At 34.9% G+C, this 144,179-nt stretch overlaps 1 protein-coding gene across 1 annotated transcript; it reads left to right on the top strand.

The window, feature by feature from the left end:
• The first annotated feature begins 79,096 nt into the window (after nucleotides 1–79,096).
• LOC145293134 (uncharacterized) lies at nucleotides 79,097–141,569 on the top strand. Its single transcript, XM_080139540.1, has 8 exons — nucleotides 79,097–79,482; nucleotides 96,570–96,734; nucleotides 101,688–101,858; nucleotides 106,446–106,601; nucleotides 122,280–122,420; nucleotides 127,647–127,789; nucleotides 135,042–135,126; nucleotides 140,693–141,569. The coding sequence occupies exons 1-8, from the start codon at nucleotides 79,422–79,424 to the stop codon at nucleotides 141,361–141,363; spliced, it is 1,593 nt and encodes a 530-aa protein (XP_079995666.1). The 5' UTR covers nucleotides 79,097–79,421; the 3' UTR covers nucleotides 141,364–141,569.
• The last annotated feature ends 2,610 nt before the right edge of the window (nucleotides 141,570–144,179 follow it).

The raw sequence follows: 144,179 nt of genomic DNA, 5'->3' as shown, positions 1-144,179 counted from the left end.
TTTACGTTTGGATTTAGGCACAGATAAAGAGTGGGGAAAATTATTGACAGTAGTTTCAGCCAGACGGGTGTTTCTCGTGAAAGATTGGCAAGGGGGAACGAGGGATTGGAGCTCAGACGAGCACCTGCCATGAAAATAACGATAAAGCAAAAACAGGCTCGCAACGTCTCTTCTGTGAGAGAGAGGTTGCAGGGAAGAGAAAAGGGCATCCCCCACTAAACCACAAAGTCTATTTTGTACTCTGTCAAGGCAGGATAGGCTGTTTTTCACAGCTCCTGCCCAGATGTGACAGCAGTACTCCATCCTTGGACGTACCTGGCTTTTATGCAGATAGAGAATTGCATCAGTAGTGAGATATCTTCTGGAGCGGTAGAAGGATCCCACCATTTTCCCAGCGTCCCTGGCAACAAATCTGATGTACGTGTTCCATTTCTGATCAGGAGTAAAGTTCAAACCCAAAAGCTTGTCAAAACATGGAGCCTCTCCAAGACGAGAGCCATCCATTTCAATTGATGCCAGATGGGAATCAGAGCATTGATGATGTAAAGATAGAAGCTTGGTTTTGGGTGCATTAAAAGTGACCAGCCACCTCTTCCCCTATTGTACCACGCGCTCAAGATCAGAGGAGAGAGAATTAGAGAGAACCTTGTCATTTACGGCCTTTGATGTGTTGCCATAGATGGTCGTGTCATCAGCATAGATGTCAACGAATGATTTAAGTATGTGTTTTGGGAGATCATTGATGTAGATCAGGAAGAGAGTTGGGCCCAGGATGAACCCCTAGGGGACTCCAGCATTAATACTGTGGGCCTCTGATTTCTGCCCACCAACCACTACTCAGAACCTATCAGAGAGAAATGATTTAATGATTGAGAAAACATTTCCAGTAATACCGTAGCTGGAAATCTTGTGAAGTAGGCCCTTATGCCATACCTTATCGAAGGCCTTTGATATATCAAGAGCAATTGCCCTGGAAAGGAAACCTTTATCAAGAGATTCACTAATCCTATGTTATATAACCGTTAGCACATCTGCTGTAGATCTTGCAGGGCAGAAACCATATTGCGTGTCACTAAGAAGGTTGTTTCTGTGGAGGTGGTTGACTCTTCTTTATTTAATATGAATTCCAACAACTAGAACGGAACATGAACACAGCTCAGGGGAAGTTGTGAGGAAAAAGTCCAGAAGGCTTGCATATTAACTGGGTGTATCGGGCACACAGGTGGGTTCGTGAACAATCTGAGTGAGGTCATAGGCAATGGCAAAATCATGACAAAACCTCCTCTCGTCATCGGTTTTATTTGAGTGGGTCAGCCATTCCACATTATGAACAGTAAAGTCACCGCAAATGTAAATGTTAGCTGAAGGATGAGCAGACAAGATGTGGTCAATTTTCTCAGATATGCTCTTAAAGATAGTAACCCCACTGTTGTGGGGGCGATAGAGGGCAAATATAAATGCAGTGGTGTAAGCTAGTGCAACCCGGAAGCACCTATAAGGTAAATTAGGGTCTTCTCTAGAGATATCTCTACCACATGGAAAGCCATCTTTGATGTAGGCACATATTCCATGCCCATGGCGATCTTGGGGGTCAGATTTAGATGTTAAGTTGGAGTACCCTTTGATTATGAATTCGTCTAGAGAAGTGGTTGGCCCTATGCCAGTTTCACTTAGAAAGAATATGTCCGGTTTCGTCTCCTGTAATTGTGTTTCAACCTCTGGAAGGTTGGAACGTAGACCCCTATGTATGCATATATATTAGTATACTTGGGCAGCATTTTCTCCTTTATACACATTTCATTGAAGAGCAGAGACAACTCTTGTTTGTTTCTCTTACAATCCATTTCGCTAGTACGAATGTGTTTTTGAAGGGAATGCCAGTATGAGATTTTCTGCCTCTAGTGGGGCAAGTTAAAAGTTCAAGTGGTAAATGTTAAGTCTATTTGATGAGAGATCTATTTGGCGAATATTTTTATGAGTTTTCCCCCTTTTTATATATACACACATATATACATATATTTGCACACACACAACTGACAACTAATTCTATTTACTAACACAAGAAAAAACTTCATAACAAAATTCAACCCGCGTTGAAAAAATTACAATAACAACACATATAAATAAGCAAAACACAAAATACACTTATGCGCACACATGCTGATGCAAGTATGCACCCCCACACACAAATCAAGACAAGCACGATGAGGCACACGCACACACACATAGGTGCACACACCTACATCCTATATAAAACCGATTCCTCAAACTAAGCAAATCACTAGAAATAAAATACACTATTCTGCCCACAATCAATCAAAGAAACTCTCTCTAACCTAAGGCAATTTTCATCAATGTATATATGTATGTGTGCATATATATATATATATATATATATATATATATATGTATGCATATATATTAGTATACTTGAGCAGCATTTTCTCCTTTATACACATTTCATTGAAGAGCAGAGACAACTCTTGTTTGTTTCTCTTACAATCCATTTTTTTCTTTTTGACAGACTAGTTTCCAAACATTCTGTTCAAGTGTAAAAAGAAATTTGCTGTGTTTGCGAACGTTTTCGACCTCCATAGGTCGTCCTCAGGCGAGGGATAAAAAATAATAAAAAATAAAAAATGAAATAGTGAGTTGAATGGAAAGACGATTAAAATCGTTTACAATACTTAAAATACTTAAAAGCATTTAAGTGTACCGTCCGTTTTATAATGAGCTTGGTTAATGTTCGGAAACTAGTCCGTCAAAAAGAAAAAAATGAATTGTAAGAGAAAAAAACAAGAGTTGTCTCTGCTTTTCAGTGAAACATGTGTGTATATATATATATATATATATATATATATATATATATATATATATATATATATATGTGTGTGTGTGTGTGTGTGTGTGTGTGTATGTGTGTGTGTGTGTGTGTGTGTATGTACGGGTATGTGTGTATATGTTTTGTACACGTTTGTGTGTGGGTGGGTGTATGTGTATATGTGTATGTGCGTGTGTACTCCTATTTTTATATATTTATCATTTATTTTCTATTTTTCTTATATATGTGCAAGTATGTATGTATGTATGTATGTATGTATGTATGTATGTGTGTGTGGATATAAGTGGTACGTAATGGGGTTAGGGGGTTTGCCATGGTACATTGGGGTTATGAGCTCAATATGCGTGTCATATGTGGAAATGTATATTTAACATCGAGAAACAATAGGGGAAGAAAGTGATATGAAGTTATCGAAGAAGCTCTTATACACATAAGGAATTAGATGTATGATTATAGAAGTGGGGTTAATTGAAATAGAGAACGGCAGTTAAGTCAATATATGCCAGAAAGAGCATAGAAGTACAAGACAGTATCAAACAAAGTATACATTAAAAGATAATAAAATAAAATAAATACACAATAATAAAACAAAGATGAGGATTACACAAATTTTAAAAATGAAACACTGAAACAGTGAAACAATGAAGAAGATGAAGAAAATGAAAAAATGTAAAAATGAAAGAATAAAACCAGAAAAATTAAAATTACAGGATGAAAAGTATAAGAGATAGAAAATATCAAGTGAGAGTAATAGTACGGTATCTAAGGATAAAACAAATGTATAGTGCATAAAGAAGCCTATAGTGAAAATAAAGATAATATGATAAAACTGTAGAAAAAATGAAAAAAAATGGAGAGATTAGGAGGAGTTTGAGAAAGGAGGACAACGGGGAGGTTGTATACAAGAAAATTGTATTCTGACTGAGAATTCAAGAGCTCTAACTCTTTGGTAGTGCTTAGAGCGGCTGTTCATTCACCAATGGTATAATGTCGGGATGGTTGTAGTGTCATGATGTGCATGGAAAGGGACTCTGAACACATCTCTGGTAGGTTTTCTTGGTGCCACAAGAGATGAAGAGTCGGCTAATCTACTTGTCTACGCATGATTGATATGATACCTATCCACTTTGTCCAACATCTCCTTCTTTAATAAAACTAGAACTATTAAATAAAATGAGAGCCCCACAAAAATACGATCAAATCAGATGCACTGTTAAACAAAACCAATTCGCCGCCTTCTTTTTAGACTAGCATTCACAAATAGCTATGGACCTAGAACTAACTTAGACTGTGTACAGGGTGGCCGAAAAGTTCCAGGACACTATACATGTATTTTTAATAAAACACAGTATTTTTTAATGAAACACACAGAAAACATATATATTCAACAAAAAACGAGAACTTTATTAGAAACAAAGCAGAAAACAACTAGAGTAATTTAGTGGTCTAGGGGATCAGTATGTTGGCCCTCGTTGTTCTTGCATAATTCCATTCGCCTCCAGGTTCTTTGTGCCATTTTTTTTTAGAGAATTCCTTGATACGCTAGCAAAAGCTGCAATAATCGCATGCTTTAGCTGATCAATGGTTTCGTATCTAATACCAGAAACTTGACCTTTAATTAAACCCCATAATGAGTTGTCTGGAGTGGTCAAGTCGGGGCTTCAGTGTCCTGGGACTTTTCGGCCACCCTGTAGAATCATTTCTACAAGTAAACTTTCCAGATATTTTAGCCCTAAGTGAAATTTAGTCACATTCCTACATCCATTCTAACCGTTTTAACATGTCTGGTTATCTCCCACTCTGTCGTAAGGAATCAAACATATGCACGGACTTTGTATTTATTTGAAACACGCTCCCCTAGACTAGAGAATACAAACTAGAATCAGACAACCAGGCTTTTAAATGCTTTAACCTAAACTTGCAACATAGTGTTAGTTACTTATATTCCTCTACAATTTTCCTTCAACCCAGGATTGTACTCAAATGAACCACATCCCCGTAGATACTAGTGTACAAGTACATGTATTTGATGACTTTAATGTCCGCCACAGTAATTGGCTTAGTTTCACTAGTTACACAGACACAACTGATAATATCACATATATCTTTTCTATATTCGATTCCCTAACACAGACTGTCACGTTCCTGACCCATCTTCCGGATCGTCGGAATCAGCAAGCTACATTTTTAGACCTATTTATGACCATAGTTCTTCTATCGACCCCAAGTTGAAGAATCATTGCTCAAAACGACAAGGTACTTCAAGAATATTGACTGGGAAGTCATCAGGGATCACACCAGAGATGCCTCATGGAATATTTCTCTTCCTATGGACCAGTGTGAAATGAGACAACTGAATGGTTCAAAGCAGCAATTGAAACACGTCTCCACTCTCCTTGATGATTCACTTCTACTTATGTAGCTGCCATTGCTTAAACGCAGCATGCATTTCACAGATCCAACATAAGTCAAATAGACTAAAGTTTATTGAAGCTAGAAGCAATTGTAAAGATGAAATAGTCGCAGCCAAGAGAAGGCATAGCGAAATCACCAGAAAATGCATTGAATTGCAGAAATTAGTAACTTGTGATTTCTGGAAATTTACAAAAGTGTAGTGAATAATGGATAATCAATAATTCCCCCGATATCTAACAACCATGAGAGTGTTTGCATGGAAACCAAGAAGGGTAATCTGCTTGCCCGATGACTCACCTCCAACTCCACTTTAGATCCAACAATTCACTCCCTCCCAAATTTCCCTTTGCAAACAGGAGCCACACTTTATGATCTGAAAATCACCCTTTCTCATGTTCGTGATATAAAAAACCTAGACGTGTGGCATTGATCTCATTCCTGCTATACTATTTAAAAAATCGATTCGTGCTTCCCTGATTGCTGGAAAATTGCTTCTGTAATACCAGTTTTCAAGAATTCTGGTGAAATAACTGACTCACTCAAGTATCGCCTCATTAGCCGCCTTCCTCTCTTCAGCAAAATCTTCTTAATCAATTTCGCATTAATCCTCATGGATACTAAACTTCTTTGCGACCGACAGTATATATTTAGGCAAGCTCGTTTTACAGCTGATATCCTAACTGTAATCTCTGAATGTATATACCATGAACTGGACAAGGCAGGGGAGGCTAAGGCAGAGGTCCTAGATATATCTAAGGCCTTTGAGAGGGTCTATCACGAAGATCTTCTTATGAAAATTAACTCATATGGTATTACTGGACAGATACTTTATATAATCAAATCATTTTTAGACTAGAAAAAAGTCCAGGTTGTCCTCGATGGTCGTACATCAAAACAACATGATATAAATGCGGATGTGCCATAGGAGTCAATCATTGGACCTTTAATATTCCTGATATTCATAAATGACCCCCTGATAAAATTGTCTCCGAGATGGGTATATTTGCTGATGACACTACGCCCTATCGCCAACACAAGAGAAAAACAAATGAGCATATATCTAAGGCAATGGCTGAAAACTTGGAGGAAGACCGCCAGTCTTTAATGGAACGAAGATGTAAATGGATGGTAACATCAATGTTGCCAAAATGAAGCTTCTTTTCTTTAACAATAACAAGAAACCTTTTCAACCACTGATTGCATGAAATATCGTACCTGAAAGCTTTTCGTTCGAACTCCTCAGCTTAACATTCACAGGTAACACGAATTGGAACAAATACATCGTGGATATTGCAAGATTTGCTGCAAAGAAAGTGAACTATTTCTCTATCATACTAGAAAATTATTCACACCTGACAGTATCCTATATTTCTACAGAGCCACAATTCGCCTATCTGCCATATCTGAACTCTAGCATCTACCACTAGTCTCTCGCTCTTAGACAGGGTCCAAAAAAGTATGCCCTTGTTTTACAAGTCTTTCGATGTAATAGCGAACTCAAAGCACTTATATTTGTATGTCGCATAGCATGTTTTCATACACATAGGAAGAAATACAGCAGTCCTGACCGCATAGGGTAGAATTAGCTGCAAAGTTTTTGGCAAAGAGTTTGGATTTGTCCAATGCTGACGTGATTACCTCAAGTTCATTGATGATGGTTGGGATAGAGCACACACTTCTATTCAGGACCCGATTTGTTATTTGCCAAAACTGGTGGGAACCAAGCCGCTGCTCAGCTACTTTGGACTGGACTTCTGTATTTAATACATAAGAAAATAATAGCAAGTATAAAAAGGAGAGATTAGCTAGAATAAATGAAAGAAGGAAAAGCAAATAAGTTTATAAAAGAGAAAAACAGGAAAGTGAAAAAGAGAATGACGAAAAACTACAAAGAATGACAAATAAAAGAAAGACAAAAAAAAAGAAAGAGGGGAAAGAAAGAAAAAGAGGGAAACAAATAAAAGAAAAGGAAAAAAATGGGGTGGATGAGAAGAATAAAAAGAAAAGGGGAGGGTTAGAACAAAGAGATTACAAGAAGGGGATAATCTACTCGCCTCACTATGAGGGTTAGATATGTCGAGTGAAGAACAATGTCTTAGTGAATTGTTTTCTTTCAAATTGTCAACATTTATGAGATCATTAACAACCTATGAACTCAACTGAATTCGTAAAAGAATGTGGAGACTATATTGATGACTTTTCAATCATAAACTAATAGGAAACCAACCTTAGTCTGAAATATATAAGATTACATAAACAAGCTCAGTTGATTGCAAGCGTTTCATAAACGGGTTGTTTGTTTAAGCAGTTATTTTGTAATGATAACTATTTTGGCAAAACCATAATTTACCAAGCCACAAAGCATCACATAGGAGAAACCTCCGTGAATTTAAAACTAGATATAATAACCGTATATGCACATTGAATAACAATAAGCGTTCATGTTCAAAACATCACCACTGAATCAAGATGAACGCTTATCAATAATCGAGTGGAAAATATGATATGCACGCACATGTAGATATTTAAACGACACGTGTAGGTTACATGTGATCAAGAAGCTAGAAAAATTAACAAAAAAGTAAAATAGAAATAGAAACACGATCCCAAACAACACCGTCGATTTAAACCCGAACACCTCCGGCGCAATGATTCCAGAGCAATTAACAGAGCAATCTTGGCAGTTATAATATTTATTCATGTAATGTGTTATAAGCATATGAAATGTGGCACAAGGACAAAAAGTGGGGTGGGGTAACTTTGGATCTAACTAACGTATATTTTAACTTAATAGTAGCAAACAGCACAACAAAATCTCTCTATAACCTACTTAAAAACAAAACTGACAATATATACATGATGTGGAGAGCTGGGGAAATAAAAATTTTATATACAGCAGATATGAAATATATATATATACAATGACAGAAAAAATTGTTAGTATAAGAACCTCCCACTAGAGATTGTGACAGATATGCAGTTTTGTCAGTCAAAAAAATAGATGTGGTTACCAGGAAAAAAAGCAGACAAAAACAAAACAAAAATGAAACTTTTATTCCAAAAACACATCATTAGAAATTAATTAAATGGCCCTACATCTATGACAAAACAGCAGTCTGTTACTTAATTGGTGTCGGGGATGAGGATTTTCAACTGGAAATGAGGGCACAAAAATAGGGACCTTATGATTTCATTCATACGTTAGCTAAGTAAAATAAATGGGGAAAAAATCAAGAAATAACTTACTCTAGACCTAAATGAGTCAAAAGGATTGGCCGCAGTTCGTTTTGGCTACCTCATATCCTCTATTGAAGCTACGTCCAAGTACAAAATTAGCTCCATTCAAACGACACACTCACAAAACTTTCACCCACCTTCCGTTGAAGTCTGTTGAGAGTTTCACCTTCTCTGCATTCTTAGGCGGTGTTTGGGAATATGCACAAGCTGAGAGCAGTGAAGGTCTCATCCTTGTAACTTTACTTCTGTCACATCGATCATATCATGCTTTACATAACCGGTAGGAAACGTAGAAACACAGTGTCCCTTCTTTTTTGTGGTTATTGTCCAATTGCAGATGACCGAAAAAGCCTTCAGGACAAAGATCTGTCTGTTCAACTAACCTACACAACGGGCGCACGATAGCGCAGTAAAGGAAGGCATGACTGATATATTCTCCCAGTCTCCACATTGAACACAACTCGGTGTCTTTGTTAAACCCACAGCGTAAAGCTTTTTGCCGACCTAGAGGGCATTTCCTATTATCAGCCATATGAGTGTGAGTGATGGTTTGTAATTGTTGAAACAGCTCATCCCAGGAGCCCAAGGCCAAATTAAGTGGATCTCCCCCTTTGTAAGACCGAGCTCCCCAATTCTATCGTCTTGAGCAGATCCCCACACCATAGCCCGATCTAAGACCTTATGAGACAACAGTCGAGTATCAGAGAAACCTTCTTGAAGCCGTAGCAAGAACTTCAAGAAACGTTGACATTTGCGATAAAAGGAGCACTTGCCTCGGGCAACCTGTGTGTCTTCCCCTCAACAGAGTGCACAATTTTTAAAGCCGGGAAAGCTATCTTAACGTCTTCCTTCTAGAAGCCACCGTTTCCCTCACAAAATATACACATTTGGTCTAGATAGGTAAGACAAAGCGTCTGTCGTCAGATATCGACGCTTGGTATCCTTAGACCGTTTTGAGACGGATGTAGGTAACTCCCATGCAACCAGGGACTGCTTTCTCTGCAATAGGAATTCAAAAAGAGCCTGCATTAAACCGGGCAACATGTTCTCCGGGAGTGGAAGTACTGATAGTCTGTAAAGAATGAGCGGATAAATGTGTGAATTGCATATCTCCGCCTTTTCTTTAAAAGTAAAATGTCTAAACGACCATAGAAGTTCTCTTTAACAGTTTTTAACACTTCTGGCCAATTTTTCTCTAACTGGAGATCTGGACCAAACCAGACGCCGAGTATCTTACATGGTCCATCTGTCCAATCAAAGGACCCCTGAAAAGGCACTCCTCTCCAGGCACCAATGCTCAAGCCAACTAATTTGTCACAGTTGATTATGACTCCTGTCACCTGTTCATATCATCTTAGTTCTATATCGACGAGTCTAATCTGGCACTGTTTATTACAAGTGCATTCATATCGTCAGTATTGACAGAGTACTTCAATTGGAGAAAGCGGACAACCTTGAGGAATGGATCTGTACAAATTGAAAGGCCTCGATTTCAAATCATTTATCTCCACCATCGCATTGAGGTTTGCATGCAAGAGACGAATCCAGGAGTGAAACTGAGGACCAAATACGGCCGATGAAAGGATAACCTCTAAGTATTGATGATCGACCCTATCAAACGCTTTAGACTAATCTAAATTTATCAGCACGGCTTCAGTGTCGACTTTATCTATGATTAGGCGTGCCATGTGCAAATTATCTTAGATCCTCCGGCCCTGTTCGCAACAAATTAGGTGATGCAAAACAATTTGCAAATGGTTAGCCAAGATCTTGGCTCAAATCTTTAACTTTGTATTTTACATCGTTAAGGGCCAGAAATTATCTATCCCATCCTCATCATTTTTGTCCTTATAAAGTAATTTAATGATACCGCTGGTAAGGTACTGGAGAATGGACCCATTCCTAAACCAGTTGTACTAGTATGGGAACAAAAATGAGCAAGTCTCAACGATACTTTGTAAGGCAGACCATCAATCCCGGGAGATCAATCCAGCCCAACCTGTTTCAGAGCCTCCTGGGTTTCTTTAATTTTCTTTTATACACCGCTTCAGTCGCCTCAAAACGGGAAAAGTTGGTTAAATAGGCGTCGAACTGAGCCATTGTCAGACCAGGCACCCTGATGAAAAGTTTCTGAAAATGAGAGCGAAAACCCTCCAAAATCCTGTCATTTGTTGTCACGGTATGCCGCCTGTCAATGTGACACTGGTGACGTGTTGATCGTCGACGCTCTTCTACATGCAGTGAAGCAGCCATATTTGTTGCCTCGGTCAGCACTCTTTTTAGCCCTAACTACAAATTCCTGGTCCTCTTGTTATCCAAGGAGTCCAGTTCAGCCGTAGTAAAGTTATCACTATACACCATCCGATCTAATTTAGCTTCTAGTGTCCTCCTCGTTGCCCTAGGATTAAGGTTGATTTGTCTACAATAATTGGCAACGAACGACCTAATCTTTTACTTAAAGGGAACCCCACCACTTATTCCCGATTATGGCCCTCGTTAGTTATCACTGTCAGGTTAGTAAAAGTTGTTCCCGGAAGTCTGCTAACTCAAATAACGAGGTGTTTAACTTCCAGTATCCAGCCATTCTAGGTTTAGGACTATCTAAGTTTACCTGCACCAAGTCTATGATCCGAGTAAATTATATTATGAAAACTTGGACAATCTGAAAATCGCCGACTCTCCTAATTAAAAACCGATCATTGTACTCTCCTGGTACTTCAAAGACTGATATTGTTGTCTTTCTGAGTCTCAAGTATTCCATTCTGAACACGAAGTCTTTCCTGATAATTTCTTTTTTTGACAGTTCCTTGCCTTCTTCACTTTTAAAAAGAGCGTTCAGAATTTTGTACTTTGCTAGATAGATAATCTTATTAATTTTTAAATCTTACTGTCGGTGACGAAGAAAAGAATAGTCATTTTGGAAAAATCCTGTAGTCTTGGCAGTTCAATTAGAATTTCAGTGTCTGTTACAAATTCTGTGCATTTCTGTGCTTTGTACAGAAATTCTTCTACGTTAATTTTAACGGACCGTGGGTTAATCCATTCTGAATTTTCTGAAATAGTTGCTTCCATTTTCTCCCCTACCACAAGCTGACAGCTTACGGCCGTCATGTGGAGGGATACAATTAATCCGACTCACCAAAAATGTTGGTCAAAAATATAAATTTAACAGGAAAAAGCAATAACAGTCTTTTAACAAGCAGTAATAAATTCAATAAATTTAACAACATAATGTAACAATCGAACTTTCGCGCAGTATAAAACAACAGCAACCCTTTCCAGTTACTCTCCGAATGACTTTTGTATCGGCTTTTTATGGCTCTTGGATGAACTCATTTTCGCCATAAGACTGCCTTAGACATCTGCATACAATTCTTGATCGCTTCCGGCCATGTTCGTCACATGAGCGGATATAGTGATTACATTTATTTGCAAGTTGTGATTAAATACAAAATGTTTGGTTATTACTAACATTGCATATGAAACAGCAAATTTTACAGAATACCCACTACGAAATAGAATAAGAATGTGAATTTCTTTTGAACTTTGCCACAGAAAAACATATGGGTAACAATTGACAAAGGCAAATAAGAACCACCAAAAGTTGAGGTCACTAAATATTTTATGCTATGCGCGACTTTTTAGTGGTTATTAGCAGTCAATAATGGGCATTCATATAGTGCCTCTGAAACGACATATTCAAATGTTAGCAATTAACCGAAAGATTTGAATGGCATCTCTAAAACGGAACCGTTGAATTGCACCTCTCAACCATAAAATTTGAATAGCACATTTTGAACCGGAATATTCGAATGTGCAATCGTAAAAATGCACACGTGAGTATCATGTTCTTCGATTATTAAGATCAAGCCTCCCCTTCTTTTCACATCTCATTAATTGTGCATCCGCGATTGTTAAAGCGAGTCGAACACATGTATGTTTAGTTTATTGCATAGATAATGGTTTGATGAAACGGTGATGTTTTTTTTTTTAGGGGGGGGGGCCGAACAATTTGCGTCTGTTTATGTAAAAAAAAAATATTAACTAGACTTTATCAAGTACAAAATCACGTGTGTGAAGCACCCATTGACAAGATTACGAATGGACTAAATTCTTTTTAGAAAAATCAATGGTTTAAAATCGAACGAAAAATCAAATTTGATTCTTTTTTTCTTTTTTTTTTTTTTTAGAATTTATCGCGGTTTTGATGAAATAATACTTACAAAATAAAAACCTAAGATTCGTGCCCATTTTCAGAGTCCTTTTGTTTTTTTGTTGTTGTCGTTGTTGTTAGAAGAGTAATGCGTGGGAACGGAGGCAGGAAGGACGAGAAGGAAGTTGGCGTAAAATGTCCAAATGAGATAAAAGCGTCCTGAGAAGAAAGATGGATGAGAAGACATATGGGAAGATATTTTCTAGGAAGTATCGTTAAAGATACAAATGGATAAATTAACACAGCTGTCAAAACCTACGTATACAATGTATGTAACGAGGTATGCCAAGCGGCTCATGAGCAAGAAATACTTACGTTTATTTCACTTTTATACATGAAATTTAAACGAATACTCGGCCAAAAGATGGAAAAAAATAATACACAGCCAAAAAAGTGGAGAAAAAAACAAGTTTTTTTAAACTAGATAAAATCTATTAAAATCCATTATTCTTAAACATTTTTTTTTTCAGAAAAATAAAAGCCTGAATTTTATCATATGAAAAGCAAAATAATAAAAACTTTTTCTACTATTTTTAATAGAATTTTAAATTTAAAATTTTCCCCCAAAACACCATTGACTGCGATTTTTGTCTTGATGGGTATCACATTTAAATTTTTTTTAAGGGTTTTGGAATCAATTAATTTTTTTATTTTTTGTTTAAATAAGATTTCAGATGATTTGCTAAAAATATGCAAAAATATTATAACATAAGTACCTGAATTTCAAATAATTCTATCTTTTATTTCAATATATAGATATCGCGTGGCGAAATTAAAAAAATCCAAAATTTAACGTTACTTTTAAAGAAACTACGGTAGGCTTTACAAAAACAAAAAAATTCATTTAGTACTAACGTTTGTTTTGACGATTAAGTGAAGAATAAGCGTTTAATTTATTTCATAAAAGTCATATATATATATATATATTTGTTTTTGTGAGCGATACTTTTTGAATGAATTCAATTATTCATACGAAATTGCATTTTTACCTAAATGCGAGTTGGGAATAATTTTCCCTTTGACCACTTTGGTACCCCCTTAAATGGGGAGCGGCATATATATTATTTTTAAAATATAATTTCCACTGACACGTGTTTCGTCGTCTACGACTCATCAGAGTGGCTGGATCTTATATATATATAGTCATCGACATTACAATCCTGTTTCGTTGTTTCACAACTCATCAGCACCCCTCCCAAGCCGAGGATTGAACCCAGAACCATCGCGTTGATAGTTCGCAATTCTACCGATCGACCCACGGGAGCCATGCCCACAAATAACCTCGCCAAATATATTTACCTACATAACCCAAGTTAAGCAACGATGAGGTTGGCCAGTACCAGATGAGTGACCATTTTGAGAATGCTAGAGGCCGTATGTGTTTGAGACAACACCTGCATCTAGTATCACGCTTGGTTGTCTTGACTCTGCCTTGTCATCAGAACTAAGGGTTTCTGGAGATACAAGTCTCCACACTTCTAACTAAGTCAAGCGCAAGTCACATCATCATCAGATCGTTGACAAACCAGTGATGTTCCTATTTACTTGCCTCCCCAGGAGTTAGACACAAGATCAGTTTTTAATGAGGGGAAAATCAGCCCCCATCCCCCCCCCAAAAAAAATGAGGCACTCTGGATAAGAACAAACATAAAAATTGCCCCAGTCTAGAAAGATTTCTCCTTTATTGAATGAGGAAAGGATAGGTTAAGTGTAGCATCAGAACAGATAGTACACTCTGATCTTAGCCCCAAAACCAGTGATGTTTGTGGTCTTCATCGACAAGGATGGATGACATAACTCCCCCTTCCTCATTTGCAGTCACTCCTACCCTTAAAATATTTTTTTAATGTAACCAAACAGGCAAATACCCTTTTTTAATTAATTGAATTAAATTTTAATTCCAAACGCTATTTATGGTGAAATGTCTTCTATATTATGTTATTTTTGTTAAATATGTTTCCTTCACACTAATTTCTATCAAGTTTGAAATTTTTCTTAGGAAATACCTGTAAATAAAAATAATCTAAAACTGCTTTTTCTGATATTTTTGTTTTGCATCAACTATTAATTCTTTTATTTTAAAAAATTGAATGTATGCTTAGTTCCATCATTACAATCATTTTCCCATTTGTAACCTGTTAACCATATACTTGTTTCATAAACCATATAAAATTATAACAGCACAGCGATAAACAGGAGTCAGCACAGTTTGGCCAACCAAAAGTGTAACATCGCGTAGCGGCAGACTTGGACTTAATTTTGGAAAAGGGGGAGGTAACAACTGTTTGTAAACACAGAACAACTATTTTAGGCTATATGGTCTTCCGTAGATGAAAAATAATACGTAACAACAAATTGATGAAAGAAATTATCGTATTTTAGCAAAATGCGCATTTATTTATCGATTCTTTTTTCTTTTTTTGTATCGATTCTTCAAAATATTTCCTATATAATAGTATATTGTCAACATTGGGTTCACTAAAAGAAAATTATTAACTTATTTTTCAAAGATTTCAAACTAGTGTTTTCCGTAAAAATAATGAAAATATGTCATTTTTTCTTTGCTAATCTTAAATTTTAAAATTATTCAACGAATTTTACACTTCAAAACACAAAAGATGAAAAATTAAAGACATTCGAAATTCGGATTTTCAACCCTAAAATTTGATACGGATTTTCAACCCTAAAATTTAATTTTAATCTAGAATCCTTACCCTACTTACAATACAATATATTTTTTCAGTTTCAGATGATTATTTTAAGCATATTTGTACCTACGAATAAAGAAGGGGGTTGTATTCTTGACTGTCGTACAGACGGTCGGGTTTCAATCCTGGCTTGAGGTAGTTGCCTGTCTAGCCGCACTGATAAGCTGTGAAACAGCGAAACAGTACTGTATGTGGATGACTATATATATATATATATATATATATATATATCGATTATGAAATTGCGTGAAGAATTATTACTACTGAATTAACGAGACCAAGTTTTCAGTAAGTACAAAAAAAACTTTGTCGTTCTAAAAATCATGTATTGCTAATATGCCTTATGTTTAAAAGGCATGAGCGTTGGAAAAAGGGAGAAAAAAAACTCCTGCAAAAGTAAATGATATATTTTATTTTATTGGCTAAAGCGAGTATTTGCACAAATTAAAAAAGACGTCGGATTTTAATCCGATTAAAATAAACTGCACGTCGAAGAAGAAAAAAAAAACGATTTCGCGAATCACGACAAATAAAGAGTTAACGAAACAAGGACATTCTTTTTCGCACAGAAATCGAAAAGAATAGCCAATATTAAATAAATAAACTATCTTTCACAGATAAGTAACTTTTTCTTTAAAAAAAAAAAAGAGGAAAAAATGTGTAGGATCAACAAGGAATTGAACCCAGTACCTAGACGTTACGAAAATTGAAAAACGACAAACGAAATCTACTGCTTTTTGTATGAATGCAAACGCCGAATTATTTTCTCAAAAAAATTGCCACACGAGAAAATAAATATATGTAATAAATATTCGTTAAATAACCAGGTACGATTTTTTTTTTCTATAAAGTTGGTACTATAGGAAAAGTAAATCAACGAATTGCGTTGTTTCTGAAAAAACTCATTTTGTCATTAAGTAATTTCATACCGTCCAAATAAAAATCAAAATGGTCGAGTTTGCAAAACAAATTTTGGAAATGGTGAAATTCTAACACAGTCAACAATTAGAACTTGAAAAAAGGTTCAGAGAAGAGCAATCGGCAATACAGAAACAAAACGAAGAGAAATAATTGGCAATATAGAAACAAAACAAGATAAACAGATAAATTTTAAAAAATATCTCGAAGAAAAACGAGGAAGAGGAAAGAAATGAACGAACAGATATTGGAAAAGCAGTTAGATTTAATGAAATTCTTCGAGGAAAAACAGGAAAGTGGTAGGAAAGAAATGAATAAACAAATATTGGAATTGAAAAAGTTACATTTAGAGCAACAAAACCAGTCAGATAAAAAAATGTATTTGATAACGCAAGTTTTAGCGAATAAGGACAGCGGAGCAGAAACCAGCACGGCTTTTTCCTAAAATGCGATCTTGTCAGCTATTGATACATTTTATTATGCTCCTGAGGAAGACCTAACGTTTGAGACATATTTCAGAAGATTTGAATACCTTTTTAAAATTGATTGCAGTGCATGGACGGATCAAAATAAGGTTCGTTTATTGCTACGGAAGTTAGGTACATCCGAACATAATAAATTTGTGGACTACATTTTACCAAGAAAAACCAACAAATTGTCGTTTGACAAGGCAGTCAAACTATTAATGGAGTTATACTGTCCAAAAAGAAGCCCTTTTCATAAAATATAGAAATGTATCAATCTTACACGTAAGAAGAGTCAGGACTATACGACATTTGCGTCTATAGTTAATAAGCACTGTGACGATTTCAAATTGTCGTCATTAACGGCGGACAATTTCAAATGCTTAATATTCACACAAGGTTCGATAGCCACAAAAGACGCCAATATAAGATGTCGTGCTCTAAATAAATTGGAATTAGAACCTGATTTGACGCTTCAGAAACTAACTGAAGATTGTCAGCAGTTCATTGCAATGAAGCAAGATTCACGAAACATAGAGAAAGCAGATATTGCGCACATTAAAAAAAAACGCTTTTGGCGGGCGGGTGTCCTTTATTTTTGATAAAGGACACCCGCTCGCCAGCAATTACCAACGAAGAGGCAAAAAGAACCTTTCACAAAATTATCAGGATAGAGCAAAAGTAGCAAAAAAGAGCTACGTAAAAACTGCAAAAATGGACGCTTCACAAACAGAGAACATGAGGAAGCATGTTACGGTGAGAATCAGAAACAAAGAAGTAAAACTGCAGCTCGATTCAGGGTCGGATTTATCAATTATAAATTTTCACACGTGGAAGCGAATAGGAAAGCTCACGATGACAAAGACAAATAAAGTCGCAAGATCGGTAACTGGTGAAAAAAATAAATTTTGAGAGTGAGGTAGTTATTAATGTGTCACTAAAAAGAACGACAAAAAAAAACAAAAGTGTTCGTTCTAAGGAACGCAACGAACTTATTCGTGACCGATTGGATTCAGGAATTTGAATTATGGGACTCGCCAATGAGTGACTTTTGTCACAAAATCGAAAACTTAACGGCCGAAGCCGACAAACTCAAAAAGGATCTAAAAAAATCTTTCCTAAGTGTTTGCACCGAAAATCTTGGATGCTGCACAAAAATAAAGGCAAGATTCGAATTGCTGAATGAAGCAAAACTAATATTCAAAAAGCCACGGAGCGTACCGTTCGCTTCGAGGGAAAAAACTAAAAAAAAATTGGAAAGACTAGTTAACACTGGGATTTTAACCCTATGTACTATAGTGAGTGGATAGCTCCCACTATATACGTGAAAAAAAATCTAAGAGATTATGGTATGCGCGGACTTTTCGACCGGATTGAATGTGGCGCTCAAGGACCATCACTACCCACTACCAAACCCAGACGAAATATTCGCTAAGTTAAATGGCGGAAAATATTTTTCCAAAATAGACTTAAGCAAGGCGTACCTACAAATACCAGTAGAGGAAGATAGCTTGAAACTTTTGTGTATCTCAACGCACAAAGGACTTTATAAATTCAATAGATTAGCATTTGGTATAAAAGTTGCACCTGCAATTTTCCAACAGGTAATTGATACTTTGCTAAGCGGTTTGGATTTCGCAATAGGCTATCTGGACGATATTCTTATGCGTAGTCAAAATGTTGAACAACATAGAGATCATGTATTTCAAGTGTTTGACAGAATAAACAAATACGGTTTCACATTGAAGGAAGCAAAATGCGAATCTTTTTCTTTCTTTCTTTTTTTTTTTTTTTTTTTTTTGAACGAATTAAATACCTGGGTCATATAATAGATAAGGACGGGAGAAAACCCGATCCGAATAGGTCCACAGCTATAAAAGACATGCCAGAACCTCATAATGTAACTACATTGCAGAGTTTTTTAGGACTCGCGAACAATTATCAAACGTTCATTAAGAACATGCATGAATTACGTGCGCCATTGAATGTACTATTAAAAAAAGACAAAAAATGAAATTGGACGCCTGATTGCCAGGTAGCGTTTAAGAAATTAAAAGATGTATTAACATCAAATTTATCCCTGACTCATTTCAATCCGAAACAAGAGATTATTGTCGCAACTGACGCAAGTTCTTATGGGATCGTGGCGTGCATTCTACACAAGATATCTGATGGGTCCACTAAGCCAATCGTCCATGCGTCAAGAACTTTACTTCCTGCCGAGTGGAATTACTTCCAAATCGCAAAGGAAGCACTGGGGATCATATTCGGTGTTACAAAATTCCACCGATTTTTAAACGGCCGTAAATTTAAATTGCAAACTGACCATAAACCGCTTATAACCATCTTTGGCTTTAAAAATGTCTGCCAACTTACACATCTAACAGACTGCAAAGATGGGAGACCATTCTACTGAATTACGATTTCAGTATGGAATTTCTTCACATCTGCGAAGTTAAGTCACGCAGACGGATTATCGCGATTAATCCCGAAATCAAGAGAACCGCTAGAAGACACAGTAATAGCGTCACTACAAAGTGAAAAGGGCTATACACAAATACTACGTAATACGATCAAGGAACTACCAGTCACTTTGGAAGATATAATAAGGAAGGCTGAAGAAGATAGTTTCATCAAAGAAATGAAACAAAAAATTAAGTCGAATGAATCGGCGGTGGAAGCTTATTCTATGTGCAATGAGGTACTGTTGTATCGAGAAAGAGTAGTAATCCCAGCTACACTACAAAAGAAAATTCTAAAGGATTTCCATACGGGGCACCCTGGGGCTACGCGAATGAAGAGCCTCGTAAGGTCCTACGTTTACTGGAAGAATATGGATACTGATATAGAAGGCACGGTAAAGTCGTGTAAGGGATGAGCATTGGCTGCAAAAGCACCCCCAATACAATTCATCCCGTTGCCTAAAGCAGACCACCCATGGCAAAGAATACACGTAGATTATCAGGCCCACTGGATGGAAACTATTATTTTATAGTGATAGACAGTTTTTCAAAATGGCCTGAGGTATTTCGATGTAAACGTCCAACAACGGATTTTACAATCAGTGCTCTTACAGAATTGTTCGCTAGATTTGGTGTGGTTGATTGTCTAGTGTCAGATAATGGCACACAATTCACATCAGCAGATTTTAAAAGCTTCTGCGAGGATTTCCAGGTTAATCACATAACGAAGCCAACCTATCATCCCCAATCGAACGGTCAGGCAGAGAGGTTTTTAGACACGTTGAAAAGAGCCCTGAAGAAGGCTAAAGGAATGCCCTCAGAAAAGGCATTACAACAGTTTTTACAAGTTTACCGAATTACGCCAAATGAAAGGACTCCATTGAAGACGTTGCCGGCGGAGTTAATGCTGGTCTATGAGAAACTTTTACCAAAACAGGTGAAACCGCCACATACTATAGTTCCTAAAAAGAGGTATTTACCTGGCGAAAAGTTATTTTTCCAGGTACACAAAAATAATAGCACGATGTGGGAACTAGGAAAGGTCCAAAAAAGGATCGGGCGGATGGTCTACATTATCGAAGGTCCAAGATTTACGCACAAGAAACATTTAAACCAAATTTAGAAGCGTATAACAAATGACGAAAGACAACAGCCTGCTCAACAAGAAGTAATGGACCAGGTATATGACACGTTCGACTTGGTAACACCACAAGCAGCCCCCAGGAAAAGGAAAATGACCGACCCGATAGAGATCAACCCCAGGAAAAAGAGCTATACAATCATCCCAGGGGAATGAAAAGCAGGGGATGGTACAAATCACCCTTATTTGAGAACTAAGTGGAATCAACTAGTCCTATGAATACCACTGGTTTCAGAGACAAACTGGAGACATTTATACCATGTTTAACCGCATGCTACGAACACCTTTCTTTCATACCATTTTAGTGGCTCCTGTATTCTTTATGATAAATACATATTATATTTTATACATGTTGTGGAGACGCCCATTAATTAGCATACGTGGGTGAACAAGATATAGATAAAGGTATCAAGTCAGCAAGACCGGAGAGCTGTGTTCGAACGCCGGATAGGCAAAACGCATGTGCCGGTTGCTCCATGAAAGCATGCCGGATAATCTTCCAACTGCAGTACAACTGCACCTTTGTAAATATGTATTTTATTTTCGTCTTAATATATTTGTTTTACCTTTACTTTCTGTGTTCGTGTTGTTATTGATACAGACACAACAGTGGCGACGGGATTTCGAAAAAAGATTTACGCGTGAGAAAATACACTATCAAACTCAACAGTGGTATTCGGGAAATACTTACTCGTCAAAGATTGAAAAAAAAAAATTCACTCAGGAATTCAATGTTTAAAACGCAGCAACTACGAAATTGTCGAACGCGATATTCAAGCGCTGGATACTTGCAAAACACCAAGATTTTTTTTTGTGAATACTTGAAAAGGAAATTCAAAACCCGGGACACGTGAAAAAAAAACAGCAAGCACTTTATTTCAAAGTGCCTACGAAAAAAAAACTTGAAAGTTACAGTAACCCTTTCTGCAAAGTGCACAAAAGAAAGTGTTTCGTTAGGATACCGTGAACGTATTAGGTAGACTGTTTTGAAAGAAAAAGTAATTTTTTTTTCTCAGTGTACTAAGAAGGGATTTTTTTCTTTCTTGTACGTAATTAATAACGTAACAAAAGGAATCGGTTGTTCGTAGTTATTAAAGAAAGGAAATTGTAAAAATGACTGATTTACTAATTTGGAAAGCAAAATGGAGGATCTTATCAAGTTATTCGCGGAAATGCAAATGCGTCAACAAGAAAGAGACGAAGTACAGAAAAAAAGAACAACAAGAAAGAGACGAAAGACAGAATGAACGGCTTCTTAAATGTATAGAGCAAATGCAACTTGGTCAAAAAGATTTGTTGGAAAGATTAACGACTAATTCTGCACAGGAAAGCAATACGACTTTTTCCAACGCAACAATTGTGAATAGCATAGATGCGTTCACGTACCTACCGGAAGAAGATAAAACTTTTTGAGGCATACTTCAAGAGGTATGAAGATATTTTCGAAACAGATTGCGAAAGCTGGTCAAACGCAAAGAAAGTAAGTTTATTACTTCGAAAACTTGGTAACAGTGAACATTGCAAATTTGTTGATTTCATATTGCCAAGGATAACGAATCAGTTAGACTTCGCGGAGACGGTAAAACTTCTTAAGGAGTTATTCGGACCGAACATGTCTCTTTTTCACAAGAGATGGTCGTGTATGAACCTTAAGAAAACGGAGGAGCAGGACTACCTGACATATGCGTCAGTAATGAATAAACACTGCGACAATTTTAAATTATCGGAACTTACGGTGGACGATTTCAAATGTTTAATTTTTGCACAGGGGCTAGTTTCTACAAAAAATTCAGAGATCCGAAGACGCGTTCTCTCAAAATTAGAGACAAAACAAGGTCTGACACTGCAAAAGTTAGCAGAAGATTGTCAAAGGGCAGTATCACTAAAAAAAGACTCCAGAGATATAGAAGAAGCAGGAGTGTCGTACATAAGGAAGATTAAAAAATCTGGCAGAAACGCAGGGTAAAGAAAGTGTGAGACTCGTCAAAATCCAAAAGATTACACGAGTTATAAATACGCAAACTCTAATTACAGAAAACGAAATTACGATTCAAGTCAAAGGAACTATAGAAAATCGGGACCAAGTAATAATTGCGGAACATGTGATGAAAAACATTGGGGAAAGGATTATCCTTACAAAAATATCAGATGCTTCAAGTGCGACAAAGTCGAACATAAGAGTATTTGTTGTAGAACAAAATATAGAGTACACCAAATGAGAACAAACGACAAAGAGAAAGACAATTTACGAAAATATGTGTTGGTTAATATTTTCGGCAAACAAATAAAATTTCAACTTGATTCTGGAGCAGATTTGTCGGTAATAAACGTTAGCACTTGAAAAAAACTGGATAAACCGACTCTGAAAAAGTCAAGTAAGGATGCAAGAACGGCGACAGGAGACGAAATCAAATTAGAAGGAGGAGTCGTCCTGCCCATTAATTTAAATGGCACAACGAAGAAATTGAAAATCTTCGTAATTAAAGAAAGCGAGAGTTTATTGGGAACAGATTTTATTGAAAAATTCAACCTTTGGGATAAACCGATGAACGATTTTTGTAAAAAAATAACCAGCTGCACCAGAACGTCAGAAAATATTAAAAATGAACTAAAGAACGAATTCCCAGAAATATTTACTACGGGACTGGGAAGATGTAATAAATTTAAAGCTTCGTTCGAGCTAAAAAAGGATGCAACACCAGTATTTTAGAAAAAACGGAACGTGCCGTTCGCCGGATTAGACAAAATAGATAGCGAATTAGACAGACTTGCAAGAACGAGCATTTTATTGAAAATCGAAACTAGCGTTTGGGCAGCGCCTACGGTGTACGTAAAGAAGAAATAAGAACAAATTCGAGTCTGCGGAGATTTTTCAACCGGGTTAAATAATATGCTACAAGATCACCATTACCCTTTACCAAGCCCGGAAGAGATTTTTGCTAAACTAAATGGTGGGAAAATTTTTTCAAAAGTAGATTTGTCCGACGCCTATTTGCAAATTCCGATAGAAGAAAAATGCTCAAAGATTTTATGCATTAACACACACAAAGGGTTATTCAAGTATAACCGATTACCGTTCGGGATAAAAGTCGCGCCGGCGATATTCCAGCAAGCAATGGACACAATGCTGAACGGTTTAGATTGTGATTGTGCATACCTGGATGACATAATCATAAGGAGCGCGTCCATAAGTGAACATATAGAGCATTTAAAACAAGTGTTCACAAGAATAAACGAGTACGGATTCAAGGTGAAAGAAAACAAATGGGAGTTTTGTCTAGACGAAATCAGGTATTTAGGACAAATAATAAGTAAAGATGGTCGACGCCCTGATTCAGAAAGAGCGATAGCAATTAGGAACATGCCAACACCACATAACGTGACGAATTTACAGAGCTTCTTAGGCCTCGCGAACTACTACCAAGTATTTATCAAAGGCATGCACGACCTAAGAGCTCCGCTGAACGAATTATTAAAGAAAGAAACACCATGGATATGGACAAAAGAATGTCACGACTCATTTGAAGAAATTAAAAAGATTTTGACGTTAGATTTATCCTTAACTTATTACGACCCAAAATTATAAATAATTGTTGGCAGTGACGCGAGCTCGTATGGTATAGGAGCATGTATACAGCATATCATGCCAGATGGAATGAAGAAACCTATAGCGCATTTTTCAAGGACCCTAATTCCGTCAGAGAAGGCTTACTCCCAAATAGAAAAGGAAGCATTAAGCATTATTTTCGCGGTGACGAAATTCCACCGTTATCTGTACGGGAGATATTTTATACTGGAAACAGATCACAAGCCCCTAGTGACTATTTTCAGCTCAAAAAAGGGCTTATCAGTATATAGGCAAATCGGTTACTCCGTTGGGGTACGATCTTGCTAAATTATGATTTTCAAATAAAACATCTACGTTCGGGAAAAATAGGTCATGCGGATGGATTCTCAAGGCTTATACTGAAAAGGGATGAAACCCTTGAAGAGTCAGTAATTGCAGCTATACATTCCAATTATGAGGAAAAAACATGGTGGTGAATATAATAAGAGAGTTACCAGTCACGCTTACCGATATAAAAAAGAAAAAAAATAAGGGAAAATGACGGGAAAACGCAAAGTATATTTTCCTTATGCAATGAGGTATTATTATATAGTGAAAGAGTGGTTGTACCGAAAACCTTACAGGAAAAAAATCTTACGTGATTTTCATACAGGACACCCGGGTATAAATAGGATGAAGGCACTCATGAGGAGTTATATTTTCTGGCGTAATATGGATGTGGATATTGCATTAGCAGTAAACAAATGTAAAGGTTGTGCGTTAGCCGCTAAGGCGCTACCGATAATTCATAAACCTTGGAAAAAAACTGACCATCCATGGCCACGCATTCATCTCGACTTTGCTGGACCGATCGAGGGACAATACTACCTAATCCTAGTGGATAGTTTTTCCAGATGGCCGGAAGTAAAGCGGGTCAAAAACCCAACGACAGAGACCACAATAAGTTTTCTGCATGAAATATTTGCACGTTTTGGGGCACCAGACATTATAGTAACAGATAACGGAACACAATTTACTTCAAGTGTTTTCAAGGATTTTTGTGAATCGTTTCAGGTAAACCATATAACTACACCACTTGGTCTACATGATAAAAGGTCCAAAAGGGATACACAAAAGACACCAAAATCAATTGAGAAAACGTCATAGGAAGGACAACGAACATGACAAACCTGAGGAACAGGAAGATCCAATTGATATAGTATACGATACATTTAATATTGAACAACCACAGACCATGCCCGAACCGAGGAGATCGGGAAGGAAAAGAAAGGCTATAGACCCAATGATAATGAACCCCAAAAGGAAAAGATATTGAAATCTACACGACTTCAAATCTTGGGAGAGGGGTGTTGTGGAGACGCCCACTAATTAGCATACGTAGGTGAACAAGATATAGATAAAGGTATCAAGTCAGCAAGACCGGAGAGCTGTGTTCGAACGCCGGATAGGCAAGACGCATGTGCCGGTTGCTCCATGAAAGACTTTAACACGCCCTCTGCCGGACAATCTTCCAACTGCAGTACAGCTGCACCTTTGTAAATATGTATTTTATTTTCGTCTTAATATATTTGTTTTACCTTTACTTGTGGTTTCTTTCATTTGTGACTCCTAGCACGGGTCTACAACACTATCCAATGACCATTCGTAATCCCGTTATGCTGTAAGAGAGATAACTCTCTTTACCCAGTTTTTCTATTTATCATTTATCGAAATTACATGTGTTCTTACTTTAATATTTTGACTTTAGTTTTTATTAATCGCCTTTACTTAATTGTAAACTTATAGTTCTTAGCTTATTCTTTTTATATCAATTTAGGTTCAATTTCCCCTTTTGTAGGTTTCCACTTTATATTTAGATCCATATCTCACGGTTACTTAATGTTCGATTTTTTAAATTTCCCCTTGTGTTATTGAAGTTACTCAGTTGTTATTTACTAACAATGACGATTATTAAATATAAATATATTCTTATTTCCCTTATTAAGGTTATATATATATATATATATATATATATATATATATATATATATATATATATATATATATATACTACTTTTTTTTGCAAGTCTATAAGTTCGAAATCTCGGCGACTTTTGATCAGAATTTAACAAATGAAGGCTTGTTGGAAAGCTAATGACCTGAATTGTGTAATGGGCTATGTGAGATTTGCCCTTAAGGTCGCACATTAGTGTTTCAAAAAGTGGGGGATCACTTTACTATATTAATTTAACGTGAAATGAGCATCCACTTTGTGGCCATATGGGGGGGTCTGTTATTTTTGTTTAGGGATGATGTTTATTCTGGCCTGGTACACCAACACAAAACTTGTTTTGGGGTGTGCTGAAAATATCGCATTTAAATTTTCCACAAATAAGTATTTTTCTAGGTATTAAGCAAAAAGATGCATGCGCTTATGCATACAATAATGGCAACCACTTATAACATGAAGAATTTCATTGCTTAATACCCGGAAAAATACTTATTTGCGGAAAATTTAAATGCGATATTCGTTTTCTGTACACTCAAAAGCCTGAAGAAAACAAGTTTTTGAGGAAGGTTTTGGGTTGGTCTAGCAGGTCACAATTACTAAACAAACACCACCCCTAAAAAAAAAAAAATAGACGCCCCCTTCCCAAAAAAACCTATAAAGTGGGTGTTCATTTTACGTTAAATTAATATAGAAAAGTAATCGCCCACTTTTTATTTCATATCATTTGAAACTATTGTAACAAGTTTTAGTCTCCCCTCCATCAAGCCCAGAGGTTTGGGGGAAATATATATATATATATATATATATATATATATATATATATATATATACACATATATATATATATGTGTGTGTGTGTGTGTGTGTGTGTGTGTATTGATATTCATTTTAAAAAACCCTTTTTTCTATTTATTTAAAAAGAAAATACAACTTTTTATACATGGGTCGTGGAATTGCATTCATTTGCAAAAGATCTAGCTAATTTGCATGTTCTTTTAAACATTCATTTTAATTAATTCCCTATTAGTTTTTTCATGTGATGATTTTCTTTAGTTTACTATTGCGTGTAATTATATTAATGTAGATATTCTACACGAGTTATACTTGCGTAATATTTGCAAAAAAAAGGTTATAGCAAACGCAAACCTCTTTCTATATATATTTATGTATGCGTACATATATTTGTTTAAAAAATGTTGCTTACCAAACTCCTCTGTCAGCTTTTGGTCTACAGACACGAAACTTAATATATACAAAACTTTATATTTGGTTTTTAGCTGGGGAAAATTGGTGCAAAAGTGTAAAAAAAAAAAAAAAAAAAAAAAAAAAAAAATGGAACTTGCCAGGTGATGGTCGAACAATGGCATTACTAATATGCATGCGTAACGTAATAGCTCTTGGTTCAGATTTTAATTTTTAGCCTTGCAGCAAACATGCCTACATAGCTCAGGCATTAACCTCAAAGGAAAGAGTAAATCGTAAGCGAAACGTTTTTGTTTTGATTCTTGGTAGCGGTGCACGAGTCATTTTTCTTTTAACTTTTTTAATCATTACTATATATTGAGTCCAATATGATATAATAATAAATACGAAATCTGCATTAATCAAAATTTCATATTTAAATGTATTTTACGACTGGGCAATGCCAGGCGGCCTGCTAGTATATTTATAAAGAGAGAAGGGAAAACAGAGAAAGGGCCTATTATGACGTCACAATGTATTCTATAATTTTTTTACTGTACCTTTTTTGATAACCATTGCGAATGAATTTCCATTATCACAGTAGTCGCTTATCATATGTTTCTTGCCAACAGTGAGTATTGATCTTTTCTGTGGTATAGGTGGCAATAAGTCTCTTCAAGTTTCCAGTACTCTCTGCACTCTTCAAGTGGAAGTCTGGTTAGTGCTCACCTTGCTCGGGTTTCTATCCTCCTTGACCTTTCACAACTATTTTATGTGGTATTATGTTTTTTTGGGGGGGGACAGTTGGATTCGTGTGATGATGTTCTCATTGTGTTTTCTTTTGCTATCCATTACAGCTCCCATGTGGCTGGTTATTATTTGTAGTTTATGTTCCTTGGTTTCTGCATTCGAGGATTATCCTCTAGATTTGTTTAGTTTTGTCTCTGTGATCTTCACTCTATGATCTACTAGAACAACAAAATCTACGATTTGGTAGTTTTCTTTTTTGTTTGTTTTTGTTGTTGACTACTATGACCTCCAGTTTCCTTGCTTGGGTGAATTTATCTGCTTGTACCTTAATGTCTCGGAGGATTTTGTGATTTTCGTTTTCCAGTACTGCATCTGGTTTATGTCTGTACCATTTATCTACATGTTCAAAATGCAGTAATTTCCATAGTTACCAGTGAATTGCTTTCCATGCGTAGCCTTGTCTGTTCTTCTAGTCGGGCTAATTTGCTGCATTTTGCTTATCATAGGATTTACTGATTTTTCTCCTTGTCCACAGAGTCTGCGTTTACTGTTTTCTTGGGTGTCTATTTTATCATTCAAATAGTTAGTTCTAATCGCGTGGTTTTGTGCAACTGTCATTAGTCATTCCATTTCTCTGTTTATGTGTCCTTTTTTTAGCCATGTTCAAATGTTTTCGTGACTCACTTTTCTCGTAATTCTCATGAATCGTTGATGTAGCTATTTCTCTTTATCTTTTTATTTTCTCGTTTTTTCGTTTCTTGTTTCACTGTTCTATCTTGATGCTGTTAATGGTATCTTTTGCTGCAGCGATCAACCTTTCTATGTTTTGGATTATATATTTTTCTAAATTGCTTTTTTGTATCATTCACACAGTCTTCTATACTTACTAGTCTTTTTCTCTCCCTTTGATATAGAGGCAGTCACTATTAACCTTCATGCATTAATCATGGTCATTACTTTCCTAGTCTTCTGGTCAAGATGCTTAAGTTTCTCTTTTGTTCAGTTTATGAATAGAATAAAATACCTTACTAGTCGTACTATCTAAGTTTTTATTCATTTTGCTTGATTTCTATTATATAATTTAGTTTTTAAGAGATTTCTTGTTCTTCTCAGTTGTTGCTTCCAATTTTCTCTTTTATTTTTCTTTATTTAATGGTATCTGCTTCCAAAATTCCCAAATATTTATAAGTATCATATTTGCCAAGTGCTGCCATCTCCTTTTGATTAAGCAGTTGAATGCTCTCCATTTTCTACAGTTGACTTTTTTCACACTTATCTTTCCCGAATTCCATTTGAATATCCTGACTGAAGATTCTGACTATGTTTATCTGCTTTTCCAATTCCTTGTGCTTTTTTACAAATAGCTTTAGTTCGTCCATATATATGAGGCAGTTTATTCTTTGCCCTGTGTCAGTAAACTTGTATCCAGCATCACATTTCTTAAGTATGTTGTTGAATGGCTATGATAAACAGTAGTGAGTAGTAGAGTCTCCTTGGAAGATACTTCTTTGTTTTCTTATCCCAGTCAAGTTTTGTCCTCCATGTATTTATGTTAATTATTTCGTCAGATATTTTGTATATCCTTAAGCATTTAAGTATCCATGCTTGAGAGACTCTCCTCTAATTTCTTGTAATTAATTCATGCCTCGACTATTTTCTTTTTCCTGCTTTTTATTTCCTTAGGAATATTTTGATCTACATACAACAAGACATGCATTTCTCGTTTCTCTTTTTAGCATCCTTTCTGATTCTTGAGGAGTAGTCTGTGATTATTAAGGAAATGGTAGATCTGTTCTCCCAGTTATGCATTTAAAATATTCCACATAGTAGTTAAAAATGTTATTGGTCTATACTTGTTTGGGATCATTTTCAGTGTCTTTCTGTATTAGTGTAGTTCGTCCTTTCATCACCCATTCTGATATGTCTATTTTAGTGAATACAGCTTCTCAAGGATTGCATATTATTATTATTCATTAGGAGTTTTCACACAGGCCATCATCTAAGAATTCTCTTTGAAAACATTATGTGGTATTCCTGGAGTTGGAGTGACAACATGTCTCCTCAGATTTCCAGTACTTGCCATCTTTTTCCCCTTTGAAAATTAATTTGCGTTTTCACAATAGCTGTTTACTATTGATTTCTTCTTGATAGCAGCTATTATTATTCACTGGGATCTGGGTGGCAGTAAGTCTCCTCAAGATCTCAGTCCTCTTCGTACTCATCCAGTCGAGGTCTGGTTTGTGCTTTCTCTCCTCGGTTTTTCCATCCATCTTGACTATTCTCACTTATTTTGTGTGGCATCACTTTATGGTGACACTAAATAAAAAGTAGGGTGAAGGCGAGAGTGCAGTGGAGGTTAACTTACACTTTACAGTTTCAGTTTTCATAATTTTATGTGGTGTTTCTTCTTTTTCTTCTTCTTCTTCTTCTTCTTCTTATTATTATTATTATTATTATTATTATTTGTACTTATTAGGAGTTCGACACAGGTTATCATAAGAGATTACTCACTGACAACAACTGAAGGTCTTGCCTGAAGTTTGGTTGACAACGAATCTTCCCAGATTTCCAGTACTCTTCACTTTTTTCAATGACCTTCGCAAATGACTTTGTATTATTGCAACAGCCGCTTACTATTGATATGAAAGACCATTGATCTTCATTGATTTGTGTAGCATTAATCTTATTAAAGGTCTCAGCACTTACCACACTCTTCCAATGGATATCTGGTTAGTGCTCTCTCTCTCTCTCTCTCTCTCTCTCTCTCTCTCTCTCTCTCTCTCTCTCTGGTCTTTCAATTCGCCTTGACACTTTACAGCCAGTTTGTATGGTATGGATGCCAGTTTATAAGATTTCTTGTAGTTTCAGTTCTTTTAGTTTCATGTTGTGTTTCTTCCATCTTTGTATCTTCTGTTGCAATTTCCATGTGGTTTGCTTGTGTTAATAATTTATGTGGGTTGGTTGCAGCATTCGAGGATTTTCATTAAGATTTCAGCTGTTTTCATCATTGATCTCCATATAATAATATCAGCCGTCCTCTTCATCCCAATTTCTTTTGATTTAATTAGTTCTAATCGCATTGTTCTGTACAACCGTCAGTCGATATTCCATTCCTCTTTTCAAGTGTCCTTTCTTAGCCGTATTTTCGTGATTCTCTACTCTTGTTATTGTGAATCGTCCATGTAGCTTTTTCTTTTCTTACCTTTTTTTTCTTGTCCTTTTTTTTGTCTGGTTTCGCTGTTTCCTGTATTGTTTATTTTTTATTAGTTTTTCTAAATCAGTGTGTTCTAAATTATATTTTTTTTTCAAGTATATTTTGTGTCTTCCACACAGTCTTCTTTGCTTACGAGTTCCCTTCCACCTCGTTCCTTTTCATGTAGAATTGATCAGTACCATTTTTCGGGTGGAGTGCATCGTGCGTGGTCATTAATTTTCTCGTCTACTGGTCAAAATACCTAAATTCTTGTTTGGTCCAACCTATAAATGGTCTAGATTATCTTGTTAGTGGTACTATTCAGGTGTTTATTACTTTAACAAGATTTTTTTTTACTATAGTTTTGTTTCTATGAGTTTCCACGTTCTTCTTGCGTATTCTTTTCCAGTCTGCTTTTTCATTTCTAGGTGATTTGGTATTTCCTTTCAGAACTCCCAAATATTTGTAGGTATCACGCCCTAATCTCCTCTGTTTCCAGTTTAGCCCTTTCATACCTAGCAGTGCGTACTTTTCCATTCCAAATTCTGTTTCGATATCCTGGCTGAATATTTTGTCCGTATTTATCAACTGTCCCCTTATAACAGGTTGTGCGTCCTTCTATTTCCTTTCTGGGATCCTTTATGTTCCTCAGGGAGTAATCCATGATTGTTAAAGGGGTGGTAGATTAGCAGTATCAGAATTTTTGTAGGAATTTTTGACACCCCTAACACGAAACTGCGAATACAATATAAAAATCTCGTAATTTCTCTGTTAAAAGTGGGTTATTTATTTTCTTTATGGATTATACTTCCAAAATAAACTATTACAGTTGTTTTAAAAGTAATAAAAATATTTTTATTTTTTTTTTAAAACAGTAATGAATTTTCCGAACTCAATATTTTTCAATTTTTAAACTCAATATTTTTAAATTTTTAAATTTTAAAAATCTATCAAAATTTTTCTATTGATTCTATTTTTACGATATTTTCAGGGTCAATGTGAAATTTTATGTTCTTTCCAATAAACCGAATATAATATTTTAGACAAACGTTTTTTTTAAATTCACGCCCCCCCATTTTCACGCCCCCCCATTTTCACGCCCCCCATTTTGAAATGTCTATTAAAATGTAAATAATTAATTTATGTTTAATAGGTTTATATATCACAAATTGAAGAGAAAAGGTCAATAAATAATATATTCAAATTTAAAACAAAAAAAAAAAATCAGTTTTTTAGAAATTTACCTGTAAAGTCCGAAGTTTAAAACCTTATTTTATAAGAACACATTTTTTCTTTTTGTCTTTTTTTTTTTTTTTTTTAATGAAACCTTGGTCCTTGCTCCTTTAATTGAAAAAAAAATTAGGGCTTGAATTACATTTTTCGAGGAGTTATAAGCTTAGAAAGATAGGGGGTCGAATAATTTACGCCTCTCATTTTGAAATGTCTATTAAAAAGTAAATAATTAATTTATGTTTAATAGGTTTATATATCACAAATTGAAGAGAAAAGGTCAATAAATAATATATTCAAATTTAAAACAAAAAAAAAAATCAGTTTTTTAGAAATTTACCTGTAAAGTCCGAAGTTTAAAACCTTTTTAAAAAAAAAAAAACACATTGTTTTGTTTTGTTTTTTTTTTTTAAATAAAACCTTGGTCCTTACTCCTTTAATTGAAAAAAAAAATTAGGGCTTGAATTACATTTTTCGAGGAGTTATAAGCTTGGAAAGATGGGGTGGAATTATTCACTATTTTCACGAAATTTCTGACACTGCTAGTGGTAGATCTGTTCTCTCGGTTGTGCCGTTAGAATTTTCTGCATGGTTGCTAAACAGATTATTGAATTTTTTTTTTATTTACATGAGATAGGAGTGAATGTAATGAGACTTCAGAAATTTATCGGATGTTTAGAGCCAGAGTTATCTCCTTGCAAATAATTTGTTTCAACGGCAGAGGACGCCACTAGCACAAGATTTCTACTTTTGTACCTACTCGGCTAATAAATTGAAAAACGAAATCCCATCTCTGATTGGTACGATGTACAGACTGTTTTGATACCGTCTGAACAAACTGATATTTGACAAGCTTTTTAAAACCTAAAACGTCTTTGCTTATTTGGTTATCATGCTGATAAAGTTAACCGACTCTCGATCTATGATGAAAAAGGCAAACGACTTTGTCCTATTATTCTTCGAGTGACTACCGTTAAGATTCTCGTAAATTTACATATTCCGTGCATTCGCACATGTTTCTATTGTCCTTTCTTTGACAACAACGTGTGTTTTCTTGTTATCATGGAACAATTTTCATTGTTGTTAAGATTTCATTTCTTAGTTGGGAGGAGGTATTTAATGCCGAAATACAATGGACTTATTAGAAATTATTTGTTAGAAACGATTCATTAAACGTGGTCGACTATTTACCGATAATTGAAATGGGGTTCATACCTTTCAGGTGAATTACAGTGCAGTAATTAATGCAATAGCAGTTGGGATTATTCGAGCTACAATTCTTATCTTCGTAGTTATTTTCATATAACCTGCAACATTTTACAGTTGCACCTTTCCAAACTTTGAATTTTTATGCCGAATACGGAACTGAAGTACGGAGTAGATTATTAACGTTCCGCCAGTCGTGTTCAAGTAAAAATATTTATTATTGTATTATTTTGAGTTATTATCGCTTGTAGTAAAGATTGAATCTAATTTAGAACTGAGTGTTAATCAATACAGATCCATGTAGATAATTCTAATATAAATTCGGGGAGTTTTGTGGTCTTTGTATCGCGAAGTGCTATGAACGGTAAAATGCAAATGGTTATGATTGCCTACACTTGTAATATAATGGAGTCCCACGTAGAAAGACTGACAGTTTTAGCTAATACATAAATAATATATAATATACATATATAAAGATAGATTTCAGTAACGAGGTCCATTGTTTGGTTGGAAGTTATTTGAGTTCAAAAAACCTGTTGCGAACACAGCTGCAAATTGTTTTGAAAAAAGGATCACAAGGGTCAACACCATAAATGGGTCAAACAGTGCAAAGTACTTGTTGACACATAACCTGATTATGGTCGGATTATGATGTCACAATACCAGGTGTGTTAGAACGAGATTTGATGAGATTTGTGACGAAATTCACGTTGGGAGTGAGATTTTAAAAGAGAATTAATCTGTTCGCAACGAAAGCAGATCGAACAGTCTGCTTCGCGCAAGCGACGATGACACATGGCAGTTGAATGACGGGGAATGCATGTTGTGGTTGAAATGTAGCTGGAACTCAAAAGACACCACCACTTTAAGAAGCAAGAAATTGGCAACGCGTCTTCGACGGTGATAAGCAAAAATAAAACTCAACTATACCCCCCCTAAAAAATACAAAAACCTTGCGTTGATTTATAGAACACTAGCAGTTTAGCCAGGCTTTGATCCGGCCTTTTAGTGTTTTGACTTGGTAGTTGTGTTTGGTTTACTCTGATGTGATTACTTGATTTACATACTGTTCATAACTTAACATGAACCTCTTGGTGTTAGTGTGCTTGATATGACAATTTGATTGGACGTTCAAGGTGGTTGATAAATTTAGATACTGTTATAATGAAAACAGGACGATAAGTTTCCGTCTAGTAATATTTATTATTCAATTAAGAATTCGACTACTTGTCTACTCGACAAGCGGAAATGCACAGGTTTTATAGTCTTGGATTATCAAGGGAGATAATCCATATTCACAACATTCTCCCCGACCAAATTTCTCATTCATAGGGGAGAAAGTCCCTCAAATGCCCAGGCTCCTTACGAGCTCGCAGTGACCGCCTAGGCAGTCCATGATTCAGGGTCGCAGCACTCAAATAATTAGGCTCTTCAGTGCGAGCATGTCTGTGAGCCCTACATGGCTCTGAAATGTTTCCTTCTCAGAGGAGCAGACCATTCCGCGTCAGAGTCAGTCCCTGGATGAACAAGTTTTTCCGGTGTTAGTCATTCATCTGTATGGAATCCAAGCGTTGGCCCATCCGAAGTGTCTGACGGAGCCCCAACGAAGACAGTTTCATTAGACGTGTCAGGAGCATTCGTGGCGGTACACAATAGGGATCGCATGGCGTATAATGCGTAGGAAGATTTTCCCAATCGAACATCCGTTATTTGATGCAGCCAATTGAACTGTCTTCCAAATAATGCCGTTATGTCTTTCGCATTGGCCGTTACTCTTAAAGTTGTAGGGAGTTGTCTGGCTTATGGCTATTGTAGAAATTGTCGAAGCTGCTTTAACACGAAAGAAGTCTCTCGGTCCGAATGTACATAGGCAGGGACTCCAAAAACAACGAATAATGAACAGAGGTATTGTATAATTGCAGTAGCCGATATGTCTGAACAAGGGTAGGCAAAAGGAAACCGTGAATATTCGTCGACAACAGTTAATATATATCGGTTCCTTGTTTTGCTTAGAAGCGGTCCTTTAAAATCAAGATTTAGTCTTTCAAACGGTTGTGTTGCTTTTATTAAAACGTCAGTTCTAGGTTTATGAAACCGAGGCTTTATTTCTGCATATGTTCGGCAGGAATTTGTAATTCATTTTACCTCCGAGAAAATCGAGTTCACATCATGAACCATTCGAGTAATGCCCGGGTGACAGAGATTGTTATGTAGCGTTCGGAGTTCGTCCTCGCTTGATGCCGTACAGCATACTCTTGACAGTGTATCAGCTGTTAAGTACTCCTTGCCGGGTCGGTAGCTGACATCGAAAGAGAAACGATAGTTCAATTTTCCACCTCGCTATTTTCTCATTTTTTTATTTTGCTTGTAGTCTTAGAGTTAAACATAAAATCAACTGATTTTTGGTCAGTGATAAGTTTGAAGTGGCGTCCGCTTAAGTAGTGCAGTCATTTTTTTTAATGCCTCGATTATGGTGTAGGCTTCCTTTTCAATTGCGGATTGTCGTCGTTCAGCCCGTGAGAGGGTCGGCTGCAGGACGATTAGCTTGTTTCAAAGAAGCAGCAATATCACAGTCTGACGCATCTATTTCAACAACCAGAGGAATATTCTGGTCTATTGTTGGAATTGCTGATTTCGCAATATCTTTTTCAGTCCCTCGAATGCCTGTACGGCTTGACGAGACAGAGGGAACGTCTCTACTTGTATTATCTCAGTCAATAAATTTGTTATTATTATTAGAAAAATGTTTTCTTTTCACTGCTATGGGTTTGCAGTTTTCAGTTTGGTTTTCGAAAAGTGACGGGTACTGTATTTTTGCTGTCGCCAATCCACAAATTTTTAATGCGGACATTGAACCGCCAAACGGAATCTCAATCTGCGAGTGTTGTTGCAAAAAATTGTCTCGCAAAAAAGGTTTTCCATCCTGGATAATTTAGTGGTTTTATAGGAGACGTCATTAAATAGTAAGTCCACTAAAAAATAACCATTTACTTGTGCAGACAATGACGGGTTTGCCATTTTTACTTTTCTGTGGGCGGGGACGAAATACAATTCATTGGTTTTTACCAAGCTTTCTTTAATAAAATTTTCTGAGCTGCCAGTATCAAGCAAAGCATTTGCAGATCTCCCGTTAATTTTCACTTTTACAATAGTTTTTGAAAGGCAGTCTGGAGTGGTGGCTATAGTTACAGATGTATTTTGACGAGTGACTTTGTATCGGGTTTTGGAAGATTTTCATACCTTTAGAAATGGCCAAGTTTTCCACATTTATGACAACGAGTATTTCTGACAGGACATGAAACTCGTAGATATTTAGATAAGCCACAAAAATAGCAGGTGTACTTTTTTTAAAGCGGCAGTGACCGACTGTTTTTGAAATTTCGTTGGACTATCGCCATGAGGGGGGGGAGCAGTAGGAACAGGTGCGTTTAGCACAGTGCCCACTGTGCCTGGCTGTAAGTAAACACTAGACTGCTGTATCGCCCATTTGAAGGTATAGGCTTGCTCGTAAGTTGTTCTAAGTGTAAGGATTTTATTCTCAAGAAGGCGTTGTCTTACTTGAGGAGTACGTAAGCCGTTAATGAAGGCGTCCAAAATGTGTTGCTCTTGAGCTTCTAATGCCGGCATTGGGCAGAAGTTGCAATCTTTGCCCAGTATCCGAAGGCTCTTAAGGAAATGGTCCAATATTTCGCCTGCTTCTTGTCGGCGAGTTGCAAGTAGGTTTCTAAAACATATCTCATTTTTTAATTTATGTATGTAGCATTCAGTATATTTTGAATTTACAGTTTAATTTTCTCTTGAGCAAACGCATAAGTTTTGGTTCATACATTCCAAAACTGGTTGTATACAGAAAATGTAGATCAAACCAGGTTTATCATCAGCACAAACAGTTGTAAACTATTTGGCACATAATTGATATGAGGAATCGGAAAACAGAACCAAATGGGTTAGTATATTTGAAAGATTAATTTGTTTTTTCGAAAACATTTAATAACAGTATGTACATCCCTTTCAGTAATAATAACACTGTTCAACACTAAGGAAGTTTGGCCTTTTTAATTGGAAATAAAAACGTTTCGTTGACAAACGAAGCAGTAATTCTAATGTAGCAAAATAGAATCAAACTATTCACTGGTAAAAAAATCAGTGTAAATCCCAATAATTCACTTGTAGGATGAACAAGAGAAGGTCAGCAAGCAAGAACAACGTAGCATATGTTCTTCATCATGATTGATTTGAATTTCATTAAAAGAAAATAATGACATGCCAAAGTAATTTTTTATTTTAGTATTCTAAATACACATAGAAATGTAGAAAAGTTAATCGATTGCATTTTTCAAGAAAAAGTTTCGTTGTCAGTTAGTCGAGCTTAACTTTGTTATAAAACCTCATTGTAAACATTTTTGATTTTTCTTTTTGGAATGTATGCAAAAATGCTTTTGCAACTACCCACGCGAGAACATCCAACATAGAGTTGCCCGTGTGAAAAACATGGTTCTACCAGATGAAGGTCGGCGACAGACAAAGTTCGGCCCTGGAACTTTTAATGGACATTGCGAAAGCTAGAAACTGAATTTTTAAAAATTATACAGTGCTTTATCTGATGCTGTTGCTTGGGTGATCTTTGTGATTAAAACCTCTTCTCTCCTGCCACATCCGGTTATAATGGTAGCTTCAATAATATTGTCAGAAATTTTGTCAATCACAATCTTATGCCATTGCAAAGATTTTATGGTGCAATATGAATGTCTTGAAGGTCAGCCTGTGTGCTTGATGCAGGTAGTTCTCAGAAAGTTAATTTCTAAACTGTAACCACAAAGTAATTTTAACATGAAGGTGTTAAATCAAATAATTTTCAACCAATGGAAATCTTATCTAAGCCTCAAAAAGTAACACTTATACGCGAAAGTAATAAGTCAGTGTGAAATTGAAAACAACTTAAAGCGAGGAGATAAACAGCCAAGAGATTCAGAGATTTCGCCTGCAGCCAAACGAAAAGGAATCCAAAAGAACGCATTCTCTTCAGACCATCGGATGCTCCCAGGGGCCGGAAATGGTGAAAGCAAAAGGTCTCCACGACTCACAGTCCAGCTTCATCCACACATGCACTACCAAAACAGAGGTAACGCACACACATACACAATGCCACGCTGCCGAATATGTACATATTCAGACAATAAACATTTTTACTTCTAACTTCGATTCACTCAACCTCCTTATTTAAACTTTGCATTAATTCTTTTATTTATATAAAATGTTTTATTATCAAATTTTGTTTTTCTCAATTTCTCTTTTACAAAACTCGGTTTATGTTTTAGATAGCGCCTGTTATCTGGTTATTTGTCTATTATTTCAATACTTCATTTCATTGTGCATGCCTGTTTATATATATATATATATATATATATATATATATATATATATATATATATATATATATGATTTAAAAATGGAAAAAGAAAACTAAAATGCTCGACGTTTCATCCATCTTACGAGGGCTTTTTCAAGAGTGGAAAAACTAAAAATAATCCAAGATGCAAAAGTCAATTATTATAGGAGTATATATGCTTAAAGGGAAAAGAAACATATTTAAATTTGTAAATTAGGAAATTACATGTGTGAGTGCATATATATATATATATATATATATATATATATATATATATATATATATATACAATATATTAGAATTTGCAATATACAAAATTGCATTATATATATATATAATGCGTTTTTGTATATATTGCAAATTCAAATATATTGTATATATATATATATGTATATGTATATATATGTATATATATATATATATATATATATATATATATACACGTATATAAACATACATACAAATTCAAATATATTGTATATATATATATATATATATATATATATATATATATATATATATATATATATATATATGCACGTCCTGAACTATGTTTAGTTTCTTCACTTTTAAAAATGTCCACGTAAAATGAGCTAAACATGTAGATTTCCTCCTCCATTTTAAAATTACATCGTTGGATTTGTATCCTTTTATGTGTGTGCATATATATATATATATATATATATATATATATATATATATAAACAATATATATATATATGTTTTTAACATGTTTTATTAACTGTTTGATCTTATATATATATATGTATATATATATATATATATATATATATATATATGTATATATATATATATATATATATATATATATATATATATATATATATATATATATATATATATATTTAAAGTGATGGTTGTGTAGTTCCAACGAGAGAAAAAATGTATATTTAAAAGAGTGTAGCCATCAACAATTGTGGGTTTTTTTTAAAGGTTTTCATCATATTTTTATTTTAAAATATTTTTATAACGCGTTTCGAGCTTAGGGTGTGCTCTCTTCAGATATTTTCGTAAAAAGTTTTGCCCATCTTCCAAACTGACAACTACTTCTACTTGCTAACTCAAGAAAAAAATTTCATAACAAAGTTTAACCCCGCCTTAAACATCTCTCCATAATTATACACATAAATAGGCAAAACACAAAATACACTTACACGCATGCATGCTTGGGTAGGTGTGCACCCTCACACACGAAACAACAAAAAAGCACAATAAGGCACACGCACACTTTCGCGGGTGCGCGCGCCCATACCCAGTACAGTACCATTTCTCTTAACTAAACAAACAACTAGAAATTAAACGTATGTATGTGTATGTGCGCGCGTGTGTGCGTGTGTATATGTGTGTGTGCGTGGGTGTACACATATGATTGTGTATGCGTGTGTGTATAATTATATATCATCTGTTATCTATGCTACATCTTGTTTGTATGTATACGTGCACTTATGTTTGGGTGACCGAATCCATGTATGCATATGTGCATGGATTGGAAAGGAAACTTCAACCAATATATACATAAGGTGGGATGTATGAATATGTATGTGTGTGTGTGTGATTGTGAGTGCATGTGCCCATATATATATATATATATATATATATATATATATATATATATATATATATATATATATATATATATATATATGGGTGGATGAGTGTATACACATCCGTATGTATGTGTGTGTATGTATATATATATATATACATATGTATGCACATGTATGAGTGGGTAAATGTGTTCGTGTGAATATGGATATACGCGTATGTGTGAGCCCCTGCATATGTCTGTGTGTGTGTATGTGTATGTGTGTACATATGTGTGTGTATGTGCGTGTATGTGTGTGTATATATATCTTCTACCTATTCTCCATCTTACTTGTGTGTGTGTAGGTGCGTGTACGTATGTCTGAATGATTAAGCGCATATATACATGCGTGTTTTGGTTGGGAAAAAAAAGTGTATATATATATATATATATATATATATATATATATATATATATATAAAATAAAAAATAAAAAAATAAAAATAATTGTTAGCGGTTGATGTATGCGAGTACGTGTGTGGGTGTGTAGGTGGGTATGTATATGTGTGTATATGTATGCTCCTACATATATTTCTATGTATGTACGTGTGTGTATGTGTGTGTGCCTGCGTACGTGTGCGTGTGCATGTGTACATGTACATGAATATATATGTATGCGTATGTGATTGTGTGTGAGTGTATGCTATACATGGGGAAAGGAAGTCTTTAAAAAGAACCCTAAAGAAGCCATAAAAACCTTCACCATATGGACTAAAAAACACTCTTTGAAACTAACTTTGACCGGTCACAGTGAACAACTTACAGTTGGAGACAGAATGTCTAAACACTGAACACACGCATCGCACCACTATGAAAAACATATCTAATATCAGCGGAGGCATATCTACAAACTCCCATTTTAAAGAAAAACTTTTTACGAAAATATCTGAAGAGAGCACACCCTAAGCTCGAAACGCGTTATAAAAATATTTTAAAATAAAAATATGATGAAAACCTTTAAAAAAACCCTCAATTGTTGATGGCTACACTCTTTTAAATATATATATATATATATATATATATATATATATGAGACGAGACACCCTACACTGATGATTACCGAAATGATGAAGCACTAGTGTCAGTAGGTATTAAAAATAATTATAGTAATAATTTTATATATATACGTTCAATTTCTTACTTCACTAAGATAGTAATTTTTATGTATCAACTCATATTAAATTTTTATACATCAATTCATATTAAATACGATTATTGGCTATACATAAAGACGCTCCAAAATGGCATCTTCAAATGCCAGGGAAGGACCACACCATAGTTTCAGTAATAATCTTGTCTTGCTTTGAAAAGGCGTACATTGTTATAAACATAATTATTTGATTTTGGCGCCCAAATAAAACGACTTTCTTCAAAGATCTTTAAACTTAAGCTGTCGGTAACAAGGATAAAAATACATTTTTTATAATACACACACACACACGCGCGCGCGCACACACAAATATATATATATATATATATATATATATATATATATATATATATATATATATATATATATACATACACGAGCGAGCGCGCATACAAAAAACACAAAAGAAAAAACAAACACTTATTTCCAGTCAGGGAGAAAATGTCCGCTCGTTGAGATATGGCTGTTATATCCGGTGTGTTGTCTTGTGAACTGAGATAGGCCAATTCAAGTGTGTGTGGAAAGAGCGAATGTAATGGTTCCCACCACTGACCACCACAAGTGGCCGCACCCCGTTTTTATTTCTTATGGAAAACTTCTTTTTTAAGAACTTCTCGACTAAATCTACCGTTCCTTCCGAAAACAAGCATTACTCAACATCTCGTCTCTCTCGACTTGTTTATTTGAAACTGGATCGTTTTCACTTTGTTTTCTTATGAAATAGTTCCTCCTCCACCGTTCCCATGCCCTGTTTTTTTGACAGTTTCATGGGTTTTTGACCTCACTTTCAACTGCTGATATTTACATTGACCTCATGATGTTTGTTACAAAATCTGAGTGACCCAAGAACTAAGATGATTAAGACAAATCCATTCAATTTGTGCGCTTAGTGCTGATGAAAATGCGATTTTAAACGGATCAAGAATTTTTTTCAACTCAAGCGTGAAAGATGACACACAAACAAAATATCATTTTAAACTTAAATGTGACGGAAAATGAACGGATTAATTTCAAATGTAAGCGTTAGAGAAATCAAACTAATAAAATGCTAGTTAACATTTAAGCGTGACAAAAAAAATGGCAAAAAAAAATAACATTTCTAACTTAAATGTGACCAAAACAAGTGAAGCATGCATGGTCCCTCGTGAGTGCACAGTGAACGATGCATAAAAAATGACTAAGTTCAGCATTTGCCCCCCTCCCCATTTAGCCCCAAAAGTCCCCAAGACCTTAACATATTTAAATTTGAGTTCAGCACCATGCAAAACTGCTAAATAGACATACACAGAAAATTTTCGACAAATATGGTAAAATAGTCCAAAAAAATGGAGTGTCTTTATTAGCCCTAAAAGAGCCCCTGGAGAACACGCAAGAGTTATTGTGAAGTATAGACAAACAAAATTATATAGAAATCAGTTAGTCACAATTTTTCAGAAAGTTTTATAAAAATCCAAGGCATCAATTTTTTTTAATAAGCACAAAAGTGTCAATTTTAGCCATTTTAACCTGAAAGCCACCCATAGGAGGACAACAGGAGTTTTTCCGGAAAATCCGTTCTGTTAATTTTTTTACTCATATCATGTTTAATGTTTGTGCAAAATTTCAAAAATTCCAAGGCTTAGTTATTGAGAAAAGTGTGGACAGACGGCCGGACGAAGGAACAAGGGTGAATTTTGTCGGGAGGACCAAAACTCGAACTGATAAAATCTATATTAATTGGACAGATTTACGTCGGCAAGTAATACAGACTGATATGCAGCCTTAAAAATGGTAAAAAAAGATGAGATCAGTAAGTCATCGAGTTTATATAGGCTGCGTCTTACTTTTTCTATTGCATTTTTTCATTTAATGGATTAACAGTAGATCAAACTGATAAAGTGTAATTCACGTGGTGATACACGTTTAGTGGTCACATGATTTTATTAATGCCAATTTACCAGGGCCAGATCGGATATAATTTTATGTAACATCGATTCTTCCTTTAACGACTATGAAAAAAGATTGTCACAGTGTCAAGTTACCGCTCTGTTTGTAAATGTAGAACGTTAAATTCGCACAAATACTTTTCCGCCATTTCCAAAAAACTACGTCACTCAAAAAACAATGAACGTTAAAACACACGCGGTTCAACTTCTTTACACGCAGTCTCAGTATCTAATTGGTGACTAAAAATTATCTAAATAATACCAAACAACATCCTAAATATTTTTGACCGCAGCAACTTTGGCCATTAATTAATTATTGTTAATTAAATGCAATCAACCACGTTATACGGCTGTAGTGAACTTCCTTCTCCATTATTATTAGAGAAGATTTCAACAACAACAAAAAAAAAATCTAATTCGACTCCGGGCTTTGACTGCTTGGTCAGTCGTCAATCCAAAAGAGTGAAAGAAGACTCTCGCAGCGGATGCAGCAAATCAAATTGCTCACAAACTACCGAATTGTGATTTCTCATTCGCATCCTTTTGCCTGTTTCATTCACCTGACTCTAGCGCTTCTCTACAGTTCCTGCTAAGACTTCTGCAGAGTTTTTTCGGCTCCAGCTCACTCCTGTAGCCTCCAGCTTGCTTCTGCAGCTTCCAGCGCCTCATGTTCCAGCAGCTTTTAGCGGCTCATTTCAGCAGCTCCTTCTTATCCTAGCTGCTTCTAGCAGTTCCTCCAATTCTGTTCCTGTCGCCCCAGCTCTGGGTTACGTTCACATGGATTCGACATACCCGAGACACTTAATCCCACGTCAGGGACGCTCATATAAAAATCTGTGTGGCATTACACCATGCTGTCCAGGATCCAGCTTCCACATTTCCAGTTATCCAGCACCCCTCATTACTGTCCATCCAGTCTCTGATGATGTCCAGGGGGAATTTTCAGTGATCGACTTTCACCAGTTACTTTAAACATTTTTCTCCTGTATTTATAATGGAATAAAAAATAATTCGTTTTTAATCGTTCATCTGCGTTTGTCCTCTCTTCTTGCCATGTTTTTTGCTTGTGTCTACTTTGTTGGTTGCCTATGTTAGTTGGGAAAACAAAAAAAACAACAAAAAAACATACATTTTTCACTATTCACCAGTAACATCCATCCAGTTTGAATGCACCTAAGGATGGTCGGAGGTTACATCGGCTGAAACGTTGAAAAACAACAAAGATGAGAATAATAGTTAATAGTTAATATATATATATATATATATATATATATATATATATATATATAAATGTAATTCGTGGTTCGTCCAAAGTCCATAAAACCATATTTCTACATTACCAATTTAATTGAAATTTTCAGAAAATTTATGTGTAAAGTCAATGAATGTTTGCATGGTATTAAAATAAATTAAGATCGTTAAGATCGCAAATTATAAAAATATCTCTTCTCTATATAAATAAAATGAACTCACTTTTTCCCGTCTGATTTTGACATTAATAGGATTAAAAATTAAGATATTTCATGCAAATATAATATGCACAAACGGCAGAACAATATCTGAGGTGTGTTATAGGCTTATTATTTCTCAAATTCCTCGATAATCTTAGATTTCTATACTTTTTCTGCTGAGAAGTCACGGCCAAAATCGGTTAAGATCAATGGAAGTGGTAAAATATTTTCTCTCTAATAAATTCCTCCTTCCCCTGCCACCACTTAACACCGTTTGGGGATCGTTCACAAGGAACAGTTGAGAAGAGAACACCGGTTTGGCTTCGTAGTTCTTTCATGTGAAGTTATTTAAAATCACTAAACTAAGCTGCAGTGCTCTGTGGCGTAGTGGTTAGCGTGCTGGACAATTCACATCATATTTTCACGTTCGCGCCGACCTACCGTAGTCGTTTTTTTTTTTGTTTTTTTTTCCTAAACAACTGGAATGGACTTTACTTGGTGGCCGAACTGTTTACGTTGCAGATGTTTTTTTTTTTGTTTTTTTTTCACACTTTATTTTCCTACTTTTACTCATGACTCCGGGTTTGATCCTTCCTACTTACCTACTATAACGTTTTTTAAAACTCCCCCCCCGTCCTGGAAACAAACACTCGGACAACGCCGGGTACCCCCGCTAGTATTAAATAAAATAAAAATATTTTTCGTAACTGCGAGACTGTCCGCCATATTTCATTTCAGGTAGAAATGCGCCTTTCACGTGCATCACAGACTTTCGAATTACAACATTTAACTATCTAATTAATAGATGAGTAAAAAAAATCCCTATTTTTTAAATTATATATATATATATATATATATATATATATATATATATTTGTACTTTACCCTTACAATTGAATAAAAAAACATATCATAAAACTTTAATTAAACTTGGAAATACGATTTAAAAAATAGCGCGGATCGGTAAGTGCACTAGCACCATTTGTTTATCTTAATTTTTTTATTTTTAAAAGCCTACCTAAAATAAATTTGTCTAATTCTTAATTTCTTATGTTATTCGAAAAAAAAGAAGGTAAATATGAAGAATTACTCCACCCTCGAAAATTGCTGTAAAAGTACCACTTTTGTAGGTTTTCGGGGTCGCTGAAAACGAAATTAATGTTTATAATTAAGGCAAACGAGTAGTTTCCAAGATATGAAGAAATGTTAGTTTAAAAAAGTGGAGGATCACTTTTCCATAATAATTTAACGTAAAATGATCACCCACTTTGTGGCCATGATTTTTGGGGAGGGGGGACTTTCTTTCTACCCTTAGAAAATCCTTTAAAATTACCTGTTTAAATTGCAAATGCAAAAGAAATCAAACAAAAAACTTTTTAGCCAAGAAACACACGGAAAAATTTTTTAAAATAGCATCCATTTTTTTCTATCGAATTCATTTGCTGTTTTTATTGAAAACTATTTTCTCCCGAATTTTTGATAAAATTTTCCATAAAGAGCCGTGCGTCTCATGTTCGTATATAACAAAAAAAAATTTTTTTTAAGATTTCGGTGTGCTAAAAACGAATCTGCAAACCGTTTCCGTCGCAAAAAAAAATAGTTTTATGATATGAAGAAATTACTTTTTTGAAAAGTAGGCGATCACTTTTCCATGTAAATTTAACTTAAAATAAGCACCCACTTTCTAACCACCTGAGAGAGGGGGGGGATTTTTTCCCATGTTTATTGGCTAAACAGCTTTCGTTTATGCTCGCGCGTAGCATAAACGACGGCTACAGCTGTGAAATGGAAAATAGTCCCAGAGTCCATGTAAAAGAAATCAAACAAAAAACTTTTTAGCCAAGAAACACACAGAAAAATGCCCCTCTCTCAGGTGGTCAGAAAGTGGGTGCTCATTCTAAGTTAAATTTAGATTGAAAAGTGATCACCCACTTTTCGAAAAAGTAATTTCTTCATATCATGAAAACTTTCTTTTTGCGACGGAAACGGTTTGCAGATTCGTTTTTAGTACACTGAAATCTACAATAAAATATTTCGTTAAATACGAACATGAGATGGGCCTTAAAGTAAAATAATACCGGATTTTTGGGGCAGATTTGCCGTTTAGTTGTACAAATATCCTCAAACGAGACAATCACTAAAAGGGACTCTTAAAAGTCGTCATCTGTATCGAGCAAAAATTTTAAACCACTGATTATATGTCAGCCTACGTCACAGTAACATATATTGAGTGAGTTCCTAACAGTATTTTGTATAGTTTTTTAGTTTAAACTCATTTTCCCAAAATTTCCCCAAACTTAACGTGTTCGATACAGTCTGCCGTCATTTGTATTTTTCAAATATACCGATAAACACTGCATGTTTTGAACCGATTAAATATTATACATTACATAAAAACACTACAATGTTATCCAGTTAGGTAGAACATTTACTTTTATTGCCTTTGATAAAATTTATTTGTTATATATTTATTTTTTGACAACTTCTTTGTATCTGTGTTTAGTAATACAGACCCTTTTCATTTAATATAACGTTTAGTCGGCTCGAAAAACAGTGTTTATCTGTGTATTTGAAAGATACAAATGGTGGCAGACACTGTTGATTACATTAAGTTTGAGAAAGTGAGTTAAAACTAAAAAAAAACTATACAAAATACTGTCACAAACCCACCGATTATGTCAGCCTATGTCATGGTAACATATATTCGGTGGAGTTTTGACACTGTATTTTATAGATTTTAGTTTTCAACTTACTTTCCCAAACTTAACGTATTCAACAGAGTCTGCAACCATTTCTGTTTTTCGAGCTGATTAAACAATTTACATTACATAATAACACTAAAAAATTATCCAGTTAGGTAGAAACATAACTTACCTTACCTTTGCTTTCATTTATTTGTTTTTGGACAACTTTTCGAATCTGTGTATAGTACCCCCCCCCCATCACTCAAATATCAATTACTAACTCACATTTTTCTATACAGAAAACAAAACAAAAAAAAACATTTAGCGTTTCAACATTTTTGCTACGTTCAGCTTTATCCACTAATTGTTGGTCGAGCCCAAAACATGATTGACGGTAATCCCGAGGATCAGGATCCAATTCTGCAAGAGTACCATTTTTTTTTTTTTTCATTTTCGCCTTTTTTATTTTACATTTTGGAGTGGATTGCTGTACTAAGAATATAAGAAACATGCATTTTCTCTTTTTATTAGAATTTTCCATTACACCAAATTGAGCCACAGCAACGCGTGACAGGGTACAGCTAGTATATATATATATATATATATATATATATATATATATATATATATATATATATAAGTGAAAGTGTCTGTGTATCTGTGTGTCTGTTCCCTACGCAATAACTCTGTCAATTTTTAGTCTACAGACTCGAAATTTGATATACAGGTTACTGAGATTTGGGAAAATCGAGGTGGTTGGTTTTTGGCCAGAAATTTGGCGATTAACGGGTCAAAGTTCAATGATTTGACCTTTGAGAACTCTACCAAACTCCTCCGAAAATTTTGGGTCTAAGCACTTGAAATTTTAGATATAGGTTCCTTGGACATGGATCTAATTTAATAACATGATTTGAGCCAAAAACAATAGATGTTAAGGGGTCATAATAGGGGTCAAAGTTTTTTAAAAAATTGACCTCTGCTGTCTCTTCCAAATTACTCAGACAATTTCTGGTCTAAACATTTGAAATTTTACATAAAGGGTAGTCAGAGATAGGGCAAGCTTATTAATCGATTTGGGTCGAAAATTTTTAGTTACCAATATATAAATTTATATATGTATGTCTGTTTGCATATGTGCCTAAAACTTTTGACAGAGGTGACGGATTTTTACACAATCAGTATCGTTTTAAAGTTCGACCTTTCAGACAACAAATATCGAAAAATTGTTAAAAACATTAATATCTTCACCTTCAACTGAGCACTTTTCTACAGAGGGGGCGTTTCTTTTTTTTTGCCAATGTTTTTGAAAATTATCCTTTTCTTTCTATTGTCTAGCCTTAATAAAAATCTACGTCACTTCCGGTTTGGCGGTGGTCGTAACGACAAAGACGTCAAGTTATTTTTCCCCGTTCTTTTCGTCCTTCCCGTTACGGGTTCGAGCCTGCCTTCTTACTACCACTTTTTTTTGGGGGGGGGGGGGCTCAACACACACATCCAAACCCCCGGGCAACGCCGGGCTGAAATGCTAGTATATATATAAATCTGTTTTACTGTGAACATCATCATCATCGCCGTGACTGTCAGGAATAGCGTTTCGGGCGGTTTTCCTGTTTGAACTTTACATCAAAGACCGAAACAACAGATTTCTCGGTAAATGCACCGTATTTGTTGGATTTGTTTTTACTTATTTATATCTCGCCCACATTCATACCCACGGGTATTATGTGGGTATGAACACTACGTCAGAGGGATGTACGCCCCTGCCTTGCACAGTTCCAGGTCATCCTTAGGCAAGGTGTAGCACCTGTTAGCCTCCCCATGAGGTTCCGGTGAGTTGCCACACACGCGCGCGCGTGCGCACACACACACACACACACATATATATATGTGTGCATATATATATATATATATATTGTTGAAGAGAGATAAGTACCTCGAAACATGCATGTCTGTAGATTATCGTTTTAAAAATAATAAATAAATAATATATATATATATATATATATATATATATATATATATATATATATATATATATATATAAGCGCTGCGACATGGAAATACCCAGAATTGTTTCTGGGGGCACGGTTAAACAACTAGGAATGATGCACCCTCAGCCTTTTTGAAGGTATACACCTAGGAGAAGAAAAACTGATGGAAAACCTGATGTCTGTCGTCCATGCTGTCTGTGGCAAACATTTGCACCGATGGTGTCTTATCAGCACTTCCATAGAGTGTGACTGTTGCTACACAAGCTTTTACCACTATAATCAAATTGGGTGTGGATTTCTGCCAACAAAATTTCTTTCAATGACTTATGTTTGTGTGTTATAAGTTCTTCATGAAAAACAAATCCATTGGCGATGGTGTGAAGGCGACGGAGATATTGCTGGGAGTTTCTAGTTGGATCACTGCTATTGGTTGGCCGATGGGTGATGGCCGTTCTCGCACAAAATCTGTGAGCAATTGTGCGGTTCATGTTCTCCATCGGTGACAAATCCTTATTTAGGATTAGCACTACTTTCTATTTAGTTGAAAACGTTATATGCTAACATCAACCTTGGCAGCGAGTTGCAGTTATCTGGGTATTCAATCACGGCGTTAAAACAATTCAAAATACAATAGACTTTTCTTTGGATCTTGGAATGTGCATACGCTTTAGGATGAGAGCAAAACAGCCTTTGTTTGTTTGGAGTTAAAAAAAAAGTATAACATTGATAAATTGATAAAGCTGCACTAAGTGAAACTCATTTAGCAGGTGTATCACAGCTGATAGAAATTAAAGGAAAATATGACTTTTATTGGAATGGGAAAAATGAAGCTGAGCCACAGCATTCGAGTGTTGGATTTGTTATAATAATTTCTATAACGAACGTTGGAATGTTATTTCTAGATTTTGTCACAAAGATAAAATCATCTTTATGAGTGAGTTTAATGCTGAATTGGAAGTGATTTACAAACCTGGGAACGGGGTGGGGTATCATGATATTGGGTATATGAACTCAAACGGATTCAGATTGCTTTCTTTCTGCAAAGTGTTTGGTTTGAGTATTACAAACGCACTGTCTCAACAAGAAATGCACAACACATTGATGTATCCACGCTCTAAAAATTGGCACATGATCGACTATTTGATGAAAAAACGACGGGATCGAGGTGACTTCAGTCTTTTCACCCCACATGTTACCATTCAGATCATGCTCTGTTTCGTAGTAAATATTATTTCGTCTGGATCACAGAAGAGTGAAAAATTCTTCAGCGCCAAAACATATAAACACGAAATCTCATAACCAGCGAACTCTTCTTGTGGAACAGCTTGATGACGTGCTGGACTCTGCGGAAATAAGTAATGACTAGAGCTTTGACAACAGAATATTCTTTTCATTCTTTTGACTTTCGGGTATATATCCGACACAGTTAAACACGCTTAATCAACCGAGAACCACATCCGTCTATATAAAAACATATAAGATATTAACGGATATATACTCAAGAGTAAAAACAATAAAAAGAATATGCTGTTGTGACAGCCCTAGTAATGACATTGAATCATCTTGGAAATATTTGTGTGAAGTTACTCACGCAACATCTTTTGAGGTGCTTGGGTCGACTATTCATAAACACCAAGATTGGTTTGATGAGAATAATGGAGAAATACAGGCTCTTATTGCTGAAATGCATGTTCCCATAAAACTTGGGTTGAGGATAAAAACTCATCCGAGAAAAAGAAAGTATGCACATCATACAAAGCCCATGTTTAAAAGAGCTCTAGGTAAAATGAAAGAAGCTTGTTGGTCTGCACAGATTACATATCTCTAGGAAGCCCTCGATAGAAAAGACTTCAAAGCACTCTGTGAAGGTATGAAGAAAGTATTTGGTCCACAGGAAAATGGAGTATCACCGATTAATTCGACTAATCGAGGCTTGAAAAGGTGGAACTAACATTTTGATATTGTTCTCAACAAAGCACCTTATACTGATGAAGATGTTCTGGAGTCAATCCCTCAACAACCAAAAATACCAGAGCTATCGTTTTTACCGAGCTTTCAGGAAGTTTTGGAAACTATTGAACAAATAATGTATGGAAAAGCATCGGGAAAAGATCCAATCCCACCGGAAATCATCAAATACGGTGGCACAAAGCTTGTGAAGAAATCGCTAGAATTATTCATTGCAATTTGAAAGCAGGGAATGGTTCCACAAGATTTTAAAGATGCTCTTATCTATCATTTGTAAAAAAAAAAGGGAACTAGAAAGGTATGTGATAACAACCACGGTATTTCTCTTCTTTCCATAGCTGGTAAAATCTTAACAAGATTGATTTTGAATCGGGTCATAAAGCATGTAATTGAAGATATATATCCTCAGTCACAATGTGGCTTGCGTGCAGATCTCGACACCATAGACGGTTTTCTCCTTGAGACAGGTTGAAGAGAATGTTCATGAAAAGGATCAGATGTAGATGGTGTTTGTGGACCTCACTAAAGCATTCGACACTGTAAACCTGGCTGCCCTGTGGAAAGTGTTGCGAAAGCTTGGTATACTCGAAAATATGTTGGAGGAATGGAGGCAAATGTTGTTTCAAATGGTGAGCTATCTTATTCATTCAGCGTCACAAACAGCATTAAACTGGTATGTGTTATGGCCACTGTACTATTTGCCCTTTATTTTCGGTAATACTGAAACATACATTTGCTGGAACTGAGGATGGTGTGAAAATTTAGTATAGGACACGTGCTCACCTTTTTAATCATCAGAAGTTCAAAGCCAAAAATCTTACTCGTATCAGTATAATTTGTGATACTGTTCGCAAATGATACTGCACTTGTGGCTACATCGTTCGAGGGAGATCATCGTCTTATGAACAAATTCTCTCCTGCTTGCAAGGCATTCGGATTAAACATAAGCATTACTAAAACTGAAGTTGTTCATCAGCCCCAGCATCAAAACAAATTGGAGGTTTCAAGTAGAACCCGCCTGTGCATGCGTTCCTCAAGGTGCCAATTGAAGTTGACGGTCATAGTTTGAAATATGTCAAAAACTTTCATTACCTCAGAAGTAAACACTAGTGGAAGGCATGATGATGAGATAATCAATGATAATGGAAATTGCAAAAGCCTCCAGTCACTTCGGGAAATTTCGCCTTCGACTTTGGAAAGTTCCAGATATTAGACTTCAAACGGGTGTATTTCTCGCAACACTCTCATATGGCTCCGTCTTGGACATTGTACCGAAGAAAATTCAACGGTTGGATGTTTTTCTCAAAGCCAACCTTAGTTAGTTTAAGCGACAGGATTACAAATGCTGATCTTTCATCATGTGCGACATTGATGGTATTGAATCCTTTCTCATGAAATCACGCACTGGACTGGCCGTACACAAGAGGAAAGAATTCTAAAAATGTTGGTGTACAATCAACTTGGCAGTAGTTACCGGACAGTAGGCTGACCATTACCTCGAAAACGCTGATTGATCGTAATGAATGGAGGTTTACATGCTTCAATGGCATCATGAAAAATGCAGCATTAAACATTATCAAACTTGCGGGAAATAAATAAAGTATAATCCATCGTCTTAGTCATATACTCTTGCACTTTATGTAGATTTCTTTGTATGTCATTGGAATGCCACCTGCAACTCAAACACATGGTTAAATAGACGAAGAACCACATACGTCGAAATCAACAGTAGAGTCCATGATTATCCGATATAACTGGAAAAGTAAACGTTAATTTCAAAACAAAAGATATATTTAAAAATACAGAAATAAACGAAAGACGTCGTGTTTTATTGATAGACAAGTTGGCCCAATTTAGTCATACTTTCTTTTTATCGTTGAGACACTTTTAAATGACTTGAATTATAATATTGTTAATATCGTCGTCTGACACCATGCCAACTGTTTTCATTCTCTCCTTCTCCTTTTCTTGGTGTATTCATACCCTCCTCTCTATCTTTATATTACCCCTCCCTTCGTATCACTCTCCCTAATTTTCACCTAAAACTATACTTGAGTTTATATTTTTAACGGAAATTTGACTTTTGTATTTAATTTAACCTATAAGAACTTTAGCTTTGCTTCATGCCATTCATGGCATATTTTTTCTCCTCAAAATTTGAAAACGTCTGGAAACTTTTTAATTTTTGTATATTAATTTTCTTGCCTGATGAAATTAAATATGATTGAAACGGTCTGCACATCGTAGCAACAAGATATGACTGTATTTACATAAACAATACTATATATATATATATATATATATATATATATATATATATATATATAAAGCTGAACGTCTGTGTGTGTGTATGTGTGTGTGTGTTTGGTTACGAATAGGCTCCTATATGGTTGACTATTTTAAAAAACTGATTGCATATAATGATAGAAAATGTATCGAGGATCAGGAATGGGTATGTTTGATTTGGCAGAACGGTGGTTCATAAAAATTGTGGGGTCTGCGTTCGCGCATGCCCCCCAAAGTATGGAAATAAAAAAATTAAAAAAAAAAAACGTTTACAAGGGTTTTTGATATAGATGCACATGAGAATACTTTGATAAGTATGTTTCAACATAAATAAGGATGGTATAATAAAATTGTGGGGTCTGCGTTCGCGCCTGTACTCCATGAAAATATGGCACAAACTTTAACAAAGGCTTTCCATATCTATTTGCGTAAGTATACTTTGATAATTATGTTTCAGTTTGAAGAAATATGGTATAATAAAATTATTGTGTGTTCGTTCGCGCCTGACCTCCATAGAATGTAAATATGTCACAAAGTTTAACAAGGTTTTTTAAAAGAGGTGAGAGTCCACAATAACGCCTTAACTTTAATCTTAATTCACGTTTAACTTTTATTTATTTTTTTAGTTGAATCATATTGTATCGAATACATTCACCTCATAAATTCACGTTCTTATTAAAGTGAAAGTAAAAAAAAAACAAAGTCGGAACTTTAGACAATCCTCAACACAAATTTTGCATAACTCTGTTTTTTCCTTCTCCATTTGCACGTAAAATATTTCGAAAATAGATAAATAGATACATGATAAAAAAATAAGAACGTTACTTGTTATCGTGTCAAAAGAAGGAAAACATCCTGCTCACGTGATTACATGTCTTTTTAAAAATATTTACATAACCTTTTTACTTTTATTTATATATCTGTTTAAGCTTTTTTGTCAGTGTACTAGAAGGAATTCAGTTGATTACTTTCTGCGTGTTCTTTACATTACAATAGTACAACCTTGAATCCGACGGCGCAATACTACACCGTTCAATACTGTAAAACTGAAACGAAGCTGTTCTGCTTGAAAAGGGCGCCATTTTCTTCTTATTCATATTTATATCGATTCTTTGCTTTAAAAAACTAAAGTAATTACGTGTTTACTTTTTTAATATCCCATTTTGCTGTTTCGGATTATTTTACTAAAGTAAGTAAAGCTTCATTATTTTTCAAAACTGTTTTTGTTTCTTTATTTTTCGATATTTCGTTGATATTATTTAGTAAGAGTGTTTAGCAGAAAAGCCAACAAACGACTACCCTAAAAAATAAATATACAAGAAATAAATGTTACCATAGTATATAAAAGTTCAGTTCATGTTTTTTTTTTGTTTTGAAATAGTTTTTAATACTCTTTACTTGAAATAATTTCAGCGAACCGAAATTAAAACGAAATTTGAGGCGATAACTACTTAAATTAATTTTTATATAAACTACACATGCCATAATCGAATATTCCTCAAGCACAAAATAACGGAAAACATTAAACTATGTTTATAAATATTCCTTACGTTGACGGAACTCTCTTAAATTGTTAACATAGAATGCTCAGGTGTCCCTCCTTCAAATTGAAAACGGGGCTCTCCATTTCAAAGACGCTGCCATTTTGATCTTTTTTTAAACCGGTTCGTGAATTAAAAAAATTTTTGTTTTTACAAACTACTTAAAAATACAAACCAATGAACTTTTCTACCATAAAAGTAACTTTTATTGACTATGGTAACATTTATTTCTTGTATATATATATATATATATATATATATATATATATATATATATATATATATATAACATTTTCTCTTTGTAAGGAAACATCATTTTGTTGGTCACTCTTGACTACAAATGGAAACAAAGTTGATATAAAAAAAATATATTTTCTCGAAAATTATCTTTACTTTCATCATATTTTGCTTAAGGTAAAATTTCTGAGTATCAAAACCTATCTCTTTACAACCCCCTCCTTATCATAACCTATCATACTTATATATATATATATATATATATATATATATATATATATATATATATATATATATATATATATATATATTAAAAGAGTTTGTTAGTGATACAACATTTATAAATTACAGTAAAGAGAGTTCCTTTTAAACCGAGACGTCTTTCTCCGTCTTCATCATGGGTGAGCGATGGCATTTGGATTAAAAAAGAAAGAAAGGGGACGAAGTTAAAAATAAGATGAAAATGAGGACATATTTACAATTACCATAAAAATATGTACAGGAGGGAAAGAAAAGAGTGAAAAAAAGGAATTATATATATATATATATATATATATATATATATATATATATATATATATATATATATATATATATATATATATATAAGTTAGAAAAGCATTTCATCCAAGGCATGAAAATTGTTAAACAAAATATTTTTACTATAGGCTTTAAAAATAAAGGTGCAAGATTCAATTTGAAATTTATTTATCTTCAAAGTGCACTTTTATAAATTTTGGAAAATTTTATATCTATATCATTAACTGCTAGATGAAATATAATGTTTTTAAATTGCAACAAAATGTACATTATTTAAAATAAATCCAAGGTAATTTTTTAATTCAATTTAAATTAAATTTTTATATTATTTTATTCTATTATTACCGGTCTGAAAATTCTCTCTGTTTCAGTTTGTATTTCTCCTCACACCACAACTCATTTTTGCAACCCCGTCTTTGTATTATTACAGGTCTGAATATTCTCTGCTTCAGTTTGTATTACTCCTCACACCACAACTCATTTTTTGCAATCCCTCTTTGTAATACAGGTCTGAATAATGAGAAAATTTGAATTTTTTTGACAAAAGCTTTAAAATAACTTTTTTAGATTAAATTATTTTAACTTGTTTCAGAATAGAAAATCTTTAAAATTTAATAAGGAACATATTTCATATAGGTTTTATTAACAAATATTCAGTACATAACGAGAAAAATAGAGATGAAAATTTCAAAAGAACTATATAACTGGTTACGGTCAATAGTAGTCCTCGCCAACGAAAGTCTTTATTATTGTTATTCTATTATTATTATTATTATTATTATTATTATTATTATTATTATTATTATTATTTAAAACATTTTGTGTCCTGCTCTTTCCCGCGAGGACTAATATGTATATATATATATATATGTGTGTGTGTGTGTGTGTGTGTGTGTGTGTGTGTGTGTGTGTGTGTGTGTGTGTGTGTGTGTATATATATATATTTATTTATTTATTATTTTTAAAACAGTAATCTACGTACACGCGTGTTTCAAGGTCATTACCTCTCATCAGTGTACAATAACAAATATATATATATATATATATATATATATATATATATATATATATATATATATATATATATATATATATATCAATTACTAAAAAGTAATACGGTAATCTTGCAATTTTTGACCATGATCAAAATTGAGTGAAACAAATAGTTCCGATAAATTTCTAAATAATTTCGCTATTCATATAAGCATATTAAGAAAATACGTAACGTTTAAAATGCAATAGTCCGACGTGAGTTAATATATGTCAGTTAAAAAAAGTAACACTGTAATTTTAGTTTTTAACCCCAGACAACGGCGAGTAAAGCAAATGGTTCTGGTACTTTGATAATTCCTTTCTAACTCTGTCCTATGGGGAGGTAAAGTAAATATGTACTCCTCTCTAGTCCGAAGAGAGTTAATATGTCTCAGTTACCTAAATTAATAAAGTTATCTTGCATTTTTATCATAAACAACGTCTAATAAAACAAATGATCCGAAGAAATGACTTATGTATCTAATAATGTATTCCTCTACTAATGTATCCCTCTTCATGTCAACATATTAAAAGGGTACATAATGTGGATGAAGACAATAGTCCGAAAAAAAGTTAATAGATATCAGTTACAAAAACTAATAATGTAAATTTACAATTTTTGACCACCACCGCAACATGAAGTAAACCAAATGGTCCTGGTAAAATCTTCCCACACTCTATTTCAACACTTTAAAAATATATGTAGTTTTAATAAAGAAAAATGGAAAGGATGGGGTGTTCGGAAATAAGAAAAGATGTGGATTGGGGAAACAAGAAACAAAATTGCAAGACATGAGTTAAGAAACAAGAATAAGTGGAGAGTTATAGAAAAAGAATAAGATGAGATAACAAGAAAAGTTGGGGAATGAAATGATAGAAGTAGAACAACAAGAAAAAGATAAAGAATTCGGAAACAAGAAGGAAAAATGGGTAGTGGGGGTAGAAGAAAATGATCCGGAGGTGTGCAAGAAAAACAACATGAGGGTGGTCCAACAAGAAAAGATGACTGGTGAGACTACAAAGAAAAAACGGTGAGGCAGCACAATAATAAATAATGGAGAGTGAGACAACCGTAAAAAGGTGATGTATGGCGAAACTAGGAAAAGATGGGGAGTTGGGTAACAAGAAATATCCTAGAAAAGATAAAACAAAACAAACAAATAAAATCAGAGACAGCTTAGTAAGACCTCTGTCTAAGCATAGACCGCCCACTATTTTCCAGCCGACTAAGTAGGAGTAAAAAAGTGGGGATTGAATTAGGGAGTAGATTTTGTCAAATACGACACTTTGACCTTGGACGATCGAGATATTTAGCTTGACCAAGAGTCATTTTCTGTTGACTGACTACAAGATTCGTGCTTTCATGGGCAGTCGGCTTGAATCGTTTCAAAAATGCATTCATAAATACAAAAACGGTTTTGTTTCGAAAGAGAATGTTGGTCGGCAGAAATTGACACGTGTCGTTCGTTATCAAATGGCGGTTGTAGTTCTTTCGGCAACTTACTCTTACTTTGGCTTACTTCATGTAACCTCAAATATTTTTAGCAGGGTTATTTAATACTTAACATTCAACACGACTCTTGACATACTACACATTTCGTTCGTGATTATATACAAATAAATTATTGCGGAAGTTTAAATTTTCCTTTGCACGACAATAACCTAATTATGCTCCGAAAAAGTCGTTCTGTCGATTTTAAAAACAGATTATGACCCCGAATGCTGTAAGTGTTAACGCTAATAACACTCGTGTCCGCTTGTGTCGTTTTGAATTTCACGAGAATAGCGCAAATGTGTAATTTAGCAAATCACGAATCAAGTATTTCATTTTTGTAACAGTTGCCCTATCCATTGTTGTTGCGTTTTATTTCACAGGCTTTGTTTATTTTAGTTCGGTACCACAAAATGATGTTAACCACGTAAGCGATACGCTTAAACTAAATCTCCCCCTCCCCTCTATCTATCTATCTATCTATCTCTTTCTTTTTCCTTTCAGCCACTATCTATCTCTTTCTTTTTCCTTTCATGCGATCGATATGAATAAATCCTTCATCTCAAATCGTGTTCATTTGAATTAATTTCATGATAATTAAATGAAGACTTTGTTCCAGTTAACGACGCAATAGGAGAACTCCGTCAATAAGCATCTGAATGCATAATTTTAAGTTGATTGAAATATTTACAAATCATTGGACATTTGGAACTAAATATTACATTAGTGTCATCTCGTCGACATTCTTATACCCATTTAACAATTTAAAACAGTTATGTTTTATTTTGTTATTGACGTTAAATGGGCTGGTAAAAAACAAACCAAAATAAACCAAATACAATACGCAAAAGTCCAGCTAGAATTCGTCACTGACAACTTTCTCTCAACTTCCAGCACGTCCTGCCTCTGCCAACAGACATTTTATCAGAAAACTGACCCCATTCCATTTGAATGCATGTGCAGTGGAAGATGAGATCTCGTGAGATTCCACGAGACTACACCTTATAGATCCATGGCTGCCATCTTTAATTTCTCTTTCTTTCAGATCCCATCCGAAGATAAGTTGTATGACCGCACGACACATACACACAGGGGTGCTTTCCTCTTTGATTATCACATTCAACTCTACAACCCCCCCTGGTCTCTAGACCACACATTTTGCATGGTGGATGCGGACGTTTGTTGCAGGCACTCCTACGAAGGGGGATTGGCTGGACTACTTCATCTTCATTGGAGCTTTCAGAAGATGTGTCAGAACCATTAGTATCAGCGTTAGGGCGTACAGTCATACCATCAGGCTAGACTTCTTCATCTTCATCGGAGCTCTCAGAAGGGGTACTGGAACTATCAGCGTCAGTGTTGGGGTTCACAGTGGTACCATCGTGGGGAATAGGACGGATCCACAGGTCATTGTTGGACGATTCACCATCACTGCTACTCACCAACTGGTTCGTATTCAGGGTAGGCCAGATATCCTTCACATGGCGGGGAGTACCATTGACTAGCACGACTTGCTCACTGATAATGCCAGTGATTCGCCCTCTTTGAAAGCTGCTGGTGCATCGATTATTGGGAGGCTTCACCTAAACAGTGTCCCCTAACTGATACGGTCCTCGGGTTTCCTGACGATCAGGCACAGACGGGCATTAGTGTCCTTGGTGCGCACTCGATAGCAATGGATCGCATTGGTGGGTGCGCTTGCAGCAGTCATGCCATCCTTTGGAGTTGCATTATATCTATAGACCGCCTCTGTGATCGTGCATTGTTTTCTTACTGCGATCCTCTTCACGCTTCGAAGGCACCGCTCTGCTATGCCGTTGCTACTTGGTACATATGCACATCTGTGTTTGAGCTGGATCCCCCACTCGTCTACGAAACGTCTGAACTCCCCACTGCAGAAGGCCGTGTCATTGTCTGTGAGGATCTCTTCAGGCGGCCTCCTTTCATAAAATATGGACTCCAATTCACAGATTACACTGGAGGAATCCTGTCTTATTAACGGGCGCCAGATTGCAAACATTTTCGGTCCACAATCGATCAGAGTGAGGAAGTGCTGGCTGCCGTAGTGGGTTATGTTCATACCCAGTCGGCTCCAAGTCGTGCTTACCCTCAGCTAACCTTTCCGCCATTTGGCCGAGGCAGGGTCGATTGACTGGCATGTTTGGCATTTCTTGACTACCACTTTCACTGCACTTTTGGACACCGACGGATTGGACAACTGCACAAAATAACATGTCCGTCTCACTCCGGGGTGTCCACTAAGGTGGTGTATCTTCCTGATTCCATCCGCCACCTCAGTAGAGGCGGCACATAATGGTACTGGCTCGGCTTTCTTCTTCATGGTTTCATACCATCTCTGTGGCACCCGAGTGAGCCTATCAGCAAGGTTGCAATTCGAAGTGACCAGTACCGCATCCACAGACAGGTTGTACTCTGTTACCAGCTTTTTTACGGTCTCCAACCTCCGTCTGATCAGCATCTCGCTGGCTGCCTTAGTGCGCACCCTAGTCTTGCCTGTCAGTGTGTTTGATATCCAGTGGTACACGCATAGTGAATCTGTGTGTATGCGTAATTTCCTGACTTTCCATTGGAGTGCCAGGTTGATACCTTTTATCACCGCATCTAGCTCTGCCAGGTTGATATGAGTAGCGTCACTCGCCGGTCGCAACCAGCAAGCGTCCTCAATCGCAGCACCATTCTTCTCCAACAGCACACCAATTGCCAGAGAGCTCGCATCCACCCACACATTCAGTTTGTCTCTCTACACGCACCAGTCTCCTTTGGCGGGGTCATCCTGCTTTACCCTTGCGATGGTCTCCTTCACCATGCAAACCAACAGATCGTCGGCTGTTTCATCATCCCAGCCTTTGGTGACTGCGCTTGCCCTCCTTTTTATGATGTCTATTGCCACGCGAGTCCATCCACGCGCTGGTAGGTGCCCCACAAGTTTTCCACAGAAGGAGAATACTGCTCGCCTCGTGAAGACATCGGGCACTTCAGGAACTGCAGTTCTGCGCCTCCATTTCAAAGTCCCTCGCTCCTGTCGAACGTTCAGGCCCAAGATACGAACGCCATTCACCAAACGTTCTGGATCCTTGCACGTCAAACCAAACTCAGCCAGTTTGGCCCTCACACGTGACGATGACACAATGTCTTCGTTCACATATATGTCATCAAGGTACGCCGATGTCCCATCTTTTATAGTCTTTTCCTGTGACAACACAGTGTTAATAATAGTCTTCATTATTTGGGGTACCATGTTCAGCCCAAAGTCTAGTCTGGTAAGGCAGTACCTCCTGCGAGCAAACACCACCGTCTGAAATGGCCACATTATTTCACTGATTCGGACCTGCAGGTATGCTTTTCTTAGATCCAGCAGGGACACATTGGAACCCTGCTGGCGCCATTCTCGTATCTTGCTGGTACAAACGTCAGCATCTGCCGTGAATGCATCAACATGCGCGTTCAGTTCGCGATAGTCCATCACTGGCCTCACTTTTGCTTTGTTGTGCTGAGCGACTGTCATCAGCGGAATCAGGCCTTTGGGAGGTCCAAGTTTCTCATATGGGTAGGGAATTAACTAGCCATCCTTGATCAAATTACGAAGTTCCTCTTCATATGCAGGCCTCATTTGGTCGGGTACATGGTACTCTGTTACCTCATTTCGCAGTTTGGCTAGTTCTTGGTTTTCTGACCACTTCCACGCGGCTGCCCAAACCTTCTGCTGCTGGTCAAACTCGACAATAAAGTCTGGCTGATTAATCTTCAAAGCAGCACACACTGAAACCTTCTCCTGAAACTATCGCCCCCGTCTATGTTATGTGAGCACCACCTAGAGCTCTGATGGCGTCATAGCCTAAGAGCAGGTCAAAGCTCAGCGGTTTCTCGAGTACTATCAGTGCTTCCATGTTAGCTGAATTTCCAGTTTTAGTGCGAATGTTCACAGTGCCCACCCACAACATGTCCGCGTCACTCCACTGAGGGTGGTTAATCTAGTAGTCTTCTTCTTCCAAGTGCGGCAGAGGCCCGCACTCACTACGGTGCAAGAGCACCCAGAGTCGAAGAGTGCTGAGCACAATGTCTCATTGACATAGACCTGAATGGTCGGAAGCGCCTCATCTAATTTCTGTTTGGGGAAGAGGTCGACGCTGGCCCGACCCCGTTTCCCGAACAATCCCGGGCTATATGACCAGTCTTATTACATCGGTAGCAGCGAATAGCTGTCAGTCGCCGCCGGTAGTTCCTCGCAATGTGGCCCTGGTAATTGTACCTATAACACATAACTTCACCTCTGGGACGGGCCCCTGGGATGATCTATCCTCATTTAATGCGCGCTGTGTAGCAGCGATTACCGGTTCTCCTATCTCATAAGTGTTCTTCATCACGGTCTTGGCCCAGTCTACCAGGTCGTTAAGGGACAATGAAGCTATGCTTGAGCTCGTCCGCAGGAGTTGCTTTGCTCCGGTTGGGAGCCCTGCCAAAAATTTGCATGCCAAGGCCCGCTCAGGCAGCCCACCAAACAACACCGTCAATTTCGTCAGCTCGGCCAAATAAACGTCGACAGTTTCATCGAGATGCAAGGTTCTTGCCTCAAATTGCTCCAAAGCAGTGGCGGGGTCGATAGTGAACGCCTTGTATAATGCCGCCTTGATCCTTTCATAATCCTGTTTTTCCTCAGGACTAAGCTGTTGATATACTGCGAAAGCCCCGCCGGACAGACGTAGAGGAACCACATGTTCAATATTCTTCACACTAGACAACAGAAAATGCAGTTCCACCTTCTCCACCAAGTCAAGTACCGGGGTCAAGCCGTCGAATTCCGGTATTAATTTAAGGTCGAATTTATCCCCCATTATACCGAAATAGCTTGACGTTAAATGGGCTGGTAAACAGCAAAACAAAATAAACCAAATACAATAAGCAAAAGTCCAGCTAGAATTCGTCACTGACAACTTTCTCTCTCAACTTCCAGCACGTCTCTCCCCACTGCCTCTGCCAACAGACATTTTATCAGAAAACTGACCCCATTCCATTTGCATACATGTGCAGTGGAAGATGAGATCTCGTGAGATTTCACGAGACTACACCTTATAAATCCATGGCTGCCATCTTTAATTTCTCTTTCTCTCAGATCCCATCCGAAGGTAAGTTGTATGACCGCACGACATACACACACGGGGGCCCTTTCCTCTTTGATTATCACATTCAACTCTACAGTTATATAATGGATCCAGTCAAGTGGTTCACTACAAATATAACATCCTTTTTTTTTTTCGGTATTGGATTATTTATCCGACTCGTTTTGAATTTGGTTGACTTTTTAAAATTTACTTTCCCTCTATTTGTTCTGCAACTTTCGCCATATCTAACTATTAGCTTCAAGTCTGATGTTCGTTATTAACGTTTCGAATTTTAGGGGTGGATTTCCGCCTCTGTATGGATTTATTAATATGAGTAATAAACATGAGTAGTTCGTTGAAATGTGGACTATACTCGAGGGCGACACGAAGTTTCCCTTTTCATTGGCTACAACACCGAGATATAGGGGAGGGTGTTATTTTTCCACCAGAATTACTCCACTTGCTCTTGGTCTTCATCTTATAATACTGAGTATTTATCAAGCACCACATTTTAGTCTTTAATATGACTAGACCGATTTACTAGTCCACCTACGGCCGGTCTCCGATTAAAAATACATTTAATAAATTCCATATAATTACAAGTGCTATGCTCGAATTAATTTTTAAAAACAGAACAGCAAGAAAATTTGGGGAATAAAGGAAAACTAAAATGAAAATGGTTGACATTATAACATACAAAAATGAAAAAGGAAGCCTAAATGGATAAACGTTCTTGGGGTTTTTTCCCCCAAATTTTCTAAGCTTTGTTTTAGCTGCATAATAAAGATGGTGTTTGAGTGGAAAAGTTTAAAAGTCAAAGGTCATAGTGATGGTGGATGTCACGAGGCCATGTGATTTCCATGGGAAGGGTCTTTCTCTCTCTCTCTCTCTCTCTCTCTCTCTCTCTCTCTCTCTCTCTCTCTCTCTCTAGCTAGCGAAATTTCAAAAAGGAAGAATGCGGTCTGACTTCAACATGGGAGCAATGTGGCTAGTTGCAGTGAGACGGTCTATTTATCTCTCTCTCTCCCTGCATCACTCTTTCTCACACATATACGCACATATACGAAAATAATCAGTCTCTAGACTGTTCTTCTCTGCTTTAACAAAAAAAAAACTTATCAAAAACTTAATATTTGGTGTTCGATTGGTTTTGTGTCAACAAACGATCAACGACTTGCGCTTACAACGACCACCGTGACGACAACGACGACACGAGCGTATAACGGATTTATACACAGCGGTCGGTAGGTGGAACGTAAGAGTTTTACACCCAACCACATCTTGAACAACGTTTACACCAAATCTTTCACGGTTTATTTTTAGCAAGATGAAATATGTTCTCTTTCGTAAAATTTTGTAAAGTTTATATCACGTTAATGCCTCATTAAAATGAAAATACTATGCGTTTTTCTTCATTGTTAATTCAGAAAAATGCTATTGCGTCCATTTTCAAGTTTCTGGAGGGAACATAAGTTCATTGGAAGAAAAATGCTGAACGAAGATATAAACCTCAGCATAAGTTGATACAGATACATTTCTAAAATTGGACGCATTCTTGTGTTATATTCAATTATTGCGTTATAGTATATAGCATTATATGATATTCCATTCAATTTTACAGTTTTCGTGCGGTGAATTTCTCAAGCAGAAAATCGCCCCTAAGAATTCTATCCCGTTCATACTAGAGGCGAATTTCTTTGTTAGTGTTTATCAATTAAATTTTTAAAAATTAAAACAAAAAAAAACAAGCGCGTGTTTTTGTGTTGCCTGTCATCCTAATATGAAACATATAACCTTTGAAATAAAATTGTTCCTAGAAATAATACTTGGCAATATTTTTGTTGCGACATGTGTGGATCCATCATTTCTTTTAAATTAATTATGAAATATAAGTTCATTTCAAAAGTAATGCTCCTTAGTTTTTTATTCGGCTCGAATGGATCAAAAGGGACTGCAAACTGCATTGTTATGATGACTTCATGGCATGAAAGTTTTATCTTTCTGCTTCAGATATTGGCGGTGTAAGACATTAAGAAAGCCGTCATATTTCCAAAATTTACTTACTAGCAAGACTTTATTATTCAATTATATTTTAGAAGGTCATTTTCTCAAATAAAAAATGGTTCTCCAAAGATTTATTTCGTTCGCACACAAAACGAATTTCTCCGTTGGAAGCGCCGTGTTTGCTCAACCGATATCCAATGAATCTGAAAAAAAAATCACATAAATACAAATTCCCCACAATTACGTAGGATAATTACCTGCATTTTGAATCGACCAATCAAAAAGAAGGAAGGTGTGTCATATTTCCTTTTTTCCTTCTTTCTCTGAAACAAACAGTAATCACTTACCTTAAATTCAATTTATATGTTCTCAAGTTATTTACTGAAAGAAACCTATACATTTTAAATGATTATAAAAAGAATTAATCCCAAGCCAGTTCCGAATAAAGAGGCAAAATTATATTAACACAAAGGTAAATAAGCCTTGATAAATCTGCATTAGAAATCAAAGAGAAATGGTTCGCAATCTTTTCCTAAGGCAACTCAATTTATGATTCTCCAGACATGATCGCGACCTGACTAGTTTTAGTATATATATATATATATATATATATATATATATATATATATATATATATATATATATATATATATATATATTGTCACGAATATATATATATATATATATATATATATATATATATATATATTGTCACGAATGCCTCTTCCGTTTTAGTATATATATATATATATATATATATATATATATATATATATATATATATATATATATATATATATATATATATATATATATATTGTCACGAATGCCTCTTCCGTTTGGGGATATAAATGGCGCACGCGTGACAAGGGTAAAAAAGGAAAGAAATATGAAAACAAGAGAAAAGTGGAGGGATTCTTTTAAAAAGGGTTTCTCTTATAAAACATTTCTTTTATAAAGACAAGTTTCCTGCGTAGATGTATGACTCTCGTAAGGTTAAAATCACAACTTATTTCTTATTCTGGACGAAGACACATTTTTGTCACTTATGCCTCCCCTATTTGGGGATACGGAGGGCGCGCGCGTGACAAGCAAGGGTAAAAAAAAAGGAAAGGGATATGAAAGCAAAAGAAAAAAGGGAGGGATCATTTTAAAAGGTTTTATGCAGACAAGTTTCCTGCGTAGAGGTATGACTCGCGTAAGGTCCCATTAGGGTACGGATTTCCTTTCTATACAGAAAGGTTGAAACAAGAAACGTGGATTAATTTTTATGAGACAAACGGGAATGCGAAATAAAAATGGCCGAACACAACGAATGAGAGAAATAACGAAGTCAAGAGAATTCAAACAATTCAAAATAAATTTATTAACATATAGAGAATGAAAACATTAATGAAAATTCAAAATATGGGATATGGAATATTTCTGACTATTATCGGCTGAGCAAGAGTCCTGAAAATGGAAGAAAGTATAGCGTGACTGGAAGTTATGCAATTAAACAAAATAATTGGTTTTCAGTCTGAGACGGGGGTCTTTTATAGCGAGACGGGAATAGTTCAAACATTAACTCACAGTTTGTTTTGTTTTCATATCTTGTTCACTGAACGTATCTGTCGTTATATGTGCATTTCTTTGTCGGCATTCGTTTCAGCTTCCATGATATCATTTTGCTGTGCTAATTTGGATATGTCGATATTCTCCGCTTTAGGGAAACAGGCACCTAAACGTTACATGGACCAACTTGCCTCAGGCCGGTTTATTTTTTCATCTTCCCCAGGCATGGGGAAACGTCACGCTTACTACTCAAGAAGTGAAAAAATGAGGCTGAGTCTTGCTGAAAATGAGGAAGGAGAGGTTATCGCTCCCTCCTTTTGCTTTTTTTTTCTCTGCTTCGTTTCAATCTAAAAGTAGATTTGATTAAATCCTTTTTTTAATGTTTTTTTTTTTACTTATGAAATATTTTTTCAACGGGTTCTTGATAGTTAGATCTGATGGAATGAACTCATCCCATCAGACCGACTGAGTAGCAGGATTTAAAAAAAAAACTGAATCGGTAGCCATTTGCACAGTTTAAACATCTATTAATATTTATTCTATCGCTAACACAACAGGAAAAATACCTAATATCGACGTAACCATCATATATATATATATATATATATATACATATATATATACATATATATATATATATATATATATATATATATATATATATATATATATATATATATATATATCATGTAAATATATCACTATCATATATTTTATATATCATCGGTGGTTGGCTGGACAAGAGGCCATCATAATAAATAACAAATTTAGAAGAGAGTATGGATAGTAATTATGGATAAGACTTTTCATTATTATAGCTTTTTAAATATACTTTCATTTTTATATGATAAACATTTTTTATATTTTCCCTTTAGGTAATGTTATTCTAGATTTTCATAAACTCATTGTGAGATTTTCATCTATATTTTTCTAATGTACCATTTTGCCCATGAATATTCTTGTGCCATATTAACCGTACTTTTTTACATGTGCCATTATTACCTAAATCGATTCCCTCCATCGTACATGACTCTCACGAGCCTTCTTCGTTTGTGATTAGAAAAAAAACTGAAATATCTTCCAGAAACAGATTTGCAGATGGTTCGTTAAGATTAAAATGGAAAATTAGCTTGATGTGACTTCCATATTGATTGGATAATGTGTTTAAAAATCATATAATGTCATGTTTATGATTACATGTGAATTAATTTGATCATATGACTTACAATCATATAATGTCAATTTTATGACTATATGTGAATTCATTTGATTATATGCTTTAAAATCATATAATGATTTAATATATATTCATTTGATCATGTTTAAAATCATCTAATGTCATTTTTGTGATTCTATGATAATTTTTTTGATCATAGGTTTAAAATCATATAATCCATGTTTATATTTATATGTGAATTTATTTAATCGTACGTTTTAAAATCATATAATGTCATGTTCATGATTATATATGAATTCCTTGGTTCATATGTTTTAAATCATATAATGTCATGTTTATTATTATGTGTCACTTTATTTGATCATACGTTTTAAAATCATATAATGTTATGTTTATGATTATATATGAATTGATTTGATCATATGTCTAAAAATCATATAATGCAATGTTTATGATTATATGCGAGTTATTTGATAATATGTTTAAAAATCTTATAATATCATCATTATGATTATATATGAATTCATTTAATCATATGTTTAAAATCATATAATGTCATCTTTATGATTATATGTGAATTAATTTGATCATATGTTTAAAATCATAGAATGTTATGTTCACGATTATATATGAATTCATTTGATCATACGTTTTAAAATCATATAATATGACGATCAGGATTACACGTGAATTCATTTAATCATGTTTTAAAATCATATAATGTCCTGTTCATGATTATATGTGAATTCATTTGATCATATGTATTAAAATAATTTAATGGTATGTTTATGATTAATTGTGAATTCTTTGATCATATGTCTTAAAATCATATTATGTCATGTTCATGATTATATGCGAATCTATTTGATCATACGTTTTAAAATCGTATAATGTTATATTCATGGAAATATATGATTAATTTGATCATACGTTTTAAAATATAATGCCAGTGTTATGTTTATATGTGACTTCATTGTATCATAGATTTTAAAATTATAAAATGTAACGTTTATGAGTATATATGAATTTATTTGATAATGTTAAAAATCATATAATGTCTGTTTATAAATATATGTGAATTCATTTCATCATATGTTTTAAAATCATATAATTTCATGTTTATTACTATATGCGAATTCCTTTGATCATTGTTTTTAAATCATAGCATGTTATGTTTATATATATATGAATTTATATGATTATAAGTTTTAGCATAATTTAATATTATGTTTATGAATATATGTGAATTCATTTGATCATATGTATTAAAATCATATAATGTCAGGTATATGATTATATGTGACTTAATTTGATCATATGTTTCTAAATCATATCATGTAATGTTTATGATTATATGTAAATTCATTTTTTCATATGTTTTAAAATCATATAAGGTCATGTTCATGATTCTATGCGAATTCATTTGATCATATGTATTAATCATATAATGTTGTGTTTATGATATATGTATAATTCATATAATGGTGTTCATGATAATATATATATATATATATATATTCATTTGATTATATGTTTTAAAATAATATAATGTTATGTTTATGATAATATATATATATTCATTTGATCATAGATTGTAAAATCATATAATGTCATGTTTGTTATTATATGCGAATGCATCTAATACTATTTTTAAAATCATAAAATGTTATGTTTATGATTATATATGCATTTATTCAATTATATGTGTTAATTAATATTATGTAATTTTCATAATTATATATGAATTCATTTGATCATATGTTTTAAAATCCTATACTTATATGTTTATTATTATATACATATTCATTGGATCATGTGTTTAAATCATATATCATGTTCTATATAATATGCGAATTCATTTGATCATATATTTTAATATAATATAATGTCATGGTCATAATTATATGTGAATTAATTTATCAAATGTTTTAAAATAATATGAGGTCATCTTTATGATTATATGCGAATTAATTTGATAATATAATTTCATGTTTATGATTATATATGAATTCATTTGATCATAGGTTTTAAAATTATATGATGCCATGTTTATAATTATATGTGAATTCATTTGATCATGTATTTAAAAATCATATAATGTTATGTTTATTATTGCATGTGAATTTATTTGATCATATGCTTTACAATCATATAATGTCATTTTTATGATAATATGTGAATATATTTGATCATATGTTTTAACATGATATGATTTTCTGTTTATGATTATGCGTGAATAATCTGATCATATGTTATAAAATCATACAATGTCACGTTTATGATTATATATGAATTCATTTGATCATATGTTTTAAAATCACATGATAATATAATTATGATTATGTGTGCATTCATTTCATCGTATGTTTTAAAATAATATAACGTCATGTTTATGATTATATGTGAATTCATTTGATCATGTTTTAAAATGATATAATGTGATGTTTATGATTATATGCGAATTGCTTTGATTATATGTTTACACATCATTTGTTTATTATATATGAATTTATTTGGTCATATGTTTTAAAATTAATTAATGTTATGTTTATGATTATATATGAATTCATTTTATCGTATGTTTTACAATCATATTATGTTATGTTTATGATTATATGTGAATTCATTTGATCATATGTATTAAAATAATATTATGTCATGTTTATGATTATATGTGAATTCATTTGATCATATGTTTTAAAAACATATAATTTTATTTTTATGGTTATATATATTCATTTGATCATATGTTTAAAATATTACAATGGTATGTTTATTATTCTATTGTAATTTATTTGATCATACTTTTTAAAATCATATAATATCATGTTCATAATAATATGTGAATTCATTTGATCATATGTCTGTAATCATATAATGTCATCTTCATGACTATATGTGAATTCATTTGATCATATGTTTCAAAATCATATAATGTCATGTATATAATTGTATGTGCCTTTATTTGATCATACGATTTAAAATCATGTTGTCTCATGTTTATTAATATGTGAATTAATTTCATCAGAGGTTTTAAAATCATATAATGTAATGTTTATGAGTATGTGTTAATTCATTTGATTAATCTTTTTAAACTCATATAAGATAATGTTTATTCTTATATGTGAATATATTTGATCATACGTTTTAAAATCATGCAATGTAATATTCATGATAATATATGAATTTATTTCATCATATGTTTTAAAATCATATACTGCCATGATTATGATTATATGTTAATTCATTTGATCATATGTTTTAAAATAATATAACGTCATGTTTTTTATTATAATATGTGAATTTATTAGATCACATGTTTTAAAATCATACAGTGTTATATTCATGATTATTTATAAATTCATTTGATCATGCGTTTTAAAATCATATAATGTCATGTTTATGATTCTATGCGAATTCATTTGATCATACGTTTTAAATCATATTATGTCATGTTACTGATTATATGTGAATTCATTTGATGATATGTTTTAAAATCATATAATCTCATGTCTATTATTGTTATTATAATGTCATGTTTATTATTATTTATGTTATGTTTATGTACATATATGAATTAATTTGATAATAAGTTTTAAAATAATATAAAATCATATTTATGATTATATGTGAATTCATTTGATTATATGTTTTAAAATCATATAATGTAATGTTTATGATTATATGTGACTTCATTTGATCATAAATTTTGTAATCGTATAATGTCATGTTTATGATTATATGTGAATTCGTTTGATCATATGTTTTAATATAAAATAATCTAATGTTTATGATTATATGCGAATTCATTTGATCATATGCTTTAAAATCATATAATATTATTTTATAATTATATATATATATATATATTCATTTGTTCACATGTTTTAAAATCATATAATGTCATGTTTATGTTTATTTGTAAATTCATTTAATCATATATTTAGAATCATATAATGTAATATTTATGATTATATGTGAGGTCATTTGATCATATGTTTTAAAATCATATAATGTCATGTTTATGATTATATGTGAAATTATTTGATCATATGTGTTAAAATTATATCATGTCATGTTTATGATTATATGTGAAATTATTTATCATATGCTTTAAAATCATATGTTCTTATATGTGAATTTATATATGTGAATTTATATATGTGAATTTAGTTGATCATATGTTTAAGATCATATTACACCATGTTTATGGTTATATTTGAATTTATTTTATCATATGTGACGCCAGGTTTATGATTATATTTAAATTGTGTATGGGTTATATGTGTTGTTTGAAATGCATGGATTTGCATATAAATCTATTGGCCACGTTAGGAAGGACGAAGTCAAGAGAAGAGAGAGTCGAGAGTTTAGCACCGAAGAGAACATATCAATCTGTTCAAAATTTAAAGTTGACAGTTTATGGAGAAGATAATTACGATTCGAGTCGACGGACATTTTGTGTTCGAAAGTTAACAACAATATGAAGGACGATCTGTGTCTAATTGTGTACGGAGTGCAAGTTTAGTACTGCTGTGCTGTGAATGGAAGTCTAACTGTAGTGAGAACCAGCTGTGTCTGGGGTCGTGTAGTGAGAACCAGCTGTGTATGGGGTCATGTAGTGCGAGCCAGTTATGCTTGCTTGGAGTCGTATAGTGAGAACCAGCTTTGTCATGGGTTGTGTAGCATGAATCAGCTGTGTCTGAGGTCCTATATTAAAAGCCAACTGTGTTTGGTGCGGTGTATTGAGAGCCAGTTTTGTCTTGTATCGTGTAAAAATGTAAGTGGTGATCTGTTTTCTTTTTATATATGAAATGATATTTTAAGATCATGAAGTGTGTGGTTTGATATGGATTAATTTCGATAGAAGAGAGTCGAGATTTGACACTGAAGAGAAGAGGTGAGAATTTAAGGAATCGTGCGAATGCTTTCAATCCTTATTTTGTCTCATTAGATTACAATATGTTTAAGGGGGTGCGTTTATGACGTCGGCATTTAATTGAATTTGATTATTTTCTGTTTTTGGTCATATATTTTAAAATTATATAATGTCATGTTTTCTACTTTTCTTTTATAATTGAGTGCTTACAAGAGGGACTATGTGAAGGTTGCTAACATCCATAGTTAAATTGGTGCTATGAATGTAACTGGATTCGAAATTGGCTCACACAGAGCAGCAATCAATGTCAGAAATCGACTTCACTAGATCCATCTCCCTTTGAACCCTTGATAATCCAGTTATGATCGATTTGAAGCAGACACTCCTCATCAAATTTTACATCTTTTCAACGTTATTTATGGCATTAAGGTTCTGACAATAATTTCTGTAAAGATGGAAACAACAATAAATTAAAGGCATGTAATTAACTGATTCACTTCACAGGAAAAATATCAGAAAAGTCAACATACGTTATAAATTCGAACCCTGTTATTACACACCTGTTATTCCAACTGTGTTTCGTGTTAGGTTTGATGCCATTCAGTTGATTTATACGCGTTTATTGTTTTAGTAGTATTAATAGTAATAATAACAACTAGCAGTAGTTAGCAGTAGTAGAATGAAGTTGTTAACTTAATCACGTGTTCTAACTAAAAAAAATTTTTTTCTCAGATTGCCACTACATTCTCATTCCGTTTATGCCTTCTTATTCTGCATCGTTAAACTCCCACTGCATTCTCTGTGACTGCCTCCTTCCCATCTTCCTTCTTTTCTCTCTCCTCCTTCTCTCGTATTCTTTTACACTTCTTTCTCCATTTCCGTTGGCACTTAAAGATCAGTCAAAGCTACACTGTCCCCACTGACGATTTTCTCAACCTTTTACAAGCTAAGAGCATGATTTAACGCATATCAGTTTAAATTTGTGTACAGCTTTTTAAGAATTAACTTGGAGAATATTATTACTATAGTATGAACTTTTGCACTCTGGTAAATCATAAATATCACTACTACTACTACTACTAGTCAATTGACGGATAGAAATTTTCAAGCAGAATATTAATAAACAAAAATATGTTACTTCTGAGAGCGCATATATTTGTTACTATTCAAGTCTCAATATGAACAAAGCAGAAACAATATTATTGAGAACTGTGACATAGTTTGGGTTACAGGCAAATTTTCGATTGTATTTTCCTTATTTTGATAAGTAAAATATTACAAATTTATGTGGTTAGATAATATTAGTTGTAAACTGTTACTAACTAGCTAAAAAGTGAGGCGAAAATTTAAAAAATATATAATTATTATTTCAAGCATCCACATAAACGTTATAAGGAAATATGCTTTATGTGTCGGTTTTCAGTATTTACTTCAACAATACGTGAGGAGAGCTAGCGACTAAGTTATGAAAATATATTTATGGTGATTAGGCTACACAGAGATTTCCATCTAGGCAATGACAGGGCTTCTCTCAAACAAAAGTTAGTTGACTTGTACTTCTTTTCTTTTGTTTTTTGATTAATAATAACAACAAAATACTAAATGGGAGTAGTAATGAAGAAATAATAATAACATGCATAAAAAATAACAATAAAAATCATTAAAAGAAACAAAAATATAATCACTAGATATAGTAATAACACAAACCCTAATAGCAATCACCTTAATAGAAATAAGAAAATTAATAATGAAGAGAAAGGCTGCAAATGTAGAACTCGTGCACTTTGTCCATTATAAAATAAATGACTAATCAAAAGCATTGTTTACAATGCCATAATATTTGCAAAAGAAAGCTAGTGTAACAAAAATTATACGGGACTATGAACTCCGTAGATTTTAAAACCACGTATGACGACCATAAAAACACATTCAATAAAACAAAAATGTCAAATAAAAACAGTAATAGCGACTTATTACTGGTAGCTCCAAAAAAAGAGATGCTAGCCAATACTTGAGTGGAAATAATACGACAGGCTAATACATGTAGAAATTTAGACATCCCGTATAAATTATGCCTGAATGAGAACTCTGAAATTTAAACTTTGAAGACTACAAAAATGCATTAAAAGTGAAGTAATAAACAACTGTAACACAACATTTGAAGTAGAAAAACTATTACAAGCATGCACGTATTAAAATAAGGTAACCTATTAATTCGACATATTCACAAAAGGGTGCGTCATTCCTATGCAACACAGGATAAACTAAGAGGAAATAAAAGTCAACCGAACCTTTGGTGAGAGAAGTTTTGCCATTTGAAAATATTAATCTATGGAAGGGAAAAACAATGAATATGATTTGTTAGCTAGCTAGACTGACCATCATGTGTATAAATAAAAATACTCGATTACATGAATTTAATTAACTTTAGCCTGACGATTCCTTACGGGGATTTTCGTGGAAGCCTCTGTATAACTAATATATATATATATATATATATATATATATATATATATATATATATATATATATATTAGTTGCATATATATATATATAATTATTATAGATACACACGCATACACACATAACTACATTATTTATTGTTTACGTATTTAGTTAATTACTAGTCTACCCATTACCCTTAAAGGCTAAGATGAAAAATGTTCAAAATAAAAAGTGATTTTGAGATTATACTGTCTTTTATTATCTAGAGAAAACAGTTTTAAGTGATAAATAAAAAAATAAAACTTAGGAAGCCTTCAGAGCACTACTGCAAGCACTAATTAAAATAAAGAAGGTCCTACTAAAAGCACTATAAAAACCAAGTTTTTATCTCCCCCACTCTGTTTGAAGAGAAAATATGTTTTTAAGTTAGGTTTGAAAAAAATAAATCGTTAGAATCCACGGGAGCGCTACTAAAAGCAGTAAATATGGTTATAAATATAATTATAGTTATATATTGTACATTTATATTTAAAACAGTTTATTTTTTTAACTTGCGGGGTTAAATCACATTTATTTGTAAGGAAAACACGTTAAAATAAGTTAAAATAAAAAAATATTGTTGATCTTGTGTATGCTTTGAATAGCAACAGTGGCTCTTAATATCAGACTTAAAACAGGGTGGCTATAAAATAGGTAAGCAGGCGGATTCTTTGAAACCGGAACTCAAACGCCGGATGGATGGTTTAAACGCCCAAGCAAGCAAGCAAGCTGATCTGAGTTTTATAATTATTATAAATAATTATTATAAATAAATTATTATAAATAAAATAGTTATCCACGGACACGTATTTTGCCGTATACTATACTCAGGATCGTTACTATACTCGTGACAATACTCAGAATTGATCCCACAACCGCCTGTGGCTAGTGTGTTACCACTACGATACGAAGCCCCGTTTCAATTACCTGCTAGTTTATCACCTTTAATTTATTTCGAGTTTTATTATTGTTTGTCTAACAATAATTGTCTCTCTACAGCTGAATGCCCCACAATGTGTGCTCATATATATATATATATATATATATATATATATATATATATATATATATATATATATATATATATATATATAATCTGACTTTAATATATAACAATAAAGAAAGAGGAGGGTCATAAATTAATAACTCCCTCCTCTCTTATCGGACCATGGACTGTTTTCCAACTTTCTTTACGTTTCTACGCTCGCTAGCTCAATATTTCTACTTACAATAACAAACATCAGTTGTCACTTCGTTACGATTTCTTTATTTATTTTCGGCATCTGATAAATGAACTCGCTAGTAATTTCATCTTCACGTGATTGAAATCTTTTATTTATTCCTTAAACTAGAAATGTAGGTTGTTTTGGTTGTTTTTGTTTTACAACATATCAACCCTTTTCAGGTTATTTAATGCCGAATTCAATGATTTTGAAGAAAATTTTTTTAATAGAATATTTGTTTTTTTTTCGAGTCGGTTTCTATTTAACCCATAGTTGGGACCCTAACATGTACTACCACTCCGGGTCAGTGGACCTGGGAGCAATGGTAATTAAGGGGTGGCTCCACACTCCACAAAGCCCGCAAGCTTTGGCCTCACCATCGGATATAGTTTAAGGTCATATCCAGCACCAACTAGAAATGTAATTTCTGTTTTAATGTAATGAAATAACGGTGTAAGAAAACAGTGGGTATTCTAACACTTAGACAACGATTACGGTTTGGGGGGGGGGCGTACTAATTGACTCCAATAAGCATTTTGTTTGGTTTCAATATTATTCTTTTTGGTGTTTTTCTAAATCTTCCCACTCCCCATCATTCATTTCACACATTGTATATACATTACTATTTATTGAACTTTATTACAAATTTAAGACTTTTTCTTTTTCCCCAATAAAATTTTACAGCCCATATTTAATAATAAAAAAAATATTACACGCACACATGTACATAATCTTTGCATATTTAAAACGTTTGTGGTTCTGTAAGTAGATTTAAGTCCATGGTATGAATGCTGTATTGTGATGAAAGGTACCGACTAACAGTAATCTCAAAGTTTCGTAGACGATTAGAAAGACCCACGACTCTCTACCCCACTCCAAATTTCTCAGGACTTCATGACTAAATTTGTTGTCTATGTTATTGTGGTTAGAAGCTAAGAAAAAACAAGTCTTACCGTGGGTGCTCAGCGAGTTGAGTTCAGGCCGAGAAAAGGAAAAACAAAGATGGCGGCCAGCATTTTATTACGTGCGTTCTCGCATAATCTCGTGTGCGCGTGAAGCTGGAAACTACAAAATGAACTTCATTTCTCGGTGCTGAGCAATTCGAGATCGGACAGGAGAGTACACGCGTTGTCAGTACATAAACTGAAATTATAATCCTTTTTTGTGTGTAAGAAGTGACCCCCCCATTTCAGAGGTCCGCCTGTTCTGAGACTGCTTTATTCTTCAGTTATTACTTTATTGTTGTAATGTAACCATTGCTATAGTATTGTGTTCATTTCATGTACAATAAATTAAAAGAAAACGACAAAATAAATATTTTTCGCCATTTCTATGCTTTTCAAATTTTCTACTGAAGAAAAATAGTTGTATTTGACGTTTCAAAGTTGCACTTGGCATTTTCCTACGAAATATTGTGTGCAACCCATTCATAAAAAATGTGAATGCTTGTTGCATCGCTTCGGGGCGGAGGAGCATTAAACGTTCAAATAAACAAATTAGTCGTTTTACCGAACTTGTCAGAATTGATTCGCCCAGAGAGCGAGACAGAGAGATAGATAGGAAAAGTGAGGGGGGGAGATAAATAGAGAGAAAGGGGGTAACTGCCTTGCGTTTGGCACTTTTAGCACAGACTTTAGAAGAACCGGAAGTGCGTAAAAGACGCAAACGAGCGAGAAAGCTTTTTTACGAAAAAGGTTTAGTGTTTGACTTTTTTTTAAACTTCTTTCTCCTCTTTTGACGTTTCTTTTATTTTTCCTCTTTTTTTATTTGTCCTTTTTTCCTCTTCTCTCTCCTCCTCTTCTTCATTCACCAACAAACGATACATCCGCCGTCCTCGTGACTCCACTTACCCAGATGCTGAGTGTGTAGAAGGTACTCATTACACGGATGTAGCTTCTCCAAGCTGGGTCTCCTCTCGTTCGCTCTTCAGACTGCCTTTTACACATTGGCCCCAGAGATTGACGGGCAGAATATATTGATATCCACTGTCAAAGAAACAAATTCACAAATTATCTCCCCAAAAGGACCACTTTAAACAGACTGACCCACAACCGATACAACACGGTTCCATGTCTACCCTTAAATAATACCCATTAATTGATTTCTTCGCGTGAAAAGGAAAAAAGGACTTTTAATCTAAAGAGAAGAAAAGAACAATCGAAATCAAATATGACAAATTTAGATTTTGTATTGTTCATGCTTTTCGTCGGCATCATGGTAACGCAATGTCGTAAGTAAACATTTTTTGTTTGATATATAAAAAAACAACATTGAACTAAGTTCCAGGCTTTATTTTCTCTCTGAGAAACGGGAGTTTATTGTTAATAAAACTGGTAATGTCGACGAGGCTGCTCAGTCATTTTGTAGGCCAGAATATACTTCACCTAGTATCTTGCGCTATTTTTTCACCCCCCCCCTTATAGCTTTGTGCTTAACCCTCCCTGGAGATGATATTAAAAGAACAACAAAAAATAAACATTGAAAATTCTATTTGTTGCAGGTCATTAATAATTCAATTGAAGATAATATTTTCATTATTTACCGTCTTTCCATCCACCCTCTCTCTCTCTCTCTCTCTCTCTCTCTCTCTCTCTCTCTCTCTCTCTCTCTCTCTCTTACATTATATATATATATATATATATATATTACTATAAACATGTGACCTGTTGAGGCTATCCATTCAACCCAAGTTTGATTATTTGAATAAATAAAAACTGAGTTTGCAAAACCATTTAAATCGAATTTTAAAAAAGACAAATCCCAAATTAGCCCTCTCTCTCTCTCTCTCTCTCTCTCTCTCTCTCTCTCTCTCTCTTGTAATGTTTTTATCGTGATATTCCCTTTCATTTATAACTAGCCTGGATATCCGGCGTTGTCCGGGTGTTTGGAGGTGTGTTTTGAAAGAAAAAGTGGTAGTAGGCATGCAGGCTCGAATCCGTACCGCGAAGGAAAAAAAAGGAAGTAAAAAAAATGTGACGTCTTTGCCGTTGTGTCCATCGCCAAACCGGAAGTGGCGAAGGTTTAAATTAAGGCTAGTTAATCGAAAAGCGAGGATGACTTTCGAAAATATCGGCGAAAAAAGCGACCCCTCCTTGTAGTAAAGTACCCAGTTGAGGGTGAAGAAATTAATGTTATTAGTCAAGTTTTCGATATTTGTCGACCGAAGGATCAAACCTCAAAACGATACAGATCTCGTGAAAATCCGTCGCCTCTGTCGAAAGGTTTAGGCATACATACATACATACATACATACATACATACATACATACATTTAAACAGACAGGTGAGATTTATATTATAGATGGATTGTTCTAATCGCTTTATTCTTTTTTTATACATATAAAGGATGCACCATTTTTTAATTTTAACACAAAAATGATCACTAGAAAAATTGAAAAAATAAAAAGGTATAAATAAGGAGTAGAATGCTGTTGTTTTTAACAATCTTTGCTGAAATGAAAGACTGCTGCCTAAATACACTATATATATATATATATAACTACTTCATTTACTCACATAAAATTAATATACGAAAGTATAGATTTATGCGTAAACTTTAAGTATTTACTTCAAAAGTGCTCAATACGCAGGTAGAGCTAGTTAGTAATTTATAAAATATATATGGCGATTAAGCTACACTGAATATTCGGCGTTTCATCCACTCTAGGATTCGTCAGGTTTATGCGTGACGAATCGTAGAGTGGATGAAACGCCGAATATTCAGTGTAGCTTAATCGCCATATATATTTTATAAATAAATAACTATATATATATATATATATATATCATCAGAGGAAATGAAATGCAGTTAGCAAAATTTTCAGCTGCGAATGGACGCTATTTTGCTTTTCAGCACAATTATTGAAAATAGTTTTTTGAGTGGCTGTGGATAATTATATGGAGAACATTATACGAAAAGAGAAGTTGATACAACTTGGTAGTCCATTATCGATAATACAGAGAGAGTTCTGTGACGTGTGTTTACACTAGTCGTAGGAGATGTCTCCTGTTGTATTTGTTGAGGTCCTTCAGTCAGAGGCCGAGACTAGTATTTTTTTATGATATAGAATAAAAATACCGGAACAAAGAAAAAAAAGCTGTTTTTCGAATGTTAAGTACGCGTCAGATTTTGAAGAATATTTCTTGCGCTATGATTGGTTTATTGCGTTCAACGAGGAATGGCGGCGAGGCCATTTATGGGGGGGTGCAGTCAGTTTTGTTGGGAAGAAAAACCATGTCAATTACAAAATTTAAAACTTCTCATCAAACGACAAACAAATAAGGCAAAGATAAAAATGGAAAAATATATAAATCAACATTTGACAAAATTTTATTTAAATTTAAAATCTTTTGCAACCACTAAATATAAAAAGTCTTTATTCTGAACACCAGGAAGTTCCGTCGGATGTCCCGCTTATTTGACAGGTCGGGAATAGACTCAAGCCTTTATCTCGAATAATGTCAATGGAGAAACATCTATAGAGCTAAGTTAAGAATAACTGGAACGCAAGTTTTGTTGAGGCGCCAAACTATTCGTTTTGTACCAAACACTAAACATGTTTCATAGATAAGCTTTTTCGCTCGCTTGCGTCTTTTACGTACTTCCGGTTCTGCTAAAGTCCGTGCTAAAAGTACTAACGCAAAACAGTTACCCCCTCTCTCTCTCTCTATTTATCTCCCTTCGTCACCTTTCTCTGACTCTCTCTTGGCGAATCCAAAGGATTTTTTTCACAGCGAGTGTAAAAATATACTGCATAATCACGTTGACACACCGGTTCTGGGTAGATCACCGAAGTTAAGCCTTGTCAATACCAGTTGGATGACTATTTGTCAATACCAGTTGGATGACTATTTGTCAATACCAGGTGGATGACTATTTGTCAATACCAGGCGCCGTATGTTGAAGGAGGTAGTAACCTCCCTGCAAGAAATGCAAAACCTAATGTCATTCTCCTTGATATTCCCTAGAAACTTCCTTATTTGAAGAAAGCCGGTTAAACCCGCCTACCGATCCGTTGACAAAGATGACGAAGAAATGTTTCGCCAGTGTTCGCACTAATCATTCAAACACTACCGTGTTTTAATATATGGTTAAGTGGCAGTTTTAGTCATTTAGAACTGCTTTAAAGCTTCACGGCTCACTCATTTTTCGACCAAATTTCAAACAATTATCACAGTTTATAGACCACCTTCTCATCTATAGTGTGAAAAAAATAAATTGTAAAAATATGTAAGGAGGTGAGCGACGTTTTTTTATGACTGGTTTCCATAGCAACCACGTCGCTTCAGTGACTACTGTTGCTACTAATTCGTAAAGAGAAGTAACAAGTGAAACAGAGAGAATGTTAGCATGAAAGGGAGATAATTGGGGGATTTTATTGAAAGCAGACGAGTGTCGTACATTGTTATTACATATTGTGTTTATGGGGGCAAAAAAAAGACTGAAATTAAACAAAGAACAAGTGAATTTATTGGAAGCCTGGGAAAATCATGGATTACAACAGAAAAATGTGAGCATGAAAAGTAATATGGTTAAGCTTAAACATGGAAAAGTAAAGGACTAGTTGTTAAAACTGGAAAGGAAAAGGACAAGATATTCTAGTAAAAAATATAATAAATTTATAACTTAAAATATTACAGCATTCAGATTTTTTTAAATTCAATTTATAACATTATATAATCAATTCTTAATGCTGCAATATTGTAAGTTATAAATTTATTATATTTTTACTAGAATATCTTGTCCTTTTCTTTTCCAGATGAAACTAGTGTCCGTAGGTATTTAATAATTATTATAGTAAATAATTATATATATATATATATGTGTGTGTGTGTGTGTGTGTGTGTGTGTGTGTGTGTGTGTGTGTAAAAATAGCATTCTATAAAAAGTAGCTTTATTGATATTTCATTAGCTGACATTGATATTAAAGGGTTAATTTTTCTATTTAAAAATTATTAAAACAATTTTTTTTTTTTTTTTTTTTTTTTTTTTTTTTTTTTTTAATATATTTTGTCATGGATATGAGAGCGACTAAACGAAGGTTAACTAATTTGCATATTTCTTTGAAAAACAAGCGTTAATTAGTTACTTATTCATTTTTTATGGATTCTTATTATATGATTGGTTTCATTTAAGTATTACGCTAAATTTTATTTATGCATAGTTTCTACATTCTGCATAATTACGTAGAATTTAAGATGAAAACGGTGTAACACACGGAAATAGTTTTCTATTGGCGCCATCTTTATGTAATATTGCAATATTACATTCGGTAAATTGTGTACATAATTTTTTTTTTTACTGTTGTTTTATCAAGATCATTTATATTCATATTCTTGTAGAAATAGAAGTGGGCTGGAACACAAATCTATAAATTATTAAACAACAATTAAACTAACCAGTTGAAAAAGAGATAGTTAAGGCGAGCGATGCTGAAACGGGAGAAAGAAGAGACGGAGACAGACTGAAGTTTTAATAAAAAGATATTACACATTTTACTTCTATTTTATTCTGGGCCCGGGCAACGCCGGCTATCCCTACTAGTTTTTAAATAAAACAAACAACTTTAGAAACAGTTTCAGAACGTTAATTACGTACAGGTTGGTGGAAAATTCAAGTTATTTGTTGTATTTTTCTCAGCAATTAACTATATTGCATTATTACCAATGACTTTCACCAGGATTTAAAAGCAAGAACAAGAAAAGAGAGAACAACAACATAACCCAAATAAATAAATAAATAAAATAAACATTTTTTAGCCGAGTTAGTCAAGAGTAAGACCTTTTAATTGTGATTGAAGGCCGGCGGTCGCGAACGGTCGTTCAATGTTGAAATCGCACAAACACTTCTTATTACGAAAAGTAGGCATTTCCGCTTCCTCGATTTGCATTGAAGGACATTTTTATAATTAGTTTCTTTTTGAGACACGAGAATATCTGTACTATTATTTCGGGGTCCACTTCATACAAAATGTCGGTTGTTTGGGTTGAACAGAATGACGAACTCGCCATCAGTTTATAAATAAAACAAAATAGACAGATATTTAAAACTAGCTTTTTTTTCGCCAGGTTCCAATTTTATGTTATTACTGCGTATTACTTGAAATCATTTAAACGAAACTAATCGATAAAAATTATCCTCCTCCTCCTCCTCCTCCTCCTCCTCCCCTCTCTCTCCCCTCTCTCATAAAAATACGATTTAAAAAAACTAATCAATAAGAAAAATTTAATCGATAGGAAATAAGAAGACAACTCTCTTTCGCTCATGCGCTCCCTCTTCTTTTTTTCTGTTTCAATAATAATAGTAATGGAATATTTGTGTGTCTTTTCTAAAAGTGCATGAAACATTTTCCTTCCTTTTATAATTATCAGATATTAGGATTCAGCTTCTTCTTTGTTCTCCAACAAAAATTAAATTTGTAAATGTGATTATTCTTTTCTTTTTATTATTATCAGTTATTATTATGATTAAACCTCTTGTTATTTTGCTTATAAAATTCAATTTGCATCTGTGATTATTGAATCCTTTATTCTTTTAATGAAAGAGTTGAAACACAAAGAGAAACATCAAACCAGTTTGTGATTTTTCTTATTTAGTTTTTCTTCTTGACTTTTTCTTTTTTTATTTTCCGAAATCCATTTCACTGTAAATAATAAATGACGGTATGTTAGTAAATTGCCGAGTATAACCATCTCATCATTTACAACAACCCAGAGCATCTTTTTTATCTCCATGTGCCTAACACAGCTGTAAAGTCAGAAAAAAGCCAACGACTTTCAGAATTGTTGAAGTAGGAACAAACTGTCAGCATCAGTTGTCAGCAACTGAGGCATTGCAACCTTTCAAACTGTCATCGTTTCCAAATTTCGCCAAAACAATATTTGATGTCCCTTCCGTCCACATGCAAACATGTATATAACAACGTATACATTGTTCATTTCAATGACTTTTGCACATTGGTCATTGTAATATAAGTGCACTTTTATGAGGTTTAGTGCACCTGAGTAATGTACACGATGAGTTCATCATCATCATCATCATCATCATCATGTTATTATTGTTTTTGTTATTTTGTAGTAATCTCAACTTTTAGATGTTTTAGTTGATTTTCAAATCAATTCCTTTCACTTTAAACATTCAAACTGCACCTCAGCACTTTCACTGTTCCTAACAAGCAAGCCTTTTGTAACATTGGAAAAGAAATTGTCTCGTCAATCTGATTAAGTCATTTATGGTGGCTTTTCTTAGTCATAAGCGTTCCAATTACAATGGAATCACCTTTACTTCTTTATATTTCTATAGTCTAACTAATTCCCATTTCAAACCTTAATTTTTTTCATGTTCTTTCTCTTGCACTAGTATCGAATGGGCAGACTATGTCAATGATTGATCAAGTTCTCTTGTTTTTGCTTAAAAAGATTGTCGAGTTTGGAGTGTTCAAGGACCTTATATGTTTGTATGCGCATGTCCCAAAAACGTTTGCCATTGTCGTTTACCTGTACCACTTTTAGTTTATGCTGTACTTCTCGTTGTGATCTAATTCGTAAAACTTGCATGTATTCCAATGTAAGACCTGAGCGACTTTGTCGTGTCTCCAGTTTTTCTATTGATGTTGAGCTAGCATTATTATTATTATTATTATTATTATTATTATTATTATTATTATTATTATTATTATTTGTACTCACTAAGAGTTCTCGCATAAGTTACCATCACAGATTGCTCACTCAGCAGAGTTCCCTGAAGTCTGAGTGACAATAAGTCTCCCCAGATTTTCAGTACTCTCTACCTTTTTGATAACCTTTGTAAATGACTCTGCATTGTCGCAACAGTTGTTTATTATAAATTTCTCACTGGCAATGACAATTAGTCTCCACTGAAATTTGGATGGCATAAGCCTACCCAAGGTTCGAGTTCTCTATACACTCATCTAGTGGAGGTCTAGTTAGTGCCTTCCCTCTTCGGTTCTTCCATCTCTTTAGCTTTTCAATACTATTTTGTTATCTGTTACCTTTTTTTTGGGGGGGGGCACAGTTCACAGGATTTCTCGCAGTTTCAGTTCTCTTGGTTTCATGTTGTGTTCGTTTCATCTTTTTGTTTTACTTCTTTTGCAGTTTCCATATGACTTTGGGGGTGTAGTTTATATATTGTTAGTTTCTGCATTCGAGTGTTTTCTTTAAGATTTCACCTGTTTTCATTATTACTGTCCGTTGTAGTCTCAGTCTTCCCCTGGATTCCTTTTTCACATAGTCTTTTTTTCCAGGTTGTTGAGACTTTTCGTGGTGCACCTACAATTATTGGTATAATATTGACTTTCTTAATATTTCATATTCCTTTCAGTTCTCTGGCAATTTCCGTGTATTTGTTCCATTTTTTTTTTTTAATCTTAACTCTGTGGCTGATAGAACGGCAAAATATACAATTTGCTAATTTCTATCGCTACACGAGGGAGAGAGAGCGTCAGAATAAAATGTATATATTGTCATACAAACCAAAAATACAATTTAATTAAGACTTTAGCACATAGGGCTTTGATGATTTGTTCTGAAGTTAATCTGGATGACGAGCTTAAATTTATTACTAAGACCCTTTGTAACAATGGTTACCCCTTAGATATTGTTGAAACTACTATTAAGAAAGTTTCCAATTTTTATAAACCTTATGTTGGGCGAATATCGCAAAAATTGGATTTCCGTTTGAAACAACATGTACCATCAAAGGTCCGTTATGCAAATTTTTCACCCTCGGATGTTCTGAATAATCCGTATGGTTCTGCGATTTGCGATCACCTTATAAATAACGATGCGTCTGCCACGAATTTCAGTGCTGACATGTTTACGATCTTAAGTAAGTCGCACTCGCCCTTTCATTTAAACATTCTACAGACTATTTTTATTAAGTCTTTGAGACCTTCTCTTTGCAAGCAAAAAGAAAATCTTTTAGGATTTAATTTAGTTTCCATGTAATTTTCCCCCGTTTATTTTTCACTTTTTTTTTTCTCCCCCGCCATATTCATGACTTTTTTTAAATCGTATTTTCCTCGATTTAGCTCTGTTGGGCGAGGAACGAAACCTGGTTAGCTAACCTTTATTTTCATTTTTTATTTTTTAAATCATCATGTTGATTGGTCTGTATTTAGCCATTATTAAATTCTGTACCCCCTCCCCGCCAAAATTGTCATATATATGTGTGTGTGTGTGTGTGTGTGTGTGTGTGTGTGTGTGTGTGTGTGTGTGACGACACGGTCCTTAATAAATTCATCCACGCAATTCTGAATACCACCGCCGAATCGACATGCCACGCCACGAATAAATACCGTTGAATCGACACACACGTTCCCAAGCAGAACCGAACAATCTCGCCGAATCGACACGCCACGATACAAAAATGCAATAACGCGAGACACGTTATTAAAGAAGTGTATATCAAATACCCGCAAATCACTTATCGGCTTGTTCATTTCATAGCCGTTGGGCGAAACTAAATCGTCACTTTGGGGTAAGGCGAGTGTAGTTCATTATTTATAATCGAAAGGTCCCGGGTTCGCTTTTCACCGTAGGTAGGCCCGATTTATACGCTTGTGCGCTTCCGCGCATGCTCGGCACAATTTCTTTCATTCTTGTTAATGATTATGACGTTTGGTCTTCTCGCTTGGATGGGTTTATCTGTTTGTACTTCCATGTCGCAAAGTATTTTGTTGTTTTTGTTTTCTAGTACTGTCTCCATTCATGTTTTTACCATTCATTTGCATATTCGAAATGCAATCGTTGATAGAGTTCCCAGTGTAGTTTCCCCAATGTAGTCGTGTGTTTTTCTGTATTCTTTCGTGGTTAGTTTGTTGGATTCACTTATTATGTGATTTACCATTTCGTCTCTTTGTACACAGAGTCTACATGTATCTATCTATTTATCTATTTTAATTTTAATGTGGGTAGTTCTAATTGCATTTTTCTGTCCAGCTGTCAGTAGTGATTTTGTTTCTCTGTTCATAAGTCCTTTTTCTTAGCCATGTCCAAGTGTTTTTCGTCATTTTCTTCTCTTGTCATTCTTATAAATCGTTCATGTTGCTTTTTCTCTTGCAACTTTTATTTTTTTATTTTTTGTTTCTGGTTTCTTTATTCCCTGCATTGTTCATTTGGACGATTTCTTTTGCTGTGGTATTTTCCAAGTAGTTTTTGTGTGTCTTCTACGCAGTCTTCTATATTTCCTCTTTACCCTTCGTTCCTTTTCATGTGGAGTCAGTCAGTATCATCTTTCGAGTGTTATGAATTATATATGGTCGTTAGTTTCTCGTCTTCTGATGAAGATGCCTGAGTTCTTTAGAACCGCCTATAAATGATCCAGAGTATCTTATTAACGATACTGCCTAGGTGTTTATTACTTAAACTTGATTTCTACTATATAATTTTGTTTCTAAGAATTTTCGGATATTCTCTTCCAATCTTCACTTTCATTATTGTAGATTTGATGGTGTCTGCTTTCAGAATTGCTAAATATTTATAGGCATCATATTTGTGCAACATTCTCATCTCCTCGTGGTTAGCCAGTTCCATGTTCTCAGCATCTCCAATTTTGCAGTGCACATTTATCTGTTCCGAATTTATTTCATTTGGATATCATGGCTTTCAGTTCTTTCAGTTATACCATTAGGATTTTCCACATGGTATGTAAACAGGTTATTGGCCTGTAGTTGCTCGAGATCGTTCCTTATTTCGTGTCTTTCTGTATTAGTGTAGGAGCATGGAGATTACTTACTGATAGTGTTCTCTGGAGTCATACGATGAGTATCCCCAGATTGCCAGTACTCTCCACTTATTTCGATAAACATTGCAAATATCTTTTGATTATCGCAACCGCCGCTTACCATTAATGACAATTGGTGTTTTCTGAGATCTGGGTGACTATACACCCCTGACGGTTTCAGTGCCCCCCGTACACTTTCAGTGACTGTCTGGTGCTTTTTTTTTTTTCTTGGTCTTTCCATATTCTTTGATCTTTCACAGCTGTTTTTTTTTCTGATATTAATTGCAGCTGGTGCCCTTTTTTTCGTTGGAGATATTTCTTGCAGTTTCAGTTCCTTTGGGTTAATTTGATGTTCCGTTCATGTTTTTATTTTGCTTCTGTTGCAATTTCCAATTAGCTGGTTAGTGGATGTAGTTTATATTGATTGGTTTCCACATTAGAGAATGTTTCTTAAGGTTTTAACTGTTTTCATCATTGATGTTTGCTTATGATGTCAGTCTACTCTTTGATTTCCGTTTCTCCTAACCTATTATTATTATTATTATTATTATTATTATTATTATTATTATTATTATTATTATCGTTATTATTATTATAATTATTATTATTATTATTATTACTATTATTATCATTATTATTATTATCATTATTATTATCATCATCATTATTATCATTATTATTATCGTTATTATTATCATCATTATTATTATCGTTATTATTATTATTATTATTATTGTAATTATTATTATCATCATTATTATTATTACTATTATTATCATTATCATTATTATTATTATCATTATTATTATCATCATCATTATTATCATTATTATTATCGTTATTATTATTATCATCATTATCATCATCATCATCATCATCATCATCATCATCATCATCATCATCATCATCATTTGGCAAAATGATGCCTTTCATGGCTCCTCTCTTCCCTCGTTTAAGACTGACTACTTCATCTTTGGAATTTCCAAACTTCATATTTATGTCTTCACTCCATTGCTGTACAGTTTCAACCAGAGAGTCAATTTCCTTTTCTGTTTTTTCAAACAATTTCAAATCGTCTATAAATAGCATGTGGCTGATCTTCGGTCCATTCTTCTCAAGTTAGTATCCCATCTTTGTCTCTCTTATGTGTCAATGGTATGAGTGCTATTATGAATAGAAGTTACAAAAAGGAATCTCCTTGGAAGATACCACGTCTGATGTTGACTGTCCCTAATAGTTTTCCATCAGAAAAAAAGGTTGGTTTTCCAACTGCTCATATTTTTCTCTTGGAACTCAATTATATTTTTAGCCACCTCTACCATTTTCAATGCCCTGAATACCCACGAATGCGGCACCATATCATAAGCTTTCTTGTAATCTATTCAAGCTACATTCAAGTTTTTTTTCTCATTCTGATATCTGACACAATCATCCAGAGAAACAGCAAGCCTCTCATGGATTCCTGTGAAAGATCGCAACCGGTACCCATGTTTTATCAGGTCCGAGTCCTTTTCACTTAGGCATGAACTTCATTTGTTTTCTTAAATCTTCAACAGAAATGTGGACATCCACTTGTTTATGCCGTTCCAATCTTTCACTTACTCTAGCGACCAAGTTAACATCAATCTTGTGGGAAATCTTGACCATGTACTTGACCAAAACTTTGTAGCTTCTTGAGGGTTAGGAGCCACTGTTTTGGTTTCACCTCTTTCCAGATTCTAAAAAAACCTTGACTGGTTTGTTTTGAATAACTTGTCGTCATTAAACTGCTGAATTCTGTTATCATACTTCCTAATGTTGGAAGCTTTTGTCATAATCTGCTACTTTATCTCTTCCATAGTGGTATTAAACCCCTTGGCTTTCAATTTATATCGTCTATCTATTTCTTTTTTTTTTCTTTCTCCTTGTTTGCATTTTTTCCTGTTCTTTGAACCATGCCTGAAGTTGACCTAGATCTTCCCTTAATCTCTTCAGGTCATCTTTAATTCTTCTTCTTCAATTAGGTTCTTTTTTCTGTTTCATTTTTGGTTCTTTCACCCCTACCGTCTCACCAACCAATACATCTCCTGCTTGCAAAATGTCTCTGACATATGTTATGCTCTCCAGTGACACCTTATTCATTACTCTGTTCACTTTATTTGTCGCATTCTTTAATTTTATCTGGTCAATATTCTTGCAATTAAAAATCTTTCCTTTTTCACTACTTCTAATTAATTCTTTCCGTCTATTCAACAAATTTAATTCATCATCTGTTATTTTCACACTGGAGATCTCACTATTATTAAGTAAGCTATCCTCTCTTTTTTAACTATATCATTATATATCATTCACATAATGCCTTTTCTACTTTCTTCTTCTATCTCTTGGCACAATTGAGACATTTCTGAAAGTGTTTTAACAGAATCAGATTCGAGGAAGAATTTAGCATGGTCAATGCCACCGGCTGATGCACTGTGCAATTGGCTGTTTACTATTCTCCCCTTGATCGATCCTATTTCAACTAGCGTAAGCCATCTTGTACTAAGTAGTAGTATTATCTGATTCAGCAGCTTATTTTCTGTCATTTCAAACATACCTCGTTCTTCCCAGTACCTCAGTGTCATCTTTTCAATTACTCTTGTATGACCATCCAATTCCGCTCTTACATTCCACTGCAAACTTGTGCTCTTCTGTGTTCCACTTTATTTTTACACCAACAGATCTCTTCACAGATTCCCTAACAGTGTAATAATTTACTTTCTTTGATTTGACAAACTCGATACTCTAATGACAGAAGTGCTGCCCGGAAAGCTCGGAGTCCTGCATGAAAGGTGCAGTCCTCCCCAGATTCAATTCATTTGTATTTGTATTCATTATAAAAATGAGTTGCATTTGTGGAGGTGCCTTATCTTTTTTATTGAGACTCCTATTATTATTATTACTTCTCTACATACACCCCAGTTAATTTGGTTACTGTGACAAAAGCTATTTCATCAATCTTCCACATATTTTGTGAATTCCACAATAAAAAATAAGGTTTCTGATTTTTATAAAATCGTAGAAACCACAGTAACCAGATGTCCTATGAGGGCGTGCAATAAGTAATGCTTCTGACCCACTTCCCATAGGAGTAGAGAAACGAAACTTGGCACAGTTATTAGTCTTTCTCTACATAGGAACCACCCAGAGGTATGCATTTCTCCCATCGTTTGATGCAGATCTGGAGACCGTTTTTGTAGAACACCCCAGGTTGGTCCTCCAACCACGAGGTGACTTCAGAAATCAAGGCTGCATCATCTGGGAAACGCTTTCCTTTCAAAAATAACTTCATTGGAAGCTTTTGTCATAATCATGGCTGGGAAGAGGTGAAAGTCAGATGGTGCAAGGTCAGGAGAGTATGGAGGATGGGGAAGGATTTTATAACCACACGCCCGTACTTCTGATCTGGCGACATGCGAGCTGTGGACCGGAGTGTTGTCCTGCAGGAGGAGGGTAGCTTTGCTGATCTTGCCCCGCCTCTTGATTTTGATAGCTGCCCTTAATTTCCTCAAAAGTGAAGCATAATAGGCTCTTGTAATTGTGGTACCCTTTGCCAGGAAATCTGTCATCACTACTCCGTCCTGGTCCCAGAAGACTGTGAGCATGACCTTGCCAACGGAGGGCTGCACTCTTGCCTTCTTTGGAGGTGGTTAGTGCAAGTGCTTCCACTGCATTGACTGGGCTTTGGTCTCTGGATCATAGTGATGGACCCAAGTTTCATCCTTTGTAAGTAGTCTTTTGAAAAACTTTGACTCATCTTCTTGGCACATCTCCAAATTCATCCTCGAGCACTCGACGCGTTCTCGCTTCTGGAATGGTGTGAGCAACCTGGGAATCCATCTGGCAGATACCTTATGCATATGCAAATGGTCATGAATGACCCTGTACTAATCTTGACATCTTGAGCTATTTGGTGAATAGTAATGCGCCGATCTTCCAAAATAGCAGCCTTAACTTGGCGGACAGATGCCGCATCAATTGCAGAAGGGGGGGCGACCAGGTCTGTTAGATGTTTCCACAGACTTCCGGCCATGTTTAAATTCACGATGCCAGCGTTTTACAAGATCATATGATGGGGCATTATCACCATAAGTTTCTTTCATTTCATCAAAAGCCTCCTGTGGTGTGCGTCCTTTCAAATACAAAAACCGGATCACTGCTCGACATTCAACAGGCTCCATTTCACACCTGACTCAGTCCAAACACCTGTAAAACAGAAACCACAGTTAGTTCAGAGCTGTAATTTGCCACATACCCCGTAGAGATATAAATCATTGCACATGCAAAATTTCAGCTAGATCAGACAACTGCACGCCCCTTGTATTTGCCTTCGCCAACCTTGGCTATGTAATGTTAGCGGCAGATTTGCCAATATGTCAGTGACTGTTCGACACTCTGAGAATACGTCCTCCCCATCACCATAATCACTATTGTTTATTCATTTAAATGTAGTTGCAGTTTGCACTATATTAAGTGGACGTGTGAAACAACATATTCCATCTAAGATTCGTCATGCAAATTATTCACCGTCAAATGTTTTGAATAATACATGCAATTCGGCCATTAGTGAACACCTCATAAGTAGCCGTGTTTGTGCCTCAAGGGTCAGTGTTGGTTTGTTCTCCATTCTGAGCAAAGCATACTCGTTATTTCATTTACAAATTCTAGAAACTATTTATATTAAGCCTTGAGACCTTCTCTTTGTTAGCAAAAAGAAAATCTTAATGTGATTTCTATTTGATTCTTTTTATTTTTCCCCTCGCTTTTTTGTGTGCCATATTTTCATTTCATATTATTTTTTTCGTTATTAACCCTCGATTTAGCTCTGTTGAGCTAGGTATGAAACCAGTTAGCTAGCTCTTTCACTTTTACCTTTTTTAATTCATTATGTTAAAATTTGGTCTATATTTAGCTATTATAAAATTCTGTGTCCCCAAAAAGATATCCAATTATATATACAGGGTGGAACGGTAAAGTTGTCGCCCTACAAATACAATAAGATTCCTTTTCCGTTTGATGAAAATCGGTTTTCTTTTTTTGTTGCAGATCATCTATTAGTTGGTCAGTTGTGTACAAATCACAAGAGCGATAGCAGCATTCTATAATGTCTGAAAGTGACACAATATTCAACGAACAAAATCGGAGATGTGCCGCTGTACAACTTCTGCTCTCTACTGATCCAAGTTATGACAACAGAACCATTGCCAGCACCCTCAAAATAAATCACGGGATTGCCATGAATAACAAGGACGTGTCCAGGGTGATGAAAACAAAGTTTCTGGCCACGATTATGGTCTTTGGTGTGGTTTCAAGTGAGGCCTACATCATGCCACCTCACATCTTCGAAGTCGGCTTGAAAGTCAACACCAAAGTGTACCTGGATGTTCTGAAAAGTGTAGTGATCCCCTGCTGCAATCAGATGGCCGCTGGCGAATCCTGGAAGTGGCAGCAGAACTTGGCGCCGGCCCACAAGTCTAAAGAGACCCAGGCTTGGTTTTAGAAGGAATGCTACAACTTTGTAATCTTCTCCCACTGGCTCCCCTTCTCCCCCGACCTGAGCCCGCTGGACTACTTCGTTTGGTTATACGTCGAGAATATCATCAACATGACCTCTTATAAAGCCAGCCTGATCACTGCCATTCGCCAAGTATTCACCGAGCTCCTGCCAGCACTTGTAGAAAAGGTAGCTATATTGAGTATATGTCAGCTCTACTACATAATCAAATTACCTAAATTAATTTTTTCAATAAAAATTTAAAAAATAAAGCCGTAGTGTTGTTTTTTTAGAGCGAGACTTTATCGTTTCGCCTTATATATATATATATATATATATATATATATATATATATATATATATATATATATATATATAGTAAAAATGATAATTAGTAAAAACCTGAAGAAAGTGCTCAATACTATTGCAGAGCAAATATATGTATTATTTTTTATTACCGTTTTATCTGTTTAGTTACACATGTCGATTTTTCCTATATATATATATATATATATATATATATATATATATATATATATATATATATATATATATATATATGCACACACACTGTTGACCAAAAAGATTAACTAGCCTCTTTATTGTTTGTATTCATAAACAAAGCGGCAAATAAAATAAAATAAAACTTCGTTGTTGTAAAAATATAAGTAATAATATATATTTTCGCTCACAAGTAGTTTACGATATATTCAATGCATATCATAAATTTTTATTGCGTGGAAAAATAAAAAAGCGAGTGTAAACAGTATGTGCAAAGAGATGTCGAATGCAACGGGTATAAAAATATGGAAAACTCACCGCATGTTGTCACAAAGGTGACTTAACAGAAGTAGTTTGTTGGTGAAGAGAGAGAGTATGAATAAAACTTGAAGAGTAAAACGAATGCCCTCGTTTCAATCATTCAAGCAAAAGGGGAAAAGGATAGAGGAATTTTTGGCAAACGTGTTACCTTTCTTCCAGAATGTTAGCTAAAAAATCGAAAAAGGAAAAATGTGCTTTGAACATCGATGATAACGTGACTAAAGTAATGATTAGTCGTTTCGTTGTCACGTGATCTCGAACTCCACGCATTAAGAAAAAGCAACCTCTACAGCTTTGTTTCTGTGATGGAAAACGTTTGTATTGTTTCTTTTCTTTATTTATTTATTGTTTTTAAGAATTGTATCTTGTTACATAGTTAGTCCGGGCTATGCCAAGTTAGCTGGACGATTATTATTATGATCGTTATTGATATTTCCAAAAATAGAAATATTATCAAAACGAAAGGTATTTTTAGGATAAAAATTATTTATGCTAAAATAGTTCCCAAAAATATTAGTGAAAAGAATGCTAACTAACATAAATACATGACGAAGGTGGATCATCTGATTTGTGTTTTGGTCACGTGGAGTTAATGACGCAATGAGATAGTGTAGAGATACACGTAGAAAAGTTAATTCGAGGCCCAACGCGTTAGCGGACAGACGGAGGTTTATTACTCCAAGGTTTAAACTTGAAGTTGATGTTTGGGCGAAATAGCAAAATGTAGACGTGTGCTCAAACTCCGAGAATGGGCCCAGCATGGAAATAAATGACTATATACAAATATAATTCACGTCTTGGCGTTTCCCTTTTCGAATGAAAAGCATCTTTAATTTCAGAAAGCACGAAATAAACTTTGTGAAGGTATGTGTCTTTTGTTGGTGATCCTACCGACAATGTTATCCGTTTGTTTGGTAAAGACTGTCTGTGTAAGTTGTCATTGTCAATAATTGTTATACACATGGTTAATAAAAAAAATATCCACACACATGAACATTAAAGACGATCAATAGACGTTATACGCACATTCAAGGAACTAGACGATCACATAATGTTAAAACACACACACACACACACACACACACACATATATATATATATATATATATATATATATATATATATATATATATATATATATATATATCGACACGTCACAGCGTTAAAGAGACACCAGCTAGATAGACCATGTTTATATACCGCCCGACCATACGACAATCTTTCTGATTTATATTTTCAGTTTCAAAATGTCCACGCATCCGGAAAATAAAAAATCTTCGACCCAAGTACACGTCACAGAAGAGGCTCGTCTACTTCCGGTGTAAGAGAGGATTCGATTTAGTTGGCGCCATTTCAGCAATGTGTAATGGCAATGAATGGTCGACGGAATTACCGATTTGCGTTGGTAAGTCGCAATAACATACAATCCAAATTAAATATCTGTTGAAAAAAATAATGTTAACTTGATATGTTCTAACATACAGGGTGATTAAAAAAATACTTTATTTCATGATCAAATATTTCGTAAGTAAATATACGAATCAGATTGGGGGAGTGAGTGTTTGAAAGATCAGATTTCTTAGTCATCTATGATTGTCACATGGCTCGTACATCTGACAGCGACAGCAAAGAAAATATTACGACTCGTCAACAGAAGTATTTTTGTGTTCTTGAGTTTGCAAAAACTAAATCAGTGATTACAGTGCAGCGTTCATTTAGAGTAAAATTTAATTGCGATGCTCCTCCCAAGAACATTCGAAGGCGGTTCAAGCAGTTTGAAGAGAGCGAGTGTCTGTGTAAAGACAAAAGTCTCGGGCGACTGCGAACTTCAGAAGAAAATGTGGGGAGATTCCGTGCTACGTTTAATCGGAACCCAAGGAAATCCACAAAACGTGCAAGTCGTGAGCTGGCAATTCCTCAATCCCCAATATGGCGGGTGCTTAAAAACGGTTGCAATTGAAACCCTACAGACTGCAACTCCTTCAAACGCTTAAAAAGAATGACTACCTACGACGAATTGAATTTTGCAATCAGATGTTGCAAATGATGGAGGTCGCAGAAATTTATGTTATGCCGAACCCATTTTTCATTTGTCTGGTAAAGTCAACCGACATAATGTGTGAATTTGGGGAACCGAAAATACTCACGAAATTATTAAACATGAATGAGATTCCCCTAAAGTAAACATTCAGATAGGGCCCATGACATTGCTATTTGTGCTTGACTATCTAGGTCACCTGACCTCACAGTTTGTGATTTTTTTCTCTGGGTGTTTGTAAAAGATAAATTCTTTGTTCCGCCTTTACAAACTGACCTGGAAAACTTAAAACATCGAATAACAACAGCGATTAATTCAATTGATCCTGATGTATTTCAACGTGTTTGAAAAGAATTCTCATATCGTATTGATGTTATACGTGCTGCCAAGGCGGCAGGGGGGGGGGCATATTGAGCACTTGTAACATGTGAAATAAAACTTGACTGTAAATAAAATACTTGTATTATAAGCTTTTTTTTTTTTTTTTGCTATTTTCCTTCATAAAATATTTAACCATGAAAATAGGGAATTTTGGAATCACCCTGTAGTTCAACATCGAACATTTCAATTCGTAGTCGTATAACGATTAAATTACAGCAGAACAAATCGTGTCTTAACTTAGCCAGGAGTCCGCAAGTGAGGAGTGGATGAAAAGGTCAAATATGAGGTGTTAGTAAAAAAAAAAAAAGTTTTAGAAATGAGGAGTTGATAAAAAGTCCAAATACAAGGTGTTAGTAAAAAAAAAAAGTCCGGATGTGAGGAAATATGTCAAAAATTATACTAAATAAAATTAAAATGAAACACAATATTTATTTCTTAATGATTCTACAGTAAATCAACTCGTAATGCTGCACACAATAACATAGAATGACAATTTTAATCACGACTTAATTATATTAATTAATTGTTAATTATTAATTATTAATTGTTAATAAAGAATTTACTTAATTCATTGTAAAGCTTTAGATATTTGAGTTTAACTTTTTTTTTCGGAAGTTATTAAAGGAAATTATTTCGAAAACAAACAAGAAGTTATTAAAGGAAATTTATTTCGAAAACAAACAAGAATAGGGATATTAAAATACCAAAAAAACTCGAATGCAAAAGAAATATAAATCTTTCATTTTTTTTTTTTTATTAAAGACTTAGATGTTTCGGCACGATTACATAATGAACAAGGCGTCACCTCTGATGATGGCTGAGACGATATGCTGGAACATTTACGGTTTCTCGGGGCTCAATCCCAAAACTGATCATCATCCATCCAATGTCTCGTATGAATCGTAAAGTATCGAGACACGAATTTAACTAATTTAACTATGTATACAAGTCAAATCAATTACATAAATCATTTTCCTCCTAACGTTTTTCGCAATTTCTTCTCCATTTCATTTTGCATTTTTTTCTCAGATTTTTCTCAGACTATTTTTGGCACTATGCGTCATAACTATTGCACTATGCGTCATAACTATTTCACTCATCATAACTATTGCATTCTGCGTCATGACTATTTCACTATGCATCATAACTATTGCAGCATGCATCATAACTATTGCACTCGTCATAACTATTGCACTCGTCATAACTATTGCACTGTGCGTCATAACTATTTCACTATGCATCATAACTATTTCACTATGCATCATAACTATTGCACTCGTCATAACTATTGCACTCGTCATAACTATTGCACTATGCGTCATAACTATTGTACTATGCGTCATAATTATTGTACTATGCGTCATAATTATTGCACTATGCGTCATAATTATTGCACTATGCATCATAACTATTGTACTATGCGTCATAATTATTGCACTCGTCATAACTATTGCACTATGCATCATAGTTAACTAAGTGTTGGCCTTTAGTTTTCTTGCATGATGACTTGTTTCAGCATGTTGTTAGTCTTCTTTATTACGCTTCTTCAATTTCACTGAATTTTAAATGTTCATTTGGTAACATTTTCAAAGTTTCTGTCTTTTTTCAACATCTTCAGCATCAAAACAGTTTTTATATCATCAGAAAAGTTGTGTTGGTTATAAATTATTTCGTTTTATTGTAGAACCTTTCAATGACGTCTCGCGGAAAATAAGAGTATTCTTTCTTTTTGAAATCGCGATGAAGATAAAGTTCGAATGTGCAAACACGCAAGCAATAAAAGCATGAGGTGAACACCACATGAGTTCTTTTATTGCCTGGCACCAACTTTGTTTCAATCTAATATTACACCATTATATTATTTATTATAACCATTATATTATATATTAAACCATATAAAATCAAAAGAGTTTTCGTGCAATATATTACAGAAAATTTAAAGTATGTTATGTATAGTGATAATTTATCAAATAGAGTTTATAATTTATACAAATCGTAATCGCTTAGTTGTCAATATAAAATTAATGGTCTTGTGATGAACGCCATCTTTTTCACGGATGTGAACCTATAAAAGCTGATCTTCACGTAACTATAAAACTATTTCATATAATAATTTGTAAAAAAAAAATATCGTTAAAATGAAACATAAGTTCTATAAACAATAAATGATATAAATGTACTTATATGGCGTACAAAGTCGAGTGTAGCTTGCCAGATATTATGACAGTTAATTGAAAAGAATTGGGGCAAATAAATGTCGGCTGCTTAACGTCTTTTCTTGAGACAGTATATCTTCAAGAGAAGATAGTCTTGCTCAGAATGTTGAGTTGACGACGACAGGAGAGAGTGTTTATGTTCTTCGTAACTGTTTGGAAGCTATCTGCTTGCTTTGCTAACACCTGAAGGTTTCCAGGTGGACTCCTTTCTCGGCTATGTCAAGCCTATAACAACATCTCAGGAAGAAACCAGACAATAGTTGTGGACTAAAAGTTCAGAGAATTGCCTACTTCTTGTTATCATGGAATGTCTCGTTCTGAGGCCCAGAAAGCATCGTCGGTTCAATGTAGGATGTTCAATCGCCTGAGAATGAGGTGGTCAAAAGCAGCTATAGTCTAGTGAAAACCAACCCAACAATCAACGAATACGAAGATAAGGATCACACAACGCACCCCTTGATTGTCTGGCTACTATTGTCCAACCAATGCAGCTTAAAAACCTCTCAGTTTTCAATGAAAATGTAAACGACTGTGTAATAAAATGTAAGACTGATGTTTCCAAAACACGAATCTAGGTTAATGTACTTGCATTAATCTATCATCTATATATACATTTTCGTTAAACTGCATTAATTTTTACGGTTTTGATATCCATCTGTCCTTAGGTCATATGGTGGTGAATACCGCTGGAGTGCTAAATGTTTTGGTTTCGAGTCTAGCTTAAAGCACACAAGTCATATTTTTTTTTACCTTTTGAAATCAGTACAATATATTGGGTACAATATAATAATCAATAGAGAATTGGCTCTATAATAATAAATACGAAATCTGCATAAATCAAAATATCATATTTAAGCGTATATTACGACTAACGCCGGACGGCCTGCTAGTATATATATATATATATATATATATATATATATATATATATATATATATATATATATCTGTTTATGTATTGCCTATAGAAAGAAATTTTAGGGAATCTATATAAAAACTAAAAATGTATTTAATGTAAAATGTAACGAAGAAGACAATGGAAGTTGTTCTGAATCTCTGACATCTTAAGAAAGTTATAGACGCACAAACATTCTGAAAACTTCCACTGCATCCTATCTTGACGGAATTTAAACCTTATATATAAAATTTGCCAGAAAGACAAGGAACATGGCCCCAAATCTCCACATGCCCCTAAATTTACCGAATATTTACGTGTCCTCTTTAAGGAGTTCCTATTTACTTGTCTCCCCACGAGGGCAGAGTTAGATACAAGGTCGGTTTTTAATGCAGTGAAAATCCAGCTCCCCAAAAAGGGGCACTCTGGATAGGAACAAAAGTTAAAATTGCTTCAGTCTAGAAGGATTTCTCCTCCACTGCTCGAGGTCAGAAAAGGTGAAGTGTTGTATCAGAACAGATACTACACTTTGTCCTTAGCCAAAACGCGTAGCAAAATCTACCTTAAAACTTCAAATACGTTTCTTCGATTCTAATTAACTTTAAACCCTATGCATAAGAGCTTTCAGAAAAAAAAACGGTTTCTTCCGACTATATTCAGTGATGAAACGGGCAGTAAAAAATATACTGTCATGTGGAAAATGATACAGTGTTCTTTGGTAAATCCTGAGCAACGTCGGGTCATCATGCTAGTATTGCACAAATATTAATTTAGAAGAATTCTCTTTTTGTGAACAAATGTTTTTTAATGTTTTGTTTGTTATTTCAGCGCCAGGTTGTAATCCGTTGGAATATGATGTGAACGTGCTTGACGTGACGTATACTTACCGCGGTTCTTTGGCGACTTTCCATTGTAAACCCAGTTACGTCATGGAAGATGAGGATAATCGTGTTTATTGCAACCGATACGAGTGGAACAAATTGCCGCCAACGTGCACAAGTGAGATTCACAAAATAATGACTCGCAAGAAGAGAGTCGATTATTATTATTATTATTATTATTATTATTATTATCATCATCATCATCATCATCATCACCACCACCATTAGGGCTGTGACAACAGCATATTCTTCTTTTCATTGTTTTAACTCTTTGAGTATATATCCGTTAATATCTTATACGTTTTTATATGGACTGATGTGGTTTTCGGTTGATTGACTGTGTCTTGCTGGATCGGATATATACTTGAGAGTCAAAAGAATGAAAAGAATACTCTGTTGTCACAGCCTTAATCATCATTATTGTTAATATTATGATTAGTATAGCATAATCACGTTAACACACTGGTTCCCGCTGGATCACCGAAGTAAAGCAATGTTGAACCTGGTCAGTACTAAATGGGTGACCATTTGGGACTTCTAGGCGCTGTATGTACTCTCCGCTTATCTCGGCATTGTCCAGTCGTCCTGGACTTCTCCTTGCCACTGGACTCAAAACAGTGCCAATTAAGGAGAGGTGGGGTTGGTGATTGCGCAACACTTGTCTCACAATTACATGCCCAGCTGCCCCTACTGGGGGTATCCTTTGTCTTTCGAGACTGAACGGAGGCATTCATTCATTCATGATCATCATTGTTATTATTATTATTATTATTATTATTATTATTATTATTATTATCATTATCATTATCATTGTTATTATCATCACCATCATTATGTACTCATTAGGAGTTCTCACACAGATCATCATCAGTGTTTGCTCATTGATAATTACCGGTGGTGTTGTCTGGAGTCTGAATAAATGATTCTCTCTCTCTCTCTCTCTCTCTCTCTCTCTCTCTCTCTCTCTCTCTTTCTCTCTCTCTCTCTCTCTCTCTCTCTCTCTCTCGTGTGTGTCCAATGTTACAAGCAAAATCATACGTATCAAACAAGTATCCAAATATAAAAAGAAAAACACATGTTGTCGGGATGAGATCTCTACTTATCTATCTCGTGTGTTCACAGTATATTGAATTTTTAAGAAATCCAGTTACAATATTAAATGTATAAATTCGACTACTCCGGATTTTCTTTTTATAAATTCTAACATCACGACCCAAACATTCAACAAACATAAAAAAAAAGAAAACACGTGACTTTCCGAAGAAAATAGAAAACCTATCTGATAGAAAAATAAACTTTTCACATAAACATTTAAAACTACATAACAATATAGTCAGCTGAAAATTCTTCTTGTCTTCTTGATGTAAAGAAAACAGACTTATTTTATGACAATTTTCTATAAATTGTTTTTTACCAACAAGTTACCGCTTATCAAGACCCAAATGTTACTCAAAGACAATAGTCAGTGGGTTTGTGTCAGGTGGATGGTTGGACAAACACCATGAGGATAGGATATGGGCAGAATTTGATTACATGGCAGCTAAACAAGAATTTATTAATTTATTGGACTTGAAAACGGCCATGAGTAGTCAACTGGGGTGCAGCTCCCTTGTATTGCGTTCCACAAATAGGCAGTTTTTGAAAAGACACTTTATTCATGGAAGTCCCGTTTAGCATCAGATACATAGTGGAAAAACGAAACAATTCTTAGTGGCTGTAGCTAGACGAGTTTTGCTGTGAATATTTTACAGGGTAGAACAAAAATTGAAGCTCTGTCGAACACCCATCATAAAAATAATTATAAAGTAGAAAAAGACTAGCAACGTTTTTCTATGAGAAAGAGGCCATAGAAAAGAGGAGACCAAGTAGCTTTTGAAGTTAAATGCGCTGTTACCACATCAGGAGAAGTTCTCTCTCTCTCTCTCTCTCTCTCTCTTGCCTAGGCCGGAGGAGAGAGAGAGAGAGAGAGAAAGAGTCCACTTATCAAGATTTGTCAACGGCACTTAATCTTATACAGGTAGAGAATTACGATCATTTATGAAGCGATAGAATGATCCAAGGATTATTCGTGATTAGAATTTTAATTGACTGTTGCTATCTACTGGATGAACACGATCTACTGATGAGCCTTTTTTACTCCTACTTTTTTTTCTGTGTGTGTGTGTGTGTGTGTGTGTGTGTGTGTGTGTGTGTGTGTGTGTGTGTGTGTGTGTGTGTGTGTGTGTGTGTGTGTGTGTGTGTGTGTGTGTGTGTGTGTGTGTGTGTGTGTGTGTGTGTGTGTGTGTGTGTGTGTGTGTGTGTGTGTGTGTGTGTGTGTGTGTGTGTGTGTGTGTGTGTGTGTGTGTGTGTGTGTGTGTGTGTGTGTGTGTGTGTGTGTGTGTGTGTGTGTGTGTGTGTGTGTGTGTGTGTGTGTGTGTGTGTGTGTGTGTGTGTGTGTGTGTGTGTGTGTGTGTGTGTGTGTGTGTGTGTGTGTGTGTGTGTGTGTGTGTGTGTGTGTGTGTGTGTGTGTGTGTGTGTGTGTGTGTGTGTGTGTGTGTGTGTGTGTGTGTGTGTGTGTGTGTGTGTGTGTGTGTGTGTGTGTGTGTGTGTGTGTGTGTGTGTGTGTGTGTGTGTGTGTGTGTGTGTGTGTGTGTGTGTGTGTGTGTGTGTGTGTGTGTGTGTGTGTGTGTGTGTGTGTGTGTGTGTGTGTGTGTGTGTGTGTGTGTGTGTGTGTGTGTGTGTGTGTGTGTGTGTGTGTGTGTGTGTGTGTGTGTGTGTGTGTGTGTGTGTGTGTGTGTGTGTGTGTGTGTGTGTGTGTGTGTGTGTGTGTGTGTGTGTGTGTGTGTGTGTGTGTGTGTGTGTGTGTGTGTGTGAAAACACAAATCCCTGATGTTATAATTTTTTTCGATAATCATCCCTGACGAGTTATACATAACGCGTTTAAAAAATACGATAGCGAAGTTGCGCCCCAAGAGAGGAGTATGCTGTCAGTAAGAGCCGGGAAGAAAGAGAGGGAATTGCTGTGGATCTAATGTTTTATAAATTCAACTTGCCTGAGTGATGGTCTTTAATTGGACAAGCTAGAAAGAAAGTTAACTGCTGCAACAAATGCTGCATTGCTGCAATCCTATTATAAACCAAACATATTCAAAATCTTAAACTGCGAGTATATTATGCTGCTCCTGCTGCTACAATACCTTCATGCTTCATGTATCTATTTACTATGCCTCCCCACGGGACAGAGTTAGACACCAGGGTCGTTTTTTAACGTGGAGAAAGGTACAAAAATAAAAATTGGCTCAGTCGTGAAGGATTTCTCCTCCACCGAAAGAGAACAAGAAATAGAAGTGCAGCATCTGAAGAACAGATGGTATTTATTTGCTCCCCCACCGAGCAAATTAGGCACAAGGCCGATTTTTAATGTGAGGAGTGAAGGGAGGGGGAAGGGAAAAAGGGGACCAGCTCCCGAGAGGTGGGAAATGGGAGCTGGTTAATGGTCAGGCATGTGGGGTTGCCCCCACATCTGGTCTTTGCTAGTCATAGCTAGTCATAGCTTGCAGCATCTGCCGGGACAGATACTACACTTTGATCTTGACCAAAACAAATAAAAACTGATCAATCTTATATTTTTTATAAATCCGAATGAGATGGGTTGACATGACATAGAAAATGTTGGCAATAAAAATTCAATTTTGGGTTGAATTTTTCTTATTTTTATCTACAATTTCAGATTTATTCCTCCTTTCCCCAATGACCAAAGTGTGTGGCATAACGTTATTCTTTTAAACCAATCAAATTCAATGTTATAAATGTTAACCTATAAAAATAATTTAAGAAAGTATTATTTTGTTATTTGTGGTCACCAATTGAAACATTTGTAGAAAATGGAGAATTCTTTCAAATGTTTGGAGCCGAGATAAATCATTTTTATTTTATAACTCTTTTCTTTTGATGTTGTTAAATGTTGATTGTTAAATGTTAACTGTTAAATGTTAAATGTTAATTGTTAAATGTTAAATGTTAACTGTTGATTGTTAAATATTAACAGTTAAATGTTAACTGTTGATTGTTAAATGTTAACTGTTAATTGTTAAATGTTAATTGTTAAATGTTAAATGTTAACTGCTAATTGTTAAATGTTAATTGTTAATTGTTAAATTTTAATTGTTAAATGTTAATTGTTAATTGTTAATTGTTACATGATATTTTGTTTATTTGGTCTATTGTTCTCATCTTTAATGTTATTCTCACAAAGTTTCGACCAAATATAACCTCCGAATTTAATCACGGAGATAGCTTCATCTGGTTTCGTCAGCTATGACCTGGTAGAAGTTTAAAGTAATTCTTAGTATCGCCCGTACTGAAGATTGAACCTTCAACCTCTAGAAGAGTGTCACTTAATTGATTATGCTTATCACTTTATCTATTACGACACACGTCCTTGCTGATGGAACGAAAGCAAATTATCTCTGTGGATTAAAAAAATAAGAGTGTTCAGTTCGAAATTTTATACAGATTCCTGACTTTGGCATAAAGATTCTCGAGTTCAAGAAGGCCGGGGGCTACATCGGCCGAAATTTTATGAAAATAATATCCAAGATGGAACAGTAATCTTAATAATCCGAATAATCAATCCTCATCTCTAAAATTCCAAAACATATGATGTTGATGGTTTAAAAACGTTTTCTTATCTTCATCTTTTACTTTTATGTTTTGTTCTGAAAAGAAAAGTCATTAAAAAAATCCTGTGATTACGAAGATGGGATTTGTGGCTGGACACAAGACACGACTGACGATTTCGACTGGGAAATCAACTCAAAAGGAACTATAACACAATTCACTGGACCGACAGCTGATCACACATATCAAAATAAAAGTGAAGGTGAGAAATTATTCAAATTACTTTAAAAACAATGAATTTTATGATGCAAGAAGAAGAAGTTAAGAATTGCTTTCTATATAGTTACTATGTTATTTAGAAAATCATGTTTAAAATGGAGATGCGACTTTGATAACTATTCATTTTATTTTGCATAACAATCGTTAATTATTTTCCATTGTGTATGAACTATTCAAATAACATTTTGCAAATTAATTTCAAATTTTTTGTTAGCTTTTATTTATTTCTTCTATTTTATATTTTTACCCTCTCAAAATGCCGGCCCCTGACATGTGCCGCTCGTAAAATAGGGACATATTTTTTCTGATTCCAATACATCCAAAAGTTCCGATTAAAAAAAAAACTTTCGGTATAAAATTTAAGATATTTTGTTAGTTTTTATTTATTTTTCCTATTTTCTGTTTTCACCCTCTCAAAATGCCGCCCCTGGAATGTGCCGCGCGTAAAATAGGGACACATTTTTTCGATTCCAATACCTCCAAAAGCTCCGATATTTTTTTTAACTTTTCGGTATAAAATTTAAAATATTTTGTTAGGTTTTATTTATTTTTCCTATTTTCTATTTTTACCCTCTCAAAATGCCGCCCCCTGACATGGGTCGCTCGTAAAATAGGGACACATTTATCTCTAAAAGTCCCGATGTTTTACAACCTTTTCGGCATAAAATTTTAGATTTTTTGTTAGCTTTCATTTATTTATTTTTTTCCCCCCTCATAAAATGCCGCCCCTGGCACGTGCCGCCCCGGGTGGACCCCTCCTCCTGGCTTCGAAAATATGCCACAATCGGTAGGCTTGTTTACTACTCAATGTTCACTTCTTACGAACTACATGCCTCATTGTATAGAAAATTTGACTTTTTCTTTAAGGTTTGTGATGTCATAATCAATAAGATACATCACAATAACAACTAAATAAAATTGTAATTATGAAGCTAGAATGTATATAGAAACATGTCTAATGTACTGCGGTCGCACGCACTTACACTTCACAGTAAGATAAACTATTCTAAAAAAATAACGACTCTGAAGACTAGTACATAATCTACAGGTATATTTATTTAAAGAGAAAAAGTAAAAATTAAAAGAGAAAAATGATGGGTGTGAGAAAGTGAAAACAATGACAACAAACGAATGTAGGAAAATGAATGAGTTAAAGAAATCGAAAGGCTGAAAAAGTTCATAAAGAAATGGAGCATGAAATGTCACGTTGCATGACAAAGTAAAAAACACATTCTCCAGAAGAAGAAATGAGTAAAACATACAGTTTGTTGAAATATTTTGTTCTATAATGGGGTAGTTATTTAATTGCCGCCCACATCGGCAATATTTGGCACAAGGCCGGAAAGTGAGAACCCCGTAGGCTCCCCTAAAGGAGGGGCACTCCTTCAATTTTAAAAATTGCCTGAGTAACCCGTCGGCATTCCCCGATCGGGGCGCCTCAGGCAGCAAACAATAAACTTGCCCTACCGGAAAGCCCGGTGGCAAGGCCTGGGAGGGTGGACCTCCTAGGTATTACCCAGGCGGCGTACCTCAGTCCAACAGGTGCTGGGCCGGTTCCCGGCCCCTCACCTGTTGGGCTGAGTGTCAAGTGACGAATCGTTGACGTGTACTACCCTGTCTCCCTGCAGCTGAAGCAGCTAGGAGACACATCCCATCATAGTGAAGTTCTATAATGGGGTAGTTATTTAATTGCCGCCCACATCGGCAATATTTGGCACAAGGCCGGAAAGTGGGAACCCCGCAGGCTCCCCTATATTCACTTAGACATAACAAAAAGTAGAAATCATTTGGATCTTAGAATTTTAGCATCTAAAAAGACGCCATTTTTAATTGTGCTCAAATGTCAAAAAGGAAAATTACAAAGAGTTTTTTTTTAAGCAAAAGTATTAGTTACGCATTAGTAGGTTAAAGTGTTAATACAAATAAAATGGATACAGTTCAACGTCTTGTCCAGGACTATATATATATATATATATATATATATATATATATATATATATATATATATACATATATATATATAGAAGCAATTTTTAAGCAAAAGTATTAGTTACGCATTAGTAAGTTAAAGGGTTAATACAAATAAAATAGATACAGTTTAACGTCTTGTCCAGGACTCTATATATATATATATATATATATATATATATATATATATATATAGAGAGAGAGAGAGAGAGAGAGAGAGAGAGAGAGAGAGAGAGAAATCTATATACATACAGGGCAGGGGAAAAAAATTATTCAGTCGAATTCCCCAACAAGTTTGGAGAAAAAACGTTGTAACTTTATCCTTGTTGCGGGTTTCGTAAATACATCAGCGATATTTTGTTCTGATGGTATGTAATTCAAAATAATGGATTCCTTTTTTATCTCGCTTTTTTATTAAATGGTATTTTATATCTATATGCTTAGATCTTTGGTTGATTATCGTGTTCTGTGCTAAGACTATACTGGCTTGATTATCACAATTAATTACTACGGGCCTTTTAATTAATTCTGGCTCTAAAATAGTCTTTAGGATATTTTTAAGGTAGAGTGCTTCCTGGGTCGTGTGTGTGATCACGATAAATTCTGCTTCACACGTAGAGAGAGATACAATCTGTTGCTTTTTAGATTTCCATGAAATAATAGGCCCATTTTCTGAGAGTCTGAAACAATATCCAGATACACTCTTGCAATCTTCGTCGTTTGCCCAGTCTGAATCCGAAAAACCTTCTAATTTTAGGGGATTTCTTGATTTTCTAAATACTAACTTCTGCTCTTTAGTTCCTTTTAAATAACGCAGGACTTGTTTAGCTCTGTTCAATTCCTTCATTGTCGGTCGTGATAATTTTTGTGACAGTTTTGTTACTGTATAGCATATGTCGGGCCTGGTTGCAGTCATTAAATATATAAGACTACCTATAATTTCGCGATATTGTGTGTCATTTATTATTTCAGATTCTCTGTGTATATTTTTATTAATATCATTTTCGACCGGTGTAGAGCGTTTCTTGCACTCTCCCATTCCAAATTTTAATAGTATTTTGTCGATGTATCTCGATTGAGTCATCATAACAAGTCCTTTGCTTTGAGTAAATTCTATCCCCAGAAACCAGGATATTTTGCCAAGATCGGTCATTTTGAATCTTTTACTTAATTTGTTCTTAACATCAGTTAACATTATGTCACAATTTAATGCGATTAAAATATCATCGACCCACAAAACCAAAATCAGTAGTTTATCGTCTTTGTGTTGGGTATATAAACAGGGGTCTACAGCGCATTGTCTAAATTGTTGTTTAATAATATAATCATGAAATACTGTGTTCCAACACTGAGCACTCTGCTTTAGACCATATAATGTCTTGTTAAGTCGCCACACGCTATTTTTATTTTTCATTATAAATCCCTCTGGAGGGGTAATATAAATTTCACAGTCTATTGGGGCATTCAAATAAGCATTTTTTACGTCCATTTGATGGATGTTTAGGTCATATTGTGATGTGACTTGCAGTAAAATTCTGATTGTCGTTAGGTTTGTGGTCGGTGAAAACGTAGAAAAATATTCTATACCGTAAATCTGAGAGTACCCTTTAGCAACAAATCTTGCTTTGTACTGTTCTACACCTGATGCTGCACTCTTTTTTGTAAAGACCCATCTGGTAGAAATAACATGTTTATCTCTTGGGAGAGGCACTACCGCATAGGTATCATTTTCGGTTAAGGCATCTATTTCTTTTTTCATGGCAATTTTCCATTCATCACAAGGTTCTGAATTAATTGCTTCGTTGAAGCTTTTTGGCGCATTTTCCATTGAATAGCAATAGTCGATGTTTTCGCTTGTTTTAATTATTTGCGGTAATATAATTTCATCCTCTTCATATGGCGGGTTTTCGTCTGTAAAATTAAACGTGTCTGTGAATTTTACACGTCGGATTATTTTTATTTTATTTTTTTCTGGAAAAAATATTAAATTGGCTGGACTGTTTTTATCGTATCCAAGAAATATACCTCTGTCGGCTTTAATATTCAATTTACACTTTTTCTCTATATATGCGAAGCAAGTTGAACCAAATATATGCATTCTGCTTAAAATTGTTTTTTTTTTACCCCAGAAAAATTCATATGGAGTTTTAGATAGTGTTTTGTTAAAGCACCTATTGCGTATATAGGCTGCCGCCATAAGTGCATACGTCCAGAGGTTTTTATGGAGTTTTGATTCCATGAGTAGGCATCTTGCCATTTCAAAAAGTGTCCGCCACGCACGTTCAGCAGTCCCGTTTTGGTGTGGCGATCTAGGAGCTGATGTTTCATGCCTGATATGATGGTTAAGTTCAAAGTCTTTATTGGTGAATTCCGTACCGTTGTCAGAGCGAATACACTTGATTTCACCGTAGGGGGCCATGTCGGCTAGATATTTCTTAGTTGCTAGCAGGGTATCAGATTTGTTCTTTAAAAAGTAAACCATTACTAAACCTGAATGGTCATCTACGAAATTCAACACATATCTATAATGTTCTCTGGCTATCGGTTCTACGGGAACGTTCAAGTCACAATGCACCATTGATAGGATTTTTTTGGCGTTTTTGTCAGGTATCTTGTTTTGATAGTTCGTCATTTTCCCTTGCGTACAGACGTCGCAGTTGAAGGTTTTTGATGTTTGTATTCGCATTCCATCAACTACAGTCGGCAACTTTTTAATATCAGGAATATTGCAGTGTCCAAGAATTTTATGCCATGTCTGTAGATCATGGCAGGCGGTTTTTGATGGGACTACGCTATTTAAATAATATAGTTTTCCATTTTCTTTAATATCGAATACAGTTCCATTCGGGTATACCAGTTTTGATTTATTGGGGCTAAAGTTTATATTTGCACCTTGTTTTGTGGCAGCTTGTACAGAAAATATATTTTGTTTAAATTTTGGGATTAGAAGAGCGTTTTCTCGAATACAGAAACACAGTTCACCTTTATTGTTCTTTTGCGAGATTTTCGCATTGCCTCTTTTCAAAACGATGTCATTGACTCGACTCCCATCAGCTAGTTCTACAAAATGATTTTGTGGCTTAAAGTTGGGATCAAAATTGATAAAATCAGATTCCTTTGTAATCACATGTGCCGTGGCCCCACAATCGACAAGAAAAGTATTATTGTTTGTTGAAGCATTAAATGTACACGAAAATAAAAATGTATGTTCACTAACAGAGCTCTCTACATTTTTAATGTAGTCGCCATTTTGAGTCCTGTATCTACATTGGAAACTCTTGTGATTAGGTCGTCCACAATTATAGCAAATAATTTTTGTACTTTTATTAGGAAAAAACTTACTTTTGGCAAAGTTGCGTTTTTTATTCCTGGCATGGGTATAATTCGATTTTGGTGTTTTTATGTGGGTATTTTTAAATTTCATATTTGTGGATTCGTTTTTTTTCTGTGATCATTTTTTCAGTTTCTTCTTAACTTCTGAGTGCTACCTTGAATTGGCTAAAAGTCATGGGTTTTTCTTTCTGGGTTATCACGGTAGTAAATGGCTTGAAATCACTCGGTAATCCCTTAAGGACCATGGAAATTAACAGACTGTCACTTATAACTTCACCAGACATTTTTAAAGAATTTGCAGTTGTCTCGGCTCTTATAATATAATCAGTAATAGTTTCGACTTCCATTCGTTTTAGAGAGGTCAGTTCAGTGTATAAAGAAATAATTTTGGGCTTTCCTTTCGATAAATAATGCTATCTCAATATGTTTAATGTTTTGCAGCCGTCGTCCAGGGCTTCTCTCATTACCAGTGATAGACTTCGGTCATCTAAACACTGTATTAATTCCGCAAAGACAGTTGCGTTCTTTTCAATGAAGTCGGGGTCGCTTCTGTTTTCAGGTTGTGTTTGTAGTACTTTGTGTAGGTTTTGGATTCGTAGATATCCTAGAAATTTAACTTGCCACAATTCGAATTTTGATTCGGATCCATCGAAATAAAGACGCGCGCTGAAGTGTAAGCCATTTTTAGTTTCAGATGGTTCGCTGTTACACACAAGTCCTGGGAGGTGACTTGTTTGTAGTAGACAGTTCCACAGAACAAAATATTTTTACCGTGTCGAGACGGAAAAGAACATGTGGAATTGCTCCAGAAAGGGTTTAATATTTATGAAGCAATTCTGGTTTCTGATTGGTTGGTAGCAGAACATGAATTAATTTGATTCGTCAGTTCTTAGCAGCATCGTTTATAAATAGAATCGTCCGACTACACAATTACAAAGATAACGAATGCTAACGCACGTAATTCAAACATATTTAACTAATTCCCAACCGCCATACATGAATCTAAAACGATTAATACAACTAAAAAAATGCCAATTTTTTTGTGTTATCTTTCTATAATGATTATCTATATAAACATTAAAAAAAAATGTTTGATGGGAAAGTGGTTCGATGCTATTATCTGCGTTTATACAGAATATCAAAACAAAGACAAAGCAAAGGGAGAGAACTCATACAATGCATTATACGTTCTATACACTCGACATTTTTTTTTAGAATCTCCGCAAAGAATCACATTTAAACGAGATTAGGACTAGAATTTGATTACCACCTTGACATGTCGGAACTTTGTAAATATTTGAACTATCCTCGATGCCGGCAATGTGAGAAAAAAATGGCTTAATGCCGAAAGATGTCAGCGTCAAAAATGTGTTATATTCTGGGTAAATTCTGTTTGATATAAAACGTCGGTCTTGCTACAATTGTTTACAGAAGAAGTGAAAACAGATTTCAAGGAATAAAAAACGGAAGATTACGTGTCTAATGGCTTTAGGAAAACAGCGGATAACATTACAGTAGAGAAAAAACAGTTCTAAATCAAGTTAACTGCAAACGTTTTTGTTGATGGGCGAAAAGATTTAACCGACAAGATTTACATAGTTCTGCCCTGTTTTCTGTTTTCTTGATGAAATAGACTGGTTGGTTGGTCGTTGTTTCTCTATGACTCATATTGCGAATATGAGCTGTTCAGAATAGAACGACCCATCTTATGTACAAAACCAAAAATAAAGACGCAAATAAAGTAAATAAAGGAAACGGTTTATTTAAAATACACAAGGCTAAATGCTTGTTTAAAGTTGAAGCATTGTCATTAATGTGTTAATTGTTCTGAGGAATGTGATAAGATAATGCGTGGCGTAGAAAGATAAGCAGTACTCTGCCTCCACGTCTTTTTAGACGGAGCTCAAAATAAGACTTATAGAGGATAGAATCTATCCTTATACGGGGAAATCTCAAATATGACATGCTAGTTGAATAAAGAACTAGGAGTCATTTCTAGACAAGCTTACAATGAAAATATTCTACTGTATCGCTCTGTGTCTTAACGAAACACCGATAAACTGCTTTTACTATTACAGATAAAAAGAAAAAGAAAATGTTTCTTTTATTATAAGAGAAATTAAAACCATGTCAATTAAGGAAATAATTCTACTCAAACGTGATACTACAATCAAGAAATGCATTTACTATATCGGTATTCTGCAAAGAAACGATGATAGACTGAATGCAAAGAAATAAAATTCAGACAGTTTTGATTGGTTAAATACATTTCTCTCTCTCTCTCTCTCTCTCTCTCTCTCTCTCTCTCTCTCTCTCTCTCTCTCTCTTTATATATATATATATATATATATATATATATATATATATATATATATATATATATATATATATATATATATATATATATATATATACTAGATATACTAGAAGTTCCGCCCGGCTTTGCTCGGGCCCTATATACAGTTCATAACTTTATGTGCATATGTATATATTAAAAAGTGTGAATATGTACGGTAATGCCTTTCTATATAATAGGCTTCCTTAACTACCGTAGAGAAAAGTTGGTAGAGACAGCAGAGGTGAAATACTTTTTAAACTTTGATTCCAATTTTGACCTTTTAACATTTATTGTTTTGGGCCAGACTTTTGTCCATAAAACTGATTAGAAAGCTTGCTTTAAGTAAAATTTCAAATGTTTCGACCCAAATTGGTTTAATAGTTTGCTAGAGACCGCAAAGGTAAAATCTTTGGAACTTGGCCACTTGGAAGCAAAATTTTCAGTAAAAAAAAAAACATTAAAAAACTTGCCCTATGTCTGAATACACGTTATGTAAAATTTAAAAGTTTAGACCAAAAATTGGCTGAGTAATTTGGGTAGAATCCGCAGAGGACAATATTTTAAAAATTTTGAGCCTAATTATGCCCCCTTAACATTTATTGTTTTGGCTCAAATCAAATTATAAAGGTAGATCCATGTCCAAGTAACCTATATCTAAAATTTCAAGTGTTTAGAACAAAAATTGGCGGAGAATTTTGGTAGAGTTTGACCCCTTAACAGCCAAATTTTTGGCCGAAACCCAATCAAAAAGATTTTCCAAGATCTCAATACCCCGTATGTCAAATCTCGAGTTATTTCGTAGGGAAATTTACACAGACAAACAGATATATATATATATATATATATATATATATATATAGAGAGAGAGAGAGAGAGAGAGAGAGAGAGAGAGAGAGAGATTTTCACTTTTATAAATATACTGGCATTTCAGCCCGACGTTGCCCGGGTGATTGGATGAGTATGTTGAGCAGAAAAAAAGTGGTAGTAGGAAGGCAGGGACGAACCCGTACCGCGAAGGATGGAAAGAACGGAGGAAAAACCTGACGTCTTTGCTGTTACGACCACCGCCAAACTGGAAGTGACGTAGGTTTTAATTAAGGCTAGACAATCGAAAGGAAAGGATAACTTTAAAAAAAATATCGGCGAAAAAAGCGACCCCTCCTGTAGAAAGGTGCCAAGTTTAAGGCGAAGATATTAATGTTTTTAGCCAATTTTTCGATATTTGTCTTTTGAAAGGTCGAAATTCAAAACTATATTAGTCTTGTAAAATTTGTCGCCTCTGTCGAAAGTTTTAGGCAGATATGCAAACATACATACATACATACATACATACATACATATATTTATATATTGGTAACTAAAAATTTTCGACCCAAAGCTTGGCCTATTTCTGAATACACTTTATGTAAAATTTCAAATATTTAGACCAGAAATTGTCTGAGTAATTTGGTAGAGACCGCAGGGGTCAAATTTGTAAAAACTTTGACCCCTATTATGATCCCTTAACATTTGTAGTTTTTGGCTCAAATTAAGTTATTAAGTTAGATCCATGTTCAAGGATTATATATCTAAAATCTCAAGTGTTTCGACCCAAAATTGTCGGAGGAGTTTGGTAGAGTTCTCAAATGTCAAATCGTTGAACTTTGACCCCTTAAGAGCCAAATTTCTGGCGGAAACCGATCACATAGATTTTCCCAAAATAAAATTTCGAGTCTTTAGACCGAAAATTGACAGTCATTGCGTAGAGAAATGTATACAGACAGACAGATAGACAGGCAGATACACACACGCACAGACAGATGCACAGACACGTTCACTTTTATAGATATATAGACTAGCATGGGTGCCCGGCGTTGCCCGGGTGTTTGGATGTGTATGTTGAGCAATAAAAAAAAAGTGGTGGTAAGAAGGCAGGCTCGAACCCGTATCGCAAAGGAGGAAAAGAACGGGGGAAAAACGCTGACGTCTTTTCGGTTACGACCACCGCCAAACCTGGAGTGACTTGTGCTTAAATAAAGGCTAGGCAATCAAAAGAAGAGGATATCTTTCAAAAATATCGGAGAAAAAAAGCGACCCCCTGTAGAAAAGTGCTTAGTTGAAGGTGAAGATATTAATGTTTTTAGCCATTTTTTTCGATATTTGTCGTCTGAAGGGTCGAACTATAAAACGATACTGATCTTGTAAAAATACATCGCCTCTGTCGAAAGTTTTAGGCAGACATGCAAACATATATACACACATACATTTATATATTGGTAACTAAAAATTTTCGAACCAAACCGATTAAAAAGCTTGCCCTATCTCTGAATACACTTTATATAAAATTTCAAATATTTAGACCAGAAATTGACTGAGTAATTTGTTAGAGGCCGCCGAGGTCAATTTTTTTAAACTTTAACCCTTATTATGACCCCTTAACATTTATTGTTTTGGGCTCAAATCAAGTTATTAAGTTAGATCCATGTCCAAGGAACCTATATCTAAGTTTGGTAGAGTTCTCAAAGGTTAAATCGTTGACCTTTGACCCCTTAACAGCCAAATTTCTGGCCGAGAACCAATTACAAAGATTTTCCCAAATCTCAGAAATCAAATTTGACGTCTGTAGACTGAAAATTGACAGAGTTATTGCGTTGGAAAATTTATACAGACACTAAGACAGACAGACACACAGGCACACAGACATGTTCACTTTTATATATATACTAGCATTTCAGCCCGGGTTTCCCGGGTGTTTGGATGTGTATGTTGAACAAAAGAAAAAAAAAGTGGTAGTAGGAAGGCAGGCTCGAACCCGTACCGCAAAGAAGGAAAAGAACTGGGTAAAATCTAACGTTTATGCTATTACGAGCACCGCCAAACTGGAAGCGACATTTTTTAAAATTAAGGCTAGACAATCGAAAGGAGAGGATGACTTTAAAAAATATCAGCGAAAAAAGTGACCCCTCCCCCCGGTAGAAAAGTGCCTAGTTGAAGGGGAAGATATTAATGTTTTTAGCCAATTTTTCGATATTTGGCGTATGAAAGGTCGAACTTTAAAACGATACTGATCTTGGTAAAATCTGTCGCCTCTATTGAAAGTTTAAGGCGGACATGCAAAAAGACATACATACATTTATATATTGGTAACTAAAAATTTTCGACCTAAACTGATGAAAAAGCTTGCCCTATCTCTGAATACCCTTTATGTAAAATTTCAAATATTTAGACCAGAAATTGTCTGAGTAATTTGGAAGAGACCGCAGGGGTCAATTTTTTTTTAACTTTGGCCCCTATTTTGACCCTTTAAATTTTTTTGTTTTGGTCTTAAATCAAGTTATTAAGTTAGATCCATGTCCAAAGAACCTATATCTAAAATTTCAAGTGCGTAGACCCAAAATTGTCGGAGGAGTTTGGTTGAACTTTGACCCCTTAACAGCCAAATTTCTGGCCCAAAACCGATCACATTGATTTTCCCAAATCTCAATATCCTGTATATCAAATTTCGAGTCTGTAGACTAAAAATTGACAGAGTTATTGCGTAGGGAAATGTACACGGACACACAGATACACAGACACGTTCACTTTTATAGATATATAGACTAACCTGGGTGGCCGGCGTTGCCCGGGTGTTTGGATATGTGTGTTGAGCAAAAAAAAAAAAAAGTGGTTGTAGGCAGGGAGGTCGAACCCGTACCGCGAAGGAGGAAAAGAACATGAAGAAAAAAAACGTGATGTCTTTGCTGTTTCGCCCATCGCCAAACCGGAAAATAGGTTTAAATTAAGGCTAGTCAATCGAAAAGGGGGGATGGCTTTCAAAAACATCGGCGATAAAGCGCCCAGTTGAGAGTAAGTGATTATTGTTTTTAGCCAATCTTTCTGTATTTGTCGTCCGAATAACGATCTCGTCAAAATCCGTCGCCTGTCAAAATGTTTTAGGCAGACAAACAGACACGCATATATACATACATTTAATCAAACAGGTGAGATTTATATTATAAATTATACTAGCATTTACAACCGGCATTGCCCGGGTGTTTGGAAGTGTATGTTGAGCAAAAAAAAAAAAAAGCTGTCAATTTTTAAACTTTGACCCCTATTATAACCCCTTAACATTTATTATTTTGGGCTCAAATCAAGTTATTAAGTTATATGAACCTATATCTAAAATTTCAAGTGTTTAGACCCAAAATTGTCGGAGGAGTTTGGTAGAGTTCTCAAAGGTCAAATCGTTGAACTTTGGCCCCTTAACAGACAAATTTCTGGCCGAAAACCGATTACAAAGATTTTCCCACATCTCAGTACACTGTGTATCAAAGTTCGAGTCTGTAGACTGAAAATTGACAGAGATATTGAGTAGGAAAATGTATACAGACAGACAGACACACACACACACACACCTTCACTTTTATAAATAGATAGATAGATAGATAGATAGATAGATAGATAGATAGACTAATAGATTAAACAAAAATATATACGTATACATAAATATATATGGAAACAATTTTGCATTTACCATAAACTTTTTACGGAAATATTTTGCAAGGATAAATCATGTAGAACATCTGCATGAATATAATTACACGCAATAATTAACTAAAGATGATCATCCCATAAGAAAACTGAAAAACTAATAGGGAATTAATTACAATGAATGTTTAAAAGAATATGCAAATTAGCTAGATCTTTTACTAGCGAATGCAATTCAACAAGCCATATATAAGAAAATTGTATTTTCTTTTTAAATAAATAAAAAAAGATCGTCCTCGTGTCACATTTTGCTTTGGTGGAAAAGCAAATAAATACTAATAAATAGAAAAGAGGGTTTTTAATATGAATATCAATACACACAAAATAAAAACGAATTTATAGAAGTACAGATAGATATAGATAGATATAGATATATCATCATCATGCAGTCCGTCTGTCTTGATGATGACTAGACGGGGTCGCAGAGCTTTATCCCTCGGTGTTGGCGTAGTCTCACTCCATCGCCACAGGACTTTCCATCTTGGCTCCAAACTTGCTTGCGCAGTTTAGGTGCAGTGTCTCTTGTGTATCAGATAGACACGCTCTGAACCGTCAATGTTCATGTCCAGTGGAGCGAAACCGTGACGACATGCAACAGAGGAGGCCGAAGCTTCTGGCCGAAAGTAATCTCAGTGAGGTAAACAGTCGCCTATCGCGTCCGCTACTATGCCTTTTCTTTCTGTATGAGGTTTCATAGCCTTTTAAGGAAAACTGCAAGGCAGCAGTAGGATTTGAAGTCAGAGTTCCCATCTCTTAGCCTTTTGCTTTGTTAAGGCACACAAGAGAGTGGGGTTTGATTTTGGAGTTGGTTCCCCTAGTCTTCGCCAAACCAAAGACACCCACAAGGCAGTGAGGTAGGGGTTGGTAGTGTGCCAAAATCAAAAGTATGCTAACGAAAATAAATTATTGCACGAGCGTTCTTCTTAAAATTTATCATTTCATAAGCTGAGAAGCTATAGCAAACATCTATATGAGTACTTTAACCATAGTTCCTGATTTCAAAAGGCGAAAAATTAAAAGGTAAATATTTGTACCTATGTTTTTATGTATATATCTGTATATCTATGTATATGTATATATGTGTCTATTTTTTTTTCATATATATGCATGTATATATTTGTGTATGTATGTATGTATAATATAGTACTTAAACCAAATTTATATTTTACTCTATTTATTTCTATCTCTAACCCATATTAATTTTCTTATCAAGTTTAAATCCATACCTTTATTTTGATTTTTTCCAGATACATCTGCCTTACTTTTAATGCTAGGTTTATTTATGGTGTCTTTCACATTTAATAAAAACCTTTCACAATATTTGCTGACGAGGAAACCTTGTTTATTAAAAAACTATATGTAATAATTATTGTCCGTAACTTGATGTCTACCACAATAAAAACACTGTTTTCCGAAACGATCGTACAAATAATTGATTTTATTGTTGTTCCTTCTTATGAAACGGATTTTTAATTTAATTATAATTTGATTTTTAAATTATCGATCACATTACTAAATATTAAATTAGCCCTAGGATATTTACCTATCGAGCTTATTATATATCTAAATTACAACGAGCACTTTTTCTTTCCTGTATTTTAATTTTAAACTAGGTATTTCACTATTACATTAAAATACACTCTGCTCTTTAGACTATTGTTCTAATCTCCTTTAACATTATATATATATATATATATATATATATATATATATATATATATATATATATATATATATATATATATATATATATATATATATATATATATACTAGACTGGGTGCCTTGCATTATCCGGGTGTTTAGAGGTGTATGGTGAGCAAAAAAAAAAAAAAAAAGGCGGTAAATTTTTTAAAACTTTGACCCCTTTTATGACCCCTTAACACTTATTGTTTTGGGCTCGAATCCAGTTATTAAGTTAGGTCCATGTCCAACGAATCTATATCTAAAATTTCAAGTGTTTAGATCCAAAATTGGCGGAGGAGTTTGGTAGAGTTCTCAAAGGTCAAATCGTTGAACTTTGACCCCTTAACAGCGAAATTTCTGGCCCAAAACCGATCACATAGATTTTCCCAAATCTCAGTACCCTGTATATCAAATTTCGAGTCTGTAGACTAAAAATTGACAGAGTTATTGCGTAGGGAAATGTACACAAACACACAGACAGACAGAGACACACACATACACATTCACTTTTATAGATATATAGATAGATAGATAGATAGATATAAATCAATTTAAATTCTGAAAATTAGAATTCATAACAGCTTATTATTCGATAAAAAGTACAAGTGTATTCCTTGTCGAATGGTATAGTTTTATAAATTCTAATTTACAGAGTTTAAATTGATCTTCTTATATCAATGCTTTACCTCAAATATTGAGATTTTTTATTTGGTTTGGATTGTCATATAAATATTAATATTAATATTTATACTTGATTTACGTTTACAGATGGTAAACTTGAATTATATATATATATATATATATATATATATATATATATATATATATATATATATATATATATATATATATATATATATATATACTCTTCCTTCGCTAAAACATAACATTTTAACCCAATTTATATTAAATGTCGGTGTTATTCTTGACTCTATTCAGAGAATTTTTAATATTAAAATTTATTGAAAAAACAGTTAAGCATGACTGATTAAATTGAAGTGTTACCGACATTAAAGCAATCAATTTTTATCAATAAAAATTGATTTCCTACTGTCATCACACACAAGGTAAATCTTATGGTAAAAACCGAAACCACTAATTGAGGTAAATTTTACAAGAAAAAAATATGAGTTGGATCTTACTTAAAGAACAACATTTTTTACAAAAAATTGTATGTGAGATCTGTTTTACTAAAAAAAATAATTATCTCATTCTCTCTCTCTCTCTCTCTCCCTCTCTCCCTCTCTCTCTCTCTCTTTCTCTCTCTCTCTCCTGAATTTGCATCTGTGTGACCGTAGATTAGTTCTTATTTTAGTCACAAAAATATCAAAAGCAAGGAAATATTTCTATGTCTCTTAAAAGTGAAAAAAAAAATTTATTTTATTTTATTATCAGTTATTATTATGACTAAGCGTTCTCTTCTTTGCTTATAAAAATGAAATTTTCCTGCATGATTATTATTTCCTTTCTTTATTTTTCTTTTTCTGTTTCTTTTTTTCTTACACTCGTATTACAAAATCGGTTAAAACATAATGCCTTCTTATACATTTGACAAATTATAACTTTTTTCTTCTTTTTTTAATCACTCAAAGATTGAATAACAGTTTGTTTGTTTGTTTGTTTGTTTTTTACTTAAACTCATATTGCGCCATTCTTCTTCACGTCGCCTTATAAGAGAGTTTGTTTTTTGTGAAGAATACAGTTTTCTCGTTCATTTTCATTTTGTCTTTCATTTTTCTTTTTCTTTTCCATGTCCCGGGTAATGCTGGATAATCATGCTAGTAATAGATAAATTGATGTTACTTTCTTTGCTTTCCTCTACTTTTAGGCCATTATATTTATGTTGAATCGTCCGCTCCACGACGACAAGGGGATCAGGCCAGATTGATCTCCCCGTTGTATAACTTCAAAGGGGAAACTTCCTGTTTTGAGTTTTGGTTCCATATGTGGTGTCCTTCTCAAAATAAAGGTAACAAAATAGTTTTATATTTTAAACTCATATAAATTGTTTGGTTATCAAACAAAAATGATTCGATGCTAAAATAATGACTTTTTATTTACATTTTGCCAATTCACTTAAGAATGAAAACAAGGTAATCAACAAAAAATAAATCATCCCCATCAGTTTAACATCTATTTTACATGTTCGTTGAATAGTTTTAAGAAATTAACTGCCAAACTAACATATTTCTGACCAGGTTTTTTTATTTATTTCTCTTTCCCTCAAATCCATTTTATCACTTCCTGCCACGTTTTCTTTAGCCCCCCCCCCCTGTGAACTAAATCTGCTACTTGAACTGTTCTACATTTATTAACCCAAGAACTCTAATCCATTCTTTCAACATGGCCATACTATCGAAGTCTCCTGTTCTGCACACAACTTCCTACACTTTACAGATTTAATCTTCCTCTGCGATCGTAAGAACTAAACCTGCCTTTAAGACTCACATTACGCATCCGTCATATGATTCTTGTATCGTTTCACTTAATGCAACTCATATCCTCACTGACCCACGTTTCACTTCCATATATCATCGCACAGCATAAAACTAAATAGGAATTTGATGTCAGCAGGTTCTTAGTAAATCACAATCGACCGCTCTAGACTGTCTGCTATGTTCGTTGTACACACAAATTAGTTGTCGTTTCTCAGCTTGTGATGCCACTGGGATCACATTTTGCATAAAGCACCTACATTTTGTTGATAACACTACACTCTATTCTCGATTTGTTGGTACGAACGCATGGATACCAAAGGCAATGGCTGAATGCTTAGAAAATGACGTCCAGTCTGTAGTGTACTGGGGACATAAATGGATGCTAACATTTGATGCTACTAAGACAATGCTTTTTTCCTTTAACACTTATAAGAAACCTTTCCAACCACCAACAGCCATGATTGATAGAATCTTACCCGAGAGTACTGCATTCAAACTCCTTGGCCTAACATTCACAGATAACCTGAATTGGAACAAATACGTAGAAGATACTGCCAAGTCTGCTGCATAGAAGGTGGGCTCCATCTATAAGGCTATAAATTTATTACACTTGCCAATATGCTATATCTGTACAAAGCCACCATTTGCCCATGTATCGAGTGTTGTTGCCAATCACTAGTCTTGTCCTTTTAGATACACTTAAAAAAAAGGGCCACTCATCTATCAAGCTCCAATCCTTGTCCAATTAATAAGTGCTTCAAGGAACTTCCCAGCAATGAACTTACTGCACTTGTGCCCCCTCAATGTAAACACCTCCAACTAAGCCATCAAGCAGCAAAATCCCACCCCTTCACTGCAGAGGCTTCCAAATGCAAGAAAATTTTCTACTCTAATAACCATTTCTTCAGATAACTTACCTTTTGGATTTCTGCCTTGCTTCTTGTTTCCCCAACTATACCAACATGCAGAAATGTAAATGTAGTATTAACAACTATCTTGCTTCACAACTCCCCACTAAGGATGCCGATTATAAATTTGGCCTCAAATCACGGTAGCCTTATACCTAGATGACTGGTTATTTAGGAATGCTGATCTTGCATGAAAAATGTGGCTCCAATAGTGTCACAAACTGAGGAACATTATAGCAACACATATATATACTGCATAATCATGTTCACAAATCAGTTCTCTTTAAGTCACCAAAGTTAAGAAACGTTCAGTTTGGTTAAAACGGTTAGAATAGCTGGCGGTGTATGTGAGAGGATGGCGACGCATTCCTAGGGGAAAAAAATGACAAAAACTGGGATCATTGAAATCATCTCACTTGCACGAGATACACATTCGACTGGAAAGCACTTGTGCATTTCAAATTGTCTAGAAACTTTTATTTTTAGCTAGTATCGCTTGTAGTGGAGATTGAAATTTCAATTCCAGAAGATTATCACTTATTGTTTAACACCTTTATCCGTTACACCTCGTGGGTTTGTGTAATTGTTTTGTAGTTCAGCTATAATATAGAAGCATCGAAGGAAAAAAGACTTAGAACGTTCCTCATAGAAAGTAGACTTTAAGTTGTCTTTTTTCCTTCGATGCTTCTATATTATAGCTGAACTACAAAACAATTACACAAACCCACGAGGCGTAACGGATAAAGGTGTTAAGTACAATAAGTGATAATCTTCTGGAATTGAATTTTCAATCTCCACTACAAGCGATACTAGCTAAAAAAATTAATGTAATGCCTCCTATTTTTTCTGCCCTAATTGATCAGAGGGAATTGTAAATTGCATTATCATAATAACTGAACTTTCTGACCTAAAAATTTCGTCCCTCTGTTGAAGATATTAACGGTATAGACCTTAAGAAGCAATCCCTATGATGGACGTGTGTCAGAAACAGAGATTCATCATTGAATTCCTTCATGTAGAAAAAATTAAACCGATCAACATTCACTGGCACCTGTTGGACGTTTAAGAAGCCGATGTAGTTGATGTCAATACAGTTAGGAGATGGGTTCGTTGATTTCAGAGTGGCGACAGAGATGTGAGTGACAAAGTACACTTCGGACTTTTGGGACTAAGACAAAAGTGCATTGAGAATAATGGTGACTATGTAGAAAAATAAATTCTGGAGCACAAAAGGTTGCTCGTTTTAATGGTACCAGTCCCATCTTCATAGCTCTTCAACGTTTTACTTTTTTAGTAAAAGAAAAATTAGGAGGCCTTACTTTTGGAGCGACCCTTATACTTTCCTAAGGCAAGTAAAAGGTTCAACATAATTTTTGTAAAAATAAACTGAAATAAGAATTTCGATTTTAAATTGAAAAAATTAATCTTAAACCAGCAATACATCTTGAAAAACTTAACTGAAAAAAAAAAAGGTTGTAATACCAGCAGCTTCCGAAAGTCACCTCTTTACATTGATGAATACACAGTATAAATTTGACCATTCTGTACACTTTACTTTCAAATTCGATTTTGAGTGTTTTAGCATTCCTTTTTGTGCCTTCCCACGAGGGCAAAGTTAGTTCGGTTTTTAATGTGAGGAAAATCCAGCTCTCCAAAAAGAGGCACTCTGGATTCGAGCAATAATTAAAATTGGCTCAATCTAGAAGGACTTCTCATTATCTGACTGATCACAGAATAAAACTAGTGTATTCACAGAACAGATACTGCACTCTTAATCACAGTTCTTAACTAAAAGGCAGAGAATTTATTTATTTCAAACTTATACAACAAAAAACCGTATTTTTTTGATAAAACATGAAGATATAAGTCCAAAAATGGATGACATTGGGATATAAGTCATGATAAAACATGAAAATATAAGTCCAAAAATGGATGACATTGTCATCCACTTGGTCTATTCTGTAAATATTTTGTGGAAGTGATGTGGTGTAATCGTTCTTATTCTGTTACGCTTGCTAATACCTTTAAGATAGGTATTAATCAACATATCCTCCTTCCATCTATGTATTAAATAGTATGAGGCTAGAAGACTGTGTAATCAATCTAGGAAAAGCAAATAAATAACACCAATACTTTTTGCTTATTCTGACATTGCTTTCAATCATTATAGACTTCTCCTTGTAATTGGACTCGTGCAATACTGGTACAAGAAAGGTGCAGTTGATTATTGTGCAACCCTTGCTTCGTTATAGGCTTTTCTTTACAAGGGATATCTATTGACCCTCCAAACTGAAACAAGACTTTTTATCGTTTGTTACACAATGGAAGAAAACTAGCAAGAGATTCAATCCCATATAAAATACAAAAGAGAGTTCATTTCATTTTTTTGTATTCACGCCAAATAAGTCATGATGCCATTGAGACTTAACGATTACTTACTGTGATTAGAGGTTAGATTTTTAAGAGGGCAGTTGTAAAGCAAGATGTTTGTTCACATTACATCTAAATTTCTACATGTTGGTACAGACGGGGGAAACAGGAGGGGAATTACAAAAGTAAGTGGTCCGAGAACAGAAAGGTTTATAGCATCTGAGGATATCTCAAACAGTAAAGGGGTGGGAGCTTACTGCTAGTCGAATTTTTGGGGAGTATTTACATTGTGAAAGTACAGTAAGTTCATCAGCACATATTGTGTGAAAGTGCTTGTAAAACAAGCACAGAGATGCAACAGTGATGGGACAGGGTCTGGAGCTTGGCAGACAGTATGGGACTTATTATGTTGTGACACCATGGTGTTATAAATGCATGCAGTGAGGTGCATATTGCAGTGAGGGCGGGTGTTTGGCCGGACAGGGTGAGGTGGAGGGGTGCAGAGAAATGCAAAAACTTAGCTAACAAAATAGGACCAACCGCCAAGCTGTCATTTTGGGCTTGTTACAAGAAAACCAGGTGGTATATTGTCTCAAAAGTGGAGACAGAATTAGAGTTATCTCCGATATGTCAAAGGAAATGGTTGTATTAAAAGTGACATTAGATGATAAGGGCCGCACACAGTGCTGGGCAAAAACAAACCCCAGGGGACTGCCAATAGATATCAGTGTGAGCAACCCCCTCCTCCCAGGAAGGAGAGAGAGAGGTGTTGAATGGATGAGACAAGGGTAGGCTCTGAAAGGAAGAGAAAAGAATGTTTTTAATCACTCTCCGAGGGAGAGGTGGGGAAAATGGGTTGGATTCCGAAAAAGGAATTCTAAAAAGAGTAGAGTCATAGCCAGCAAACTGAACGGTTGGGCTGGGCTGGGCTGGGCTGGGCTGGGCTCCCGACTTGGGGGCCCACAGGGCCTGATATTATGATGTTAACTAGCCTGTGTTAATGGGAAATCTGTGACTTTACTTGTCTGGTTATGCATTGTTCACTGCTATAGTCAGTCACCTCAGTTTAGACAGTAGCTATTATGAAGTAATGAAATTAATAAATAGTTTGTTATTGTTATAAACCACAGTTCTGTTTGTTTGTGGTGAGGACTCTTCATTTTGCAACAAGCCGCAAAGACCAGTCGGGTGATTGATGTACCTGGAGACTACACAGGATAGGAGATGATTCGGTCGAGAGGCGAAACACTCCACCATGGAAACACAATGTGTGAAGATAATCAACAGGCAAACTTGTGACGGGACAACATGCAATCGAAAAAGCACCTGTCATATCGGGTGCAGTTTGACAAGGTTAGAGACACCCGGTGTGGTTGGTGCAGTGTCGGTCCTGTTACATTACAGACTATTTTTGCATAAAAAATGTAAAAATTATGATTTGAATTTACTGTTGTCTAAAGATTTTTTATTTGTTTTTAGAGGTCGCTTCCCTTGAAGTTTATGCTATGTCAGAAAACGAATCTGTCGACAGTTCAGGACCATTGCTGACATTGACCGGTGATTATGGAAATATCTGGAGACGACAAAGAGTAGAAATTCAACTGATGCAACAATCTTTTAAGGTAATTTTTATTTAATTATTTTATGCATATTGGTTTGAGGTGATTCAAACTTCTTCATAGTTTTATCAGCATGTTCTCCAGACTAAGCATGAAGCCACTTGATGCGAAGAAATAGAAAAAATGAAAGATGATTAATGCAAAGACAGGGGATTCCTATTGACCTTAGTCTTGGAGCAGTCGAGGCAATGGATAGGAGGAAAACAGTCAGCAGGAAGAGAGTTTCACAAGCTTGCAATTCTTGGAAAGAAGCTGTATGGGCACTGCCTTCTAATAAAATTGAATTTTAAGTTGTGTAAATCAAGATAACTTTTCTCGAGAAAAAATTTCTCAACGAGGTGAATTTAATATTAGTTTGTTATAACTTTAGTTCAAACGAATGAACATCTCAGAATGATTTCTCATAAGGTATCCAACCCTAACCCTTAACTCGACAACTATATATTATTCAACCTCATTTCTTAAGCTATGAAGTAATAATTCAAATAACTACGTTTATCACTTACCGTGAATGTTATAACATGAAAAATATTACAATGAATTAACATGAATTCTTTTCGCTTAACCCTTTCATGATCATTTTCTGCTGCGACTATCTTTTACAGTGAGTAGCACTCAATTTCTCTCTCTCTCTCTCTCTCTCTCTCTCTCTCTCTCTCTCTCTCTCTCTCTCTCTCCATCATTCACAACCAAACGTTTAGTGAAGGTGAAATCCAGCCATGTTAAAATCTTAATGTAGGATATCCAACTATTTTCGTTTCGGCCGTCCTCTTTGCCATTTTTCAAGGGCATCCATCTTGAATCCGGTTTTCCAAACGCTTGAATGCAGACATGCCTGTATCAATGGAAATGGTTCTCACTTATTCAGTCGGCATAACATCATCGTCGTGATGAATATTTCGAGTTTAATCAAGTCTGGGCAGACCTGAAATCTAACGAAACACCTTTGTCTTCATTTTTTGTTTTCAGTTTTTATTCTCCCCAAACAAAGCGCATTGCCATTGAAATGTAAGGGGCTACTGTGATTAGGGGTCAGATTCATTTTTGCATTTTGTGACATTATTGGAAACAGGGAGCAGTGAGGGAATTACAAGGGTTAGCAAGGAAAGAAACTCTCATTTATTATTAAAACTAAACTTGTGAACGGTAAATATTAATAATTTTTATTTATTTTATTTTTTCTATATTCTGGGTTATCTACTTGCTCATAACGTTTTGTTTACAGATTTCCGTCATAGATAAAAGTGTAACTGTTTGCTCGCATTTTATTTCTTTTGGAGTTTATATGTTTTGAAATAGTATGAGAAAAGAAATCGAAACTTATCCTCCAAATTAAATACAATGAAAATAAAACTATCGGTCAACCCTTGAAAAGAACACACATGGCTCTTAAAGTACCCCCCTCTTTTAATTATTACTCTGAAATAGATAGAAATCTTAGCACCCAAATTATTCCACTTGGAAACATTGCTTTGCTAGGAAGCCCCATTCCTCGGTCGCTTCAATAGACAAAGACAAGTACATCTATTCCGTGTTGTATGTAACCTGAGTAAATGTAAACTAATTTCTTTTTATTTCGTTATGTTGTATCTCTTCCATTCCAGATACGAGGGGCGTGCAATAAGTAATGCTCCTGACCCACTTCCCATAGTAGTAGAGCAACGAAACTTGGCACAGTTATTAGTCTTTCTCTACATAGGAACCACCCAGAGGTATGCATTTCTCCCATCGTTTGATGCAGCTCTGGAGACCGTTTTTGTAGAACACCCCAGGTTGGTCCTCCAACCACGATGTGACTTCAGAAATCAAGGCTGCATCATCTTGGAAACGCTTTCCTTTCAAAAATAACTTCATGGCTGGGAAGAGGTGAAAGTCAGATGGTGCAAGGTCAGGAGAGTAGGGAGGATGGGGAAGGATTTTATAACCACACGCCCGTGCTTCTGATCTAGCGACATGCGAGTTGTGGACCAGTGCATTGTCCTGCAGGAGGAGGGTACCTTTGCTGATCTTGCCCCACCTCTTGATTTTGATAGTTTCCCTTAATTTCCTCAAAAGTGAAGCATAATCGGCTCCTGTAATTGTGGTACCCTTTGCCAGGAAATCTGTCATCACTACTCCGTCCTGGTCCCAGAAGACTATGAGCATGACCTTGCCAGCGGAGGGCTGCACTCTTGCCTTCTTTGGAGGTGGTGAGTCCAAGTGCTTCCACTGCATTGACTGGGCTTTGGTCTCTGGATCATAGTGATGGACCCAGGTTTCATCCTGTGTAATCAGTCTTTTGAAAAACTTTGACTCATCTTCTTGGCACATCTCCAAATTCATCGTCGAGCACTCGACACGTTCTCACTTCTGGAATGGTGTGAGCAACCTGGGAATCCATCTGGCAGATACCTTATGCATATGCAAATGGTCATGAATGATAGTTTCCACAAATCCTGTAGTAATCTTGACATCTTGGGCTATTTGGTGAATAGTAATGCACCGATCTTCCAAAATGGCAGCCTCAACTTGACAGCCAGATGCCTCATCAATGGCAGAAGGGGGGCGACCAGGTCTGGGAGCTGTTTCCACAGACTTCCGGCCATGTTTAAATTCACGATGCCAGCGTTTTACAATGTCATATGATGGGGCATTATCATCCAAAGTCTCCTGTGGTGTGTGTCCTTTCAAATACAAAAACCAGATCACTGCTTGGCATTCAACAGGCTCCATTTCACACCTGACTCAGTTTAAACACCTGTAAAACAGAAACCACAATTAGTTCAGAGCTGTAATTTGCTACATAACCCGTAGACATATAAATCATTGCACATGCAAAATTTCAGCTAGATCAGACAACTGGAAATGGGTCAGGGGCATTACTTATTGCACGCCCCTCGTACTTATTAATTATTAATATTTTACTTTGTTATTTTAAAACAAATTTATTACTAAAACAGATTAGTTTTCTCACCATACTTAATAACATGCACGGTTTCTTTTTTATGTTAGAGGGAAAATCTGTCTCTAATTTTAAGATTATTTTTTTAATATAGAGTAAAACTTTATTCAAGTATGATACTTAATATTCTCATCCATCCAGGGGTGTAGAAATACCTGGTGTAGAAATCAGGTGCATGGTTACCCCTCTCAGAGTGATGAACCCATAGAACTTCTTAGATCATCCATCTAGGAGACAGAAAACTCTGATATTAAAACTGGGAGAGGGAGGCCTCCTCAGCCATGGTTGACAACCTTCCTAGAACTAGTGACTCGAACAAATTCTCTGGTTTGCAAATCTAAATTGCTTAAGGAATTTAGGCTTTACCTATTCACACATCTTCTTTGTCTATTAGCCAGACGCCGAGATGCAATAACAGGGACCCACTGGAACCACCCTGTCGTTGGACTTGTTTCCTGACTAGGACATGGAACACAATTCCCCTATTCCCAACTTTTTTCTCTTTCTCACAAACTGAGCAAATTGGGTTTGCTTGCCTGTTGGGTGTGCTCACTCGACTGATTTGGACCGATTTTGTCTTGGAGGTTGAGCATACCTGTTTGACAGTTTGTCTGGCTGCTGTTTCCAACTGAAAGTACAGGAACCCTAACTCTTTGGTAGCACTTAGAATGGCTGCTCTTTCATCAGTTGTATAATATCAGGATAGTTGTAGTGCTATGTTGCACATGGAAAGTGATCCTGCTGCTATCTCTGGTAGGTTTTCATGAGGCTACAACTTCCTGGGGAGGACCCGGCTAAGGGACCTGTTGTGTGTGTATACTTGGCATCAAAACTGACCCACGTTCCCAACTCTCTCTCCCCAATCTGAAATTAAACAAAACCTAATGAAATGAAATGTCAACCCCAACAAATACCATGATTAAACCGGACAACCACTCAAGCAAAATTAATTCGCCTCCTCCCTTGAGGCTGGCCTTCACAAATAGCTGTTGGCTTAGAAGCAATCTAAGTGATGTAGAGTCTTAGATGATGTAAAGTCATAGTAAACTCCCCGGATATCTTAGCATTAAGTAAAACGAACCTACCCTCCTCAATCCCCTCTAACTAATTTGAGATGACAGGATATCTCCCTCTCTGCCATAAAGATTCAGATAGATATATGCATGCACTTGGAGTCTATATTCAAAGCACCCTCCCCTTAACTAGAGAGCAACGTTTGGAAACAGATGACCAAACCATTATGTGCTTTCGACTAGACTTCCATCACTGTGTTAGTTACTTATATTTTCTCCACTGTTCCACCTCAAGTCAGAACTGTACCCTAATCGATCATGTCTCTGATAGTATAGTTGCAGCACTATCCTTAGATAGTAACGCCCAAATACATGGATTTGGTGACTTTCATATCCACCATAAAAATTGGCTTGGTTTCTCAGGTTATATAGATGCAGCTGGACGCTCTACTAACAGCTTCTCTATAACTCATTCTCTCACACAGACCTTCCCAACCGGCCTTCTAGATAGTGACTACTAGCAAGCTTCATTCCTAGACCTATTTCTTACTACAGTACCTGAGGATTGTGTAGCTAATGCCCAGAGTCCACTCGAGAACGCAGACCTCCTAGTGATATCAGTAGACATTGTACTCAAATCTTAATCCCAAGGCAAGGAGCCATCGCTCAAAACAACTAGGTACTACAAATGAGCTGACTGGGAAGCCATCAGAGAACATATCAGGAATGCCCCATGGACCAATATCTTCTCTCTCCCTGTTAAACAGTGTGCCAATGAGACAACTGAATGGTACAAAGCAGGCATTGAAGTACATGTTCCTGCACGGAAGTATTATAGCAAGCCCCACTCACTACTATGGTTCATTAGAGATTGCACAGCTGCCATTGCACAAAGACAGTATGCACTCCGCTGGTTTATACGTCATAAGTCAAGTGCAAATTTGCAAAAATTTATAGTTGCTAGAAATCATTGTAAGAGAGTAATAACCACAGCCAAAAAAACTCATGCTGAAATAACCAGAGAACACATAGAATTTCAGAAGATAGGAACTCACGATTTCTGGAAAATTTATTAGTGGAATGGAGACGAAAATGGATGGTAACACTTAATGCTAGTAAGACCAAGCTACTCTCTTTTAACAATTACAAGGAGCCCCCCAACCACCGATATCTGTGATAAATAACACCCTACCTGAGAATTCTTCCTCCAAACTCCTCGGCTTAACAGTCACAGGAAATATGAACTGGAACAAATATATTGAGGACATTGCGAAGGTTGCTGCGAGGAAGGTGGGCTCCCTCTATCGTGCTAGAAAACTGATCATACCTGAGAGTATCCTGTACCTCTACAAGGCCACCATTCGTCCATGCATGGAGTATTGCTGTTGCCACATCTGGGCTGATGCGTCTACCACTAGCCTCTCCCTTTTGGATAGGGTCCAAGAAAGGATCTGCAATCTAATAATAATCTCACTTTGTCAACTAGGCTCCAACCCCTCTGTAATGTTGCATTACTGTGCCTGTTTTACTAGTATTTTAATGGTATGTGCTCTGATTAACTTATTGCACTTGTGCCCGCTGGACATACATATCCCCAACAAATCTGCTTCGCAACAAAATTTCACCCCTTCACTGTTGAGGTCCCTGAATGTCAGAAGGTATTCTACTCTAATAGCTTCTTCTCTAGAATGGCTAGACTTTGGAATTCCCTTCCTGCTACCTGCTTTCCAAACTGTACAGATATGCAGAAGTTCAAATGCAAAGAAAATCAACAACTTAACTTTTTTAGGCATGGTCCCAATTAGTAAATTTTTAATTATGGCTATTTTGTACCTTTGTCGGCACTCATTCTTAAATTTATTAAATCGTGCTAAAATGATATCATTCACAAAACGGCACTACTCATTGAAATAAAAAAAACAAGTCGTCATTAAAAATCACTTTCTAAATTATATTGTTGATGAATAAATAAAACGAATGCTACAATCCCTTGAAAACCCTAATAATAATATTAGCCAGCACCGTAATGCAAACTTCATTAATATATTTTACCAAAATCAAATGACACCTAACTTCAGAATCGAAGAAAATGCAATTAAAAATATCGTTCATAGATATTTTATGCCTATTGATAGCAACCTCTAAAATTAAATTTATTATTTACTACAAGAAATTTAGAACACAAAACCTCATGGTTAGAAACAACTTATCACCGGCTACAAAAACGTTGGAACAAACCAATGTGGTTTATCAGTTCAAATGTTCTCTAAGAGAATATAACTCCGAAAATAAATATAAGAATAATACATACATTAGGCATACAACGACAACGTTTTCCCGGCGAATCATCATGTATTTAAACAATACATGATAAGAACATAGCTGTCCTCCCTCCAATCTTAGAAAAATCCTCGTCGATAACACAAAAATTATACATGTACAGGAATATGAAGAACTTTAAAACTTAGAGAAAATGTCAGGGTTTGAGAAAGACAGGTTGCTAGAGAGGAAAACAAATGCCCCCCCCCCCCATAATTCATAACTTCCCAATTCTCTTTCATCACAGATTTTTCATAAAAGAAAACCATTTTTGTCATGTCAGTTTCTTCTTCTTTATTGTCTTTCAGTTTGAGTGATAGTTATCTGTCACGTGACCATTGAAATGATCATCACGGCACTTTTTTTTGTCTTTGGTCTTAACATTCAATTATTGATAAGACATAAATTGTAATTTTGCCAGCGAATAAAGATGTAAAAACATGTTTGACCTGCATTGATTTGTTATGCTTTACTAGTAAGTCTAACCGACAACGTCAATAACAAATAGAATTTTTTTTAAAAACGTGTGTAAAATTTTTCTTCTAAATCATCTTGTCCTTTTCTAACTCTCTCTGACTGCCCTTCTATTTCTCTATCTACCATCACCAGCACCACCACCCCTCTCCTGCCTTTCTCTGTAAGCTGATTCATAAATAATAATAAAAAAGAATACAATAAAAAGAAAGAAAGCTGACTCATTTTTTTTTACTTAGTTTCAGTGTTGTTTTTGAACAACTATCAGAAAAAATGAAAAAAAAGAAAACTTTAACTCACCTCCCATGCTCTGATTTGATTAGAGGTAATTTCCATCTGGGAATGAATATTACAGTTTTTTGTTTGTTTTTACTAAGTCAGACTGACTCCAATGATATAAGGTTTGTAAGTGTATTTTGTGTAGTTTTAGACGTTTAACTGGGAACACACACACATGCAGAATAACGACTTACCTTTATATAATAGATTATTTTTATTTATTTCTCAGATTATTTTTCAAGTAACTCGCGGATTAGAACATCAAAACGACATTGCTGTTGACGACATCGAACTGTGGGAAGGTTTTTGCAATGGTAGGCACTTTTTTTCTCTCCTGAAATTTTTTATTTGAATGTGGATTTCTTTGTTGTTTTTATTAATTGAGAATTAATAAACCATAAATTCTAATTTAATAAATATTAAATTGGTTTTAATGGCAGCATGTAGTTAAAGTAAAATAAATTGTTTGGAACTATTAAAATAATTTTCAATGCTATTCATATTTATTTATTTCCAACGCACTAACATTTTTTTTATTTTTAATCTTTTGAAACATGACATAAATCATGAATCTATGACGTCATGCCTAGGCTATAATTATTTTGTTATGTTTTAAGTTTTATTTTTTATTTATCAGAAAATTCAAATAGCTCAGTTGAAATCTTAAAGTTCTTGGCTTTGATTTTTGGTGATGTCATCCGCTTTATTTGTTGGGAATTTTCCCATTTCTAGAAGTAGTTCAGATGAACTGACCCCCAAGATCGCCATGGGCATGGAATATGTGCCTATATAAAAGATGGCTTTCCATGTGGTAGGGACATCTCCAGAGAAGATCCTAACTTGCCCTATATGTGCTTCCGAGTAGCACTAGCTCACACTACGGCATTTATATTTACTCTCTATCGCTCCCATAACAGCAGAGTTACTATCTTTAAAAGCATATCTGAGAAAATTGACCAAGTTCTATTAGCATATCCTTCAGCTAACATTCACGTATGTGGAGACTTCAATGTTCACAATGTGGCATGGTTGACCCACTCAAACAAGACCGATGATGAGGGGAGATTCTGTCATGATTTCTCTATTGCTTATGACCTCACTCAGATTGTTCACGAACCCACCCGTGTGCCCGACAATGACGGCCAATATGCAAGTCTCCTAGACCTTTTTCTCACAACTTGCCCTGAACTATGTTCAGTTTCCGTTCTGTCTCCTCTTGGATCTTCCGACCACTCAGTTGTATCAATTAAGATAAAAATGAAATGTAATAAGTCCTCAGACGTACTTCTCCATCGTACAGTATATCGATACACTATGGCTGACTGAGATAGTTTCCGTACATTTATATCGGATCTTCCTCTGCATTCCATGTTTAAAAAGGATGTGTCGTCTATAGTATCAGACCTGACAGAATGGTTAATTGTAGGTATAGACAATTTCATACCCTCGAAAAAGTTCCAGCAAAAACCTAACAGCCAGCCATGGTTTTCTCCAGAATGTGCTGCTGCTATTGCGCACAGAAATAACTTTTTCCACTGCTTCCAACATAATAGATGTATGGAAACTAAAGCCGCTTTCAGGACTGCCAGCAACCATTGTAAGAAAGTAATAAAGAACGCAAGAGAGTTATATGCTCAGTCCGTCAAGTTCAAAGTAGCTGAGCAGCGGCTTGGTTCCCACCAGTTTTGGCAAATTGCAAACAGAATCTTGAACAGAAGCGTGTGCTCCATCCCAACTATCATCAATGGACCTGAGTTAATCTCGTCAGCATCAGACAAAGCCAAACTCTTTGCCAAGAACTTTGCAGCCAATTCTACCCTTTGCGACCAAGGCCGCCAAACCCCAATACTTCCTCCTGTATCAGAAAACACACTATGTGATATACAAATATCTGTATGCGATGTTGCCAAGCTAATCAAAAACCTTGACTCCAGTAAAGCAACCAGCCCTGACGGTATTCCAATTATAGTACTCAAAAAACTTCAACCAGAACTAGCACCCATACTTACAAAACTGTTTAAACGTTATCTTAAGGAGAATTGCTTCCCATCACCCTGGAAAATCTCATCAGTATGCCCTGTATTTAAGAATTCAGGTGATCGTTCATCCCCCTCTCAGTACAGGCCAATAAGTCTCCTGTGCGTCATGAGTAAGTTGCTGGAATCTGTGTTAAATAGAGAAGTAATCAAGCATCTCAGCAAAAATAACCTTTTTAGTGACACACAATATGGTTTCCGTTCTGCAGATGTGCTTACAGTTATATCTCATAGGATTAGCGAATCTCTCGACAGAGGCAACCTTTCTAGGGCAATTGCTCTTGACATATCAAAGGCCTTTGATAGGGTATAGCATAAAGGTTTACTTCACAAGATCTCCAGCTATGGTATTGCTGGAAATGTCTTCTCAATTATTAAATCATTTCTCTCTGATAGGTTCATAAGAGTAGTAGTTGATAGGCAAAAATCAGAAGCTCACAGTATAAATGCTGGAGTCCCTCGGGGGTCGATCCTGGGCCCAACTCTTTTCCTGAACTACATTAATGATCTTCCAAATCACATCCTTACATCATTCGTAGACATTTTTGCTGATGACACTAACATCTATGGTAGCACATAAGACAGTGAACGACCAAGTTCTCTCCGATTCTCTCTCCTCTGATCTTGATCACGTTTTACAATGGGGAAGGGAGTGGCTGGTTACTTTTAATGCATCTAAAACCAAGCTTCTATCTTTACATCATGAACGTTCTGATCCCCGTCTGGCATCAATTAAAATGAATGGCTCTCGTCTTGGGGAGGCATCAAGTTTTGACAGGCTTCTGGGCTTGACCTTTACTCCTGATCTTAAATGGAATACGTACATCAAATCTGTTGCCAAGGCCGCTGGAAAAATGGTCGGATCCTTCTATCGATCCAGTAGATATCTCACTGCTGATGCAATTCTCTATCTATATAAGAGCCAGATACGTCCAAGGATGGAGTATGTTGCCATATATGGGCAGGAGCTGCTAGAAAAGACTTGTCCTGCCTTGATAGGGTTCAAAATAGACTTCGTGGCCTGGTGGGAGATGTCCTTTTCTCTTCGCTGCAACCTCTGTCTCACAGAAGAGATGTTGCGAGTTTGTCTCTGCTTTATCGTTATTTTCATGGAAAGTGTTCAACTGAGCTTCAATCTATGGTCCCCCCCTCGCCAAAATTTCACAAGAAACACTAGACTAGCTGAAAACATTATCAATAATTTTCCCCACTCTTTATCTGTACCTAAACCTAAACATAGATTCCATGATCAAAGCTTCTTTCTGAGAACTGCACGCCTGTGGAATTGTCTTCCGTTTTCCTGCTTTCCAGCTTTCTATAATATGGTTGTCTTCAAGTCCAACGTGAACAAATTTCTGATGAGCCGTTCCACTTAAGTTAACAAATTTACCGAACTTCCATTACTATCGATTACTATATTGTCCTTTTGACTACTCTACACTCTTTAACCCTTATCCTTGAGTGGCCTATCGGCCTTGATAAGTGGTGACTTTTATGTAAAAAAAAAAGAAAAAAAGATGTCTGATATTTCGAAATGAAATAAATTCTTCTATGTATTTATTATGATGTAAAAAATTGTGACTGACGGATTTGCAGACAAAATCTCTAGGATAGCTTTTTCTGCATATCCATTTTTAACTTTCGACAAAATGGCTTTCTTCATCACTCCATAAAGTTTTTATATTAAATTCTTAACTAAAACGTGAATTTCATTTGATTACATTAGTCGATTAAAGACATTCATGTCTCTGTCTTATCGTGGTGGGCAGTCGTTTTAATTCTTCAGGCTGAACTACTTTAGAAGCTGAAACATCAAAATCACTTTAAGAAAGCATTTTTCTTGTTGAATGAAACCCAACCATATTGCAAAATGAAGAGCACTAATTTCAAGAGGGTTAGTCATTGGATAGTGGGTCTATTATTTTGGATTTTTTATTTTAGGTCTCATATGATGTTATTCCTCATTCAGTTTCCGGTTTCTTACTAACATTCTAAGGTTTGGCTTATCTAATTTCTAACCCTGCCAGATGATTTGTTCTTGCACAATTCTTAGTATAACCAAATGGAAAATAATCATTATTTAACACTAGTTCACATATTAAAACTCAATATATAAGACTTTTTAGAAAAAGAAAACGAATCTAAATGGACAGAGAAATTGATAGGTTGATTATGTAACACTTCTTGCAACTTGTAATGAATGTGGCAACAAGACATTTACAAAACTGTGTGATTTCGTGAACATTCTAGGAAAACATATTTCCATTCATCGACTGCAAAAAAATTAAGAGAAATAACACGCAAAGTTGACCCGTCGAGTTCACGTCATACTAAACACATGTGACTGCAACAAAATCCCTTTTACATATAAACTTTGCACTGTTAAACCCATTTTAATAACATTTATTAATGATATAAAGACGTTTATCTATAAATTCTCCAAAGCGTTTGACTCTATATATAGAGGGAAAATGGCCAGCATCTTAAAGGCATATGGCATTCCAAACAAAGTCATTAACGCTATCATGATGCTATACAAACACACTCAAGCAATTGTCAGATAGCCAGATGCTGACACTGAATTCTTTGACATCCGCACCAGAGTTCTTCAAGGAGACACTTTAGCCCCTTTTCTTTTTATTGTCTCTTTTGACTATGTTCTTCACACCTATGTTGACATACATAGCACACTGGGGTCTACCTTAAATGAATTCAGAGGCAGGCACCATCCATCAGCACACATAACTGATGCAGATTACGCAGACGATATTGTTCTGTTCTAGATGGAACAACACTAAAAGAAAATGAAGATAGTCGGAGGTTACATCGGCCGAAACGCTGTGAAAAAAACAATTAAGATTAGAATAATAGTCCAAATAATACAAAAAAAATAATTATCTCATCTCAAAAATATGCATTCATCATATGTATTTGCATTGAAAATTAAAAACATTTGTCAAGATTAATTTATTCCAGTGGATAATTTTGTTTGAGGTCATTTTAATAGCGGTCATGTTAGGCGAGATCGTCATCACAGAAGTTATTTTGGTAATAAATCTAAAATGGAAAAAGGAGTGGTTACAGGAAATCGGTATTAATCCTATTTTTGTTGCTGCAAATTCAAAATTAATTTTCAATTGGACGTTTTACTTTCAATTCTTATTGTCAATTCTGATTGCAGTGAGCGTTTCTCTCTTTATCCCCCCTCTCTCTCTCTCTCTCTCTCCTTCTTCCTCCCCCTCTCTCTCTCTCTCTGGGTTCCTATGATTGTCCACCTTTGTCTGAACTAATAATCTTCCATTGGAAGAATTGTGTTCATGTGAAATTGTTAAGATGACACAGCACAAAGACCTGTAAGTAACATGTAGTCATACCTTATACGTCCTCATTGTTAGCGCTTCTGTGTGATCTTTTCAGACTGAGATTTTGTCATCTTAAAATCGAAGCTCCTTATTCATACTTTCAAAATGATTTGGTCAAGACTGATGGAAAACAGAGGATTACTTGATTTGATCATCGTTCCAAATCACTGATCAGTGGAAGGCAGGGAGAAATTAATAATCACTGTTTAATCATATTTTGTCAGCCCATATCATTTTACATATCCACACAGTATGTGATCCCAAACGAACTGTCCTCTTCTATTTGCCACTCTCTCTTTGAACCATGTGACGTCATATCTATTTCTATTAATTCCTACACTTTAGCATCCTCCCTTGGAGTTCATCAAGTTGACCTAAGCTGACCTTTCATTTTCTGTAATATTAACTATTTTATGTATTAGTAGGTCTACTCGTTCAATATTTAAAAGAATGTCTCAATATTATTGTATTATCTCTTTCAGATCATTCAAACACCACGTATCCATCGTCGGCTCTAAGTAAAGCTGTCAGCCAAGCTACAAGTATTTCTTCACACATGGAGACCCGAACCGATGACACTGTTGCCATAACAAAAAAAGAAACACTTCCGACAACATTATTAATACAACCAACGATTCATCCACCATCAACCACAAGGGGTTCCACTTTTGAAGAAATGGGGAAGAAGAAAGTTGAATCTATTTCTACACAACCAACATCAAATCCACTTCGCGTCAGTCAAGCCAGTTCATCACCATCAGATAAAATTCAGCTAAAAACAACAAAAGGATTTATCATGACAACACATTCGAATGCAGTAATGGACACCTCTTCTTCCATGCATCCCATAATTATGACAAGCAGTACAGAAGACAAAGATAATATGTCGACCAAGTTCCCCTTTGATCAATCTTCTGAATCAAGTATAGAGAGAAAGATGTCGGCAAAGAATTCAGGAGTGGACACTGATAATTATACGCCATTAGCGATCGGTATCACTGTGGCCCTTCTGTTTGGCATTGGTGTAATATTTTTCATCGTCTGGGTTTGGGCACGAAGTCAAGATAGAAAGCGAACGATGGCGGAAGATGAAGAAGAGGCGCAGCCAATTACAAATGCTGAATCAAATTGCAGCTTACAAAACGGACTCTGACTCAAAACGAAAATGACATTAGGAAAGGAGTCAGTCGGTGATGTAGATGATTCAAATCGTTACAACGAATTCTATTCTATATTGGAATCTTAAACTTTCAAAATATTACAAGTTTTCTTTAATTAAATTAACAACTATTCGTGTTTTGAAAATGTATATATTTTTTACAAATGTGTGTTTAATGAATAAACAGATGCAACCTTAAATAACAAGGAACTTTATTCGTATGAGAAGGAACATTTTCTTGTGAAAGTTTCATAGAAATAGGAAAGGTTTGTCTATACAGAAGATTGTAAAGTGAATATTCATTGTGAATCAAGCTGCCTTTTTGTGTGTACGTGTTTTGATGCCGAACAAACTAATATGTGTTGATATACGTAGCACAGTGGTGTGCAGAGGCATGATACCCTGCTAATACCCAGAGTCAACTTCTTGGTTATATGCAGAAATGCTCAGATATAAATCCTAGTACTGAGAAATATTAAAAAAACGTTTGTATATTATTGGAAGCCCCCCCCCTCTTCCAAACATATTTGTATGAGAAGGAACATCTTGGAAATGTTTCATAGAAATAGAAAAGTTGTCTATACGTAAGATTACAAAGTGAATCTTTTATGAATTAAGTTGCCTTTTTGTGTGTACGTGTTTTTATGATGAACAGACTAACGTGTGCGTATATGTTACCTCAGTTAATAAACAGCGAGTCACTAATATGTGTTGATATCCGTAGCACAATGGTGCGCAGAGGCATGATACTCTGCTAATACTCAGGGCCAACTCCTTGGTTGTATACAGAAACACTCTAAATCCTAATATTGAGAAATATTATGAGAAAAGAAGTTTGATATGATTGTAAGCTCCTCTCTCCTCAAAATAATTTACATTCCTAGGGCCACTGCCCCATTGTCGCCTTTACATGCCACTCCGGCAGCAAATCAGTGGTAATTGCTTTCTCTTTTACTTGATGTTTTAATGTCTTTATAACGCACAGATGAAGGTGTGTTAAAATATAATCATATTAGCTGAATGAGATATTTTTGAACAACTCATTGTCTTGTTCAAAAACTTGCTTTATATAGTTCTAGATCGGCTTCTCTTAGCCTTTTGTATCTTTTTTATTTTTTGCTTTGGAAAGAAATCTCGGCTCTACAATGAGTTGAAAATAGTTTCATAGTTATTTAAATCTTGGATCGATTTTTATACAAAAAAAAAATCTTCACAGAATTGCGGGGCTACACAACAATTATATATAACTGATTCATCTTGTAATAAAACATATTAAATAATTTGCTCCAATAAAATCCATTTTGCAAAAGAAATGTAATAATTTGTGAAATATGAATTAAAACAGTAATTAATTTCATTGATAAATTTTATTACACATTATTATTTTTTATACATAAATTAATACTTTTATATTTACTTCAATGTTTATTATTATTTATAAAAATTAAAATATTGAATTATAGATTTCAGAAAAGAATATATATAAGAAAAATCAAATAAGAAGAAAATTAGCCAATTAATTTCATTTACATTTGAAACTAAGATGTAACTCGAGTTTTACCAAGTAATAATCTTTCTCTTCATTCATATCTTTCAATTTAACATCTATTTATTTGAAATTATTTATTAATACAATATCTAATCATTGATAATAAAATATTAGAATTTCAAGATTTCAGAATATATACTAAGTGCAACAGAAATGAGTTACAAACATCAAGTTTTAATTGCGATTGATTTAAAACTTTCCTTTCATGAAAATTACAAGAAGTTTGTATTTATAAATGGTAGGGGAAAAAACAGAAAAATAACAATACTAATCTAACATAATATATAATTAATTTAGATTTTAGATTTTTAGATATTTAATAAAAAAAAAAGGGGCACTGTACATCCGATGCTATGATAAAACAACTTCACTGTAATAAAATTAGTTGTAGACTTATAATTAATAAAACTAAACGCCACAGTAATAATTCAATTTAACTTTCAAAGTTCTATCAAAAGAAATAATTTTGTAAAAAAAACAAACAAACAAACGAAAAACTGCTTAGTTGAAATAAATGCGAAACAAAAATGAAACTAACAGACTTTATAAGGGTCAGATTAAATAGAGCTAGTTTCTACGAAATGACTGGTCAGAATGTATTTATGGTATTAAAATAAAATTTTACTTTTTTACTGACATTTTTATTTTAACATTTATTGTAACATTTTTTATTTTATTTCAACTCAGTTCATTTATTTTCACAAAAGAAATACCAAATAAAGATGTTTCAAATTATATTCATCTTTTCACTCAAGATGAAAAGCGAAACTGAAAATCGACTCATCAAATTAAACATGTTTACTGACATTTGATTTTCAATTTCTTTAAAACATGTTTATCACTGTATGTGTTCTTATCTACATCCTGCAAAATCCGATCTAAGACTACGGATTACTTTGTTTAGTTGACTAATTGATCTGGGAGTCCAGGATCTTACATTATCATTTCATCTTGGATGTTTAGTTTTTTTTTCTGCACCCTTCCACTATTCCTTCTAGACATACAGCATTAAATGATCTCTCTCATGTTATAACTATTTCTAAAATTTCCTACCTCTCACTACTTTGTTTAGCTAATTGATTGGTCCAGAAGTCCAGGAATATTATTCCTTTTCGTGAGGAAAATTTATTTGTTGAGATCAATAATCAATTGGCTTATGCTGTTTTATGTATTTTCAAATTAGATTAGAAGACCGGTTACTTCATGTTTCAAAATGTTTATGTGTCTTGCTGCAGATGATTAGAAATAGCATCTGTCTATC

This window comes from Euprymna scolopes, chromosome 14, assembly GCF_053919585.1.
Source record: "Euprymna scolopes isolate OS-2025 chromosome 14, ASM5391958v1, whole genome shotgun sequence".
In the NCBI taxonomy this organism is placed as follows: domain Eukaryota; kingdom Metazoa; phylum Mollusca; class Cephalopoda; order Sepiida; family Sepiolidae; genus Euprymna; species Euprymna scolopes.
Note: the sequence above shows the minus strand (reverse complement) of the source record. Positions and strands in the feature narration are given on the sequence as shown.

What these genes read in the sequence shown, in the direction of transcription:
- LOC145293134 (XM_080139540.1), top strand. Translation starts at nt 79,422, where the DNA reads ATGACAAATTTAGATTTTGTATTGTTCATGCTTTTCGTCGGCATCATG. An exon ending in GGAATTACCGATTTGCGTTG is followed by an intron (nt 96,735 to 101,687) that starts GTAAGTCGCAAT and finishes TTGTTATTTCAG; the next exon opens with CGCCAGGTTGTAATCCGTTG. An exon ending in TGATGCAACAATCTTTTAAG is followed by an intron (nt 127,790 to 135,041) that starts GTAATTTTTATT and finishes TTTATTTCTCAG; the next exon opens with ATTATTTTTCAAGTAACTCG.